Raw genomic sequence first — 144,179 nt, 5'->3', positions numbered from 1 at the left:
ACGAAAAATGTCCGGGTTCGGGTCCGTGTCACGGACACCCCAAAATTCGGTACGAACCCGAACTATACAGTTCGGGTTCGCTCATCCCTAGTCACTGTCACTAGTGGGGTAGCTCAGGGGTCAGTTTTGGGCCCTATTCTCTTCAATATATTTATTAATGATCTTGTAGAAGGCTTGCATAGCAAAGTATAAATTTTCGCAGATGACACTAAACTTTGTAAAATAATTAACACTGAGGACAGTATACTACTACAGAGGGATCTGGATAGATTGGAGGCTCGGGCAGATAAGTTGTAGATGAGGTTTAACACTGACAAATGTAAGGTTATGCACATGGGAAGGAATAATGCAAGTCACCCGTACATACTAAATGGTGAAACACTCGGTAAATCTGACATGGTAAACCAATTGTAGGCAGCTGCTGCCAAGGCAAATAAGATAATGGGTTGCATCAAAAGGGGCATAGATGCCAGTGATAAGAACATAGTCCTACCACTTTACAAATCGCTAGTCAGACCACACATGGAGTACTGTGTACAGTTCTGGGCTCCTGTAAACAAGGCAGACATAGCAGAGCTGGAGAGGGTCCAGAGGAAGGCAACTAAAGTAATAACTGGAATAAGGCAACTACAGTACCCTGAAAGATTTTTAAAATTAGGGTTATTCACTTTAGAAAAAAGACAACTGATCTAATTACTATATATATAAATACAAACCGGATTCCAAAAAAGTTAGGACACTATACAAATCGATGCAATGATGTGGAGGTGCCAACTTCTAATATTTTATTCAGAATAGAACATAAATCACGGAACAAAAGTTTAAACTGAGAAAATGTACCATTTTAAGGGAAAAATATGTTGAATCAGAATTTCATGGTGTCAACAAATCCCCAAAAAGTTGGGACAAGGCCATTTTCACCACTGTGTGGCATCTCCCCTTCTTCTTACAACACTCAACAGACGTCTGGGGACCGAGGAGACCAGTTTCTCAAGTTTAGAAATAGGAATGCTCTCCCATTCTTGTCTAATACAGGCCTCTAACTGTTCAATCGTCTTGGGTAGGGATGAGCGAACCCGAACTGTATAGTTCGGGTTCGTACCGAATTTTGGGGTGTCCGTGACACGGACCCGAACCCGGACATTTTCGTAAAAGTCTGGGTTCGGTGTTCGTCGCTTTCTTGGCGCTCTTTGAAAGGCTGCAAAGCAGCCAATTAACAAGCGTCATACTACTTGCCCCAAGAGGCCGTCACAGCCATGCCTACTATTGGCATGGCTGTGATTGGCCAGAGCACCATGTGACCCAGCCTCTATTTAAGCTGGAGTCACATAGCGCCGCCCGTCACTCTGCTCTGATTAGCGTAGGGAGAGGTTGCAGCTGCGACGTTAGGGCGAGATTAGGCAGTGATTAACTCCTCCAAAAGACTCCATCCATTGATCGATCTGCAGCTGTGGATGATTGAACTGCTGCTATTGAATTGCTCACTGTTTTTAGGCTGCCCAGAGCGTTTTTCAGTCACTTTTTTCTGGGGTGATCGGCGGCCATTTTGTGTCTTGTGTTGCGCCAGCACAAGCTGCCACCAAGTGCATTTAACCCTCAATGGTGTGGTTGTTTTTTGGCTAAAGCCTACATCAGGGTCAAGCTGTCACACCAAGTGCATTTAACCAGCAATAGTCTGTTTATTTTTTGGCCATATACTACATAAGGGGCAAGCTGTCACCAAGTGCATTTAACCCTCAATGGTGTGGTTGTTTTTTGGCTAAATCCTACATCAGGGTGAAGCTGTCACACCAAGTGCATTTAACCAGCAATAGTCTGTTTATTTTTTAGCCATATACAGTCATGTGAAAAAATTAGGACACCCTTTGAAAGCATGTGTTTTTTTGTAACATTTTTAATAAAAGGTTATTTCATCTCCGTTTCAACAATACAGAGAGATTAAAGTAATCCAACTAAACAAAGAAAACTGAAGAAAAGTCTTTTCAAGATCTTCTGTAAATGTCATTCTACAAAAATGCCTATTCTAACTGAAAAAAAAGATAGGACACCCTCACATGTATTCCCTCTTAAATTGGCTCAGATCTCACACAGGTATATCACACCAGGTGCACATAATTAGTAGATCGTTACTCTGCATGTTGAATGAGGCTTGCCCTATTTAAACCTCAGACATTTAGTTTGGTGTGCTCCTGACTGTTGAAGTGAGAGTGAGCACCATGGTGAGAGCAAAAGAGCTGTCAGAGGACTTCAGAAAAAAGATTGTAGCAGCCTATGAGTCTGGGAAGGGATTTAAAAAGATCTCAAAAGATTTTGAAATCAGCCATTCCACTGTCCGGAAGATAGTCTACAAGTGGAGGGCTTTCAAAACAACTGCCAACATGCCCAGGACTGGTCGCCCCAGCAAGTTCACCCCAAGAGCAGACCGCAAGATGCTAAAAGAGGTCTCCAAAAACCCTAAAGTGTCATCTTGAGAACTACAGCAGGCTCTGGCTACTGTTGATGTAGAAGTACATGCCTCTACAATCAGAAAGAGACTGTACAAGTTTAACTTGCATGGGAGGTGTGCAAGGAGGAAACCTTTGCTTTCCAAGAGAAACATCGAGGCCAGACTGACATTTGCCAGAGATAAAGTTGACAAAGACCAGGACTTCTGTAATAATGTTCTTTGGACAGATGAGTCCAAAATTGAATTATTTGGACACAACAGCAGAGGACATGTTTGGCGTAAACCAAACACAGCATTCCAAGAAAAGAACCTCATACCAACTGTGAAGCATGGAGGTGGAAGTGTCATGGTTTGGGGCTGCTTTGCTGCAGCAGGACCTGGTCAGCTCACCATCATAGAATCCACGATGAATTCTACTGTGTATCAGAAGGTGCTTGAAGAACATGTGAGACCATCAGTTAGAAAATTAAAGCTGAAGTGGAACTGGACCATGCAACATGACAATGACCCAAAACATACTAGTAAATCAACCAAAGATTGGCTGAAAAAGAAGAAATGGAGAGTCCTGGAATGGCCAAGTCAAAGTCCAGATTTGAATCCCATTGAGATGCTGTGGGGTGACTTGAAAAGGGCTGTACGTGCAAGAAACCCCTCAAACATCTCACAGCTGAAAAAGTTCTGCATTGAGGAGTGGGGTAAAATTTCCTCAGACCGATGTCGAAGACTGGTAGATGGCTACAAGAACCGTCTCACTGCAGTTATTTCAGCCAAAGGAGGTAACACTCGCTATTAGGGGCAAGGGTGTCCTATCTTTTTCCTCAGTTAGAATAGGCATTTTTGTAGAATGACATTTACAGAAGATCTTGAAAAGACTTTTCTTCAGTTTTCTTTGTTTAGTCGGATTACTTTAATCTCTCTGTATTGTTGAAACGGAGATGAAATAACCTTTTATTAAAAATGTTACAAAAAACCACATGCTTTCAAAGGGTGTCCTAATTTTTTCACATGACTGTACTACATCAGGGGCAAGCTGTCACCAAGTGCATTTAACCCTCAATGGTGTGGTTGTTTTTTGGCTAAATCCTACATCAGGGTGAAGCTGTCACACCAAGTGCATTTAACCAGCAATAGTCTGTTTATTTTTTGGCCATATACTACATCAGGGGCAAGCTGCGCCTGTCACCAAGTGCATTTAACCCTCAGTAGTGTGGTTGGTCAAGCTGTCACACCAAGTGCATTTAACCAGCAATAGTCTGTTTATTTTTTGGCCATATACTACATCAAGGGCAAGCTGCGCCTGTCACCAAGTGCATTTAACCCTCAGTAGTGTGGTTGGTCAAGCTGTCACACCAAGTGCATTTAACCATCAATAGTGTGGTTATTTTTTGGCCATATCCCAGTCTAATTCTGTCAGTAAACGTATACCTATCACCCAGCGCCTAAATACTAGGCCTCAAGTTTATATCCAGCTAAATCTGTTGTTACTGCTGTACTGTTGTGGCTGGTCAAGTTATTTAGTGTCCATCAAAGCACAGTTTTTGTTCTGGGTTGAAATACAATTCCCAATTTAGCAATTTCCTAATTTAGTGGTTTCTGCTGTATCAGAGCTATTTTAAATCTATCCCTAAAAGGGTATATAATATTCAAGGTGCACATAGGGTCATTCTGAATAACTTCACACACACGCTACTGTGCATTTCCAAGTCTAATTCTGTCAGTAAATCTATACCTGTCACCCAGCGCCTAAATACTAGGCCTCAAATTTATATTCAGCTAAATCTGTCGTTACTGCTGTACTGTTGTGGCTGGGCAAGTTATTTAGTGTCCGTCAAAGCACATTTTTTGTTCTGGGTTGAAATACAATTCCCAATTTAGCAATTTCCTAATTTAGTGGTTTCTGCTGTATCAGAGCTATTTGAAATCTATCCCTAAAAGGGTATATAATATTCAAGGTGCACATAGGGTCATTTTGAATAACTTCACACACACGCTACTGTGCATTTCCAAGTCTAATTCTGTCAGTAAATCTATACCTGTCACCCAGCGCCTAAATACTAGGCCTCAAATTTATATTCAGCTAAATCTGTGGTTATTGCTGTTGCTGGGCAAGTTATTTAGTGTCCGTCAAAGCACAGTTTTTGTTCTGGGTTGAAATACAATTCCCAATTTAGCAATTTCCTAATTTAGTGGTTTCTGCTGTATCAGGCCTACTTTAAATACATCCCTAAAAGGGTATATCAGAATCAAGGTGCTGATAGGGTCATTCTCAATAACTTCACACACACGCTACTGTGCATATCCCAGTCTAATTCTGTCCGTAAACCTATACCTGTCACCCTGCGCCTAAAAAATAGGCCTCAAATTTATATTCATCCAAATCTGTCATTATTGCTGTATTGTTGTGGCTGGGCAAGTTATTTAGTGTCCGTCAAAGCACATTTTTTGTTCTGGGTTGAAATACAATTCCCAATTTAGCAATTTCCTAATTTAGTGGTTTCTGCTGTATCAGGCCTACTTTAAATACATCCCTAAAAGGGTATATCAGAATCAAGGTGCTGATAGGGTCATTCTCAATAACTTCACACACACGCTACTGTGCATATCCCAGTCTAATTCTGTCCGTAAAACGTATACCTGTCACCCAGCGCCTAAATACTAGGCCTCAAATTCATAGTCAGCTAAATCTGTGGTTACTGCTGTGCCTGTATTAGTGTAATACGGTACCTAAATAGATAGCCAGATAGTGTTAGGTGTCTGTAAAAAAAGGCCTGAATTTGAATTCAATACGTTGGGCCAAATAATATTTTTGTTGTTGTGGTGAACGATAACAATAAGGAAAACATCTAGTAAGGGACGCGGACATGGACATGGTCGTGGTGGTGTTAGTGGACCCTCTGGTGCTGGGAGAGGACGTGGCCGTTCTGCCACATCCACACGTCCTAGTGTACCAACTACCTCAGGTCCCAGTAGCCGCCAGAATTTACAGCGATATATGGTGGGGCCCAATGCCGTTCTAAGGATGGTAAGGCCTGAGCAGGTACAGACATTAGTCAATTGGGTGGCCGACAGTGGATCCAGCACGTTCACATTATTAAAGCGCACAGATGGCGCCTGAAAACCAACCCCATCAGTCTGTCACATCACCCCCATGCATATCAGGGAAACTGTCTGAGCCTCAAGTTATGCAGCAGTCTCTTATGCTGTTTGAAGACTCCGCTGGCAGGGTTTCCCAAGGGCATCCACCTAGCCCTTCCCCAGCGGTGGAAGACATAGAATGCACTGACGCACAACCACTTATGTTTCCTGATGATGAGGACATGGGAATACCACCTCAGCAAGTCTCTGATGATGACGAAACACAGGTGCCAACTGCTGCGTCTTTCTGCAGTGTGCAGACTGAACAGGAGGTCAGGGATCAAGACTGGGTGGAAGACGATGCAGGGGACGATGAGGTCCTAGACCCCACATGGAATGAAGGTCGTGCCACTGACTTTCACAGTTCGGAGGAAGAGGCATTGGTGAGATCGAGCCAACAGCGTAGCAAAAGAGGGAGCAGTGGGCAAAAGCAGAACACCCGCCGCCAAGAGACTCCGCCTGCTTTGTCCAGAACTCATAAAATATTGGAATGCTATAAATAATTGTATTATGTATAAACTAAAAGTTCGAATCCCCTTTGAATTACAAGTACTTGTGCTTAATGATCTTTCCAAACTAAATAATCATAACTATCAAAAGATCCTCCTGAGTAGGATACTGATGTTGGCCAGAGTGCTGATCAGTCGGACCTGGTTTGCTCGATATACTCCAGATATAAATACATGGATAAATCTAATTAATAAGGTAAAAAATTATGAGAAAATCATGTATAAACAGAGGGAAGCTGAGGAGAAGTGGACTAAGATATGGGCTGGTTGGAGGACCTGACTAGTTGTGATAATTTTTTTTTTTTTTTTTTTTTTTTTGACGCATCACAGGTAGGAGGGGAGGGGTTAGGGAATTGGGGTTGGGGGGGAATTGCATCCTTTTTTCTATTTGTAGTGTTTTGATATATTAATTAATAAAGATAATCAATAAAAAAAAATTAAAAAAAAAGAGACTCCGCCTGCTACTGACCGCCGCCATCTGGGACCGAGCACCCCAAAGGCAGCTTCAAGGAGTTCCCTGGCATGGCACTTCTTCAAACAATGTGCTGACGACAAGACCCGAGTGGTTTGCACGCTGTCAGAGCCTGAAGCGAGGCATTAACGTTCTGAACCTTAGCACAACCTGCATGACCAGGCACCTGCATGAACTGCAGTGGAGTAAACTCCTTAAACACCTCTTCCTCCGCCTCTGGAGGAACGTTGGCACCTGCCGCCCAGCAAACAGGGGATGTACCACCAACACCACCACCACCTCCGTCACCAAGCATCTCAACCATGTCACACAGCAGCGTTCAGCTCTCCATCTCACAAACATTTGAGAGAAAGCGTAAATTCCCACCTAGCCACCCTCGATCCCTGGCCCTGAATGCCAGCATTTCTAAACTACTGGCCTATGAAATGCTGTCATTTAGGCTGGTGGACACAGACAGTTTCAAACAGCTCATGTCGCTTGCTGTCCCACAGTATGTTGTTCCCAGCCGGCACTACTTCTCCAAGAGAGCCGTGCCTTCCCTGCACAACCAAGTATCCGATAAAATCAAGTGTGCACTGCGCAACGCCATCTGTGGCAAGGTCCACCTAACCACAGATACGTGGACCAGTAAGCACGGCCAGGGACGCTATATCTCCCTAACTGCACACTGGGTAAATGTAGTGGCAGCTGGGCCCCAGGCGGAGAGCTGTTTGGCGCACGTCCTTCCGCCGCCAAGGATCGCAGGGCAACATTCTTTGCCTCCTGTTGCCACTTCCTCCTACTCGGCTTCCTCCTCCTCTTCTCGGCTTCCTCCTCCTTCACCACCAACTTCAGCACAGCCAAAACGTCAGCATTCCATTCTGAAACTCATATGTTTGGGGGACAGGCCCCACACCGCACAGGAGTTGTGGCGTGGTATAGAACAACAGACCGACGAGTGGTTGCTGCTGGTGAGCCTCAAGCCCGGCCTGGTGGTGTGCGATAATGGGCGAAATCTCGTTGCAGCTCTGGGACTAGCCGGTTTGACGCACATCCCTTGCCTGGCGCATGTGCTGAATTTGGTGGTGCAGAAGTTCATTCACAACTACCCCGACATGTCAGAGCTGCTGCATAAAGTGCGGGCCGTCTGTTCGCGCTTCCGGCGTTCACATCCTGCCGCTGCTCGCCTGTCTGCGCTATAGCGTAACTTCGGCCTTCCCGCTCACCACCTCATATGCGACGTGCCCACCAGGTGGAACTCCACCTTGCACATGCTGGACAGACTGTGCGAGCAGCAGCAGGCCATAGTGGAGTTTCAGCTGCAGCACGCACGGGTCAGTCGCACTGTGGAACAGCACCACTTCACCACCAATGACTGGGCCTCCATGCGAGACCTGTGTGCCCTGTTGCGCTGTTTCGAGTACTCCACCAACATGGCCAGTGGCGATGACGCCGTTATCAGCGTTACAATACCACTTCTATGTCTCCTTGAGAAAACACTTGATGGAAGAGGAGGTGGCCCAGGAGGAGGAGGAGGAAGAGGGGTCATTTTTAGCACTTTCAGGCCAGTCTCTTCGAAGTGACTCAGAGGGAGGTTTTTTGCAACAGCAGAGGCCAGGTACAAATGTGGCCAGCCAGGGCCGACTACTGGAGGACGAGGAGGACGAGGATGAGGAGGAGGTGGAGGAGGATGAGGATGAAGCATGGTCACAGCGGGGTGGCACCCAACGCAGCTCGGGCCCATCACTGGTGCGTGGCTGGGGGGAAAGGCAGGACGATGACGATACGCCTCCCACAGAGGACAGCTTGTCCTTACCCCTGGGCAGCCTGGCACACATGAGCGACTATATGCTGCAGTGCCTGCGCAACGACAGCAGAGTTGCCCACATTTTAACGTGTGCGGACTACTGGGTTGCCACCCTGCTGGATCCACGGTACAAAGACAATGTGCCCACCTTACTTCCTGCACTGGAGCGTGATAGGAAGATGCGCGAGTACAAGCGCACGTTGGTAGACGCGCTCCCATTCAACTTCTGGGTCTCTAAATTGTCCACGTGGCCAGAGCTAGCCTTTTATGCCTTGGAGGTGCTGGCCTGCCCGGCGGCCAGCATTTGTCTGAACGTGTATTCAGCACGGCAGGGGGCGTCATTACAGACAAACGCAGCCGCCTGTCTACAGCCAATGTGGACAAGCTGACGTTCATAAAAATGAACCAGGCATGGATCCCACAGGACCCATCCGTCCCTTGTGCAGATTAGACATTAACTACCTCCCCTTAACCATATATTATTGTACTCCAGGGCACTTCCTCATTCAATCCTATTTTAATTTTCATTTTACCATTATATTGCGAGGCTACCCAAAGTTGAATGAACCTCTCCTCTGTCTGGGTGCCGGGGCCTAAATAAATGCCAATGGACTGTTCCAATGTTGGGTGACGTGAAGCCTGATTCTCTGCTATGACATGCAGACTAATTCTCTGCTGACATGAAGCCAGATTCTCTGTTACGGGACCTCTCTCCTCTGCCTGGGTGCTGGGCCTAAATATCTGACAATGGACTGTTGCAGTGGTGGCTGATGTGAAGCCTGATTCTCTGCTATGACATGCAGACTGATTCTCTGCTGACATGAAGCCAGATCCTCTGTTACGGGACCTCTCTCCTCTGCCTGGGTGCTGGGCCTAAATATATGCCAATGAACTGTTGCAGTGGTGACTGACGTGAAGCCTGATTCTCTGCTATGACATGCAAACTGATTCTCTGCTGACATGAAGACAGATTCTCTGTTACGGGACCTCTCTCCTCTGCCTGGGTGCCTGGGCCCAAATATATGCCAATGGACTGTTCCAATGTTGGGTGATGTGAAGCCTGATTTTCTGCTATGACATGCAAACTGATTCTCTGCTGACATGAAGCCAGATTGTCTGTTACGGGACCTCTCTCCTCTGCCTGGGTGCTGGGCCTAAATATCTGACAATGGACTGTTGCAGTGGTGGCTGACGTGAAGCCTGATTCTCTGCTATGACATGCAGACTGATTCTCTGCTGACATGAAGCCAGATCCTCTGTTACGGGACCTCTCTCCTCTGCCTGGGTGCTGGGCCTAAATATATGCCAATGGACTGTTGCAGTGGTGGCTGACGTGAAGCCTGATTCTCTGCTATGACATGCAGACTGATTCTCTGCTGACATGAAGACAGATTCTCTGTTACGGGACCTCTCTCCTCTGCCTGGGTGCTGGGCCTAAATATATGCCAATGGACTGTTGCAGTGGTGGCTGACGTGAAGCCTGATTCTCTGCTATGACATGCAGACTGATTCTCTGCTGACATGAAGACATATTCTCTGTTATGGGACCTCTCTCCTCTGCCTGGGTGCCGGGGCCTAAATATCTGAGAATGGACTGTTCCAGTGGTGGGTGACATGAAGCCAGATTCTCTGCTATGGGACCTCTCTCCAATTGATATTGGTTAATTTTTATTTATTTTATTTTTATTTTTATTCATTTCCCTATCCACATTTGTTTGCATGGGATTTACCTACATGTTGCTGCCTTTTGCAGCCCTCTAGCCCTTTCCTGGGCTGTTTTACAGCCTTTTTAGTGCCGAAAAGTTTGGGTCCCCATTGACTTCAATGGGGTTCAGGTTCGAGACGAAGTTCGGATCGGGTTCGGATCCCGAACCCGAACATTTCCGGGAAGTTCGGCCGAACTTCTCGAACCCGAACATCCAGGTGTCCGCTCAACTCTAGTCTTGGGCCTTCTTTGTTGCACCTTCCTCTTTATGATGCGCCAAATGTTCTCTATAGGTGAAAGATCTGGACTGCAGACTGGCTATTTGATTTCCCGGATTCTTCTCCTACGCAGCCATGATGTTGTGATTGATGCAGAATGTGGTCTGGCATTATCCTGTTGAAAAATGCAGGGTCTTCTCTGAAAGAGATGACGTCTGGATGGGAGCATATGTTGTTCTAGAACCTGAATATATTTTTCTGCATTGATGGTGCCTTTCCAGACATGCAAGCTGCCCATGCCACACGCACTCATGCAACCCCATACCATCAGAGATGCAGGCTTCTGAACTGAGCGTTGATAACAACTTGGGTTGTCCTTGTCCTCTTTGGTCCGGATGACATGGCGTCCCAGATTTCCAAAAAGAACTTTGAATCGTGACTCGTCTGACCACAGAACAGTCTTCCATTTTGCCACACTCCATTTTAAATGATCCCTGGGCCAGTGAAAACGCCTGAGCTTTTGGATCTTGCTTAGAAATGGCTTCTTCTTTGCACTGTAGAGTTTCAGCTGGCAACGGCGGATGGCACGGTGGATTGTGTTCACTGACAATGGTTTCTGGAAGTATTCCTGAGCCCATTCTGTGATTTCCTTTACAGTAGCATTCCTGTTTGTGGTGCAGTGTCGTTTAAGGGCCCGGAGATCACGGGCATCCAGTATGGTTTTACGGCCTTGACCCTTACGCACAGAGATTGTTCCAGATTCTCTGAATCTTCGGATGATGTTATGCACAGTTGATGATGATAGATGCAAAGTCTTTGCAATTTTTCGCTGGGTAACACCTTTCTGATATTGCTCCACTATCTTTCTGTGCAACATTGTGGGAATTGGTGATCCTCTACCCATCTTGGCTTCTGAGAGACACTGCCACTCTGAGAAGCTCTTTTTATACCCAATCATGTTGCCAATTGACCTAATTAGTGTAAATTGGTCTTCCAGCTCTTCATTATGCTCAAATTTACTTTTTCCAGCCTCTTATTGCTACTTTTCCCAACTTTTTGGGGATTTGTTGACACCGTGAAAATTTGAATCAACGTATTTTTCCTTTAAAATGATACATTTACTCGGATTTAACGTTTGATCTGTCATCTACGTTCTATTACAAATAAAATATTGACATTTGCCACCTCCACATCATTGCATTCAGTTTTTATTCACAATTTGTTTAGTGTCCCAACTTTTTTGGAATCCGGTTTGTATATCAGGGGTCAGTACAGAGATCTCTCCCATTATCTATTTATCCCCAGGACGGTGACTGTGACGAGGGGACATCCTCTGCATCTGGAGGAAAGAAGGTTTGTACACAAACATAGAAGAGGACTCTTTACGGTAAGAGCAGTGAGACTATGGAACTCTCTGCCTGAGGAGGTGGTGATGGTGAGTACAATAAAGGAATTCAAGAGGGGCCTGGATGTATTTCTGGAGTGTAATAATATTACAGGCCATAGCTACTAGAGAGGGGTCGTTGATCCAGGGAGTTATTCTGATTGCCTGATTGGAGTCAGGGAAGGAATTTTTTATTCCCCTATAGTGGGGAAAATTGGCTTCTACCTCACAGGTTTTTTTTTTTGCCTTCCTCTGGATCAACTTGCAGGATGACAAGCCGAACTGGATGGACAAATGTGTTTTTTCAGGCCTTATGTACTATGTTACTATGTTACTCTGTGTAGATGCGCTAACACAGCAAAACTGCAGACAAATGCTGCATACCTAAATGCATTATATAGAAAGTATATTATTGGTATATAGCACCCCTATTTCAATCAGCTTTTTTTTGGGGGGGGCAACTGGTTAATCACACAAGTAGAAATTATTTCTTCAAATAGTGTTTTTCACTCTGTGTGGCTGCAGTATCACAGCAGAACCGCACACAACTGCTGCACAATACAATTGCACTATAATATACTTTCTATGTTAGAAAGTATATTATAAGTATATTACACCCCTCAGTAGGTCACACCTATCAATCTTAAAAGGACTTTTGTGGTCCCTATTAGCTAGCGTTTGGTGTCCCTAACAGTCTGTCCCTGCTCCACACAGCAAAATTTCCCTACACTGGCAAAAGACTGAATGTAAAATGGCGGCCAGATCAGGTTTATTTATAAGGTAGGGGGTATGTCCATGTGCTGAAACGTCTCTATTGGCTGTCCTGTACCACCTGATGGATGTGTCATGGGTCAAAGTTATGTAAAAGAATATGGCAGGGCGCGAATATCGCCATATGTTCGCCCGTTCTGCGAACAGTGAATGAGCAAAGTTCATCGCGAAACGACCGCCAGGCGAACCGCAAGGCCATCTCTAATCTTCAGACCTTACAATAAATTATTGTGGTACCAAAAAGAACACATTTGAAGAGCATACTGTTGTCCTCAATATACCCTCAATCCATCATGGCAACTATCTATGGGTCTGATTTTTTGATTAATCACAGGACTGTTAAGCAAAACAAAGAACAAAAAAGGGGTGAACGTCAAAAGGCTCACACAGGGAAGAATCAATATTCATGTTCAGAATGTGGAAAATGGTTTAAACACAAATCAGATAGTGTTGTACATCAGAGAATTCACTCAGGGGAGAAGCCATTTTCATGTTCAGAATGTGGGAAATGTTTTACCCAGAGATCAGGTTTTATTGTACATCAGAGAATTCACACAGGAGAGAAGCCATATTCATGTTCAGAATGTGGAAAATGTTATCAACAGAATTCACACAGGAGAGAATCCATTTCCATAAGGAGTGATGTTTTAGTACAAGTTAAGTACACAGGGGAGAGGCCACTTTCGTGTTGTCAATGTTTTACCCACAAATTGCATCATTTTAAACATCTTTGAACTCGTACATAGAAGTTGTTTTACATACATTTATAGTCAAAGTCAAGAGAACAGGAAAACAATATGGAGGAAAAATCATTAAGACATTTATGTGATTACCAATAACATATCTGTTATCCAAAAAACTAAAATCCAGATAACGCACCTATAGATCCTCCATGTGCACAGAAAATTTTACATGAACATGCAGGAGAGCTGGTAAGCATTTTGGTGGGAATTAATCATTTGGGCTGTTTTTTAGTGTTACTTTTAAGCCTGTGTTTGCTCTTTGAGGCTGCACCAACGGCACACAATAATAATATAATATATTTGACGCAAGTGGAATGTGGTACATGCCTATGTTTGTAAAAATACACCAGGGGTTTTCCTGGCATGAAGATGCAACTTCTTTGTGACTTTTGCAAGTTGTAAATGCGCCTTCAAACAGGTCTAAACACAAAACTTGTTCTAAAACATAGACCACTGAAAAGTGGTGAAGTGCGTGTAAGTGGTTACATTTCTCAGAATTTTGTGTTTAAAAAGATGCGCAACAAATAATTCTAAAATAACCACCAGAAAATAGACTGATAAATGTCTCTGTTCATGTATGAATTATGAGGGCAAAATTACATTGTGACTGTGGATTTTGTTTGAATACTTTTTTTTATTTTTTTTTACTATCTTTTCATATTACACCACCGAGCCAGACTTAGAAATTTCTTATCCATCGCAATGCTTTTTTATCTGTTAAACTAGTCTTATTTAGCCATATATGTAGACATATATGATGCTGAGGTTTGTGTCTATTGGCATCTCACCGCTACTAGAAGGCATGGTTGCTTTGTGTTGTGAGTAGAGTTGAGCGAACCCGAACTGTAAAGTTCCGGGTTCATACCGAACTTTAGGATTTTTTGACCCCGGACCCAAATCCTAAACATTTCAGTAAAAGTTTGGGTTCAAATTCAGTGTTCGGCGATTTAATGGCGCTTTTTGAAAGGCTGCAGGGCAGCCAATCAACAAACGTTTAACTCGTGTGCTCTTAGAAGCCATCACAGCCATGCCTACTAATGGCATGGCTGTGATTGGCCAGTGCAGCATGTGACCCAGCCTCTATGCCAGGGACAATAAATTAATCCTGTTCTTTTAGTTCAGTGGGCAACATATACCCATTTTTTAAGTACACCTGCATTGCATATGTGCCAGGGGAAGGGAAAATAATATAGGTAATCCGTCTGTGAGTTCAAGGACCCAGGGGGTGACATATTAAAATAAAATTCTGTAACGTACAATCCAAATAAATCTGTTAGATTTTGTGGGGACAAATTATAATTTTTTTTGCTAAAAAGTACATTTGCGCCCTGCAAAGTACATTTGCGCCCTGTTAAATCCATCTGTTTAATTGTGGGTGAAAAAATCATATTTTTTTTTTCCATAAAGTACCTTTGCGGCTTGCACTGCAAATCTGATAGTAAAATAGAATCAGTGAATCCATCTGTTTAACTGTCGGTAAAAAAATAATATAATTTTTTTCCATAAAGTACCTTTGCTGCATTTCTGACAGTCCAATACAAGTGTTAAATACTGCTGTTATATTCTGTTTAAAAAAATAATTTAAAAAATTTAGTGCTAGATACTACATTTGCGGCCTTTGCTGCATTTCTGACAGTCCAATACAAGTGTTAAATGCTGCTGTTATATTCTGGTTTTAGAAAAACACCCATTTTGTGCTAGATAGTACATTTGCGGCCTTTGATGCATTTCTGACAGTCCAATAATACCAGTCAATACTGCTGTTATATTCTGGTTTTTAAAAAACACCCAATACTGCTGTTACATTGTTGGTTGACAAATTATAATTTTTGTGACCGTAAAGTAATTGTATAAAATTCGCCTGTCACACTGTTGTGTGACCTGAAGAAATTTTTCCTCTTTATGACACCAGCACTAACTTAGGCCTCTTTCACCGTATGGCTATTTCAGTGTTTTGCGGTCTGTTTTTCACGGATCCGTTGTTCCGTTTTTTGTTTTCATTGTGTTTCCGTTTCTGTTCCGTTTTTCTGTATGACATATACAGTATACAGTAATACCATAGAAAAAATTGGGCTGGGCATAACATTTTCAATAGATGGTTCCGCAAAAATAGAACGATACGGAAGACATACGGATGCATTTCCGTATGTGTTCCGTTTTTTTGCGGACCCATTGACTTGAATGGAGCCACGGAACGTTATTTGCGATCAATAATAGGACATGCTCTATCTTTCAACGGAATGAAAATATGGAAACGGAATGCATACGGAGTACATTCGTTTTTTTTGCGGAACCATTGAAATGAATGGTTCCGTATACAGAACGCAAAAAACGGCCCGCAAAACGAAAAAAAAAATATGGTAGTGTGAAAGAGGCCTCACTGTCAGTGAACTTAATTGTTGTATATTGGCGGTTACATTGTCACCTGACATAAACAATCTGTTAGTTTGGTGGGTGAACACAAAGAATGAGGAGAGTATCAAATAAGGGTTGTGTCCCTGGTGCTGCTGGTGTTGGTGGAGCTCCATGTTGCAGGGAGAGGACGTGATGGATCTGTGCCAGCTACACGCACAAGAGAAACACCTCCCTCAGGTGCGAGTAGGCGACAGAACCATCAGCGTTATTTGGTAGGGCTGAATGCGGCTCTACGCAATCTGTGGCAAGGTACACCTAACTATGGATATGTGGACCAGTAAGCTTGGTCAGGGACGTTATATATCCCTAACAGCACACTGGGTAAATGCAGTGGCGGCTGGGCCTGAGGCGGATAGCAGTTTTGCGCATGTCCTTCCACAACCGAGGATTGCAGGGCGTTTCTCTTTGCCTCCTGTTGCTTCCTCCACCTACTCCGCTTCCTCATCCTCTACCGCCACAGAATTCAGCACAGCCAGGGATAAACAACAGCAGGCAGTTTTAAAACTTATCTGATTGGGGGACAAACCCCACACCGCGCAGGAGCTGTGGACGGGCCTTGAACAACAATCCGATGAGTGGTTGATGCAAGTGAGCCTCAAGCCCGGCCTGGTGGTGTGCGATAATGGGCGAAATCTCATAGGAGCTCTGGTCCTAGCTGGTCTGACGCACATCCCTTGCCTGGCGCATGTGCTGAATTTGGTGATGCATTCATTCCTGGAAAATTACCCCAATATGTCAGAGCTGCTGCAGAAAGTGCGGGCCATCTGTGCGCGCTTTCGGTGTTCTTACCCTGCTGCTGTTAACCTTTCAGCGCTGCAGCATAACTTTCGGCCTTCCCGCTCTCCGCCTCATATGCAACGTGCCCACAAGGTAGAACTCCACCTTGCACATGCTGGCCAGACTGCAAGCAGCAGCAGGCAATAGTGGAGTTTCAGCTGCAGCACGCATGGGTTAATCGCTCTGCGGAACAGCACCACTTCACCAGTGGGACTCCATGCGAGACCTGTGTGCCTTGTTGCGCTGTTTCGAGTACTCCACCAACATGGCTAGTGCCGATGACGCCATTCTCAGCGTAACTATCCCACTTCTATGCCTCCTTGAAAAAACGCTTCGAGTGATGATGGAAGAGGATGTGGCACAGGAGGAAGGGGTATCATTTACAAGGGTTTCCGGCCAGTCATTCACAAGTGGCTCTGAGGGTGGGTTCCTGCACTACCATACGCCAGGTACACATTTGTCCAGCCAGGGCACAGTTTTGGAGGATGACGAGGTGGAGGATGAGAAGGAGAAGATGGAGGAGGAGGAACCGTGTTCACGGCAGGGTGACACCCAAACCAGCTCATGGCAATCACTGTTCCGTGGCTGGGAGGATACAGAGGACACAGACGATACACCTCCCACAGAGGACAGCTTGTCGTTGCCTCTAAGCAGCCTGGCACACATGAGCGATTACATGCTGCAGTGTCTTCGCAACAAACGCTGAGTTGACCACTTTCCAACTTTTGCTGATTACTCGGTGGCTACGCTGCTGGATCTCCGTTACAAGGACAACGTACAGTCCGTAATTCCGTCACTTGAGCGTGATCGTAAGTTGCACGAGTACAAGCGCATGCTGGTAGACGCGCTGCTGATGGCATTCCCACCTCACGGCAGGGGCACAGTGGAAGCACAAGGCGAAGGCATAGGAGGAGGAAGAGGTCGCCAACGCAGCTGGGGCACCGCCAGCACCTCAGAAGGCAGGGTTAGCATGGCCGAAATGTGTAAAAGCTTTGTCAGCACGCCACAACAACCAGCACCACCAGCTGATATGGAACGTCTTAGCAGGAGGCAGCATTTCAGCAACATGGTGGAGCAGTATGTGTGCACACGCCTACACGTACTGAATGATGGGTCTGCCCTATTCAACTTCTGGGTCTCCAAATTGGGCACATGGCCTGAGCTTGCCCTTTATGCCTTGGAGGTGCTGGCCTGCCCTGCAGCCAGTGTATTGTCTGAATGTGTCTTTAGCACTGCAGGGGGCATTATCACAGACAAGCGCAGCCACCTGTCCATAGCCAATGTGGACAAGTTCACGTTCATTAACCTGTTAAGGACTCAGCCCTATTTCACCTTAAGGACTTGGCCATTTTTTGCAAATCTGACCAGTATGACTTTACGTGCTGATAACTTTAAAACGCTTTGACTTATCCAGGCCATTCTGAGATTGTTTTTTCGTCACATATTGTACTTCATGACACTGGTAAAATGAAGTTAAAAAAATATTTTTATTTATAAAAAAAATACAAAATTTACCAATTTTTTTTTAAAAATTGCAAATTTCCAAGTTTCAATTTCTTTACTTTTATAATACATAGTAATACCTCCAAGAATAGTTATTACTTTACATTCCCTATATGTCTACTTCATGTTTGGATCATTTTGGGAATTAAATTTTATTTTTTTGAGACGTTACAAGGCTTAGAAGTTTAGAAACAAATCTTGAAGTTTTTCAGAAATTTTCAAAAACCCACTTTTTAGGGACCAGTTCAGATCTGAAGTCCCATTGCGAGGCTTACATAATAGAAACCACCCCATTCTAGAAACTACACCCCTCAAGGTGCCGCCGCAACCGCAGGTAAAAGCCGCAAACCGCAGATCTGAATTGACCTGCGGTTTGCGGCGATCACCGACACGGGGGGGGTCACGGGACTCCCCCCGGCATTGTGACAGGATGCCGGCGGAATGATTTCAGCAGGCACCCTGTCACAATTAACCCCACAATCGCGATTTAAATTTAGGACGTACCGGTACACCCTGAGTCCTTAAGGGGTTAAAATGAACCAGGCATGGATCCCAAAGGACTTGTCCGTTCCTTATGCAGAATAGACATGTATACCCGCCTTACCCAGCCATTGCTATACTCCAGCGCACTTTCTCATTGTTTTATTTTATATATTTGACAATGTTTTGGGGTGTAGCCTAATTTAAACCAAAAAAATAAAAAGTACCAGCATTGGCTACCTCCTCCTCCACCGCCGCTTCCACCTACACCGCCACGACCTACTCCTCAACCTCCTACTCCATATGGACCTCCACCTTCTAGATCAAGATTATATATATTTTAACGTATTTTATGTTATTTTAAGTCATTTCACTAATTCGTCTGAAAGATTGTTGGGTGCCATATCCCAAATTTTTGGCTGTGATATACCCCTGCTCTACATAGTGGACCGGGACGTGTGACATGATGGAGCAGTAATGTGTGCACACGCCTACATGTACTGACTGATGGGTCTGCCCCCTTCAACTTCTGGGTCTCCAAATTGGGCATATGGCCTGAGCGTGCCCTTTATGCCTTGGAGGTGCTGGCCTGCCCTGCAGCCAGTGGATTGTCTGAACGTTTGTTTAGCAAGGCAGGAGGGGGTTATCAAAGAGAAGCGCAGCCGCCTGTCCACAGCCAATGTTGACAAGCTCACGTTCATTAAAATTAACCAGGCAGGGATCCCACAGGACTTGTCCATACCTTATGTAGAATAGACATGTATACCGGCCTCACTCAGCCATTGTTGCACTCCAGCGCACTTTCTCTTTGTTTTATTTTTTTATATTTCCCAATGTTTTCTGGTCTACCCAAATTTGAAAACAAAAAAAATAAACAAAACAAAAACAAAAAAAAACTGTGTTGGCTACCTCCTCCTCCTCCACCGCCACATCCACCGCCTCCTCAACCTCCTTCTCCATATGGACCTCCTCCTCCTAGATAAAGTTTTTTTATTTTACGTATTTTATGTTATTTTAAGTCATTTCCTATATACATTTGTTTGCAGAGCACTTGCCATGCTCTTAACCACATGTTGCTGCCTTTTGCAGCCCTCTAGCCCTTTCCGTGACTTTTTTAGAGCCATTTTAGTGCTCCAAAGTTCGGGTCCTCATTGACTTCAATGGGGTTCGGGATCAAGTTTGGGTCTCAAAGTGAAGTTTGGCCGAACCCGTCAAACCCGAACATTCAGGTGTCCGCTCAACTCTAGTTGTGAGCTATTGCATGCTGTCACTGCCTGCTTCCTGCTGCTTGTTCCCTTAAGATGTGCATGTATTCTTCAGCTCTTAAAGGGCCAGTGCATGCAACAGTTAACATGTCCTCATCCAATGTCAGCATTCCCTGGGCTATATAGGGTGCATTCCCCTATGGAAAGGTACTTGCACTTTAGGTTCCTAGCTTGTCGAGTCCTGTAAAGGTATGCTATAGTTTTGTTCTGAGCTTCCATGCCTGACCTCTGTTTACTGGATTTACTCCTGCCTGATTGCCATATTGACCTATTGCATGTTTGCCGTATTGTACAATCTCCATCTGTCTTGACCTCGGCTCATACACTGACAATGATTTTGCCATGGACCAATGTCTCTGGATCTCTGTGGGTTAGCAGTCTCTGAAGACTACCCCTGGAGGTAACAACCTGATAGCCCACGGAGTGAGGTCCAGATCCCCATACAGCGGTAAAAGAGTGTAAAGAGGGGATCCACTTTGACATTGCCCTTAGCAGTAGCTCCAAGACAAGTACATTTAGTAGGCACAGTGGATCCACACCCATTGCATTACAGTAAGCTCAGGCCATGGACCTCACTGGTTGCCCTCAAGTTGGGCTTACAGAATGTGCTGGAAGAACTAACTACTCACTAGAGTAAATAATAACAGTTTATGAACACCGATTCTGTACATATGGACTCCAGGGCTGTCTCTGTTCCTTCTCTGCAGAGAAAACTGCAGCTCCTACAGGTCAGCCACATTATGTCTCTAATCCCAGTGGTAATGGAGTGCACCTGCCACCGCTGCTGCATTATGAATGAGACCTTAAAACTTACAGTGCCTTCCTGAACCACTGCAACATACATTTTGGGCTACATCTGGAACATGGCGACTCCCTGACTACTAACTTGCATGAGTTCTTGTGTACCTTCCGTACAGTCTTTGAAGAGCCTTGTCTTTCAGCTTTAGCTGTATCATCCTTACTACATCTCTACTAGGTAATCAGATAAGAGCTTTTAGGATGAAACTCGCAAGCCACTCTGGATGAGTTATGGCTACTTGCACTCCAAAGAATGCCTCAGAGATTCTACTTGGTAGAAAGACCTCCATGTCTGCCTCCTTCATTCCAGAACCCCTTTCACCCTTCTTTATCTGCCTCACAGGAGGAATGCATGCAGATATAATTAGTAAAGCTGTATGAGGAAGAGCAGCAGCACAGATGCAACAACAATTTGTGCCTTTACTGCTGAGATACGGCTGATAATTTGAGGAATTGCCCCCTCGATCTGGGAAACTCCAGAGCCTCAGATTAATAAGAGAAGACAACATTAGATTAAGGTGACCTCTTTCTGTCAAAAAATTGTCAATCCCAATTGTTCTGTCCTGTAGTAACATCTGGTTTTCTGAACAGGCCTTTTGAGCATTGTTTCTGCTGGTAACTTCTTGCATCAGGTGTTGTTACCTGATATCACATACCTGATGTGGCCTCAGTCAATAGAGTATTCTCCCTAAACCTATCCAGTGCACTACTGGCCCAAGGATCTCCAAGTGGGCGTACTGCATACTGAGAAAATATTTTATGTCATTTCCAGGTCCATTAGTCCATTATTGCTGGGCTGACTTTGGCTGAAACGCCATACTCCAGTTATTGATTGTGATAATGGACAAGTCCTACATCAATGGTCTCATTGCCACTCATGATGTCTAGCTACAGTTCACCCAGTCCTGAGGTCTCAAATTCCTCAAAACCTCCAGGGACTAACTCCTTTATATGCTAGTTATGTGGATGTTTTTGACAAGAAGAAGGCTGAAACTTTGCTGCCTGTGCAGCCATATGGCTGTCCTATTAACCTGTTGCCTAGCACCACTCTTCCACATTGTCATATATATCTACTGTAAGACCAGCAAAATGTCATAATAAATAAAGGGTCTGTGGGGCAAAGGTCTTGGATCTGCATTTGTGAGGGTGACAAATGGATGACAGTCTTTAATGTCTATAATGGATATTACAAATATCATTTCATGCTCTTTGACCTCAGCAATGCCCCACTATGTTCTAGAAGTTTGTTAATTACATCTTCTGTTCTCTGCTCTGTCTGCCTGATGGTATATATTGATCACATTGCGATCTACTCACCTGATTTGACCGCATTGGAAGCATGTTCGTGCTGTCTTTCAGTATTTCTGGGCTATGTTATCTCAGACCATGGTCTGTATATGGACCCTGTAAATCTGTCTGTAGTTCTTCACTGGTCTTGTCCTCAAGGATTGAAATCCATCTAGTGTTTTTTGGCTTTGCTTATTATTAGCAATTTATCCCACATCTTTACAAACTCACCGCATATATCTCTGCTCTCACCACAAAAGGGATAAACATCAAGGATTAGATATCTCAAATGGAAGCTGCATTCAAAACCCCAAAATCAAGCCTTCTCCTCTGCCTCCATCTTTCATCTCCCTGATATCACAAGGCAGTTATTTTGGGGGGTAAATGTGTCTTCTGTAGGAGCTGAAGTAGTACTGACACAAAAGAGCTCCTGCAGCAAGACTCAGACATGTTCTTTCTTCTCATTTCTGCTGAAAGGAACTATTCTGTTGGAATCTTCACACCATCAAGTTAGCTCTGGCCTAGAGAAGACATGTTATGGAGGATGCTTGTCCCCGGTGGCTATCTGTACTAATCTACTTCCAGACTGCATATTTGCTAAATCCTTGTCAGGCCAGGTGTCTATCTTCTTTTTTAACTTCAATTTAATCCGTACTTTCATCATGTGGTGTCGAACATCAAGGCTGATGCCCTCTTACTCTCGTATGGCTCAGCGAATCTAGTCATAGAACTGCACCATTTCATAGATCTGGTTCCAGCTATGTCAGTTGCCCCTATTTTTTAGGAACATCCCTTCTAGGAAAGCACTGAATCCTATGGAAAGCAGGAGGTAAATTCCTACTTGGGGAAATGGCTCATATCATTCTTTTGACTGGTCTTCCTACTGCCGTCCACCTTGCTAACCTGTTTGACAACATTCTCTGTCACATTGTCTCTGATTGTCTGTTCAGCAACACAAATATGGCCTTCATGGAAGAGTCATCAGAAGAAAATCTCCCCTATATCCTCACCACAAAATTTGCAAAAGAACATCTAAATAAGCTTGATGCATTTTGGAAACAATTTATTTGGACCAATGAGCAAAGGTATGTTTGGAGAAAAACGAGCACAGAAGTTTATGTAAAGAACACCTCTCCAACCATTAAGCATGGGGATGGATCAATTGTGCATTGGGGTTGTGTTGCAGCCAATGGCACAGGGGACATTTCAAGGGTAAAGAGAAGAATAGATTCGATGAAATTCCAGTAAATTCTGGAAGCAAACATAACACCAACTAAAAAAGCTGAAGTTTAGAGGAAGATGGTTACTACAAATGGATGATGTAAACACACTTCAAAATCCACAATAGATAACCTCAAAACGTGCAAACTGAAGGTTTTACTATGACCTTCACTGTCCCCTTATCTGAACATCATTGAAAATCTGTAGATAGACATCAAAACGATCCAGGAATCTCATAGAGCTGGAAGACGTTTGGAAGGAAGAATGGATGAAACTCCCTCAAACAAGAATTGAAAGACTCTTGGCTGGCTACAAAAAGTCTTTACAAGCTGGGATACTTGCCAAAAGGGGTGCTAATAGGTACTAAACATTCAGGGTGCCCAAAGTTTTGCTTTGGGCCCTTTTCCATTTTTGTTATATTGAAAATGTAAAAGTTGAAAATACATTTGAGCTCCCCAGTATCAGAGAGTATGGGCATCTGGCTGTTTATAGAGACCCAGAATGCTAGATTGGAGACATTCTCCTTTGATGATCCAAACATACAAAACTCAAATGGACCTACAGAAAGATCTATTACCGAGTCTTTTAGAGAGTTGGAAACCCTGCTTATTAGGCAATTAAAGCAGAAATGGGAAATTAAATCCCTGAGTAGACATTTAGAACTAGGAATTATACCAAAAGGATTACAACTCTCTAAAAACCCAGCCTAAGATCTGGTAAACGACTCCTTTAAAGAGGAATGGGATAATCTCTTAGTGAAATAATCAACACTATTGGTACAATTGATTATTAAAATAAGAAACCAAATTCTGGAGGAAACCACTGAGGGAATTTAAAAAATTAGGGAAATCATTCAGAAATTTCTTACAAATGAGGAGACTACAAATTGGCAACAAAGAATTTGTAGAAATTTTGGTTCAACAGAACAGGAAATAGTTATCGAAAAAATAAGAAAATCAAGAAGACTATCAGAGGGGACACAGATAAACATGCTTCGCGTGAGAATAGTCAACATCAAAAAGATCAAGATGTATCCACCATAAAGACTAATAGAGAGCATAATAGAGAAAACAAAACACACATAGATTATGATATTCCAGTGAGAAACCGATATGAAACAATCACTAATAACCATTTTTTAGATGGGACCCCTCCACACCACAAAATCAAGACCCGACAAATGAGACAGCCAACACCCGAACAAATGAAATCTCCCCCACATACAGAACATCTTCCGCCCACGGGCCACCAATACAATCTGAAATACAGGGACAAGTATCGTGAGACATACCACAACCCAAGGGAAGGAGACTATCAGGGAAGAAAGGGGAATTACATCTCCAACCGACATGAATACCATTACGAACGAGACCAAAGAGAACAAGAATGGGAAAGGGAAAGAGGAAGAAGGAGGAATTACATTGAATAAGAACACATATAGATACAGATTCAAGTCAGGCAATACTTACTCCAACACAAACGAGTTTACTAAATAAGGGATTAAAATTCGTACCCACAATACAACCCAATAAATTTGATATTTACATTGGAATAGAAAAATTCATCAGAAAACTGTGCCTCAAGAAACACTTTATGAGGAATCCTACAGTTGAAAACCCTACAGATAAAAATACATATATCCATACAAGCTTAAAACCAAAGAGCAAAATTTATTAACACCACAGGAAATACAGGCTAAGAAGCAACTACAAAAACAAGAAAATATTACCATTAGATCTGCAGATAAGGGGGGGTGGTATTGTTATTCTGGAGACACAAAAATATGAGGCAGAATGTCTAAGACAACTATCAGACATCACCACATATTCCAGACTAATGAGGGACCCTACTAAAGAATACAATACCGAATTGGGGAACTATTCCAGAGATGGTTGGGAGCGAGGAATTTTAAATGAGCAAGAGTTCAAATATATTACGATTACCCAACAACGGCTACCAGTATTCTACTGCCTCCCTAAAGTCCACAAAGATCAGTCCAATCCTCCAGGGAGGCCAATCATCTCTGGTATAGGTTCTATTACTTCTAACCTGTCAGAATATATCGACAAACACCTGCAACCCAGCGTTAAAAATAATTTTTCTTATATTAGGGATACCACGCAAGTAATAAAAATAGTGGAAGAACTCAAATATGAGTCTGACTGGATATTGGGGACACTAGACGAGAATTCTCTCTATACAGTTATAAATCACAACCAGTTAAGGACGCATAGCAATTTTCCTGAGGAACAAATAGAGTTCATAGCAGAAGGGGTAAATTTTATCCTAACCCACAATTACTTTGCGTATAATCTAGACTACTACCTCCAGATCAGAGGGACTGCTATGGGTACCAGGTTTGCCCCCAGCTATGCCAATTTATTCATGGCACAATAGGAATGTGAGAGAATTCTACCCATGCTGGGGGCAAGCCTGGTACTCTGGCATAGGTTCATTGATGACATCCTGTTTATCTGGAGGAGTACTAAAGAAGAGTTAGATTTGTTCCTAGAGGGAATCAATACCAACATATACAATCTTAAATTCTCTACGAAAGTAAGTATAGAACAGATAGAATTCTTAGATTTACAGATTAAAGTACAGAATGAGCACTTAACTTTTAGTGCATATCAAAAATCTGTTTCCCGGAACAGCTATATCCTTTTCTCAAGCTGCCATCTACCAAGATGGCTGCTAGAAGTCCCAACAGGACAATTTAAAAGGATAAAAAGGAACTGTACAGAGCAAGAAGATTTGAGAGGGAATCCATATCTATGAAAGAACAATTTCTAGATAAAGAATATCCCACCAATATATTAGAGAAATCATTAATAAAGGTAAAAAACATGCAGAGAGAGACTTTTTTTGAGGAAAAAAAAACAAACAAAATACAGAGGAGAGGAAAGAAGATAAATTGCGAATGATATTGTCTTTTAATAAACAATATAAGAAAATAGAATGAATTGTGAAAAAACATTGGCACCACCTACTTGGGGATAGACTAATAGACGTTATGATAAGTGAAGGTCCCTTGATAACTTTCACAAGGGCTCAAAACCTATCCCTAAAAGTAGCTCCATCAATCAAAAACAAAGTAAGAAATCCAGCTATACAGAACTGGATGAATTTGAGTAGCTTCTATAGGTGTGGGAGGTGCGGTGTTTGCAAACTCACAGCATTTCCCCCAAAAACCATAGAAATCCAATCACGGGTGAAGCCCTTTGTATGGAAAATAAAAGACTTCTTGACCTGCAGTTCAAAAAATATCCTATATATAATAAAATGCCAATGCAAAAAACAATATATTGGAAGAACAAAACGCTCTCTTAAGAAAGGGTTGGCAGAGCATATAATTAATATCAAGAACGGCTATGAGAAGCATTCCCTTTCACTACACTACAAACAACATCATAATAAAAATCCCGGAGGTATGGTCTTCGCAGCCTTTAAAAAAGTAGATGTGCATTGGAGAGGAGGAGACCATATTGCCAGGATGTCACGGAAGGAATCCAGACAGATTTTTGATTTTGAAACACTCCTTCCACATGGTCTCAACTTGGACTTCGAGCTATTCGGTTTTCTTTAAATATAGGGGTGGGTGCCTTCCTCTTATGAGACATCCTGAGTCTGGCTGTTTATCAGCACGAGGATCTCCCCTCGGTGGGAGGCTCCCTTCCCCTATACAACCTTAGAACACACAAAATCACCAACAAATATAGAAGATCAAATAAATAAATAAACAAATATGTAATGGAAACGCAACTGCGTTTTCAGATCCAAACAACATTATGAGTATCCCTATGTGTTAGGATCCCCTTCTATTTAATAGTGGAACAGAAAATATTTATCTGGGAATACATTGAAGCAAGAATCCCAAAAAATGCATCAAAAACGCAAAAGAAACGCAGATGCGTTTTTTGGATTTCATTGCGTTTTTGGCTCTTTTGTGCCTCAGACATCTCCGCAGATTCTATAAGTACAAAAAACTCTATGAATACAGATGGGGAAATAATGAGAACACTAGAAAATAAAAATATGAATGCCATAGTGTGTAGAGTTCAACCTTAATATAAAGATCTCTCAGGAAGAAATACACTGGGATACATCCTACATATAGAGGAACTATTGTAATGAACAGAAAAAAACGAAAAGAGAATAGAGTAAGCCAAAAAATGGATAGAAAAGGAGGATGAAAGGAAGGAAATAAGAATTCCAACTAAAGTGCACCAAAAACACAGGTGCGTTTTTTTCGCTTTTTCTGCCTCATTAGCTCCTGGTTGCCTTTCTTTGCTTTTCTCCACCTTTATCCGTTTGCAAATGAACTACATAATGGATAACAAAAAGGTGGAGTAAGAATCGCAACCAATTATAGTAAAAACGCAAATGTGACTTTATGCTCTTCTCTTTTCTTGTTCCTTGGATTTATTTATGCATTTTTTGTACACTTTTTCTTACTATATGCAATAAGTCCATCATGATAGAGTGGGAGAGTATGGTATAATGTTGGATGAATATTACCAATGTATTGCAAACCCATGTCAGGTTTTAGGTGGGTTCTGAAGCCACACACTATAAAAGAAGGGGGTAGTTGTATCATATACCGAAGCCACTGAGGAAGAGGTTGATGCCTCGAAACGCGTCTGGCTGTTTCGGAGAGAAAGACTACTCACCTAAAATCTTACAAAGACTATCTAACATTACTGTCTTTTACCATAAAGACTGAATCTATACCCATTGAAGCGCAAGCGGTATCACCTGACCTGCTCAATCACGTGACAACGCTAGAGTTGCTGGGATGTTGATACTCGGGCAAGGCAAAATCTTATGATCTCAGAGCAAGATCACGTGAGACGCCGAGAAACACGAGCAAAATAGTCCAAAGTAAAGGCAACTCACCACCGAGGTCTGGTGGATATTTCATGTTGTACGTGGCACCGGTATCGAGAGACAGAAATACCGATCCTGTCTAAATCAAGCAACTCCATCCGAAGTATATCCTGAGAAGGGTAAGGTAAGAGGGTGTGCATCAGGGGGACGCCCCAGACGCTAGCCCTATGAGCAATACCTATCCCTCAGGGAAATCAAAGTCTTACTGACTGGGAGCATTGAACTGACACTGACTGGGATACTATTGTTACAGTTTTGTGACACTTTTCTTCAAGATCTTTATTGCATACTTTCCATACTTTTTTATAATTTTTTAAAAAAATTTGTATTTATAATACCGCGGATACTTTACCCTCACCAACTCCACAGAAATTGGGGTCATTACACCATTTATGATATGAATTTGCGCAGCTGTATATGAATAAGGAGCACATAGCCATTTATGCACAAGGTTTATTGATTGTACCACATGGTATAGGGCAGTTCAACTATATGTTCCAAACGAAATATACCAACAAGTAAGATACCAGAAGTTAGTAGCTATATATTTACAGTGTATGGATATTTTATTTACAGTGCATGGATATTTTATTGATTTATAGTGTATTTTAACATATTGTATGGAGTAAATTATCAATTTATACATCCTACCAGATGGTGAGTGCCTGTTTTTACCTTTAATCTTTGTACATAGGGAATGTGTCCTCTTTTGGAGATTGTTTCCTCTTCAATTTGCTTAACTGTTTGCAGTAACAGTAATTTTGACCAGGGATGTAGAACTTTTGCATGCCACTATATATTTAAACTGCTCATTCTCCTCACACAGCTCTTTACAGTGCTCCATCCTCCTACATCTTCTCCTGTATCTCTGTCTACTGTCCTACCCGTGTTCTCCACAGTGCTGCACCCCCTACATCTCTTCCCTCACCTCTGTCTACCATCCTACCTGGGCTCTCCACAGTGCTGCACCCCCTACATCTCTTCCCTCATCTCTGTCTACCATCCTACCCGGGCTCTTCACAGTGCTGCACCCCCCACATCTCCTCCCTCATCTCTGTCTACCATCCTACCCATGCTCTCCACAGTGCTGCTCTTCCTACATCTCTTCCCTCACCTCTGTCTACCATCCTACCCGAGCTCTCCGTTCAGCTAATGGCTTACGACTAACATCCATCATAATCCGAACCTCTCACACCCGTGTCCAAGACTTCTCCGGAGCTGCACTAGTTCTCTGGATGTCCTACCCCAAACAATTAGGTTAATCCATAATATTCATAGTTTTAGATGCTCCCTAAATACACATCTTTTTAGGTTAGCCAGGTGCATCCCCTGATCTAATCCTTTGCCATTCACACCCCCCTTCAGGATAATTCCTCAGAACCTGATCCATCAGTATCCACCACACCCCATGCACTCAGAAGTTCTACAGATATCAGCTGGTAACTGGCTCATGCAGCCTTATATCTACTCCCCTATTGAGTTAAGATGGTCGGACCAATGTACAGAACAAGCTCTTTTTACTTATTGTGTCACCTTTTGTGTCACCCACATCTCCTAATAGATCATAAGTTCTTGCGAGCATGGCCCTCATTCCTCTTGTTGACCTGTTTGCTGCTGTTATTTATGACTCAGTTAGTACTTGAATCCCCTCATTGTAAAGCGCTATGGAATATGTTGGCGCTATATAAATAAAGATTATTAAATATATATATATATATATATATATATATATAGTGTATACACAGTCCAGTCTCATTCTTCTGACCACTTCCTGAAGGAAGTCCCAGGTCGTAAGTCGGTTTGGTGGGTACATATGGTGTGTGATAGGCTCTGCACACATAGCCCTCATTGTAGTCATTGGTAAAAGGGGAGATTATTGGCTTTAGGGCCTCTGGTGGTGCTACTTCTGACACTGCAAAGTGTGAACGGTTCTTGTGCTGCTGTGGTGAAAGTGTATCCTGAGCGGACAAATTGTACCATTGAGAATAAGTGATGTGGAAACTGCAGAGCACCACGTGCCATTGAGGTGAAAGGTGAACATCGGCTATGAAGGTGCACAAGGGCGGACCGACACTCTACAGTGGAGCAGCTCACCACCAAAATGACCCAGAGGGCCATCAGACGTGTGTCTAACACAACAGTTCAGAGAACCCTACTGGTATCCAGCACTGACCACAACCAGCACAGGGTCATGTGCTCCACTGACTCCTCCCACACATGGTCACGACATCATGAAAGGTCCTTTACTTCCTCCCACAGCTTTGTTAAAGTAAAACATATTTTTGTACCGATGGCGATGACACAATAAAGGTGCTTGAGGAAGAGGTCCAAGTAGCCTCAAAAGCTTGCAATCATCGTCATCTTTTCAGTGAGCCATTAAAAGGTATCAACCACTGAGGAATCTCAATCTTCCTCCAGCAGCACAACCCAGATCCTGACTCCTCCCACACATGGTCACATGGTCTTGACATCATGAAAGGTCCTTTACCTACATCAGCACAGCATAGAATCTGACTCCTCCCACACATGGCCACATGGTTGTGACATCATGAAAGGTCCTTTAGCCCCCTGGTCTCTCCCCCCATACATGTAGTGTGAAGCTGGAGGTATGTGTATAGTCACTGTTGACATGGGGGGATTGTTATTTTTTATAATTTTTGCAGGATGACTTGTATTTTTAATAGAACCGTTCCATTAAAGGTAACGTACAGAGCTGGTATATCGATGATCTGTCTTCAGGATCGGTCACCAATATCCGATGGGCGGGGTCCGACTCCCGACCTCTAGTCCATCAGGTGGCAGTGCTTGTGTTTGCTGCTTGCAGTTCACAGTTACCTCTGCGTGGTGTCACTTGTAGATACAGTGCAGAGTAATTACAGCTGCTCGCACAATTACCTGCTCTATAAGCGAAACAATTCTGAAGCAGAAGCCGCGTTCACACGAGTCGCCGATTGGCGGGGATGCCGGGAATCTTAACTCCTCCAATCAGATTTTAATAGACTATCCTAAGGATAAATCATCAGCATGAATCCACTGCACCTGTCCTTTAATTAACATATGCAAATGTGTGTTAATGTAGAAGCCTTATCGTCAGGATAGCTCATCCATATCTGGTCAGCGGGGGTCTGTTTAAAGAGCAGGTGTCGCTCCATGTGAGTGCCGCTCCCTCTTCACTACACTACACTATGTCTCAGAAGTGCAGTGCAATACAAGTACTCACTACATTCAAGTGACTGGAGCGAGTGCTTGTAATTACACTATGGCGCTGCTCCACAGGAGACGAGATGTAGTGTGAAGACAAGGAGGCATGGAGTGCCATCACATTGTCAAACAGCTGATTGGGCGGTGTTGGGTGTTGGACCTCCCCCCTTTCAGATATTAATGACCTATCCTGAAGATAGGTCATTAATATTAGCGGCTGGACAACCCCTTTAAAGGCTCAAGCTCTCTGTAAAGTGCGCTGACGTAAGTGTAGCAAAAATGTGCCTGTACAGTGTAATTATATCTCACTTTCCCCAGGACTATCCCATAAAGCCATACATTTCAGAACCTAGTGCTAGTGGGCTACCCTAGGCAAAATCTGTCAGAGAACAAAAGGAGCAGAGACAGCACATCCATTCTTTGTGATTTACCCTAGGCAAAATTCTGATAAAAATTAAATAAAAATCACAATTCCTGACGCCCGGACTTTGTCTTGACCCAAATTTCTTGTACAAGGATCAAGGTCATCAATATCAGAAAAAGGGCTCCGACTCCAGGGATCCCCGCCAATCTTGTGGAGTTGTGGATCTCCGTGAGCGCCTAGGCCTCTTCCTAGGCCAGTAACATTACTACACATTGGTCAAGTGGTCTTGGCACAGCTCAGCTCCATTCAAGTGAATGGACCTGCAATACCAAGCCCAACCACTACATGATGTGCGGTGCTGTGAGGATGTTGCGGCACTCGCTGTACATTCCTCAAACAGCTGAGTACCGGGATTCAAACCCCCACTGGTCTAACATTGACATCCTATCCTGAGGATAGAACATCAATACGAAAATCCCTGATATCCCCTTTAAGCCTCTGCATAAACCCTTAAACATATGAAGAGGGAGGGAGGGACTCAATATCAATGTCTGTGGCTCCCTGTGTGGTTTGGCCACGGTGTCTCAGAGCAACCTAGTCCACCATAGAGAGTCTATCTAAGCAGACCACTGCCCAGGAAATGTATAAATGCAATAGTGAGTGGTTCTCATCAGCTCATGGTCACGATTTTCTCACCAATCTCATTGCAAGTGCATTAGGCAAAGCACTTCATAAAACACGACCCAACCAACTATACATCACCTAAAGCACTAGGGATTATATATATTCTCCCTGGGGAACAAGCACAAAGTATTTCAGTTACATCCTATAGTAGGATAGGCAATGAAATATATCAGTATAGGAGGATAGGCAATGAAATATATCAGCATCAGGCACTTGTTCACACCTAAGATTCCACAGTATGGACGCACATTAGTAAATGTGAGCTGGTGTTTGCAAAGCGCTTTCAATAAGCAAGAGGGAAAAAAGACAGACAGGAGCAGGCAGCTCCAGGGTTATGAGAACAGTACACAGTATAAAAAGACCACTATACAGTATACAAATAATTACCAGCAGATAGTATATAAAAGCTACTATACAATATGGAAATAATATGCAAATAATTACCAGGATACAGTATATAAAAGCCACTATGCAGTATAGAAATAATCTGATTACCAATATGCAGTATATAAAATCCAATATATAGTATAGATATAATATATGAATCACCACCATACAGTATATACAATCCACTATACAGAATATAAAGAATATATGAATAATTACCTAGATACAGTATTTAAAAGCCGCTATACATTATAGAAATTTTATATCAATAATTACTAGCAGACAGTAATTAAAAGCCACTATACAGCATAGAAAAAAAAAATATGCGTACTTTGAGGTCTGGACATTTGTCTGTTTCGCCAATGAAAGTTATAAACTTCTTACTTTTTTTCACTTTAAAGGGTTAACTTGCACTGTTTTATTTGATATATTATGTTTATTATCACTGTATTTGCGAAGCTCTATGAAAAGTGTTAATGAACTCTGAAAGATTTTTGGGAGGAGAAGCTGGTAACTTTCCACAGCTACTATAGGATTTAAAGAAGAACATGTTTTGGAGGGAAAAAGTCAGACTTGTTGACACCATAACCAGACAGACTGACCTTGTGACTGTCTGGTTTAGCTTTGTTGTTATGTCTGGAAACTTGTTTTTGTCTGGAAAAACTGCTGTGCCATTTAGTATCATTGAAGCTCTAATGTAAGTCTATGACAGAAAGGAGTGGTAACTTTGTATTGGTTTGTGCTGAGTTTCTCCACTCCAACCCTCCCACTAGAAGAGTTCAGTCTAGCTGAAACTGTATATAAGGAGAGCAGTCAGAGCCCCTAGTGTTCTGCAGTTATGGATCAAAGCTTGTAGGGGAAGACTCTGCCAGTCTGCATGAGTGACTAGAAGAAGACGCTGAGCCACAGACCATAGGACACAGCCCTGTGAACAGAGAGCCACTGTCACGGACATACTGAGACATATGGGCATCCCCGTGACGGTGAGTGGCAGGAGATCTTTGAGACTGACAACACGTGGTTTTATTTGACATGTTTACCTTGTGGATCCATAGGCGTCTGTGTTGTTCCTGGTACTGGCCACACCCTTAACCTCCAGGTGTTGCTATTGTGGTCATTTATCTTTCCCTATTTATAGTTGTTTTTCCCACAATCCTGTGTGGTTTATAACTTATTTTGGACCTGTGGATAGCTGGTGTTTGGATCTCGGCTGAGTTCCTGGTGCTGCCATAGCTTCTTGGAAGTTAAGTGTTACCTTTCCCTTTGTATTTTGGCTTTTCTGTGTGTTGCATTTCCTTGTTGTTTTGTATTAGGTCTTAGGGAGAATCCTGTTCATCCTTCCTTTTGGAGGAACAGGATGTCTCATTCCTGTCATTGATACCAGGGTCCTTTAGGGTTAGATAGGACTTTAGGTATTCCTGTTTATGAACTTGCCTACCTCTGGGGTCTGTTCATACTGGTAGTCAGTCAGGGCTTTGATTAGGGTATTCACTAGGAGGTGTCCATCTTCTTTCCCTAGTTTTCAGGCCTTATTTAATTTCCCCTTTCCCTCCTATGTTCTGTGTGGGGTTTCCCTCTCACACTAGAGCTTGATGGCCACCCGGACTACTGAGCTTCGGTCTGTGGCCTCCAGCCTTCCACCAGTGTACTTGTCTTCTGAGAGAGTGAAAGGGATAGATAGCTCAGACCTTTCCTCAGCATCAATCCCTTTTTCTGCCAGGGAAGAAGATTGGAGAAGCCAGCCCTATGCCTCGCCGGTATTGTTTTGTGCCTGAATTCCCCTAGTAAAGAAGCACACTGGTTACTGCAGATCCTAACTTATTTCCCATTTAGGTGCACCACGCCTTACCTTCCCTTTTGGAGGTAGCAACACATGGTGACACCTCAACGGTATCCGCGGGACCCAGAGTACCATTGGGGCCACCTCAAACCTGGTCATTGCATGAATAATTGCCAGTACACAGTATCTAAAAGCCACTACACCGTATAGCAATAATACAGGGTGGCCATTTATATGGATACACCTTAATAAAATGGGAATGGTTGGTGATATTAACTTCCTGTTTGTGGCACATTAGTATATGTGAGGGGGGGAAACTTTTCAAGATGGGATGTGACCATGGCGGCTATTTTGAAGTTGGCCATTTTGAATCCAACTTTTAAAGTTGGCCATTTTGAACCCAACGAAGAGGGTCATGTGACACAACAAACTTATTGGGAATTTCACAAGAAAAACAAGGGTGTGCTTGGTTTTAACGTAACTTTATTCTTTCATGAGCTATTTACAAGTTTCTGACCACTTATAAAATGTGTTGAATGTGCTGGCCATTGTGTTGGATTGTCAAATCAACCCTCTTCTCCCACTCTACACACACTGATAGCAACACCACAGGAGAAATGCTAGCACAGGCTTCCAGTATACATAGTTTCAGGTGCTGCACATCTCGTGCTGACCCTCTTCCTATTGAAAAAAACAAAAGTTGGATTCAAAATTGCCAACTTCAAAATGGCCGCCATGGCCACCACCCATCTTGAAAAGTTTCCCCCTCACATATATTATTGTGCCACAAACAGGAAGTTAATATCACCAACCATTCCCATTTTATTAAGGTGTATCCATATAAATGGCCCACCCTGCATATAATTACCAGCATACAGTATCTAAAAATCACTATACATTATAGAAAGAATATACAAATAATTACCAGCATACAAGTATATAAAAGCCACTGTAAAGCATAGAAATAATGTATGAATAATTACCAGCGCACAGTATATAAAAGCCACTATACAGAACATAAATAAAAGCCGCTATATTGTTTCAGATAAATCTTACGACAGTGGAAATAAGTCTTATGTTATATTTAATATTATGTACCTTACTGCATAGAATTATTGTACAAATAATGTGTAGAAATAAATCCTCCACAGCTCACAGAATAATTCCATCATACCATGAAAAATACATAGAATTCAATCAAAAGAAATGATGAAAGGCGTCCACAGCCTTACTGATCCCCATCCCCAGTAATCCTGACACACAAGGGCGGTGACTGTACACATACCTCCACCTGCACTGCTGGACACTACATGTATGGGGGAGACTAGTGGGCTAGAGGTACTTTCATGATGTCATACCCATTTGACCATGTGTGGGAGGAGTCCTCCAGACTATGCTGTTGGAGGAGGTAAAGGACCTGTGATGATGTCAAGAATATGTGACTGTTGTAGGGATTTGCTCTGGTAGTCAGGGTAAGCGGACGCAATACAGAGGCAAAACCACGGTTGAAAAGCAAAAGTCTGTGTTTATTCACACAAAAAGGCAGAAAAGAAACACAATACTTGGCAGGGCCCTGGTGTTAATCCACACCGCAGGAATCCTTGTGTTAATTCACACAGCAAAAGTCCACCGAACTCAAAAACACGTCACCTGGCAGTCCACAGCAGGCTTTAGGGCACTTAGCTTGGCAGCTGGCAGCTCTCATGCAGCTCTCAGCCTTGCAGTATCTCCTCAGCTCCCAAAACACAGAGCTCCACTATCACCTGGAGGTTCATTCCACACCCAGCTGAGCTGTTGGCTGGGCTTTTAAACTCCAGCCTAAAACCTGGCCTAGACGTGGGAAACAGCCAGTCATCCTGCTCTATGGCTGATCCCAATAAGAACGGGCCTGGATTAGCTTTACAGCCACACTAAGTAAAACAGTGTCAGTGAGCACTAGCTGCCGCTGACACACAAAATTCCCGGTTCTTATCTCACCGAGGCCAGGAACCTCGGTGACACGTACCTTTCGTCAATGACGGACCCTTGCGCCTTCCTACATGCCTCCCCCTTTGTTCAACCCTGAAGGGGCGAACACACGCCAGACAGTGTACTCGGGACCGGGCATCCACGTTTCCCTGTAACCGGCCTGCCCTGTGTTCTACTGTTCTACTGTTTTTCAGCGACAAGAACCACCTGGTAACCCGAGAATTCCTCTCTTTGGCCTGGCTCATCCACTTGAGAGGGGAGTGATCGGTCACCAGACGGAACTTCCTCCCCAACAGATAATAGCGGAGAGACTCGAGTGCCCACTTGATGGCAAGGCACTCTCTCTCCTCTATACTGTACCGGGTCTCTGCTGGAGTGAGCTTATGGCTGAGGAAGGCAACGGGATGCTCCTCCCCGTTGACTTCCTGAGACATTACCGCACCGAGGCCTACTTCGGAGGCATCATTCTGTACCACAAATTCCCTCTTGAAGTCGGGCGTCACCAAAACCGGGAACCCACACAGGGCCAACTTCAAAGCAGAGAAAGCCTCTTCCGCCTGGTCATTCCAGCGGACTATCATGGACTTCCCTCCCTTTAAGAGCCCTGTCAACGGAGCCGCTAAATTGGCAAAATGGAGGACAAACCTCATGTAATAGCCCACCATTCCCAGGAACAACTTTACTTGTCTAGAGGTGGCAGGTTGGGGCCAATTCCGTATCGCCTCTATTTTGCTTACTTGGGGTTTAATGACTCCGTGCCCAATGGCATACCCAAGGTAATTAGTCTCTTCTAAGCCTATTACACATTTCTTTGGGTAAGCTGTTAGTCCCGCCTTACGAAGGGAGTCCACTACGGCCTGTACTTTGGGCAAGTGACTTTCCCAGTCGGTACTGTGAATGATAATATCGTCCAGGTAAGCCGAGGCGTACCGCTGATGTGGATGAAGTACAATATCCATTAGACGTTGGAAAGTGGCATGGGCGCCATGCAGGCCAAAGGGTAAGACATAATACTGGTACAGCCCCTCTGGTGTAATGAAGGCAGTTTTCTTTTTGGCAGCCTCCATCAAGGGTATCTGCCAGTACCCTTTGGTGAGGTCCAAAACAGAAAAATACCTAGCTTGGCCTAATTTCTCAGTTAGTTCATCTACCCAAGGCATTGGATATGCATCAAACTTTGATATTTCGTTTAATTTCCGAAAATCGTTACAAAATCGTAACGTCTCGTCTGGCTTGGGAATTAAGACTATAGGACTGACCCACTCACTTTTAGACTCCTCAATGACGTCCAGCCGCAACATGAGCTGCACTTCCTCCGAGATGGCTTTTTGCCGAGCCTCTGGTACCCTGTATGGCTTTGCCCAGATTTTTGCCTGAGGCTCAGTGACAATGTCATGTTGGGTTACGGAAGTGCGTCCTGGGAGGTCTGAGAACACATCCGTGTTCCTACAAACGAACTCCCTGATTTCCTGAGCCTGTTTAGAGGAGAGGCTGTCAGCAATTTTTATTGTGGCAACCACTTCTCTTGCATCAGACATAGGAGCCGGAATCTCTTGTCCAAGAAAGCCCTTCCGTACAGGTTTCCCTATCCTTCCAAGGTTTTAGTAAATTAACATGGTAAACCTGATCCGGCTTTTGCCTTCCCGGCTGGTGTACCTTGTAATTTACCTCTCCAATTTTTTCACGTACCTCGTTGTGCCCCTGCAACCTGGCTAGGAACTTACTGTCCATGGTTGACACCAAAACCCGATCACCCGGGTTAAAGTTCCGGACCCGAGCCTGCCGACTAGGCTCGCTGAGCAGCCTCCATATTTTCCCTGACAAAAGGCAAAACGGCCTCTATCCGCTGTTGCATCTTGGTAACATATTCAAGGATGCTTATATGCGGAGTGGGTTGTTGTTCCCACGCCTCTTTGGCTACGTCCAACAAGCCACGAGGATGCTTGCCATATAGCAATTCGAAGGGCGAGAACCCAGTAGAGACCTGGGGCACCTCTCGCACTGCGAACATGAGATAGGGCAGAAGAAGGTTCCAATCCTTTCCATCTTTGGTCACCACCCTTTTTAACATGGTTTTTAGTGTTTTGTTAAACCTTTCAACCAGTCCGTCCGTTTGTGGATGGTACACGGACGTCCGTAACAGTTTCATACGCAGCAACTTGCAGAGTTCCCTCATGACCTTGGAAATAAAAGGGGTCCCCTGGTCAGTCAGGACCTCTTTAGGTAGCCCCACTCGGGAGAACATCTCCATTAAATCTTTAGCTATAAGTTTCGCCGATGTATGTCGTAGTGGCACTGCCTCCGGGTACCGAGTAGCGTAATCAAGGACAACCAAAATGTGTTGGTGTCCCCTAGTGGACTTTGGCACAGGACTCACCAGGTCCATAGCGATTCGCTCAAACGGTACCTTGATGATCGGGAGGGGTACCAAGCTTGGGGCACAACCAACTGTTCAACGGATTCACCTCGCAGCTGATTTACCCGATACAACATATCCTGATGGACCACAAAACGGGGGAACACTGACTGCCCCTGGTTGTTGTGGTTCACCATCTATTATTAGTACATTTTCCCAGGCTCGGGATAAGGTTGGATCCCAGTGTTGCGCGGTACTAAAATTATCCCCTGACACATTGAGGTCTGCCAGCTCAGGCCCCAGTGGCAAGTCCTCCATGTCTCCCACCATTACACTCAGCAGGGTTGTCTCCTCCTCTTCCACCGAAGTGGCGGTCACCCCTACCGCTGGCCCTTTGGACTCAGGTTCCCAGGGTTCTGGACATCCCCCTGAACCGGGCCACTCTGCTAGGGTTACATCTGTCTCATGCGTATCAGTCACTCTCGGAACAGGCCACAGTGCCGTGAAACCTGGGAAGTCTCTCCCTAATATAAGTCCATAATGTAGGTTGGTTGCGACAGCCACCTCGCGGATCCACCTGCCGGAAACCGTAGACAGAGACACCATAGCAGTAGGATAGTCTTTTAAATCCCCATCTATAGACATGACTCTGACCTTACGGCCAGTGTACTTAGCGGAGCGTACCAGGGAAGCACTTACCAGGGTCAACAGACTTCCTGAGTCCAACAGAGCCTCCGCTGGAGGGTCTCCCACCTCAACCTGGCAGAGGTGGTTCAGAGACTCCTGAGCACCCACTGCACACAGTTTTCTGGCATATAATGATTGATGGAAGCCATAGTTCGTGTCCATGGGTTCCCCCTGACGTGGACAATCTGCTCGAACATGGCCAGGCTCCCAACACCGCCAGCAGAGTATTGGAGCAGGGTTCACAGGGGTTACATCCCGGGCAGGTTTGGTGGGCACCGGTTGCTGGGTCCGGGGTGGAGAGTTACGGGATTTGACTGCCCTCCCTTCTAACAGGACCCCCATGTAAGTTTCCGGGTAGCCTCATAGCACTCCACCAGGTCGACCATCTCCTGTGCATTACCTGGAGAGACCTGGCTGGAGACGGGGTGGCAGAGCCCTCCAGAACCTGTCTGCTAACAACCGGTCCAACATAGCAGTGGGGCTCAGCACGTCAGGTTGTAGCCATTTTTGCAACAGGTTGAGCAGGTCAAAATACTGGGGTCTCACGGGCTCTGCTGGGTTGAACCCCCACTAATGCACCCGCTGGGCCCAGACCAGCACATTCACCCCCAGTCTTGCCAAAATCTCCCCCTTTAGCTTTGCGTAGTCGGCCGCTTGATCATCCAGCAAGTCGAAAAACACCCGCTGTGACTCTGATGTCAGAAAAGGAGCGACGACCTCAGCCCACTGGTCTTGGGGCAGCTTTTCCCTGGTGGCCACTTTCTCATACATCGGGAGGTAGGTCTCGACGTCGTCTGCGGGGGTCATTTTAGGGATCGCTGCATGGACTGCTCCCCGGGCATCGTGTACGCTTGAGGTTGCCCCTGCTGTCTGCAAAGCCATTACATGTTGTAGCGGCAACTGGTTGGTCTCCTACTGCTGCTTATTAGCCCAGTGTTGCTGCAGGTTAGCCTACACGAGGGCATTCATTTCGTCACGTGACACCGATTTGAATCTAGCCGGTTTGATAAATGATATACAACTGTGTGCAAAACAAAAATATTTTGTCAATCTCGCCAGCCTCACTGCGCTTGCATGCATCCTCCACCAATTGTAGGGATTTTTTCTGGTAGGCAGGGTAAGCAGACACAATACAGAGGCAAATCCACGGTAGAAAAGCAAAAGTCAGTGGGCCAGATTTATCATGACTCTGACAGCTCACTCCACTTTCACATATGGCTAAAGTCAGTTTTAGCCAAGTCAGATTTATGAACGGCCCTTTAAGACTGTAATGAATGTGGTTTGACGGTAGCAGTTTATCCGTCAGTAAGCAGCTTTACAAAAGTCGCACATCTTTACGAAAAAGTCGCACGTCTTTACGAAAAAGTCGCATGTTCTATTAAAAAGTCTCATAAGATAAGCATGGTCCTCACTGGAGTGAAATTGCGCAATTTCTTGCGACTTTTTTGCGACTTTTTAAATAGTCTCAATAGTAAATCTGTCTAGAGATAAATTTACACAGAAAACTGGCGAGCATAGTGCAGAGCAGAAAAAAGTCGCAAATTTTTGCGCAGTTTTAGTGATCGCGCAAAAATGTGCGACTTTTTCACTCCATTATTCTGACTTGAGCTAATGATAAATCTGGCCCAGTGTTTATTCACACAAAAAGGCAGAAAATAAACACAATACTTGGCAGGGCTCTGGTGTTAATTCACACCGCAGGAATCCTCATGTTAATTCACACAGCAAAAGTCCACACAACTCAAAAACATGTCACCTGGAAGTCCACAGCAGGCTTTAGGCCTCTTTCACACGGGCGCCATTTTTTTTGCCCGGATAAGAGCCGGGTGCGTTGCGGGAAAATGCGCGATTTTTTCTGCGCAAGTGCAAAACATTGTCATGCGTTGCACTCGCGTGAGAAAAATCGCGCATGTTTGGTACCCAAACCCGAACTTCTTCATAGAAGTTCGGGCTTGGGATTGATGTTCTGAAGATTGTATTATTTTCCCTTATAACATGGTTATAAGCGAAAATAATAGCATTCTGAATACAGAATGCATAGTAAACCAGCGCTAGAGGGGTTAAAAAAAAATAAAAAATAATTTAACTCACCTTAGTCCACTTGCTCGCGAAGCCCGGCATCTCCTTCTGTCTTCGCTGCTGATGAACAGGACCTGGGGTGAGCTGCTCCATTAAATACAGGTTAAGGACCTTCGATGACGTCACTCCGGTCATCACATGGTACGTCACATGATCTTTTACCATGGTGATTCACCATGGTAAAAGATCATGTGATGACCGGAGTGACGTCATCGAAGGTCCTTAGGCTCTATTTAATGGAGTAGCTCACCCCAGGTCCTGTTCATCAGCAGCGGAGACACAAGGAGATGCCGGCTTCACGAGCAAGTGGACTAAGGTGAGTTAAAAAAAAATTTATTTTTTTTTAACCCCTCTAGCGCTGGTTTACTATGCATTCTGTATTCAGAATGCTATTATTTTCCCTTATAACCATGTTATAAGGGAAAATAATAATGATCGGGTCTCCATCCCGATGGTCTCCTAGCAACCATGCGTGCAAATCGCACGGCATCCGTACTTGCTTGCGGATGCCATCCGATTTTCACACACCCCATTCACTTCTATGGGGCCTGCGTCACGTCAAAATCAGAAAATATAGAGCATGCTGCGATTTCAACTGAACGCACAAGTGATGCGTTAAAAACATCGCTCATGTGCACAGCCCCATAGAAATGAATGGGTCAGGATTTAGTGCGGGTGCCATACGTTCGCCGCACGGATCGCACCCGCACGGAAAACTCGCCCGTGTGAAAGGGGCCTTAGGGTGCCTGGCTTCCAGCTGGCAGCTCTCAGCCTTGCAGTATGGCAGAACTCCTCAGCTCCCAAAACACAGAGCTCCACTATCACCCAGAGGTTCATTCCACACCCAGCTGAGCTGCTGGCTGGGTTTTTAAACCCTAGCCCAAAACCTGCTCTATGGCTGCTCCCAATAAGATCCAGCGAGGATTGGCTTTACAGTCACACTAAGTAAAACAGTGTCAGCGAGCACTAGCTGCCGTTGACACACAAAATTCCCGGGTTCCTATCTCACCAAGGCCAGGAACCTCGGTGACACGTACCTTCCGTCAATGACGGACCCTTGCGCCTTCCTACACTGTGTATGGTAGGAGTCTGGAATCACATGACTGGGTGCTATTCAGTGTATTCAGGACTTTGTTGTTCTTGTTGTGATTGGTACTGGGTGACCTGAAGTGTTGCATTGGGATGTAGTTACAGAGTGTATGCAGCGGAGCTGTTTCTGTGTATCTTACAATATAGGATCTGCTCGGTGGAGATTTTCTATATAAGATCCTTCTCCTGATTGACCCATCAAGGATGGACAGGGACAAGATGGCGGAGCGTATAATAAATCTCACCCAAGAGATCCTCTTCCGGCTTACTGGAGAGGTAAGAGATTCTGATGATGTCACATTGCATAATCTTATCTATATTACTAACAGATGGACATGACTGGAGAGGTGAGGGACTCTGAAGATGTAAGTAGTGATATTTATTACTGTGTCTTTCCATAACCAGGACTACACAGTGGTGAAGAAGACTTCTTTTGGGAGTTGTCAGGCCCCTGTGTCTGAAGAATGGGGAAAAACCCTGAGCCCAATCATGGGGCCTCCACCTCACCCCCTGATACATGAGAAAATCAATAGAGAGAAGATCCTAGAACTCACCAACAAGATGATTGAGCTGTTGACTGGAGAGGTGACACTGCTGGGAGTGCTAGGACATTATACAGGAAGCTATGAAGGGATCTGGGTGATGACTGTATAATTTTGTTGTCAGGTTCCTATAAGGTGTCAGGATGTCACCATCTATTTCTCCATGGAGGAGTGGGAGTATTTAGAAGAACACAAAGATCTGTACAAGGACATCATGATGGAGGATCATCGGCCCCTCACATCACTAGGTAGTCGAAAATACTAAATACACACGTCCTCTCATTATCTGTATGTAAGGAATTAATTCAGTCACTGGATGTGTTTCCTACAGTTAAGGAAGAGAGAAGAACAGCAGAGAGATGTCCCAGTCCTCCTCTTCCACAGGATGGTTCTGAAGAACATCACAATGTCCCACAGGATGATCAGGTAGATGGAGATATGGTCTCATGAAATGTCCCCTTTGATCTGTAGAAGACTGTGAAGATCTTGTGTTAATTTTTGTTTTATCCACCAGTATTATATGTGTTATCCTTGTATAATGAGAAAGGAGGAGATGGCAGGAGTACAGCTGACCATAGACATCACATGTAGTCTGGATCTTCTCAAATTTTCTAGTTATGGAGACTGCTGGTTGGAATAAGAAACTAAAAGGTTGGATTTATACAGAAGACCTGCAGATATTTGGGTCATATAATGCCCTCAATAGACAAGGGGACACTGCCTCCGACTTGAGAAGAAAAAGTTCAGTCTCCAGAAGCGTCAAAGCTTCTTTACTGGAAGAACTGTAAATCTGTGGAATAGACTTCCTCAGTACATGGTAACAGCAGGAACAGTGGACAGTTTTAAAAAGGGTTTAGATAAACTTAAAAGTAACCAACATTAATGTTTATGAAAATGTGTAGAAATCTGAGTATCACTTCCTTCTGGGATTCGCGTCCCCACCTATCCCTTGGTTTAATTTGATGGACTTATGTCTTTTTTCAACCCTATCAACTATGTTACCATGTAAGATATCTCCTGCTGTCTGGCCATTTTTGGTTGCCATTCTAATTACTGATCTTCCAAACGACTTCTCCAACAGTTTGATGACTTCTATAATATTTGTTTCACAGTTTGTGAATCCGGGCGAAGATCTGAACAATATTAATCCTACAAAGACATATGTGAGGGGTTATGAGCAAAGTATAGAGGACTTTCCTACAGATAAACGCCCAGGTGAGTAGTAACCACTAAATAAAGCAGAGAAGACCCACTAGATACTTTTAAAGATGGTTTTCTCCTCTATAGAAGAAGTGGAATAAACTGTGAATAAAATATAACTTTTCTTAATAACTATTAAAACTAAGTGGTGACCACTGCATGGAGACAAAAGTACCACTGAATAAATCAAAATAATATGGCTCCCATATGTCGCATTGACAGATTGGTCGTCATATAGTCTGAGAGTGATCAAACCAAAAATACAGTAGGGTATTTAATGGTCACTTACTTGAGCACCACACACTCTTCAAACAGCTGACTGGAGGGGGTGGCGGGAGTCAGAGGACTACCATTCAGATATTCTTATCTCTTCTGAGGATTAGTCATCACTAATTTACTACTGGAAACCCCCTTTAAGCTCTGTGTTCTGTCAGTTTGTTCAGCTGTATAGGTTTTTAATAAAACATTGCTGTGCTGAGAAATGACTAGAAAAAAAAACTTATACAAGAAACTCAAGGAGGTCTTGTTGTAAGGGTCTGTGCACATTCCCCTATTGATGCTTTGGCCATGCTGGAGCTTTTATGTTCTTCCAACGTTTCTATGGGCTTCTTCCGAAGGTCAGGTCTGACAGACTATTTAACCCCATTGGGGAGCAGACAATTTTTGGGTGTTAGTGAGCAAGTAACTACCCCCCCCCCTTTTTTTATCATTGCATTTTAAGAGTCACAGCTTGTTTTTATTTTTCTGTTGATGTAGTCATATGAGACCTTGCTTTTGTTCTGGGAAAAGTGAATATTTTTAACTGTTTTTGAAAAGAATAGAAAAAAAAACAGCAACTCCACAATTTTTTGTTTTCATTAGACCACTGGTTGCCATATTATGACAATTCTGCCCATTAGAGTAGGAACCTGACTATCATTAAACAGCTTAGCACCCTCACTAAGGTGCTAAGGGGTAAAAATAAAATAAATAAAAATAATGTGCTAATCCAAACTTACTTTTGCTCCAAAGCCAAAATTTCATGGCCATACTGGCACTCTTTTGGAATTTGCTGAAGTTTCTATAACTGGTGGGAGTATTTGAGATGGACACCCACTAATAGCACTGACTTAAAGGGAACCTGTCACCTGGATTTTGGGTATAAAGGTGAGGACATGGGCTGCTAGATCGCCACTAGCACATCTGCAATACCCAGTCCCCATAGCTCTGTGTGCTTTTATTGTGTAAAAAAATTGATTTGATACATATGCAAATTTACATGAGATGAGTCCTGTCCCTGAGATGAGTCGTCAGCTCTATACACAAAATCCCGGTGACAGGTTCCCTTTAACTAGAAAATAATATGGTAGACACACTGAAAAGTGAACCTTTGAAGATGCTGGCTTTAACACAAAAGTGGAAAACTACAGCCTAGTGACCTAACATTCTGATCTAATGGTTCTTGCTCTGAGATTATATATTAGGATCTGTTTTGCAAACCACTGCTCTAGTCAGTGAGGAATTGCCTTTTTCTACATTCATTGCAATTTATATTTAAATGTTGAGATAGAAATGTTATAACATATTAATATTATTTAAGGTTATATTATTCAAAAATAATACAAATTTAATTTTGGCAGCTGACTGCACCAGGAGCTCAGGACAGGGGATATCTTCACAACATACTATGCCTCAAAATGTATATGAACAACTCGTCATTATCCCAGATATATCCTCAGACTTTCACAGCAAAGATCCATCATCTGATTCTTTTCAATGGATCCGATCTTCTGATTTATCACAGACTGTTAAGCAAAACAAAGAACACAGAAGGGGTGAACATCAAAGATGGCAGAAGCAATTTTCATGTTCAGAATGTGGAAAAAGTTTTATCCAGAAATCAGACCTTGTTAAACATCTGAGAAGTCACGAAGGGCAAAAGCCATTTTCATGCTCACACTGTGAGAAATGTTATAGCAATGAATCAGATCTTATTAGACATCAGAGAATTCACACAGGGGGGAAGACATTTTCGTGTTCAGAATGTGGGAAATGTTTTCACCATAAATCAAATTTTGTTAGACATCAGAGAATTCACACAGGGGAGAAGCCATTTTCATGTTCAGAATGCGGAAAATATTTTACCCAGAAGCATGAACTTGTTATACATCAGAGAAATCACATAGGGGAGAAGCCATTTTCATGCTTAGTATGTGGGAAATATTTTAATCGGAAATCACATTTTGTTATGCATCAGAGAATTCACACGGGGGAGAAACCATTTTCATGTTCAGAATGCGAGAAATGTTTTAATGCTAAATCAGATCTTGTTATACATCATAGAACTCACACAGGGGAGAAGCCATTTTCATGCTCAGAATGCGAGAAATGTTTTATTGCTAAATCAGTTCTTGTTAGACATCAGAGAATTCACACAGGGAAGAAGCCATTTTCATGTTCAGAATGCGGGAAATATTTTATCCAGAAGCAAGACCTTGTTATGCATCAGAGAACTCACACAGGGGAGAAGCCATTTTCATGCTCAGAATGCGAGAAATGTTTTAATGCTAAATCAGATCTTGTTAGACATCAGAGAATTCACACAGGGGAGAAGCCATTTTCATGTTCAGAATGCAGAAAATATTTTACCCAGAAGCATGAACTTGTTATACATCAGAGAACTCACACAGGAGAGAAGCCATTTTCATGCTCAGTATGCGGGAAATGTTTTAATCGGAAATCAAATTATGTTATACATCAGCGAATTCACACAGGGGAGAAACCATTTTCATGTTCAGAATGTGAGAAATGCTTTAAGGCTAAATCAGATCTTGTTAGACATCAGAGAACTCACACAGGGAAGAAACCATTTTCATGTTGATAATGCAGTTAATATTTTACCCAGAAGCAAGAACTTGTTATACATCAAAAAACTCAAACCACGGAGAAGACATTTTCATGCTCAGAATGCGAGAAATGTTTCAATGCTAAATCAGAACTTGTTAGACATCAGAGAAATCACACAGGGGAGAAGCCATTATCATGCTCAGAATGCGAGAAATGTTTTAATGCTAAATCAGTTCTTGTTAGACATTAGAAAACTTATACAGGGGAAAAGCCAAAGCTCTCAAGTTGCAGTCCAAGCAAGGGAAATTAATTTAAAACACTAAATGATTATTGAGAAATGTATGTAATTACCAATAAATGTCTTATTTAAAAGCATATAGAAACTTATCACTTTGCTTTTAAGTTGGTGTAGAAAACAACATGAAAAGCACAATTAAAAAAAACGCACAAAACTTAACACTGTATTGTAGATTTTGGTGTGGAATTTTTGTGCATTTTAACAACTCAATCATAGTCCATGGTGAAACCACAATACAGCAATCGCGGATCCACACAAATAATTGACTTGCTGTGAATTTTTAAAGCGACACCATAGGTGAATTTCTGTGTGTACAAAATACCCACAGTGGTATATGAGATTTGTCAGGTCTCATTGATTTTGTGGGTGCTGTATTACACTGTAACCTGCAGTATGTGCGGTAGTATAAAATTTACAAGAATTGTCCAGATTGTTACGGTGGAATGAAAAAAAAAGTTGTTAAAAAATATATAACTGATTAGTTGTATATATATACACAGTACAGACCAAAAGTTTGGACACACCTTCTCATTCAAAGAGTTTTCTTTATTTTCATGACTATGAAAATTGTAGATTCGCACTGAAGGCATCAAAACTATGAATTAACACATGTGAAATTATATACATAACAAAAAAGTGTGAAACAACTGAAAATATGTCATATTCTAGGTTCTTCAAAGTAGCCACCTTTTGCTTTGATTACTGCTTTGCACACTCTTGGCATTCTCTTGTTGAGCTTCAAGAGGTAGTCACCTGAAATGGTTTTCACTTCACAGGTGTGCCCTGTCAGGTTTAATAAGTGGGATTTCTTTCCTTATAAATGGGGTTGGGACCATCAGTTGCCTTGTGGAGAAGTCAGGTGGATACACAGCTGATAGTCCTACTGAATAGACTGTTAGAATTTGTATTATGGCAAGAAAAAAGCATCTAGGTAAAGAAAAACGAGTGGCCATCATTACTTTAACCACCTTAGCCCCGCTAGCTGAAACACCCTTAATGACCAGGCCACTTTTTACACTTCTGCACTACACTACTTTCACCGTTTATTGCTCGGTCCTGCAACTTACCGCCCAAATGAATTTTACCTCCTTTTCTTCTCACTAATAGAGCTTTCATTTGGTGGTATTTCATTGCTGCAGACATTTTTACATTTTTTGTTATTAATCGAAATTTAACAAAATTTTTGCTAAAAAAAATGACATTTTTCACTTTCAGTTGTAAATTTTTTTTAAAAAACAACATCCCTATATAAATTTTTCACTAACTTTATTGTTCTACATGTCTTTGATTAAAAAAAAAATTGTTTGCGTAAAAAAAAAAATGGTTTGGGTAAAAGTTATAGCTTTTACAAACTGGTACAAAATGTGAATTTCTGCTTTTTGAAGCAGCTCTGACTTTCTGAGCACCTGTCATGTTTCCTGAGGTTCTACAATGCCCAGACAGTAGAAAAACCCCACAAATGACCCCATTTCGGAAAGTATACACCCTAAGGTATTCGCTGATGGGCATAGTGAGTTCATAGAACTTTTTATTTTTTGTCACAAGTTAGCGGTAAATTGTGATTTATTTTTTTTTCTTACAAAGTCTCATATTCCACTAACTTGTGACAAAAAATAAAAACTTCCATGAACTCACTATGCCCATCATGAAATACCTTGGGGTGTCTTCTTTCCAAAATGGGGTCACTTGTGGGGTAGTTATACTGCCCTGGAATTTTAGGGGCCCAAATGCGTGCAAAGTAGTTTGCAATCAAAATGTGTAAAAAATGGCCTGTGAAATCCAAAAGGTGCTCTTTGGAATGTGGGCCCCTTTGCCCACCTAGGCTGCAAAAAAGTGTCACACATCTGGTATCGCCGTACTCAGAAGAAGTAGGGCAATGTGTTTTGGGGTGTCTTTTCACATATACCCATGCTGGGTGAGAGAAATATCTCGGCAAAAGACAACTTTTCCCATATTTTTATACAAAGTTGGCATTTGACCAAGATATTTATCTCATCCAGTATGGTTATATGTAAAATGACACCCCAAAACACATTGCCCAACTTCTCCTGAGTACGGCAATACCACATGTGTGACACTTTTTTGCAGCCTAGGTGGGCAAAGGTGCCCACATTCCAAAGAGCACCTTTCGGATTTCACAGGCCATTTTTTACAGATTTTGATTGCAAACTACTTTGCGCGCATTTGGGCCCCTAAAATGCCAGGGCAGTATAACTACCCCACAAGTGACCCCATTTTGGAAAGAAGACACCCCAAGGTATTTCATGATGGCATAGTGAGTTCATGGAAGTTTTTTTTTGTCACAAGTTAGTGGAATATAAGACTTTGTAAGAAAAAAAGAAAAAAATCATCATTTTCCGCTAACTTGTGACAAAAAATAAAACATTCTAGGAACTCGCCATGCCCTTCACGGAATACCTTGGGGTGTCTTCTTTCCAAAATGGGGTCACTTGTGGGGTAGTTATACTGCCCTGGCATTTTAGGGGCCCTAATGCGTGAGAAGTAGTTTGAAATCAAAATCTGTAAAAAATGCCCTGTGAAATCCGAAAGATGCTCTTTGGAATGTGGGCCCATTTGCCCACCTAGGCTGCAAAAAAGTGTCACACATGTGGTATCGCCGTACTCAGGAGAAGTTGGGGAATGTGTTTTGGTATGTCATTTTACATATACCCATGCTGGGTGAGAGAAATATCTCGGCAAAAGACAACTTTTCCCATTTTTTTAATACAAAGTTGACATTTGACCAAGATATTTATCTCACCCAGCATGGGTATATGTAAAATGACACCCCGAAACACATTCCCCAACTTCTCTTGAGTACGGCGATACCACATGTGTGACACTTTTTTGCAGTGTAGATGCGCAAAGGTGCCCAAATTCCTTTTAGGAGGGCATTTTTAGACTTTTTTTGTTTTTTCTGACAAAGTCTCACTTTCCGCTAACTTGGGACAAAAATGTCAATCTTTCATGGACTCAATATGCCCCTCAGTGAATACCTTGGGGTGTCTTCTTTCCAAAATGGGGTCATTTGTGGGGTGTTTGTACTGCCCTGGCATTTGAGGGTCTCCGCAATCATTACATGTATGGCCAGCATTAGGAGTTTCTGCTATTCTCCTTATATTGAGCATACAGGTAATGAGATTTTTTTTTCTGTTCAGCCTCTGGGCTGAAAGAAAAAATTTAACGGCACAGATTTCTTCATTCACATTGATCAATGTGGATGAAAAAATCTCTGCCCAAAAAAAAAAAAGGAGGGAAAGGCGTCTGCCAGGACATAGGAGCTCGTATGCCCTGGCAAACCCGATTTCTCCATTCACATCAATCGATGTGGATGAATAAATCATTGCCGGGATTATTATTATTTTTATATACAAAGTGTTTGCCAAAGCATATGAACACCGCCGCCTCCTCAGCTCATAAGCAAACGTATATTTTACTGCAGAGGAGAAATCTCATCTCCCAGCGCCGCATACACCGACTTTTGTGTAATCTGACAGCAGCGCAATGCTTCTGTCAGAATGCACATCAGTGCTGCAGCTAGTCGATCGGTTGGTCCACCTGGAAGGTAAAAAAAAAAAAAAAAAAAACAGGCCGCAACGCAATACATTTTATTGACTTTATAATAACCTTTGAACAGAACATATAAACTTTATTTAACTTTTGGAACTGAACGTTAACTTTTTTGCTTACTGGTGTTTTTTTTTTTTTTTGTTTTTTTTTTACCTTTATAGGACAAACCTCTCCTTCCCCATGGGACAATGTGCAAAGCGCCCAAAGATGTGGCAAAGTGCATTATGCACTTTGTCCCAGGTGAAAGGAGAGGTTTGCAGCAGCTGTGTGTGAATGGGCACTAATAGCCCTGTGTAGCTGTTCTGTGAGATGTGATCCCTATGCTAAGTGTACCTGTGTGTGGTAGTTCCGGAAACACTCCCCTAAGCATAGGGCAGGGTTATCAGGGCAGTTAGGACAGAAATAGCGGGTGTCACGCCTTATTCCACTCCTGCTACAGACACAACATCTTTTTCGGGGTGACGGTTGGGTTGAGGTACCAGCAGCGACATTGGGGAAATGTCGCTCGTGTAGACGGCTAACTACACTGGTGGATGGGGCCACGGAACCTCCTGGATACAGGAGGTTCTCGATGATCTCTTCCTGAAATTTGAAGAAGGATCCTGTTCTCCCAGCCTTACTGTAGAGAACAAAACTATTATATGCAGCCAATTGAATCAAATATACAGACACCTTCTTATACCAGCGTCTGGTGCTTCGGGAAACTAAATACGGAGCCAACATCTGGTCATGGAAGTCCACCCCTCCCATGTGAAGGTTATAGTCGTGGACTGAGAGGGGCTTTTCAATGACACTGGTTGCTCTCTCAATTTGGATTGTCGTGTCTGCGTGAATGGAGGAGAGCATGTAAACGTCACGCTTGTCTCTCGATTTCACCACAAGCAGTTCTTGGTTACACAAGGCAGCCCTCTCCCCCCTTGCAAGACGGGTGGTAACGAGCCATTGGGGGAAGCCCGCGCGACTAGTTCGCGCTGTGCCACAGCAGCCAATCTGCCTGAAGAGGGCCACACTTGTGTAGAAATTGTCCACATAAAGATGGTACCCCTTGCCAAATAAGGGTGACACCAAGTCCCAGACTGTCTTTCCACTGCTCCCCAGGTAGTCAGGGCAACCGACCGGCTCCAGGGTCTGATCTTTGCCCTCATAGATCCGAAACTTGTGGGAATAGCCTGTGGCCCTTTCACAGAGCTTATACAATTTGACCCTATACCGGGCGTGCTTGCTTGGGATGTATTGTTTGAAGCCAAGGCGCCCGGTAAAATGTATTAGGGACTCGTCTACGCAGATGTTTTGCTCAGGGGTATACAAATCTGCAAATTTCTGGTTGAAGTGGTCTATGAGGGGCTGAATTTTGTGGAGCCGGTCAAAAGCTGGGTGGCCTCTGGGACGGGAGGTGGTGTTGTCGCTAAAGTGCAGGAAACGCAGGATGGTCTCAAATCGTGTCCTGGACATAACAGCAGAGAACATGGGCATGTAATGAATTGGGTTCGTGGACCAATATGACCGCAATTCATGCTTTTTGGTTAGACCCATGTTGAGAAGAAGGCCCAGAAAAATTTTAATTTTGGAAACTTGGACTGGTTTCCACCGGAAAGGCTGGGCATAAAAGCTTCCCGGGTTGGCGGATATAAATTGAGTGGCATACCGATTTGTTTCTGCCACAACTAAGTCCAAGAGCTCCGCAGTCAAGAACAGCTAAAAAAATCCAAGGGCCGAACCGATCTGAGCTGTCTCAACCCGAACTCCAGACTGGGCGGTAAAAGGGGGAACTACAAGTGCGGCTGAAGTTGGGGACTGCCAATCAGGGTTTGCCAGCACCTCAGGGATTCTAGGGGCTCTACGGGCCTGTCTGTGCAGTGGCTGCAACGGGTTAACTACTGCACGTGCCACCATACCAGCTTCAACTGCCCTTCTGGTGCTCGCCACTTCACCATGTTGTACGGCAGTGCTGGTACTAGGTCCAGGATGGGCTGCTCTGCTGGTGTATGCCTCACCACGTGATCTGACAGCGCCAGCCCCACTCTGCTGCCCTTGAAGCGGATCCTGCGCAACCTGTGGTCTAGCGACACAGGGCCAGGTACGCCTGGTGCTATCAGGGACCTCAACCTCCTTGTCTGAACTTTGAGTCAGACTGCCACTGCTTTCTACAGGTTCATATTCTGACCCGCTAGATTCATCAGATGAGGGTTCCCATTGCTCATCCGACAGAATACCCCCTGTTTGACATTTGGACTACTAAATTTAGGGGTATTCCCTGAGACTGCCCAAGAAAAAAAGCAAGCCTGTCTTACAAATGGGAGGCTAGCGAAGTACCAGAGGCCGCTGCGGTTGATAAAAAATATCAAAACTGATTTATTTTTTTTCGCCGCAGCACTTGTAAAGTGATTGTGCAGTGATGAAAAAAAAATGTGGGCGTGGGTGAACGCATGTGTGGGCTACCGATCAGGCCTGATCGGGCAAACACTGCATTTTGTGTGGAGGGCGAACTAAGGTGACACTAATACTATTATAGATCTGACTGTGATCAGTTTTGATCACTTACAGATACTATAAAAGTACAAAAGCTGATTAGCGATATGCTAATCAGCGAATAAGTGACTGCGGTGCGGTGGGCTGGGCGCTAAACGATCGCTAAACTACCTAACCAAGGGGCCTAAACTATCCCTAAAACCTAACAGTCAATACCAGTGGGAAAAAAAATGACAGTTTACACTGATCACTTTTTACCTTTCACTAGTGATTGACAGGGGCAAGAAGGGGTGATCAAGGGGTTAATTGGGGTGCTGGGGGGTGATCTGGGGCTAAGGTGTAGTGTTTAGTGCTACTCACTGTGATGCCTGCTCCTCTGCTGAGACCAACCGACGAAAAGGACCAGCAGAGGAGCAGGGAAGCCATTTAACACATTATATTTACAAATATAATGTGTTAACTGGCTTCTGAATGGAGATTTTAAAAATCGCCAGCCTGCCAGCAACGATCATTGGCTGGCAGGCTGGTGACGAAATAGTGCTTGAACTTTTGCCGGCCCGCGATGCGCCTCGCGAGATGACGCACGTATGCGTCCAGAAGTAATGAATCGACCGCCTCCAGGACGCATCCGTGCGTTAGCGGTTAAGAAATGAAGGTCAGTCAGTCCGAAAAATTGGGTAAACTTTGAAAGTGTCCCCAAGTGCAGTCACAAAAACCATCAAGCGCTACAAAGAAACTGGCTCACATGCGGACCACCCCAGGAAAGGAAGACCAAGAGCCACCTCTGCTGCGGAGGATAAGTTCATCCGAGTCACCAGCCTCAGAAATCGCAGGTTAACAGCATCTCAGATTAGAGACCAGGTCAATGCCACACAGAGTTCTAGCAGCAGACACATCTCTAGAACAACTGTTAAGAGGAGACTGTGTAAATCAGGCCTTCATGGTAGAATATCTGCTAGGAAACCACTGCTAAGGACAGGCAACAAGCAGAAGAGACTTGTTTGGGCTAAAGAACACAAGGAATGGACATTAGACCAGTGGAAATCTGTGCTTTGGTCTTATGAGTCCAAATTTGAGATCTTTGGTTCCAACCACCGTGTCTTTGTGCGACGCAGAAAAGGTGAATGGATGGACTCTACATGCCTAGTTCCCACTGTGAAGCATGGAGGAGGAGGTGTGATGGTGTGGGGGTGCTTTGCTTGTGACACTGTTGGGGATTTATTCAAAATTGAAGGCATACTGAACCAGCATGGCTACCACAGCATCTTGCAGCGGCATGCTATTCCATCCGGTTTGCGTTTAGTTGGACCATCATTTATTTTTCAACAGGACAATGACCCCAAACACATCTCCAGGCTGTGTAAGGGCTATTTGACCATGAAGGAGAGTGATGGGGTGCTGCACCAGATGACCTGGCCTCCACAGTCACCGGACCTGAACCCAATCGAGATGGTTTGGGGTGAGCTGGACCGCAGAGTGAAGGCAAAAGGGCCAACAAGTGCTAAGCATCTCTGGGAACTCCTTCAAGACTGTTGAAAGACCATTTCAGGTGACTACCTCTTGAAGCTCATCAAGAGAATGCCAAGAGTGTGCAAAGCAGTAATCAAAGCAAAAGGTGGCTACTTTGAAGAACCTAGAATATGACATATTTTCAGTTGTTTCACACTTTTTTGTTATGTATATAATTTCACATGTGTTAATTCATAGTTTTGATGCCTTCAGTGTGAATCTACAATTTTCATAGTCATGAAAATAAAGAAAACTCTTTGAATGAGAAGGTGTGTCCAAACTTTTGGTCTGTACTGTGTATATATATACAACTAATCAGTTATATATTTTTTAACAACTTTTTTTTTCATTCCACCGTAACAATCTGGACAATTCTTGTAAATTTTAATTCCATGGGACAGGAAACGAGCGCCCTCTGCCTCCCGGCCGCTGAGTATAAGTAGGGGAGGAACTCCTCCCACAATTTCAGGCTGTACACAGCCTTCACTATTTGTGGTAGGAGCTGAGCGAGGGACAGAAGAGGCATGCCTACATACTGCCCCGACCTATCTGGCTGGAGTGTGCCCGGAGCCAGAGACGAGGTAAGGCCTAAATATTTGGGCAAAATAATGACGACTGGCACAGTGTAGGGTGCAACAGTTTATTGAGCAAATGAAACCTACAGTGCTAAAAAACAAAAGGCTCTAGATATTTCGACCTGGGGATTAGGAATATACCTTGCGTAAAATGACGACCGCCAGCGATCCATCTTACGGATCACATGAACTGGACGCTGTAGAAGCTGCTCCTATCCGGAAGGAGTGCCCGGAGATCGAACTAGGATTGTATCCCAACCCTGTCGCTAGTGTGTGTACGTTGGAGATGAAAAGTGCAGAAGAAAGGGGCCTACCGTCTATCGGGAGCAATGGGCCGTCTAAGGCAGTAGACTGGGGTGAGGCTTAAAGTTCCTTGAGAACCTTGATGGGACACCAGCAATTGGATGTGGGGAAGAACTCTAGTTCGGGCGGACCTGCCTGGTTAGTTTTGGTGGATGAAATGGACAGCATGAAATGGTTCTCATGCCAGACAAGATGCCGCCTGAGGAGGGTTGAACGGCTGACCGAGCCGCAGGTGAACTCCCCAGGCCTAAGGAACCCATAGAACCCGAGGTACATGGCCGCTTTGGTGATGATGCTGACCGAGTGCCCAAAAGGAAGACCGTCCAGGGCTACAGACAACTTGCGGAATAACTCACTTGAGACCAGTTGCCTGCGAACCTGAACCCCCGTGCTATCCTTCTGAATACCCCTGAAAGTAGCTTTAATGGCATGATTAGCCAAAATGGACTTGCCAGAGGGGTCACTGAGCATCCGATGGTGCTGGATACCTGCCAGATACAGCTTGATGGTATTGAAAGATAGGTGGCGGTGAGAATGACAATGAGCTATGAATGCCATGAGGAAAGTGACTTCGTCCAAATCCCCCTGAGGATGGGTGTCTACAAACTGACGAAAGACCTTGAACCCGACAATATAGTTCCTGACGGTATTGGTGGCTAAAGAATGCTGAACTAAAATCTGTGCGGAGGCTACCAGGGACCCTAGTGCAACAGGAGGGAGCTGAATGGCGGAGCTGGAGTACCGACAAGGTCTGCCTCTGGTAATTCCTGAAAAAAGATGGCGTAGTTAAAGCGGGATAAAGCATCGGCCGCGACATTCTTTGCCCCCTAGATATGAAATGCGAAAAAATGAAAATTAAACTGCAAGGACAGCCAAACTAACTTACGCAGGAGGGACATGATTTTCTGAGACTTTGCCCTCCCTTTCGTGATGATGTCTACCAACACCTGGCTGTCTGTCATAAAAATCACCGACTTGTTGGCCCAGAGTGAACCCCAAACTTGGGCGGCTGCCACTATCGGGTATAGCTCCAATAATGGGGATGACTTCAGAGAACTGGCGTCTGATATGAATTCCACCGGCCAACTGCCAACAAACCAGTGGGGATGGAATATGGCCGCGAACCTGCGATACGCCGCGGCGTCGGTGAAGACCGTGGGGGACGCGGAATCCGGGGAAGGTACAAACAGGGAAATGCCGTTCCACCTGGCAAGGAATGATTGCCACATTTGGAGGTCCGCCATGGCATGCCTGTCCAGTTGGACGGTGGAATCCTGATCCGGAGCTGAAAGGAGGAGACTGAGGAGCCTAGAAGTGAAAGATCTGCCCTGGGGCATGATCCTGAAGGCAAAGTTTAGGGAACCTAACAGCGACTGGAGCTCCCGCTTGGACAGGACCCTGGACAAAGCCACGGAGGAGACAGCGGCCTGGATCTTTGCGAGCTTCGCCATGGGGAGGCTGGCCTCCATGCGGACAGAATCGAGGATGATGCCCAAGAAAGTAATCCTGGTACCTGGCCCCTCAGTCTTTGCTGCCGCCACGGTAACCTCTAGCCTGGTGAATAGCTGGAGCAAACTCGCCAAGCCCGTAGGGTCACCCTGGGGGCTCTGGACGATCAGGAAATCGTCGAGATAATGGATGACCATGTCCAAACCCCCGTGATGAACCAGGATCCAATGCAAGGCGCATGAGAATCTATCAAACAGCCACGGGCTGCTCTTAGATCCGAAGGTGAGCCGGTTGGCAAAGTAATACCCGTCTGCCCAATGCAAGTCATAATATTTCCATAGCTGGGGAAGGATAGGGAGCAACTTAAACGCGTCCGCTATGTCGGCCTTGGCCAACCAAGCCCCTTCCCCAGCCAGCAAGATATACTGGATGGCCTCATTGATGGATGAGTACCTCATGGAGAATTCTTCGGATGGAATTAAAGAATTCAAACTGGGAATGGGGGACATGTGAGGAGCAGAGAAATCGTAAATTAATCGCCTTTTATTGGAGGACTGCTTGGTAACCAGGCCAATCGGATTCACCCTCCAAGTCGCGAAGGGGATAGACCTTAACGGGCCCAACAGGAACCCCTTCCGGACTTCCGCTTGCAACAGGGTATCTACTGCCGCCGGCTCCTAAGTAGCCGACAGCAAGTTCCTTCCTTCCCAAGAAACTTGAGGGAGGGGAATGAAACCCGTGTGAAAACCTCTCTCGAATCCGGAGAGAAGGAACTGGGACAACTGGCGGTCAAGATGGTCCTGCAAAAGAACGCCCAAGAGCTCGATGTTGATGTCGGCTAGTCATAGGGTCTTGTGCTGCCTTTTCGGGCAGCTAGGACGAGGATGGGCCCTAAAACAGAGAAAGCAGATATGCAAAGCTCTGCAACTAATAAACCCGCAACCGCCTCAATTGAAATTGTTAGACTTGACTCTGTCCCAGATAAGTGATAGGTCTACCCAACTTATCGGTTGAGGCCTGGAACCGCTGGGCGCCGGAGCGACCTGGAAGGGAACCCTCCCGGGCCGGGGTGGGTAGGTTGGGGCACCAGTTTGTGGTATGTTGGATTGACTGGCAAGCCGCACAAGTAAGAGCCCTTAAACCGGCGAAATGCCGACAGAAGAGCTCCATGTCGAGGTTTGCCCAGTCAGTGATAAACTGAAACTGGGCGATAGCTGCAGCTGCCTTGGGCGAGAATGACCTGTGGTAGTCATAAAAGTTTGTACCACCATACTTGTACCCTAGGTCGGTAATACGGTACAAGTATGAGTCCAACTCCTCACGCCTGAGCGGCTGGACCAAGCAGATGGTGTCTCTGTAGAGGCTGAAAGCAAGTACAAATTCAGGAATTGACAGTTTACGATTTAGGCGAGCGTCCTTGGCCCTGAGAACAACCGACACCTCCCCACAATTAATTATCTTGTTCTCAGAAACGTCCTGGGACGCAATGAGAATAGATGGCAGATTATTTTCCCGCTAGAATATCACTTTTTAATTTCTCTGGGATAAAATGCGAGGGAGCGATCTGAGGGCTGGCACAGACCGTACCTGGAGCCGCGTCCTGAGAAGTGGAAGGAATGGGTGGTGGAGCTGGAGATGGTGGCGCCACCGGAGGCCGGGAATCCAATTCCCCCATTCTGGCTTGAATATTTGCCACCGAAACGGCCAGACTGCCGATGGTGGACTGCAACTGCAGCAGGGACAGCTGAATAGAAGAGAGAGAGGGCTGTTCGTTTGAACCCTCTGGCTCCATCATCAGGAGACAGTAGAGCTCCGCCTTCCTTGCTGATGCGGGATGATGGATTCCTCTCCTAATAGGCTCCGCAATGAGTTTAGGAATTGTCCATTTACGAAGGGACGGGTTACTGGCGCATCCCAATACCGAAGACCCGGGTAATAAAACATTGTCATCCGCCTCTGATGCTTGGGACATCTTTTAGTCTGCGTGGGAAAGAGGTAAGCATATATACAAGTAATTTTAAAGACTCCCCCCATTTTTATTTTTTTTTGACGAGCGGTGGCAGGGTGACCGGGCGAGAGTGGTGAGGGAACAGAAACAAACGTGGCATAGAAATAATCGCAAACCTACCCGAACCAACAGTCAGCCCTGACTAATTCTCTGGCGGCACTGGAGACCTAGAAATGGAAGCTTGTGATGAATAAGGGAAAACCCTGAGCAGCGGAGGAGCGCATGACGCTACTCGGTTTTGACCTTACCTGGAACCTGGCACCGTGGAGTGACCGGACACGGAGGAGCACTGCGACACGACCGGAATTGGACTGGAATTCTGGAGGCCTGAGGCCCTGTTTATATGAAAAAACAAGCTTGCATTGACACGAGACCCGGAGAGGGGTGTGACCTGGTGGCACCGGATTGACCCGAGCGAATCAGGAAATCATACATGCGGAACACGAACCGAGTAAACAGGAACCAACTGGACACTGCTAAAAAAAAACCTGAGCGTTTCAGGCAAATACACAGAACCTGAGCGATTCAGGCAAATACAACGAATCCTGAGCGGTTCAGGCAAATACATCGAATTCTGAGCGATTCAGGCAATCACATACACTTTTTCATGGAGAAAAACATAAACCTGGGTGAGTCGGGCATTACTTTAAACCTGAGCGGATCCGGCACTTACCTACACCCTGAGAGAAAAAGGCAATTACCAGAACCTGAGCGAATCGGGCAAATACAAGAAACCTGAGCGATTCGGGCAAATACATGAAACCTGAGCAATTCAGGCAATTACATAGAACCTGAGCGATTCAGGCCATTACATAAAACCTGAGCGATTCAGGCAATTACATAAAACCTGAGCGATTCAGGCAATTTACATAGAACCTGAGCGATTCAGGCAACCACATGAACCCGAGCGATTGAGGTGATTACATGAACCTGACACAGGATTCATCATGATATCACCCATCAGGACCTGTGCAAATCGGGCAACAACATGATTGATACTTGACCTGAAGAAATGGGATCCAGACAAAACAATAGACCTGAGCGAATCAGGGACCAATGTAGCAATGTTAAGCAGATAGACTGAGCAAATTTGGTAGCAATGGATGATTGACACGTGGCCTGAGTGATGGCAGGAGCCGATGACATGCCCGAGAGGTGGTTTTAGCATTTCAGCTGGTGACAATGAAACGCATCTGGCCGACGCGGTATGTCACATCAAAAGCTAAAGCGTGTCCTAGGCGGGACGTGACCGGGAGGTCTAAGAGAACCTTAACCCAAGCGAACAGAACCTGAGCCTATGGAAGACAAGTGGCCTGGCCTAAACGGCCGGGTACTGTGGCCACGACAAGCACCTGGGCGACCAAGGGAAGAGGAAAACTTAACCTGGCAGGCCAGGAAGGAGAACAACCGCACCCTCTTCTGCCGGTGACAATATGACCGGTGCGGGGATAATGCAACCCGGCTCAGGAACCCCTGTATAAGACGCAGTGGGGCCGAGACCCGCCGGTGGAGGAAAACTGAGTGGGCTGCTGGGACCCCACCCCCTAGGAAGGCATGGACCATTCCGCCGGCCGCGAGTACCTGCGGACTAACCTGGCCTGGCTGAGCGCCAGGCTGCCTGGAGGGGATGCCGCCTGGATACTGGATCGGAGCCGACCATCCGGTGCTTGGAGGGCCCCACAGGCTGCAGAGCGCGTCCGGCCGTGAAGTCGAATCACAGGAGGTGAAGCGCTCGGTAGCTACGGGGAGGCAGGGGCAGGATGGAAGCGCCGAAGATCTTACTTACCGCGGCCACCGCATGCTGCAGGGACCAAACCGGAAGCTGCCGAGACCAGAAGTGACGTCGCGATCGCTCGCCGAGCTAGGAACAGAAGCACAGGAAACGAGCGCCCTCTGCCTCCCGGCCGCTGAGTATAAGTAGGGGAGGGAGCTCCTCCCACAATTACAGGCTGTACACAGCCTTCACTATACATATATATATATATATATATATATATCCATAGAAAAAGTCAGGCAGCACTCCCTTGATATACCTTGTAAGGTGCCCGCGGTGGTCCCTCGAACTAGGACTTAAACAGCCACGAAAATCCGCAGCACTCCTTGAAGTATAAAGAAATGTGTAGTTTTATTCACACATGTCAAAATTAGACAACGATTCAGTTCTCTCACAGAACCTTTCTCAAGCCACCTGACTTGAGAAAGGTTCTGTGAGAGAACTGAAACGTTGTCTAATTTTGACATGTGTGAATAAAACTACACATTTCTTTATACTTCAAGGAGTGCTGCGGATTTTCTTGGCTATATATACATATATATATATATATATATATATATATATATATATATAAAAAAGAAAAAATGGCAGCACCGTCACAATTGGAAAAATGGATGAAGGGTGCAAAAGCCCAATAAGGATATAAGCCAATCCAGTTGAATGCAAAATGTAAAAAACGGGCAGCACTCCAGCAGATAAAAATGAAAAAATAACTTTATTTACCCATAAGGCTGATGCGACGTTTCAGCTCTACATAGGAGCCTTCCTCAAGTCTCCTATGTAGAGCCGAAATGTCGCATCAGCCTTATGGATAAATAAAGTTATTTTTTCATTTTTATCTGCTGGAGTGCTGCCCGTTTTTTACATTATAAATATATATATATATATATATATATATATATATATATATATATATTCACTGCCTTTGCTAAGAAACTCTAAAATAAGATCTGGTCCAACAAATTAACTTCCAAAATCACAGAATTAATTGAATAAGGGCCCCCTGTGTGCCATCAAAATATCACAGGATGTGAGTATGGATGCTCCTGTTCTGAAAGCCCCCTAAATCTACAACAATACAAAGCAAGCAACATGAAGACCAAAGGTCAAAGCAAAGTTGTGAAGTAGTATGAATCAGGGTTGGGTTATAAAAAAAATTAGCCCAAACTTTGAACATCCAATGGGGCACTATAAAATCCTTTATAACAAAATGGAAAGAATATGGCTCAACTCCAACCCTGACAAGTGAAGAACATCCACCAAAACTCACAGATGAGGTAAAGAGGGCATTAAATCAAGGATTCAACAAAGCCACACACTCCACAGAGGAGATGTAAGGATCAGTCTATAGGACCACTATAAGCCATGCACTCCACGGGAGAGTTGGAAGTATCTGTACGTAGAACCACTATAAGTCGCACACTCAACAGAGGAGATGGAAGGATCTGTCCATAGGACCACTCTACAGGGGAGATGGAGGGATCTGTCTATAGGACCACTATAAGCCATACATTCCACAGAGAAGATGGAAGGATCAGTCCATAGGACTACTATAAGCCGTACACTCCACAGAAGAGATTGAAGGATCTGTCAACAGGACCACTATAAGCCGTACACTCTAGAGAGGAGATGTAAGGATCTGTCTATAAGACCACTATAAGCTATATATTCGCAAGAGGAGATGTCAGGATCAGTCCATAGGACCACTATATGCCGTACACACCACACAAGAGATTGAAGGATCTGTTTATAGGACTATTTTAAGCTGCACACTTCACCGAGGAGATGGAAGCAATTGTCTATAGGATCACTATAAGCTGTACATTCCACAGTGGAGATGGATGAATCTGTATATAAGACCTCTATAAGCCGTACACTCCACAGGAGAAATGGATGGATCTATCCATATGACCACTATAAGCCATATACTCCACAGAGGAGATGGAGGGATCTGTCCATAGGACACTATAAGCTATGCACTCCACAGAGGATAAATATAACGAGAGAACACAGGAGAGGTGAGAACTGATTATCTATCATCACTAGAACACCCTGCTTATCACTGTTTATAATATAAAGACATGAGGGAACACAGGAGAGATAAGAACTGATTATTTATCACCACTAGAACATCCTACTTATCACTGTCTATAGTATAAGGACAGGAGAGAACACGGGAAAGATGAGAACTAATTATTTGTCACTAAAGATGGTTCGCCCGGTGGTCGTTTCTCACCGAACTTTGCGTGTTCGCGATTCGCCGAACATGCAAACATATGGTGATGTTCACTTCCGCTATATTCTTTTGCATTGCGCCAAACTTTGACCCATTTAGTGGAGATTGAGGCACTCTGATTTTTGTTTCCTTTAAGAATTTTTTATTCATGCACTATTTTCATACTCCAGTTGCCCAATTATTGCCAAAATCTGAAACTAAAGAAAGATGACTGGACGTTTCGGTCCCAAACGGACCTTCTTCAGCGGTCATAAATCGTTTTATCTGTAAGGCATATGGGGTAATCGGCAGGGTATTCAGCGCCCTGCCGATTACCCCATATGCCTTACAGATAAAACTATTTATGACCGCTGAGGAAGGTCCGTTTGGGACCGAAACATCCAGTCAGCTTTCTTTATTTTCAGATTTTGGCAATAATTGGGCAACTGGAGTATGAAAATAGTGCATGAATAAAAAATTCTTAAACGCAACAAAAATCTGAGTGCCTCAATCTCCACTACATGAATCTGGCTATCTTAGCCTTTGGTTGGCACTGGAACTTTCAGAGTGCGGTTCTCCATTTCTCCTCAAATGAACTTTGACCCATGACACATCTATCAGGTGGGTCAGGACAGCCAATTTAGACACCTCAGCACATGGACACACCCCCACCCTATCTGGCAGAACCTGATCTGGAAGCCATTTTACATTCTATGTTTTTCCAGTGTAGGGAGAGGTTGCTTTGTGAAGCAGGGACAGACTGCTAGGGACACCAAACGCTAGCTAATAGGGCCACAAAAGTCTTTTTAAGGACTGGTATTGGTGTGCTATCGATAGGTGTGATACCAGAGGGGTGCGATATACTTATAATATACTATCTAACATAGAAAGTATATAGTGCATTTGTATTGTGCAGCAGTTGTGTGCGGTTCTGCTGCAATACCGCAGCTTTACAGAGTGACAAACACTATCAGAGTAACTAATTGACACTGGTGTGAAATATAGTTTGAGGGGTGTGATATACCTATAATATACTTTCTAACATAGAAAGTATATAGTACATTTGTTTTGCGCAGCAGTTCTGTGCGGTTCTGCTGCGATACCGCAGGTATATAGAGGGACAAGCGCTATTGGAACAACTATTTGCAACGGGTGTGATATACAGTTGCAAGAAAAAGTATGTGAACCCTTTGGAATGATATGGATTTCAGCACAAATTGGTCATAAAATGTGATCTGATCTTCATCTAAGTCACAACAATAGACAATCACAGTCTGCTTAACCTAATAACACACAAAGAATTACATGTTACCATGTTTTTATTGAGCACACCATGTAAACATTCACAGTGCAGGTGGAAAAAGTATGTGAACCCTTGGATTTAATAATTGGTCGAACCTCCTTTGGCAGCAATAACTTCAGCCAAACGTTTCCTGTAGTTGCAGATCAGACGTGCACAACGGTCAGGAGTAATTCTTCACCATTCCTCTTTACAGAACGGTTTCAGTTCAGCAATATTCGTGGGATGTCTGGTGTGAATCACTTTCTTGAGGTCATGCCACAGCATCTCAATCGGGTTGAGGTCAGGACTCTGACTGGGCCACTCCAGAAGGCGTATTTTCTTCTGTTTAAGCCATTCTGTTGTTGATTTACTTCTATGCTTTGGGTTGTTGTCCTGTTGCAACACCCATCTTCTGTTGAGCTTCAGCTAGTGGACAGATGGCCTTTAGTTCTCCTGCAAAATGTCTTGATAAACTTATGAATTTATTTTTCCTTTGATGATAGCAATCCGTCCAGGCCCTGATGCAGCAAAGCAGCCCCAAACCATGATGCCCCCACCACCATACTTCACAGTTGGGATGAGGTTTTGATGTTGGTGTGCTGCGCCTCTTTCTCCACACATAGTGTTGTGTGTTTCTTCCAAACAACTCAACTTTTGTTTCATCTGTCCACAGAGTATTTTGCCAGTACTGCTGTGGAACATCCAGGTGCTCTTGTGCAAACTGTAAACGTGCAGCAATGTTTTTTTGGTCAGCAGTGGCTTCCTCTGTGGTATCCTCCTATGAAATCCATTCTTGTTTAGTGTTTTACGTATCGTAGATTCGCTAACAGGGATGTTAGCATATTCCAGAGACTTTTGTAAGTCTTTAGCTGACACTCTAGGATTCTTCTTCACCTCATTGAGCAGTCTGCGCTGTGCTCTTGCAGTCATCTTTACAGGACGGCCACTCCTAGGGAGAGTAGCAGCAGTGCTGAACTTTCTCCATTTATAGACAATTTGTCTTACCGTGGACTGATGGATAGCAAGGCTTTTGGAGATACTTTTATAACCCTTTCCAGCTTTATGCAAGTCAACAATTCTTAATCATAGGTCTTCTGAGAGCTCTTTTGTGGCATCATTCACATCAGGCAATGCTTCTTGTGAAAAGCAAACCCAGAACTGGTGTGTGTTTTCTATAGGGCAGGGCAGCTGCAACCAACACCTCCAATCTCATCTCATTGATTGGACTCCAGTTGGCTGACACCTCACTCCAATTAGCTCTTGGAGATGTCATTAGCATAGGGGTTCACATACATTTTCCACCTGCACTGTGATTGTTTACATGGTGCGTTCATGCCACCCAATTATTACCGGACAGAAATGAATCACAAAAAAATACCGACCCACAAGGAGCCATAAATGTTGCCAAAAAATTGAACCATAATCTTCACAAAGTGAAAATCTATAGGCTTTATTGATAATATAATAGATACATTCAATAAAAACATGGTAACATTTAATTCTTAGTGTGTTATTAGTGTAAGCAGACTGTGATTGTCTATTGTTGTGACTTAGATGAAGATCAGATCACATTTTATGACCAATTTGTGTAGAAATCCATATTATTCCAAAGGGTTCACATACTTTTTCTTGCAACTGTATATATATATAACAAAGGTCAGGCAGCACTCCTTAATATGCAGCTGAAGCTGTAGCGGTGCCCGCAGTGATCCCTCGATCCCGGACCAGTAATGTAACACAGAAAAATCCGCGGCACTCCTTAAAGTAGAAAAATGTGCAATTTATTCACACATGTCAGCAAAGACAACGTTTCGGTTCTCTCACAGAACCTTTTTCAAGTCAAGTGACTTGACTTGAAAAAGGTTCTGTGAGAGAACCGAAACGTTGTCTTTGCTGACATGTGTGAATAAATTGCACATTTTTCTACTTTAAGGAGTGCCGCGGATTTTTCTGTGTTATATATATATATATATATATATATATATACAGTATATACACAGTCGAGTCCCATTCTTCTGACCACTTCCTGAAGGAAGTCCCAGGTTGTGAGTCAGTTCGGTGGGTATATACGGTGTGTGATAGGCTCTGCACACATAGCCCTTACTGCTGTCATGGGTAAAAGGGGAGATTATTGGCTTTAGGGCCCCGGGTGGTGGTACTTGGTGACACTGCGCAGTGTGAACTGTTCTTGTGCTGCTGTGGTGAAAGTGTATCCTGAGCGGACAAATGGTACCATTGAGAATAAGGCCCCTTTCACACGAGCGAGTTTTCCGCGTGGGTGCAATGCGTGAAGTTAATGCATAGCACCCGCACTGAATCCTGACCTATTTAATTCAATGGGTCTGTGTACATGAGCGTTGTTTTTCACGTATAAGTTCTGCGTTCCGTGAAAATCGCAGCATGTTCTATATTCTACGTTTTTTACGCAGCCCTGTCCCCATAGAAGTGAATGGGTCTACGTGAAAAACGCATTGCATTCGCAAGTAAGTGCGGGTGCGATGCGTTTTTCACTGATGGTTGCAAAGAGATGTTGTTTGTAAACCTTCAGTTTTTTATCACGCGCGTGAGAAACGCATCAAAACGCATTGCACCCGTGCGGAAAAAACTGATCAACTGAACGCAATCGCAGACAAAACTGACTGAACTTGCTTGCAAAATGGTGCGAGTTTCATTGAAGGCATCCTGAACGCATCCGGACCTAATCCGTCACTCTCGTGTGAAAGGGGTCTAAGCAATGTGGAAACTGCAGAGCACCACGTGCCATTGAGGTGAAAGGTGAACATCGGCTATGAAGATGCACAAGGGTGGACCGACACTCTACAGTGGAGCAGCTCACCACCAAAATGACCCAGGGGGCTACCAGACGTGTGTCTAACACAACAGTTCAGAGAACCCTACTGGTATCCAGCACTGACCACAACCAGCACAGGGTCATGTGCTCCACTGACTCCTCCCACACATGGTCACATGGTCACGACATCATGAAAGGTCCTTTACTTCCTCCCACAGCTTTGTTAAAGTAAAACATATTTTTGTACCGATGGCGATGACACAATAAAGGCGCTTGAGGAAGAGGTCCAAGTAGCCTCAAAAGCTTGCAATCATCGTCATCTTTTCAGTGAGCCATTAAAAGGTATCAACCACTGAGGAATCTCAATCTTCCTCCAGCAGCACAACCCTAGTTCTTGACTCCTCCCACCCATGGTCACATGGTCTTGACATCATGAAAGGTCCTTTACCTACATCAGCACAACCCAGTTCTTGACTCCTCCCACACATGGTCACATGGTCTTGACATCATGAAAGGTCCTTTACCTACATCAGCACGACCCAGTTCTTGACTCCTCCCACACATGGTCACATGGTCTTGACATCATGAAAGGTCCTTTACCTACATCAGCACAGCATAGACCTGACTCCTCCCACACATGGCCACATGGTCGTGACATCATGAAAGGTCCTTTACCTACATCAGCACAACCCAGTTCTTGACTCCTCCCACACATGGTCACATGGTCTTGACATCATGAAAGGTCCTTTACCTACATCAGCACAGCATAGACCTGACTCCTCCCACACATGGCCACATGGTCGTGACATCATGAAAGGTCCTTTACCTACATCAGCACAGCATAGAGCCTGACTCCTCCCACACATGGCCACATAGTCGTGACATCATGAAAGGTCCTTTAGCCCCCTGGTCTCTCCCCCATACATGTAGTGTGCAGCTGGAGGTATGTGTATAGTCACTGTTGACATGGGGGGGATTGTTATTTATTTATTTTTTGCGGGATGACTTGTATTTTTAATAGAACCGTTATATCAAAGGTAACGCGCAGAGCTGGTATATCGATGGTCTGTCTTCAGGATCGGTCACCAATATCCGATGGGCGGGGTCCTGACTCCCGACCTCTAGTCCATCAGGTGGCAGTGCTTGTGTTTGCTGCTTGCAGTTCACAGTTACCTCTGCGTGATACAGTGCAGAGTAATTACAGCTGCTTCACCATTACTTGCTCGATAAGCGAAACAATTCTGAAGCAGAAGCCGCGTTCACACGAGTCGCCGATTGGCGGGGATGCCGGGAATCTTAACTCCTCCAATCAGATTTTAATGGACTATCCTAAGCATAAATCATCAGCATGAATCCACTGCACATGCCTTTTAACCACTTAAGGACCACAGGTTTATACCCCCTAATGACCAGGCCCTTATTTACAAATCGTCACTCCACAACTTTAGCAGTTTATTTTTCGGTCATGCAACTTACCACCCAAATGAATTTTACCTCCTTTTCTTCTCACTAATAGAGCTTTCATTTGGTGGCATTTCATTGCTGCTGACATTTTTTTTTTTTTTTGTTATTTAAATTTACAGATTTTTTTTTTGCAAAAAAATGAAATTTTTCACTTTCAGTAGTAATTTTTTTTTAAAAAAACAATATCCATATATAAATATTTCTCTAAATTAATTGTTCTACATGTCTTTGATAAAAAAAAATGTTTGGGTAAAAAAAAATGGTTTAGGTAAAAGCTATAGCGTTTACAAACTATGGTACAAAAATGTGAATTTCCACTTTTTGAAGCAGCTCTGACTTTCTGAGCACCTGTCATGTTTCCTGAGGTTCTACAATGCCCAGACAGTAGAAAAACCCCATAATGACCCCATTTCGGAAAGTAGACACCCTAAGGTATTCGCTGATGGGCATAGTGAGTTCATAGAACTTTTTATTTTTTGTCACAAGTTAGCGGAAAATGATGATTTTTTTATTTTTTATTTTCTTCCTTACAAAGTCTCATATTCCACTAACTTGTGACAAAAAATAAAAACATCCATGAACTCACTATGCCCATCACAAAATACCTTGGGGTGTCTTCTTTCCAAAATGGGGTCACTTGTGGGGTAGTTATACTGCCCTGGCATTCTAGGGGCCCTTATGTGTGGTAAGTAGTTTGAAATCAAAATGTGTAAAAAATGACCTGTGAAATCCGAAAGGTGCTCTTTGGAATGTGGGCCCCTTTGCCCACCTAGGCTGCAAAAAAGTGTCACACATCTGGTATCGCCGTACTCAGGAGAAGTTGGGGAATGTGTTTTGGGGTGTCATTTTACATATACCCATGCTGGGTGAGATAAATATCTCGGTCAAATGCCAACTTTGTCTAAAAAAATGGGAAAAGTTGTCTTTTGCCGAGATATTTCTCTCACCCAGCATGGGTATATGTAAAATGACACCCCAAAACACATTCCCCAACTTCTCCTGAGTACGGCGATACCAGATGTGTGACACTTTTTTGCAGCCTAGGTGGGCAAAGAGACCCACATTCCAAAGAGCACCTTTCGGATTTCACAGGGCATTTTTTACACGTTTTGATTTAAAACTACTTCTCACGCATTAGGGCCCCTAAAAAGCCAGGGCAGTATAACTACCCCTCAAGTGACCCCATTTTGGAAAGAAGACACCCTAAGGTATTTTGTGATGGGCATAGTGAGTTCATGGAATTTTTTATTTTTTGTCACAAGTTAGTGGAATATGAGACTTTGTAAGAAAAAAAAATTATCATTTTCCGCTAACTTGGGACAAAAAATAAAAAATTCTAGGAACTCGCCATGCCCCTCACGGAATACCTTGGGGTGTCTTCTTTCCAAAATGGGGTCACTTGTGGGGTAGTTATACTGCCCTGGCAATTTAGGGGCCCTAATGTGTGGGAAGTAGTTTGAAATCAAAATGTGTAAAAAATGACCTGAAGGTGCCCTTTGGAATGTGGGCCCCTTTACCCCATTTTGGAAAGAAGACACCCCAAGGTATTCAATGAGGGGCATGTCACAAGTTAGCGGAAATTTATTTTTAATTTTGTTTTCTCACAAAGTCTCCCTTTCCGCTAACTTGGGACAAAAATGTCAATCTTTCATGGACTCAATATGCCCCTCACGGAATACCTTGGGGTGTCTTCTTTCCGAAATGGGGTCACATGTGGGGTATTTATACTGCCCTGGCATTTTAGGAGCCCTAAAGCGTGAGAAGAAGTCTGGAATATAAATGTCTAAAAAACTTTACGCATTTGGATTCCATGAGGGGTATGGTGAGTTCATGTGAGATTTTATTTTTTGTTAGTGGAATATGAGACTCTGTAAGAAAAAAAAAAAAAGAAAAAAAAAAAATATTTCCGCTCACTTGGGCCCAAAAAATGTCTGAATGGAGCCTTACAGGGGGGTGATCAATGACAGGGGGGTGATCAGGAAGTGGATATGGGGTGATCACCCCCCTGTCACTGATCACCCCTCTGTCATTGATCACCCCCCTGAAAGGCTCCATTCAGACGTCCATATGTTTTTTACGGATCCACGGATACATGGATCGGATCCGCAAAACACATACGGACGTCTGAATGGAGCCTTACAGGGGGGTGATCAATGACAGGGGGTGATGAATGACAGGGGGGTGATCAGGGAGTCTATATGGGTGATCACCCCCCTGTCATTGATCACCCCCCTGTAAGGTTCCATTCAGACGTCCGTATGTGTTTTGCGGATCCGATCCGTGGATCCGCAAAACACATACGGACCTCTGAATGGAGCCAGCCTTACAAGGGGGTGATCAATGACAGGGGGGTGATCAGGGAGTCTATATGGGGTGATCACCCCCCTGTAAGGCTCCATTCAGACGTCCGTATGTGTTTTGCGGATCCGATCCATGTATCCGTAGATACGTAAAAAACATACGGACGTGTAAATGGAGCCTTACAGGGGGGTGATCAATGACAGGGGGGTGATCAGGGAGTCTATATGGGGTGATCACCCCCTGTCATTGATCACCCCCCTGTAAGGCTCCATTCAGACATCCGTATGTGTTTTGCGGATCCGATCCGTGGATCCGTAAAAAACATATGGACGTCTGAATGGAGCCTTACAGGGGGGTGATCAATGACAGGGGGGTGATCAGGGAGTCTATATGGGGTGATCAGGGGTCCATAAGGCCCCTTTCACAGGGGCGAGTTTTCCGTGCGGGTGCGATGCGTGAGGTGAACGCACTGCACCCGCACTGAATCCTGACCCATTCATTTCTATGGGACTGTGCACACGAGCGGTGATTTTCACGCATCACTTGTGCGTTGCGTGAAAATCGCAGCATGCTCCTCTTTGTGCGTTTTCCACGTAACGCAGGCCCTATAGAAATGAATGGGGTTGCGTGAAAATCGCATGCATCCGTAAGCAAGTGCGGATGCGGTGCGATTTTCACGCATGGGTTCTAGGTGACAGTCTATTCACTGTATTATTTTCCCTTATAACATGGTTATAAGGGAAAATAATAGCATTCTGAATACAGTATGCTTAGTATAATAGTGCTGGAGGGGTTAAAAATAATAAAAAAGTTAACTCACCTTCTCCTCTTGTTCGCGTAGATCCCGGTCTGTTCTTTAGCTGTGGGCTGAAGGACCTGTGGTGATGTCAGATCACATGCTCCATCACCATGGTGATGGACCATGTGATTGGAGCATGTGATCTGACGTCACCTCAGGTCATTCAGCCCACAGCTAAAGAACAGACCGGCATCTACACGATCATGGGGATAAGGTGAGTTAACTTTTTTATTATTTTTAACCCTTCCAGCACTATTATACTAAGCATTCTGTATTCAGAATGCTATTATTTTCCCTTATAACCATGTTATAAGGGAAAATAATACAATCTTCAGAACATCAATCCCAAGCCCGAACTTCTGTGAAGAAGTTCGGGTCTGGGTACCAAACATGCGCGATTTTTCTCACGCGAGTGCAAAACGCATGACAATGTTTTGCACTCGCGCGGAAAAATCGTGCATTTTCCCGCAACGCACCCGCCTCTTATCCGGGCAAAAAACATGACGCCCGTGTGAAAGAGGCCTAAGGGGTTAATAAGTGACAGGGGTGTAGTGTAGTGTAGTGTAGTGTTTTGTGGTACTTTACACAGCTACCTGTGTCCTCTGGTGGTCGATCCAAACAAAAGGGACCCTTAGAGGACCAGGTAGCAGGTATATTAGACGCTGTTATCAAAACAGCGTCTAATATACCTGTTAGGGGTTAAAAAAAATCGCATCTCCAGCCTGCCAACGAACGATCGCCGCTGGCAGGCTGAAGATCCACCCGCTCACCTTCCGATCCTGTGTGCGCGCGTTCACAGGAAATCTCGGCTCACGCGAGATGACGCCAATCGGCGTTAGTGTAGCCTGAGAGCGCCGCAGCAATGACGCCTTTCGGCGTTAGCGTGGCGGCAGGTGGTTAATGAACATATGCAAATTTGTGTTAATGTAGAAGCCTTATCGTCAGAATAGGTCATTAATATCTGATCAGCAGGGGTCTGTTTAAAGAGCAGGTGTCGCTCCATGTGAGTGCCGCTCCCTCTTCACTACACTACACTATGTCTCAGAAGTGCAGTGCAATACAAGTACTCACTACATTCAAGTGACTGGAGCGAGTGCTTGTAATTACACTATGGCGCTGCTCCACAGGAGACGAGATGTAGTGTGAAGACAAGGAGGCATGGAGTGCCATCACATTGTCAAACAGCTGATTGGGCGGTGTTGGGTGTTGGACCTCCCCCCCTTTCAGATATTAATGACCTATCCTGAAGATAGGTCATTAATATTAGCGGCTGGACAACCCCTTTAAAGGCTCAAGCTCTCTGTAAAGTGCGCTGACGTAAGTGTAGCAAAAATTTGCCTGTACAGTGTAATTATATCTCACTTTCCCCAGGACTATCCCATAAAGCCATACATTTCAGAACCTAGTGCTAGTGGGCTACCCTAGGCAAAATCTGTCAGAGAACAAAAAGAGCGGAGACAGCACATCCATTCTTTGTGATTTACCCTAGGCAAAATTCTGATAAAAATTAAAATAAAATCACAATTCCTGACTCTCGGACTTTGTCTTGACCCAAATTTCTTGTACAAGGATCAAGGTCATCAATATCAGAAAAAGGGCTCCGACTCCAGGGATCCCCGCCAATCTTGTGGAGTTGTGGATCTCCGTGAGCGCCTAGGCCTCTTCCTAGGCCAGTAACATTACTACACATTGGTCAAGTGGTCTTGGCACAGCTCAGCTCCATTCAAGTGAATGGACCTGCAATACCAAGCCCAACCACTATATGATGTGCGGTGCTGTGAGGATGTTGCGGCACTCGCTGTACATTCCTCAAACAGCTGAGTACCGGGATTCAAACCCCCACTGGTCTAACATTGATATCCTATCCTGAGGATAGAACATCAATACGAAAATCCCTGATACCCCCTTTAAGCCTCTGCATAAACCCTTAAACATATGAAGAGGGAGGGAGTGACTCAATATCAATGTCCGTGGCTCCCTGTGTGGTTTGGCCACGGTGTCTCAGAGCAACCTAGTCCACCATAGAGAGTCTATCTAAGCAGACCACTGCCCAGGAAATGTATAAATGCAATAGTGAGTGGTTCTCATCAGCTCATGGTCACGATTTTCTCACCAATCTCATTGCAAGTGCATTAGGCAAAGCACTTCATAAAACACGACCCAAACAACTATACATCACCTAAAGCACTAGGGATTATATATATTCTCCCTGGGGAACAAGCACAAAGTATTTCAGTTACATCCTATAGTAGGATAGGCAATGAAATATATCAGCATCAGGCACTTGTTCACACCTAAGATTCCACAGTATGGACGCACATTAGTAAATGTGAGCTGGTGTTTGCAAAGCGCTTTCAATAAGCAAGAGGGAAAAAAGACAGACAGGAGCAGGCAGCTCCAGGGTTATGAGAACAGTACACAGTATAAAAAGACCACTATACAGTATACAAATAATTACCAGCAGATAGTATATAAAAGCTACTATACAATATGGAAATAATATACAAATAATTACCAGGATACAGTATATAAAAGCCACTATACAGTATAGAAATAATTACCAGCAGATAGTATATAAAAGCCATTATAAAGTATAGAAATATGCAAATAATTACCAGTATACAGTATATAAAAGCCACTATACAGAATAGAAATCATATATGAATAACCACCATACAGTATATAAAAGCCACTATACAGTATAGAAATCATATATGAATAACCACCATACAGTATATAAAAGCCACTATACAGAATAGAAATCATATATGAATAACCACCATACAGTATATAAAAGCCACTATACAGAATAGAAATCATATATGAATAACCACCATACAGTATATAAAAGCCACTATACAGAATATATGAATAATTACCAGGATACAGTTTATAAAAGCCGCTATACAGCATAGAAAAAAATATATGAGTACTTTGAAGTCTGGATATTTGTTTGTTTCCCCTATGCAAAGTTATAAACTTCTTACTTTCTTTCACTTGAAAGGGTTAACTTGCACTGTTTTATGTGATATATTATGTTTATTATCACTGTATTTGCGAGACTCTGTGGAAAGTGTGAAGGAACTCTGAAAGATTTTTGGGAGGAGAAGCTGGTAACTTTCCACAGCTACCATAGGACAGGTTTAGCTGTGTTGTTATGTCTGTGTTGTTCCTGGTACTGGCCACACCCTTAACCTCCAGCTGTTGCTATTTTGGTGATTTGTCTTTCCCTATTTATAGTTGTTTTTCCAACAATGCTGGTGTTTGGATCTCGGCTGAGTTCCTGGTGCTGCCATAGCTTCTTGGAAGTTAAGTGTTACCTTTCCCTTTGTATTTTAGCTTTTCTGTGTGTTACCTTTCCCTTTGTATTTTGGCTTTTCTGTGTGTTACCTTTCCCTTTGTATTTTAGCTTTTCTGTGTGTTACCTTTCCCTATTGTATTTTAGCTTTTCTGTGTGTTACCTTTCCCTTTGTATTTTGGCTTTTCTGTGTGTTACCTTTCCCTTTGTATTTTAGCTTTTCTGTGTGTTACCTTTCCCTTTGTATTTTAGCTTTTCTGTGTGTTACCTTTCCCTTTGTATTTTAGCTTTTCTGTGTGTTACCTTTCCCTTTTGTATTTTGGCTTTTCTGTGTGTTACCTTTCCCTTTGTATTTTGGCTTTTCTGTGTGTTGCATTTCCTTGTTGTTTTGTATTAGGTCTTAGGGAGAATCCTGTTCATTCTTCCTTTTGGAGGAACAGGATGTCTCAATCCTGTCATTTATACCCGGGTCCATTAGGGTTAGAAAGAACTTTAGGTATTCCTGTGTATGAATTTACCTACCTCTGGGGTCTGTTCATACTGGTAGTCAGTCAGGGTTTTCACTAGGAGGTGTCCTGTCCATCTTCCTTCCCTAGTTTTCAGGCCTTATTTCCTTTCCCCTTTCCCTCCTATGTTTGGTGTGGGGTTTCCCTCTCACACTAGAGCGTGACGGCAACCTGGACTACTGAGCTACAGTCTGTTGGCCTCCAGCCTTTGACCAGTGTACTAGCCTTCTGAGAGAGAGAAAGGGATAGATAGCTCAGGCCTTTCCTCAGAATCAAACCCTTCTTCTGCCAGGGAGAAGACTGGAGAAGCCAGCCCTACGCCTCGCCGGTATTGTTTTCTACCTGAATTCCCCTAGTAAAGAAGCACACTGGTTGCTGCAGACCCTGACTATCTGGACTTATTTCCCATTTGGTTGCACCACGCCTTACCATCCCTTTCGGGGAGTAGCAACACGTGGTGACACCTCAACGTTGTCTGGGAACCCAGAGTAGCATTGGGGCCACCCCAAACCTGGCCACTGCATGAATAATTGCCAGTACACAGTATATAAAAGCCACTATACAGTATAGAAATGATATATAATTACCAGCATACCATATCTAAAAGCCGCTATACAGTATAGAAATAATATATAAAAAATTACCAGCAGACAGTATATAAAAGCCGCTATACAGTATAGAAGTAATATATTAATAACTGCCAGCAGACAGTATATAAAAGCCGCTATACAGTATAGAAATAATATATTAATAACTGCCAGCATACAGTATCTAAAAATCACTATACAGTATAGAAAGAATATACAAATAATTACCAGCATACAAATATATAAAAGCCACTGTAAAGTATAGAAATAATATATGAATAATTACCAGCACACAGTATAAAATAACTATTATACAGTATAAAAATAATAGACAAATAATTACCAGCAGACAGTATATAAAAGCCACTATACAGAACATAAATAAAAGCTGCCATATTGTATCAGATAAATCCTGGATATAAGACTCATATGTTACATATAATATTATCTACCTTACTGCATAGAATAATTGTACAAATAATGTGTAGAAATAAATCCTCCACAGCTCACAGAATAATTCCATCATTCCACCTAAAGGGAATAGATTTGAGACCTATTTAGATGTACATCGTTTCATTAGGAAATTGAATATTTGTAAATATCTGATGAAAAACCCCATACAGACCACACAAACAGACAATAGTGGGATCTACACAGACTTGAGGAACAAATCCACGTTCTATCCAGTAAATAAGGACAATGAATGTATAGAGGCCTTCAAACGGGGCATTTTAAAAGGATTAGATGAAATCAAATATGAAGACAGAGTTATGGATAATTTGAGTAAGAAAGAGAAGGAGGCTTTAAGGGGCTTGGAAAAAAACGAACTAGTGGTGGTAAAACCAGCTGATAAGGGGGGACGTGGACTACAATACGGAAATGATTAGAATTCTCAGTGATGACAATACATATAAGAGATTAAGAACAGATCCAGTCGTCAAATACAAAAGTGAACTTAAGGTCCTTCTTGATAGGGGCTTTGCACAAGGGGTCTTAAATAAGAAAGAATTCCAATACCTCAACCATGCTCACCCGAGAACTCCAATAATATACTATCTCCCTAAGGTACACAAAAACGCTGAAAAGCCGCCAGGGAGGCCCATAATCCCAGGGTTGGACTCCTTAACTAGTAGGGTCTCAGAATATATTGACATATTCTTACAGAAATATGTGCCTATGACCCCTTCCTACCTTAGAGATACGGGACAGATCCTGGAAATCCTTAGGGGGTTTAGTGCACTTCCAGACAATACGTATATGGTGACACTTGATGTTACTTCCTTATACACCATAATACCCAATGAAATAGGACTAAAGGGTGCATGTTTTTATATGGACCAGGATGAGAAGATGAGTGAGGAGCATAAAACATTTATTGTGGATTGCATTAAATACTGCCTCACCCATAATTTTTATTTGCAAGTATCGGGTGTTGCGATGGGTGGAAAAATTCGCACCCAGTTTTGCGAATATTTTTATGGCATACTGGGAACATTTTTATATTGACCTGCTGGGGTGTGTGGAGAATGAAGCAGGTTGTCTGCAATTATGGAAGAGGTACATTGACGACTGTATCTGCATTTGGCGTGGTATTGAGACCACGCTTAAAGAGTTCATTGTATATATCAATGATAACCCCTGGACTATTGTATTCACTGAGAATATTAGCAAGAGGATGATCCATTTCTTGGATCTGGAAATTGCGGTCGAACAAGGGAGGATAAAAACAAAAACCTACTTTAAACCTGCAGATCGCAATGGTTACATTGACAGGAGCAGTTGCCATTTTAGACCATGGATCCAAAATGTGCTTAAAGGGCAATTACAGCGCATTAAACGCAACTGCACTGAGGCTGATGATTTTGAATCACAAAGTGACATAATCCTCGAAAGATTTAGGGAGAAAGGATATGCGAAGGATCTGCTGTTTAAACAAAGCGAGGAAGTAAGAGATGTCAGTGTAACAAGTAAAGATGAAAAAAACTGTGATCATTTTAAAAAGAAAGATTACAGTGACTGGTATAGGTTTGGTATTTCCACCACTTACTCTGTCCACTGCCCCCATATTAGGGATATTATTAACAAAAATTGGAACGTCCTTAAGAACGATGGTGTAATAGGGGATCTGATTCCACACAAACCCCCCTCATATTCAGAAGGGCTCCAACTGTTAGGAATAAGATCGTACATGGATGCCCTAATAAAAAAAAGGGGATCCCGCATCCACATGGTGCTGCTTTTGCATAGGATGTAAAAATAGGGCCAAGGAAGACAAGAAAACCATCAATACGAGTATGGTGACGTCAACATCGAAACATAAGGAGTGTAAAATAAAAGGGAATCTGTCATGTGAAACAGCGGGGGTCATCTACTTGTTAGAGTGCCCCCGCAAGACACAATATATAGGTCGTACTCTAAGAAAATAAAAAACCCGCATTGCTGAACATGTCCGAAACATTAAGAAGGGTCTGGAGACCCACAGTGTTTCAGTGCATTACAAAAAAAGTGCACTAGAAAAATCTGAGCGGTTTAAGATTCTGTGCCGTTGAACTGGTGCGGAGACACTGGAGAGGGGGAGACCCTGTTAAACAGATAAACAAAAGAGAAGCAGAGTGGATATACGAGATGGGCCCCCTCCTACCACACGGCCTTAAAGAGGACCTTTCACTACTGTACAAACTAAAAACTAACTATACCTGTGGGCAGAGCGGCGCCCAGGGGTCCCCCTGCACTTACTAGTATGCCTGGGCGCCGCTCCGCTATGAGCTGTGCGCTGCGATTGGCCAGCAGTGCAGCAAGGGACACGCCTCCTACAAAAAATCAGTCAGAGGGAGCGCAGACACCGGAGCCTATACCGGGCGAACGGAGCGGCGCCCAGGCATACTAGTAAGTGCAGGGGGACCCCTGGGCGCCGCTCTGCCCACTGATCTAGTTAGTTTTTAGTTTGTAGAGTAGTGAAAGGTCCTCTTTAACATAGAATGGGATATTAAGGCAGCTTGCAGGTTAGAATCGCAGGCTGCACAGTTTGTGGAAACTCTGTCATATTTAAACTTTTTTGTATTGCCCATGTGAAGCGTATGTGGATAATGTTTGCAATTTGTTTTTTATCTGATATTGTGTATGATTGATTTTTGTATTACGGATGTTTTTAGTGTTGTTTGTTTTTAATGCAGGTCACCCCCCCCCCTCCGGACAAATTGGAAGTTGGGTGTGGCCCTAGAGAAATTTAGGAAGGATATTTAACACTGAGTCTGAGGGAATTCAGTTCCTCAACCCCTGACGAAGCCTAAGGCGAAAACCGGGTCGGGTGTGATTTTATGAAATGTCTTTTTTCGCATGGACTTTGTAAGTACAATAAATTGGATACTTACTTTTACCACTTGGGTATTGCGCTATGTGTCTTGTGAAGGAATTGGTGCCGTACATTGAAGTTTTTAGTTGGTATCAAGACGCTGCAGGAGACGTCCATAGGAGTGGATTGATAACAGCTGCCCGCTGGAGCGTGGATTGAAGTCAGCATTGTGTCTATTACTGCTGGTATCAGTGCGGTTCCTGCAACTGCTTGTGGATTAGAACATAAATAAAAGCTGCCATATTGTATCAGATAAATCCTGGCTATAAGCCTAATATGTTACATATGATATTATCTACCTTACTGCATAGAATAATTGTACAAATAATGTGTAGAAATAAATCCTCCACAGCTCACAGAATAATTCCATCATTCCATGAAATATACACAGAATTCAATCAAAAGAAATGATGAAAGGCATCCACAGCCTTAGGCTATATTCACACGAAGGTTGTGTGTTTTGCTGTCAGCAAATTGCGGATCCGAAAAACACGGATGGCATCCGTGTGCTTTCCGCAATTTGCGGAACTGCATGGACAGCCTTTAATATAACTGCCTATTCTTGTCTGCAAAGAGCGGACAAAAATAGGACATGTTATTTATTTTTTTTGCTGCCCATGGAATGGAGCCATGGATGCGGACAGCACACGGAGTGCTGTCCGCATCTTTTGCGGCCCCATTGAAGTGAATAGGTCCGCATCCAAGCCGCAAAAACTGTAGCTCGAATGCGGACCAAAACAACGCCCGTGTGCATGTAGCCTTACTAATCCCCCTCCCCAGTAATCCTGACAGACAATGGCGGTGACTGTACACATACCTCCACCTGCACCGCTGGACACTACATGTATGGGGGAGACTAGTGGGCTAAAGGACCTTTCATGATGTCATGACCATGTGTGGGAGGAGTCCTACAGGCTATGCTGTTGGAGGAGGTAAAGGACCTGTGATAAAGTCATGAACATAGTAACATAGTACATAAGGCCGAAAAACAACATTTGTCCATCCAGTTCGGCCCGTTATCCTGCAAGTTGATCCAGAGGAAGGCAAAAAAAAAACCTGTGAGGTAGAAGCCAATTTTACTCACTTTAGGGGAATAAAAAATTCCTTCCCGACTCCAATCAGGCAATCAGAATAACTCCCTGGATCAATGACCCCTCTCTAGTAGCTATAGCCTGTAATATTATTACACTCCAGAAATACATCCAGGCCCCTCTTGAATTCCTTTATTGTACTCACCATCACCACCTCCTCAGGCAGAGAGTTCCATAGTCTCACTGCTCTTGTCTAACTTGGTTATAGTAGGCGGAGACTTAGGGGACTTGGTTATAATAGGCGGAGTCTGCCCTTGTTCTGCTGGCATCTCCTTCTCCTAGGCTGAAGCGCTGGCCAATCGCAGAGCAGAGCTCACAGCCTGGGAGGTTTTTTCTCCCAGGCTGTGAGCTCTGCGATGCGATTGGCCAGCGCTACAGCCTAGGAGAAGTAGACGCCCAGCAGAACAAAGGCAGTCTCCTCCTACTATAACCAAGTCCCCGAACATACCGGAGGACATAACAGGAGAATGGAGCAGCGCCCAGGGATAATAGTAAGTGCAGTGAGTTCCCTGGGCGCCGCTGTATATGTCATGATACTTAGTTCACAATGTTTGGACCGATGAAAGGTCCTCTTTAACATCTTTGCTTTCTCCTCGCCGGTCTCTGCGACTCCCCCCTCATTACTCTTTGAAGGGCCGACACCTTCAGATTTAAAACTTTTTAACCTTTATATAATTAAAGAACATTTTAGGGTTAGTTTTACTCTCTTTGGCAATTAATCTCTCGGTCTCTAGTTTGGCCGCTTTTATTTGTTTTTTATATGTTTTATTTTCTCCTTATAGTTTTTCAGTGCTTCCGTGCTTTCCTCCTGTTTTAGTGATTTTTTATGCTTTCTTTTTGTCATTTGTTGCTTTCGTTACAGTTCTATTTATCCACATTAGTTTATTTTTGTTCCTTAACCTTTTATTCCCATACGGTAGGTACCACTCACAATAAGATTTTAGGATGCTTTTAAAGATATCCTATTTTGTAGCTGTATTTTTATTTTTGAGGACCTTGTCCCAGTTAGTTAGGCCTATGGCCTCTCTTAGTTGGCTAAATTTAGCTTTTTTGAAGTTTGGTATTTTTGTTCCTCCCTGTAGAAACGCTCTTTTGAATGATAATTGGAAGGTTATTACTTTATGGTCACTATTTCCCAGGTGTCCCCCAATCTGCATGTCTGTAGTTCTGTCAGGCCTATTGGTTAATACTAAGTCCAGTATGGCCGTCCCTCTAGTCGGATCCTGAACCAGTTGGGAGAGGTACTTGACTTTGGTTATTGCTAAGAACCTGTTTCCTTTATGATATATACAAGTTTAAGTTTCCTATTCTATATCTGGGTAGTTAAAGTCCCCCATAATAACCACCTCATTATGATTTGCCGCCTTGTCTATCTCGTTTAGTAGTTAACTGTGAATGGGAGGAGCCTGGAATCACATGACTAGATGCTATTTAGTGTGTTCAGAACTTTGTTTAGCTGGTTGTGATTGGTACTGGATGACCTGAAGTGTGCATTGGGATGTAGTTACAGAGTGTATGCAGTGAAGCTGTCTCTGTGTCTCCTACAATATAGGATCTGCTCAGTAGAGATCTTCAATATAAAAGCCTTCTCCTGATTGACCCATCAATGATGGACAGGGACAAGATGGCGGAGAGTATAATAAATCTCACCCTAGAGATCCTCTTCCGGCTTACTGGAGAGGTAAGAAATTCTGATGATGTCGCATTACATCATCTTATCTATATTACTAACAGATGGACATGACTGGAGAGGTGAGTGACTCTGGAGATGTATGTAGTGATATTTATTACTGTCTCTCTCCTTAACCAGGACTACACAGTGGTAAAGAAGACCTCTAGTGAGCGCTGTCAGGTCCCCGTGTCTGAAGGATGGGGAAGAACCCTGAGCCCAATCATGAGGCCTCAACCTCACCCCCTGATACATGAGGAAATCAATAGAGAGAAGATCCTAGAACTCACCAACAAGATGATTGAGCTGCTGACTGGAGAGGTGACCCTGCTGGGAATGCTGGGACATTATACAGGAAGCTATGAAGGGATCTGGATGATGACTGTATCATTTTATTGTCAGGTTCCTATAAGGTGTCAGGATGTCACCATCTATTTCTCCATGGAGGAGTGGGAGTATTTAGAAGAACACAAAGATCTGTACAAGGACGTCATGATGGAGGATCACTGGCCTCTCACATCACCAGGTAATAGAAATGACTAAATACACACATCCTCTCAATATCTGTATGTAAGGAATGAATTCAGTCACTGAATGTGTTTCCTACAGTTAAGGAACAGAGAAGAACACCGGAGAGATGTCCCAATCCTCCTCTTCCACATGATGGTTCAGAAGAACATCACAATGTCCCACAGGATGATCAGGTAGATGGAGATAAGGTCTCATGAAATGTCCCATTTGATCTGTAAAAGACTGTGAAGATCTTGTGTTCGGTCTTGTTTTATCCACCAGTATTATATGTTTTACCTAGTATAATGAGAAAGATGGAGATGGCATGAGTACAGCTGACCATAGACATCACATGTAGTCTGGATCTTCTCACAATTTTCTAATTATGGAGACTGCTGGTTGGAAAAAGGAACTAACAGTTTGGATTTATACAGGAGACCTGCAGATATTTGGGTCAGATAATGCCCTCAATAGACAACGGGACACTGCCTCCTACTGGAGAAGAAAAAGTTCAGTCTCCAGAAGCGTCAAAGCTTCTTTACTGGAAGAACTGTAAATCTGTGGAATAGACTTCCTCATGACGTGGTCACAAAAGGAACAGTGGACAGTTTTAAAAAGGGTTTAGATGAAATCTTAAAAGTAACCAACATTAATGCTTATGAAAATGTGTAGAAATCTGAGTCTCACTTCCTTCTGGGATTCGCGTCCCCACCTATTTTGAACTTGATGAACTTGTATCTTTTTTCAACCGTATCAACTATGTAACTATGTAAGATATCTCCTGCTGTCCGGTCATTTATGGTTGTCATTCTAATTACTGATCTTCCACACGACTTCTCCAACCGTTTGATGACTTCTATAATATTTGTTTCACAGCTTGTTAATCTGGGTGAAGATCTGAACAATATTAATCCTACAAAGACATATGTGAGGGGTGATGAGCAGAGTAACTGCCCAGGTGAGTAGTAACCACTAAATAAAGCAGAGAAATTCACTAAATACTTTTAAAGAGGTTTTCTCCTCTATAGAAGAAGTAGAACAACCTGTGAAGAAAATATAACTTTAAGAGACGCAGATTAATTTTATTTTTCTGTTGATGTAGTCATATGAGACCTTGCTTTTGTTCTGGGAAAAGTGAATGTTTTTAACTGTTTTTGAAAAAGAATAGAAAAAAAAACAGCAGCAACTCCACAATTGTTTTCATTAGAACACTGGTTGCCATGTTATGAAAAACCTGCCCATTAGAGCAGGAACCTGGCTCTCATTATACAACTGAGCACCCTCACTAACATGCTAAGGGATAAAAATAAAATATATTAAAAAAAGTGCTAATCCAGTCTTACATTTGCTCCAAAGCCACAATTTCATGGCCATACTGGTACTCTTTTGGTATTTACTGAAGTTCCTATAACTGGTGGGAGTATGTGAGATGGACACCCGCTAATAGCACTAACTTATAGGTCATTTTATTATTCTCTACTGAGCATTTAACTAGAAAAGAATATGGTAGACACACTGAAAAGTGAACCTTTGAATATGCTGACTTCAACACAAAAGTGGAAAACTACAGCCTAGTGACCTAACAGTCTGATCTAATAGTTCTTGCTCTGAGATTAGATTAGATTAGGATCTGTTTTGCAAACCACTGTCCTAGTTATTGAAGAATTGAATTTTTCTACATTCCTTGCAATTTATATTTAAATGTTGAGATAGAAATGTTATAACATATTAATATTATTTAAGGTTATATTATTCAAAAATGATACAAATTTATTCTTGGCAGCTGACTGCACCAGGAGCTCAGAGGGACAGGGGATATCTTCACAACATACTATGGCTCAAGATGTATATGAACAGCACGTCATTATCCCAGATGTATACCCAGACTTTCACAACAAAGATCCATCATCGAATTCTGTTCAATGGATCCGATCTTCTGATTTATCACAGACTGTTAAGCAAAACAAAGAACACAGAAGGGGTGAAAATCAAAGACGGCAAAAGCAATTTTCATGTTCAGAATGTGGAAAAAGTTTTATCCAGAAATCAGACCTTGTTAAACATCTGAGAAGTCACAAAGGGCAGAAGCCATTTTCATGCTCACACTGTGAGAAATGTTATATCTATAAATCATATCTTATTAGACATCAGAGAATTCACACAGGGGAAAAGACATTTTCATGCTCACTCTGTGAGAAATGTTATAGCCATAAATCAGATCTTATTAGACATCAGAGAATTCACACAGGGGAGAAGACATTTTCATGCTCACACTGTGAGAAATGTTATACCTATAAATCAGCTCTTATTAGACATCAGAGAATTCACACAGGGGAGAAGACATTTTCATGCTCAGAATGTGGTAAATGTTTTCACCGTAAATCAAATTTTGTTAGACATCAGAGAATTCATACAGGTGAGAAACCATTTTCATGTTCAGAATGCGGGAAATATTTTATCCAGAAGCAAGACCTTGTAATGCATCAGAGAACTCACACAGGGGAGAAGCCATTTTCATGCTCAGAATGCGAGAAAAGTTTTAATGCTAAATCAGATCTTGTTAGACATTATAGAATTCACACAGGGGAGAAGCCATTTTCATGTTCAGAATGCGGGAAACATTTTACCCAGAAGAATGAACTTGTTATACATCAGAGAAATCACATAGGGGAGAAGCCATTTTCATGCTCAGTATGTGGGAAATGTTTCAATCGGAAATCAAATTTTGTTATACATCAGAGAATTCACACGGGAGAGAAACCATTTTCATGTTCAGAATGCGAGAAATGTTTTAATGCTAAATCAGACCTTGTTATACATCAGAGAACTCACACAGGGGAGAAGCCATTTTCATGCTCAGAATGCGAGAAATGTTTTATTGCTAAATCAGATCTTGCTAGACATCAGAGAATTCACACAGGGAAAGCGCCATTTTCATGTTCAGAATGCAGGAAATATTTTACCCAGAAGCAAGAACTTGTTATACATCAGAGAACTCACACAGGGGAGAAGCCATTTTCATGCTCAGAATGCAATAAATGTTTTAAAGCTAAATCAGTTCTTGTTAGACATCACAAAACTCATACAGGGGAAAAGCCAAAGCACTCACGTTCCAGTGCAAGCAAGGGAAATTATTTAAAGCACTAAATGATTATTGAGAAATGTATGTAATTAACAATAAATGTCTTATTCAAAAGCATATAGAAACTTATCACTTTGCTTTTAAGATGGTGCAGAAAACAACATGAAAAGCACAATAAAAAACGCACATAACTCAACACTATGTATTGTAGATTTTTGTGTGGAATTTTTATGTATTTTAACAACTCAGTCATAGTCCATGGTGAAACCACAATACAGCAATCGTAGATCCACACAAATAATTGACTTGCTGTGAATTTTTAAAGCCACACCACAGGTCAATTTCCGTGCGTACAAAATCCGCAGTGTGGTATATGATATTTGGCAGGTCTCATTGATTTTATGGGTGCTGTATTACGCTGTAACCTGCAGCATGTGCGGTAGTATAAAACTTACAAGAATAGTCCAGATTGTTACGATGGAATGAAAAAAAAAGTTGGTAAACAATAAATAACTGATTAGTTGTGAGTGTACATACTATATACTGTATATACTATACATTGGATATAAAAAGTCTACACACCCCTGTTAAAATGTCAGGTTTCTGTGATGTAAAAAAAATGAGACAAAGATAAATCATTTCAGAACTTTTTCCACCTTTAATGTAACCACTGTACCACTCAATTAAAAAACAAACTGAAATATTTTTGGTGAAGGGAATAAAACTAAAAAAAAATTAATAATGTGGTTGCATAAGTGTGCACATCCTCTTATAACTGGGGGTGTAGCTCTGTTCAGAATTAAGCAATCACATTTAACATCATGGTAAATAGGAGTCTGCATACACCTGCCATCATTTAAAGTGCCTCTGATTAACCCCAAATAAAGTTGAGTGGCTCTAGTTGGTCTTTCCTGAAATTTTCTTAGTCACATCCCACAGCAAAACCCATGGTCCACAGAGAGCTTCCAAAACATCAGAGGGATCTCATTGTTAAAAGGTATTAGTCAGGAGAAGGGTACAAAAGAATTTCCAAGGCATTATATATACCATGGAACACAGTGAAGAACTGTGGCACAACGGTGACAGAACTGGAAGTCTCTCCAAAATTGATGAAAAGACGAGAATAAAACTGGTGTCACGATCCTTGGTCATGGTCGTGACTCCTTGGGAGCCGCATGCAGTTGCCCGCAGTTTGGTGTTGTGTCAACCGCAGCTGGGGGCACTTAGTTGTTTCCCTCAAGTGCGGTTGCCACGGACAACAGGTATGCGTGCGGTTGCCCTTGGCAACGTGTGTTTGTGTGCACTTCCTTTGTCTGGTGTGCACGGGGGTTATTGTGTGCACTTCCCCTTTAAGTTGATGTTTTCCCTTCCCTGGTGTTGGAAGGGTTAACTTCCTTCCTAGTGTGTGTGTGTGCACTGGGTGTGTCTGACTGTTGGGTGTGGCTACTTGGCCCTATATAGCCTCAGTGGAAGGCAGTAGTCAGAGAGGGTGCTTCAGCCATGCTTGCTGGAGACATCCTCCTGGTTACTTTACCATCTGCCAGTGGGGGCCACCCTTCTGGTCATAAAATTATGCTACACGGTGTTATGAAGGTGTGTGTGGGGTTTCCTTATTATTGCAGCTTATGGTCCTGGGTTCCTGTGTGATGTCTGGTGTGTGCTGTGTACGTTTGTGTTCTGAACAGCAGCACTTGCACATGGGTTCCAGGCTTTGTTGTCTGTGGCAGGTGAGTGTTGTGTTGGTTGCATTTGCCTGTCACTGCCATAAGTTGTTTCTGTTCCCCTTGTAGCTTGGCCACTTTAGACTCCTGTTTCTCCGTGTCCAGGAGGAACGGGCTGTCTACCCAGCTCCTAGCTCAGGGAACGACGGAGGGTCAGTAGGGATCTGAGGTTCCTGAGTATGGGCCCTCCTACCTTTAAGGGCGGCTCATGCAGCTAGAGTCAGGGTCAGATTAGGGAAGCACTAGGAGATGACCTGCTCCCTAATTCTGTGGTTCTGGCCAAGTAGCAACCTTACAATCACCTGGCACCGCACGGCTGAGGGTTTCCCCATCCTCAGCCGTGACAACTGGTCTGGGAGGCTTCCAAGAGGCCTACAGCAACATTAAAGAAGCTGCAGGAATATTTGGCAAGTACTGGCTGTGTGGCACATGTGACCACAATCTCCCGTATTCTTCATATGTCTGGGCTATGGGTTAGAGTGGCAAGACGAAAGCCTTATCTTACGAAGAAAAACATCCAAGCCAAGCTACATTTTGCAAAAACACATCTGAAGTCTCCCAAAAGCATGGGGGAAAAGGTGTTATGGTCTAATGAAACCAAGGTTGAACTTTTTGGCCATAATTCCAAAAGATATGTTTGTTGCAAAAAACAACACTGCACATCACCAAAAGAACACCATACCCACAGTGAAGCATGGTGGTGGCAGCATCATGCTTTCGGGCTGTTTTTCTTCAGCTGAAACTGGGGCCTTAGCTAAGCTAGAGGGAATTATGAACAGTTCCAAATACCAGTCAATATTAGCACAAACTTTCAGGCTTCTGCTAGAAAGCTGAACATAAAGAGGAACTTCATCTTTCAGCATGACAAAGACCCAAACTATGCATCCAAATCAACAAAGGAATGGCTTCACCAGAAGAAGATTAAAGTTTTAGAATGGCCCAGCCAGAGCCCAGACCTCAATCCAATTGAAAATATGTGGGATGATCTGAAGAGGGCTGTGCACAGGAGATGCCCTTACAATTTGACAGATTTGGAGTGTTTTTGCAAAGAAGAGTGGGCAAATCTTGCCAAGTCAAAATGTGCCATGCTGATAGACTCATACGCCAAAAGTCTGAGTGCTGTAATAAAAGGCACTTCAACAAAGTATTAGTTTAAGGGTGTGCACACTTATGCAACCACATTATTTTATTTTTCTTCCCTCTACCTAAAAGATTTCAGTTTGTTTTTCAATTGAGTTGTACAGTTTATAGGTCACATTGAAGGTGGAAAAAGTTCTGAAATGAATTATCTTTGTCTCATTTTTTTACATCACAGAAACCTGACATTTTAACAGGGGTGTGTAAACTTTTTATATCCACTGTATATATATTCACCGCCGTTGCTAAGAAACTCTAAATTAAGATCTGGTTCAACTAATTAACTCCCAAAATCACATAATTAGTTGAATAAGGGCCCCCTGTGTGCCATCAAAATATCACAGGATGTGAGTATGAATGCTCCGGTTCTGAAAAGCCCTTAAATCTGCAACATTACAAAGCAAGCAACATGAAGACCTACCTCCTGGAGAGTGTTCTTGTTCTGGCCAACTGTTATGAAGGGTGTTTTCTTCAACAGGGAAATAATTCCTCGTTCATCCACCACATTTGTTTTCCGTGGTCTTCCCAGTCTTTTGGTGTTGCTGTTGCGTTCCTTTTTTTTTTTTAAGAATGTTCCAAACAGTTGTTTTTTGCTTAATGTTTTTGCTATCTCTCTGATGGGATTGTTTTGCTTTTTCAGCCTAATGATGTCTTGCTTCACTGATAGCAACAGCTCTTTGGATCTCATCTTGAGAGTTGACAGCAACAGATTCCAAATGCAAATAGCAGACTGGAAATGAACTCTGGACCTTTTATCTGCTCATTGTAATTGGAATAAGGAGGGAATAACACACACCTGGCCATGCAACAGCTGAGAAGCCAATTGTCCCATTACTTTTGGTCCCTTAGCAAGTGGGAGGTACATATGCAAACTGTTGTAATTCCTACACCGTTCACCTGATTTAGATGTAAATACCCTCAAATTACAGCTTTCAGTCTGCAGTTAAAGCACATCTTTTAATTTAAAATCCATTGTGGTGGTGTATAGAGCCGAAAATGTTAGAATTGCGTGGATGTCCCAATATTTATGGACCTGACTGGACCTGCTTCCACAAAATACTGATTAAGGGGTTTGATATACCTGCTTCCACAAAATACTGATTGATTGTGGATTTATGAACTAATCTTTGGAGATATGGACGCCATTAATACATTTATAACATCTGTGGACTACATCTATGGGAAACTATGGTTTGCACATTTATACATTGTTATGGACTCTTTTGGTCACTTTTTAGTCCAAAGATGGGTACCTCGGACACTTACTTGATACTATATTATCATCTCTGGTGTAACTGTATGGTTTATCACTACCATTCATACAATTTTTTTATATTAATCACCCAGACTGTTATTATTATTTATAGATTTTCTTGCACAGTTTTTCATATAACTATTACTTTGTATATCTTGCTACATATGTTTTGTATCATTATACTTTTTCCACACCATATCACTTGCATCATCAAGTTAATAATCAATTTTTGGTTGTATTTTTATTTTATTTATTTTTTTATTCTATATTTCATTTGTAGCAATTACACTGCATACTTTTTCATGTTGATCCAGTCAGGTGATCACAGTTCTGGCGCATGCGCATGAGGCTAGTGGTGGCCATTTGATTTTCTGGCATTTGCATCACTCAACGTGACCTTGTTATGTGACTGAAACATCGTTGGCGCATGCGCGTGGTGGCACCTTCTAATTCCTTCGTCACGCCTTTAGGGGCGGGTCTTGAGTTATACTATTCACCGCATTTTCTTTACAATCATGTGATGGGAGGCAAGACACATTTTCATGTTTTCAGTTCGCTTGTAATGTATTCAGCTATATACAAACCGGATTCCCAAAAAGTTGGGACACTATACAAATCGTGAATAAAAACTGAATGCAATGATGTGGAGGTGCCAACTTCTAATATTTTATTCATAATAGAACATAAATCACGGAACAAAAGTTTGAACTGAGAAAATGTACCATTTTAAGGGAAAAATATGTTGAATCAGAATTTCATGGTGTCAACAAATCCCCAAAAAGTTGGGACAAGGCCATTTTCACCACTGTGTGGCATCTCCCCTTCTTCTTACAACACTCAACAGACGTCTGGTGACCGAGGAGACTAGTTTCTCAAGTTTAGAAATAGGAATGCTCTCCCATTCTTGTCTAATACAGGCCTCTAAATGTTCAATCGTCTTGGGCCTTCTTTGTTGCACCTTCCTCTTTATGATGCGCCAAATGTTCTCTATAGGTGAAAGATCTGGACTGCAGACTGGCCATTTCAGTACCCGGATTCTTCTCCTACGCAGCCATGATGTTGTGATTGATGCAGAATGTGGTCTGGCATTATCTTGTTGAAAAATGCAGGGTCTTCCCTGAAAGAGATGACGTCTGGATGGGAGCATATGTTGTTCTAGAACCTGAATATATTTTTCTGCATTGATGGTGCCTTTCCAGACATGCAAGCTGCCCATGCCACACGCACTCATGCAACCCCATACCATCAGAGATGCAGGCTTCTGAACTGAGCGTTGATAACAACTTGGGTTGTCCTTGTCCTCTTTGGTCCGGATGACATGGCGTCCCAGATTTCCAAAAAGAACTTCGAATCGTGACTCGTCTGACCACAGAACAGTCTTCCATTTTGCCACACTCCATTTTAAATGATCCCTGGCCCAGTGAAAACGCCTGAGCTTTTGGATCTTGCTTAGAAATGGCTTCTTCTTTGCACTGTAGCGTTTCAGCTGGCAACGGTGGATGGCACGGTGGATTGTGGTCACTGACAATGGTTTCTGAAAGTATTCCTCAGCCCATTCTGTGATTTCCTTTACAGTAGCATTCCTGTTTGTGGTGCAGTGTCGTTTAAGGGCCCGGAGATCACGGGTATCCAGTATGGTTTTACGGCCTTGACCCTTACGCACAGAGATTGTTCCAGATTCTCTGAATCTTCGGATTATGTTATGCACAGTTGATGATGATAGATGCAAAGTCTTTGCAATTTTTCGCTGGGTAACACCTTTCTGATATTGCTCCACTATCTTTCTGCGCAACATTGTGGGAATTGGTGATCCTCTACCCATCTTGGCTTCTGAGAGACACTGCCACTCTGAGAAGCTCTTTTTATACCCAATCATGTTGCCAATTGACCTAATTAGTGTTAATTGGTCTTCCAGCTCTTCGTTATGCTCAAATTTACTTTTTCCAGCCTCTTATTGCTACTTGTCCCAACTTTTTGGGGATTTGTTGACACCGTGAAAATTTGAATGAACGTATTTTTCCTTTAAAATGATACATTTACTCGGATTAAACGTTTGATCTGTCATCTACGTTCTATTACAAATAAAATATTGACATTTGCCATCTCCACATCATTGCATTCAGTTTATATTCACAATTTGGGAATAAATCAGAAATAATATAGGTTGGCTCACAGTATTTTTGCATAAATGTTTTATTAATACACTAAATCAAATGTTAAAAATGTACTGGTTTTGTGCCATCATATCAGCATATATACATAAATGTGTACAAATAGGTTATTATGTGCGGAGCTCACGCACAAACCTAGATGATTGGAGTACTCCTAAAAATGAGACCAAATAGCTACAGTGAGGCTGCGAGAGATAATTGCTTGAATTAAACCGCTTGAATGTCCAGGGCATGAATATCACTTTGCCAGATAGTTGAAACAAAGGTTGCAAAATGTCTTTGCTACAGTTGCCACAGGAAGGTTCTCTATTTAAATGTCCTGTAATAAATCTTAACCGCGCTTGTTTGGCGATATTCCACTTACTGTTTGTTTGTGGGGTAAGACTTCAGACCCGCTCGCTCAGCGTCTCACTCCCTCAGCGTCCCACGTGTCCAGCCAGATAGTCGATCACTGGTTGATGACGCAGACGCCTGAAGCCGTCAAGCCCACAGAAGCTGGTTAGGCTTAGCTGGTAATTGCCTAAACCTGTCAAGTCAGCAGCAGTGGATGCAACAGGATTTTACCTTATGCTTGCGGTCATGATAAATGTAATGTCCCAGGTTTTTGATCCACTTTAGGGATAGATGGTAAATGTAGAACCTTTCCAGCGGTCTGGGACGTCTTGGAATCTTTGCAAAAGTAGAAAAATCGGAAATCGAAGAAAGTCCTCTTCTCGCTTTTTTTTTTATAAAAACCGCACCAGTAGCCTTGGTCTCTATACACACTACACACTAGACGCGTTTCGGAAACAAGTTCCTTCCTCAGTAGGTAATCACAGAATGCTGAATGTAGGCACAAGACATGACTTTAAATACCCTCTTGGGTTCAATATAAAATATGGGTTGGATTGTGGACTGGCCTGATTGCTCAGCCTCAATCAATACCTCCACAATATACACAATGGTTATTCACAGATTTGTTGCAACATATATCTTGCTGTCGCATTATATATATATATATGCATGGTCAAAGCCATACCAAAACTGTGCAAAATAAATTATAGCATATACTGAATTGACTCAATTCTGGTATTTAAGGTGTTATAGTATTAAACGGATTTAATAGAAAGTCTGGACCGGACTGTGAGCTAAGCTATTACACAGTCACCGCTTTCACCGTATATTACATGAATGGTCAATACCAGTATATCACAACACAAAAATTATATACAACAACAAATATATTTAAAAAAAAAAAATATATATATATAAAATATAAAAAATAAAAAACATAAGATATGCACCTATAAAATACAATTAAAATTGCATCATGTCACATGTTGAGATATCTGAAATGTGGAATTGGGGAGAGAGGGGAAGGGATGCAGGCGGAGTCAATGCGCTGAAAACCAGCCAAGCATTGACTCCCCGTGTATACCCACCCATCTCTCCTACAGGAACCCAAAAATTTCAATCTTCGAGTTGAGACCCTGAGGCATCAAGGATCCAAATTCGAATATTTTCTTGGACTCTTGTCTTGACATTTTAGCCACAAAATCTCCTCCTCTCCAATCTGGTTTTACCGATTGGATAGCTATATAACTCATATTACTTGGATCACCTGTTGCATCCACTGCTGCTGACTTGACAGGTTTAGGCAATTACCAGCTAAGCCTAACCAGCTTCTGTGGGCTTGACGGCTTCAGGCGTCTGCGTCATCAACCAGCGATCGACTATCTGGCTGGACACGTGGGACTCATTTTTAGGAGTACTCCAATCATCTAGGTTTGTGCGTGAGCTCCGCACATAATAACCTATTTGTACACATTTATGTATATATGCTGATATGATGGCACAAAACCAGTACATTTTTAACATTTGATTTAGTGTATTAATAAAACATTTATGCAAAAATACTGTGAGCCAACCTATATTATTACTGATTTATTCCTTCTTTTCAGTTGGTAACTGAAAGGCTGTGCTCCAGTAGTTTGTTGGTTGAGCCTTTTCTAAACATTTGATAATAGTTCCATTTTTATTCACAATTTGTTTAGTGTCCCAACTTTTTGGGAATCCGGTTTGTATATTGCAACCATTCCCCTGCACCTCACTTCCCCTGACAAAGCCATTCGGCAAAATGCTTTGGATAAGTGGGGGACACTGGGATGTTTTTTTTTCTCTCTGAAGCATCCAACAGTAGTCTGCCATCATTGTAATGCTCCATTTTCCCGGGTATCTCCTTTCCATCTCTTTAATGTCTTGGTGGAATCGTTCACCTTGTTCCTCACTCACTCACAGCTCCCACATTTTCAGGAAAGTAGTCAAGGTAGGACTGGTGGAAATGCACTTTCAAACTCATCAGGCAACCTAAAGCTTGAAATACTTTCAGCATTCATTCAACGATCTTTTTGTGAGGATGTTTGTTATTGCCTAAAGGTTTCTGTACGACTTCTTTAAATGCAATCCACCCTTCTTTTTGAGGATCCATCATGGTATTGACAAACGCTTGATCAACTATAAGCCTACTAATGTCTGGTCCGACGAACACACCTTCCTTCAATTTTGCCTCTGACAGGCCTGGAAACTTGATGACCAAGTATTTGAAGCATTCTCCATCTCTTGGAAGTGATTTTACGAATTGCTTCATCAATCCCAATTTTATGCGGAGAGGTGGTAGAAGAACTTTATAGGAAGGTACCAAAGTTTCTCAGAGTATCAAGTGTCTTTTTTTCGCCGACTGTTAGCACCTTCGGCTACCAACTCTTCTTGGTCCAGTGAGTTTGTCGGTCTCGACTGTCCCATTGACACAGAAAACAAGGGTATTTGGTATAGACCTTCAGGTCCCCACACACTTGCCAACCATGGTCTTTATATTTAAATTTACAAAGAACCAATTCCAAGTTATGGTAGGTTTCCTTCAAGTGTATGGAATGACCTACAGGTATGGAAGCGTAAAATCCACCGTTGTGGAGTAAAACTGCTTTGAGACTTCTTTTTGAAGAATCTATAAAAAGATGCCATTGCTGTGAATCATATCGGATTTTAAATTGACCCATCATACCTTCGACATCGATGCAATAAACCAACTTGTCTTCCTGGGCGAAGTAAGAAATTAACTCCTTTTCACGATGTCTGAACCATGAATATGACACTCCTAGCAACAATAAATTCCTGCTTTTCAGCCTTGATCCGAGTAACTCAGCGGCATCTTGAGGAAGATTCAAGTCTCTTACCAAATCATTCATCTCCTCCTGAGAAAACAATTTTGGTCTTGTATCATCTTTAAAGTCAAATTCTTAAGGAAAGATTAACCCCTTCTACCATTAGAAGCACAGACTCAGGGCTGAGGCTTACACATACCTCATGCTGCTGAGTATCCCAGCAGTCAGACATGTCACTTAGAACAGTACTTGTATTCGCCCCCTTTGCAGGGCGGGGGGGGGGGGGGGGGGGATGAGGGGCAGAGATTGTTTACCTGCAAATAACAACAAAGGGCCAAGAAGAGAACTAGGGAAATGAGGAAATATATTTTTTTCCCAAAAACTTGCTTAGCTTATGTATATATTGCTGACCATCAAATTTACAGTACTATATATATATATATTTTTTTAATAACTCAGACGAACCCTTTATTTTATTTTTACATTTGATATCTTAAATGCACTTTTGTGGATTAATTAATAGTAATTTGGACATTAAATTTGGTTAAAAAATATAATATAAAAACATACTAAAAATTAAAAATTGTTTATAAATTTGAAGACAATTTGGCATTTTGTGGCAAATCGTGACGTCTAGGTGTTTTTCAATATTTTTATTGTTTTCAGCACACCAAAATACATTGAAATTAGAAGAAAATATTCAAACTGCTTTTTAGTTGCAGTATATAAAAGCCACTATACAGTATAGAATATATAAATAATTACCAGCATACAGTATATAAAAGCCACAATACAAAACATAAATAAAAGCCGCCATATTGTATCAGATAAATCCTACGACAGTGGATATAAGTCTAATATGTTATATATATTATCTACATTACTGCATAGAATAATTGTAACCATAATGTGTAGTAATAAATCCTCCACAGCACACAGAATAATACCATCATACCGTGAAAAATAAGGCTTCTTTCACACTAGCATTTAAGTTTTCCGGTATTGAGTTCCATTATAGGGGCTCAATTCCGGAAAAAAACGCTTCAGTTTTGTCCCCATTGTCAATGAGGACAAAACTGAACAGAACAGAATGCTCCAAAATACATTCCGTTCCATTTAGTGGTGTTACCAGACCGGAGAGCAATATATGTTAAAGATAATACAACCGGATCCGTTCATAACTAATGCAGATGGTTGTATTATCAGTAACGGAAGCGTTTTTGCTGAACCCTGCCGGATCCAGCAAAAACGCTTGTGTGAAAGTACCATTATCCTGACAGACAATGGCAGTGACTGTTCTCATACGTCCACCTTCACCGCTGGAAACTACACGTATGTGGGAGGGGGGAAACTAGTGGGCTAAAGGACCTTTCATGATGTCATTACCATGTGACCATGTGTGAGAGAAGTCAGGCTGTGCTGTTGTAGGAGGTAAAGGACCTGTGATGATGTCATGAACATGTGACTGTGTATGGGAGGAGTCTGGAATCACAGGACTGGGTGCTATTCAGTGTATTCAGGACTTTGTTGTGCTGGTTGTGATCGGTGCTGGATGACCTGAAGTGTTGCATCGGGATGTAGTTACAGAGTGTATGCAGTGGAGCTGTCTCTGTGTCTCCTACGATAAAGGATCCGCTCAGTGGAGATCTTCTCTATAAGATCCTTCTCCTGATTGACCCATCAATGGACAGGGACAAGATGGAGGAGAGTATAATAAATCTCACCCTAGAGATCCTTTTCCGGCTTACTGGTGAGGTGAGAGGTTCTGATGATGTCACATTACATCATCTTATCTATGTTACTAACAGATGGACATGATTGGAGAGGTGATAGACTCTGGAGATGTATGGAGTGATATTTATTACTGTGTCTCTCCATAACCAGGACTACACAGTAGTGAAGAAGACCTCTAGTGAGCGCTGTCAGGTCCCTGTGTCTGAAGGATGGGGAAGAACCCTGAGCCCAATCGTGGGGCTTCCGCCTCACCCCCTGATACATGAGGAAATCAATAGAGAGAAGATCCTAGAGCTCACCAACAAGATGATTGAACTGCTGACTGGAGAGGTGACATTTCTGGGAATGCTGGGACATTATACAGGAACGCTATGAAGGGATCTGGGTGATGACTATATCATTGTGTTGTCAGGTTCCTATAAGGTGTCAGGATGTCACCATCTATTTCTCCATGGAGGAGTGGGAGTATTTAGAAGAACACAAAGATTTGTACAAGGACGTCATGATGAAGGATCACCGGCCCCTCACATCACAAGGTAATAGACATGACTAAATACATATGTCCTCTCATTATCTGTATGTAAGGAATTAATTCAGTCACTGGATGCGTTTCCTACAGTTAAGGAAGAGAGAAGAACACCAGAGAGATGTCCGAGTCCTCTTCTTCCACAGGATGGTTCAGAAGAACATAACAATATCCCACAGGATGATCAGGTAGATAAGGTCTCATGAAATGCCCCCTATGATCTGTAGGAGGCTGTGAAAATCTTATTTTATCCACCAGTATTGTATATTTTAACCTTGTATAATGAAAAAGGTGGAGATGGCAGGATTACAGCCAACCATAGACATTACATGTGGTCTGGATCTTCTGACAATTTTCTAGTTATGTAGACTGCTGGTAGGAATAAGGAACTAACAGGTTGGATTTATACAGGAGACCTGCAGATATTTGGGTCAGATATCTTCTGCTGTCCAGTCATTTTTGGTTGTCATTCTAATTACTGATCTTCCATACGACTTCTCCAACCGTCTGATGACTTCTATAATATATGTTTCACAGCTTGTGAATCTGGGTGAAGATCTGAACAATATTAATCCTACAGAGACATATGTGAGGTGTGATGAGCAGAGTATAAAGGACATTCCTACAGATAACCGCCCAGGTGAGTAGTAACCACTAAATAAAGCAGAGAAGACCCACAGATTCTACTCCTTCACTAGATACTTTTAAAGAGGTTTTCTCCTATATAGAAGAAGTGGAATAAACTGTGAAATAAAATATAACTTTTATTGACTATAACTATAGATGAGCGAATTTTTTAAAAATACGATCAGCCGGTTCGCCGAATTTTTCGGGATAAATTTGGTTTGATCAGAATATATTCATGGCAAATTATGTTGAAAACTGCTATTTCTTGGCTGCTAAGAGCCTTTATAGTGGTGTAGAACACTGTGCCTTGTAGTAATTCGCATAGGGAATCTGCTTTGGTAGTGAAATAATTCTGTGAGTCCATAGGACATGCAGATGACAGGCGTTGCTTTTAGAATCACTGCACACTTCACTTATTAGGGCAGTCACGGGGCCAAAGCTGATTAAATAACTAAAGTATGAACTCAACGTTACAGGTCGATGTTAGCGCCAAGAAGAAGCGCACTCCTTTTACAACGTCGCAGATGTAAACAGAACCTGTTCTATTAAACGCGTATACAAGTAGAGCCCCACAACAGAGTGGAGAGGGAGTCAGCAGTACGTTTTTGACGTTACTGATTAATTTGCCCTTCCTCTGATCTGTCAGAACAATAACCCACACAAAACGGATCCTGTCTGTGGAGTATACGCCTTCACTCGGTCCTCATTTGTTTAATATTCCATCAGTATTGCTAATGCCAAAAAAAAAGGACTGAATCTAAAACATATGATGACACATGAATGGAATATTGCATGCTTTCTGTGTTTTGTACCCACTCCTGCTTTTGGCTGCCAAATCATAAGCCAATTCTGAGGGGACCATACAGGCCTTACAGCCGCTACACAGACAGGATCCGTTGTGCGTCTCATTTTTCCTTCCTTCTGACAGATCAGAAGAAAGGTCAAATAAATGATGATGTCAGCCAGGCCGAAAGGCAAAATAGTGGTCCAGTCATGAAGTGGGGAGGTTGGGAACAGCTTGAGGAGAGTGGCCGAATGACAGGGTCTTGAGGTTGTGGCAGCATCAGGAGGCCAAATAGTCGCACAATGACAGAGACTGGAGGTGGCGGCCACAGCAGCATCAGGAGAAGGCAACCGAGTGGAAAGGAAGCAGCAGTATGAGGAAGCCACCGAGTGGCACAATGACAGAGTGTGGAGTTGGCAGCAGTATGAGAAAGCCACGAGTGGCACAATGACCGAGTGTGGAGGTGGCAGCAGTATGAGGAGGCCACCTAGTGGCACAATGACAGAGTCTGGAGGTGGCGGCAGCATCAGTAGGAGACCACAGAGTGGCACAATGACAGACCCTGGAGGTGGCGGCGGCAGCAGCATCAGGAGGAGGCCACAGTGCGGTACAATGACCAAGTGTGGAGGTGGTGGCAGCATTAGGAGACCACAGAGTGTCAAGGTGACATAGTGTGGAGGTGGTGGCAGCATCAGGAGGCCACAGAGTGGCAAGGTGACATAATGCAGAGGTGGCAGCAACATAAGGAGGGCACAGAACGAGGAGGCCAGAGTGGCACGATGACAAGAGATTGTGGAGGTGGCAGCAGCATGAGGGGGCCACAGAGTAGCTTTACGATGAGAGATTGTGAAGGTGGTAACAGCATGAGGAGGCAGGGGCAATATTCGAATTAGCGATATTTCACAAATATTTTGTAGAATATTCGTCAAAAATTTGTGAATTCGAGATTACATTCTTGATTGTGAAAATCGTCAATGTATTATTCACATAATGCGCGCAAAATACCGGCGTGGGTGACTTATGCTACATTTTTCAAGCTGGTATAAGTTTCCTGAGACTGGAGAAAATGGTTGGCACGGCAGAACATTAGAATAGCCTTATATGTAGATAGAGTGCTCCAATATATTTGTGCTTGCGAATTTTCGGCAATTAATGATGTGCATATTTTTTTCGCAATACATGCAACTAGTATAGTATAGTAAGGGACAGGCAACTTTTCTATTGGTTGCTAGGGATGTTGCTAAGCTGTGACAAAGCCTTCTCATCGGCCCACAAGCTAGAAAAAGGGGGGGATAATAACCTGATGTGTACTGTGTAAAAAAAAAAAAAAAAAAGAATATTCATCATTACAGATATATAGCACTATATTCTAAATACGATGTGGTTATGATGGAGAAAGCATTACAAAAAACAATTTCTCTCCACCTGGAGACGAATCCTGTCAAGATTGATGCAAGTGCGGTATCGGCTGCTCATCGACCCAGATACTTCTGGGCAAACCTACCTGGCATGAACAGGCCTCTGTTAGCTACAGACAATGAGAAGACAAAGCGTCAAGATAGCTTTGAGCCCGGAAGAGTCGCGAAGTTCATCAAGATACGTCACTAAAGATTTTACAACATATAACCACAGCGCTGACCACTAAATTAATTTCGTTTTTCGACCGAAATACTTCAATAAAGATTATACCACATATAACCGCAGCGCTAACCAAGGGATTTTTTTTTCGACTGAAATAGTTCAAAAAAGATTTTACCACATATAACCACAGTGCTGTCCGCTGAATAAATTTAGTTTTTCGACCGAAATACTTCAATAAAGATTTTACCACATATAACCTCAGCGCTGACCACTAAATTTAGTTTTTGGACAGAAATACGTCAATAAAGATTTTACCACATATAACTGCAGCGCTGAATGCTGAGTACATTTTTTTTGCTGCCGAAATACATCACTAAGGGCTTGGGGCTCTCCACCTCGGCTCGCCAAAATCCATCAGTTCTCTGAAAGGTGCAGAGTCCACCACTTGGAAAGGGAGGGACTGCAGCACCAGCAACTTGGATAGAACCACATTCAGCTTCTGCGCTGTTGGATGCGTACACGCATACTGTTGTCTCTTGGCAATCGCTTCAGTGATCGATTGCCAAAGGAATGACTGACGAGGAGTAGGATGAGCAGGAGCATCAGGACCAGCAGACGATGCAGGGATGGGAGCCTCGACCACCCGAAATCGGGTGTGGCATGCCACTGGGTGATGCAGCGGTTGCTGCGGCAGGGTGGACCACCACATCGGTGCCACGGTTCTCCCAGGCCACTTTATGGTGACGCTGCATATGTTGACGCAGGGCCGTGGTGCCAACATTGGCACACTGGCCACAAGTATAACTGCAGCGCTGAACACAGAATAAATGTATAGTTTTCTACCGAAATATGCCACTAAAGGTTTTACCACAAATATTACTGCAGCGCTGAATATATTTCGTTTTTTGACCGAACTACTCCACTAAAGGTTTTACCACATATAACTGCAAAAGTGAACGTTGAATATATTTTGTTTTTGTACTGAAATAATAAAAACTGTAGAAGTGAAATGCATGTATATTTTTCATTTTGTACTGAAATAGGCCACTAAACTATTTTTACCACAAATAAATGCAACAGTGAAGTTTGTACATTTTTTCCTTTTTGTACTGAAATAGGACACTGAACGCTTTCACCACATATAACTGCAGAAGTGAAATGCGTATATATTTTCCCTTTTTATACTGAAATAGGCCACTAGACTCTTTCACCACAAATGAATGCAACAGTGAAGTGAGTATATTTTTTTTCATTTTTGTACTGAAATAGGACACTGAACGCTTTCACTACATATAACTGCAGAAGTGAAATGCGTATATATTTTTCCTTTTTGTACTGAAATAGGCCACTAAACTATTTCACCACAAATAGATGCAACAGTGAAGTGGGTATATTTTTTTCCTTTTTGTACTGAAATAGGCCACTAAACTCTTTCAACACAAATAACTGCAGAAGTTAAAAGCATATATATTTTTCTTTTTCCACAGATATAAGCCATTAAAGGCTTTTCAACATACCACTTGCACCCCAATAGCAAGAACAAATTACTGGAATGCCAGAGTTGTATAATGGCTATTTGGTTCCCCAAAAAATGTTTCCCTGCACTTGTAAATCTTTTTTTTTCTTCACAATGAGGTTTTTCTAGCAATGTCTCTAGCGACTTCTGACATCTCTCCCCGCAGTAAAATGCTGTGAAATGATTCCTCCCTATCCTTTCCGTGCACTTATAAATCGTTTTTTCAGGGTTTTATTTCACAATGAGGTTTTTCCTGTTGCTGTCACTGCATCTGTCATCTCACGTCTGTCACTGCACTCAGAATGCAGGAAAATGTCTGATTCTAAGATAGCTGCCGCATTTATAGGGCTGTGACATCACAGGGCTGGCTGGCTGCTGATTAGCTGCATCCTTGGCATTATGGGTCAGCCCGCCTTCCCAGAGTTCATTGCCCCATGTCCTCACACGTGTAGCCGCCATTATAGGAAAAATTGCAATTTGTTACCACGAAGCGTGAGGAAATCCGCATTCTTCGCAAATTAAATTTTTCATGAAATTCGGATTGAATTCCACTTCATCTGATTCGATTCACTCATCTCTATTAATAATTATTAAAACAAAGTGGTGACCACTGCATGGAGACTAAAGTACCACTGAATAAATCAAATAAATATTGCACCCCATATGTCGCATTGACAGATTGGTCCTCATCTAGTCAGGGAGTGATCAAACCAAAAATACAGTAGGGTATTTAATGGTCACTTACTTGAGCACCGCAGTCTTCAAACAGCTGATTGGAGGGGTTGGCGGGAGTCGGAGAACTACCATTCAGATATTATTACCTTTCCTGAGGATAAGACATCAGTATTTTACTCCTGGAAACCCACTTTAAGCTCTGGGTTCTTTCAATTTTTTTCAGCTGTATAGGTTTTTAATAAAACATCGCTGGGCTGAGAAATGTAGTAATCACAGCTAAGACAATGCCCCGTCAGAGGGAGAATAAACACGGATGGTATGTATAAATTGTATAATCACAGGGTACCACCTGCCTTAAAACGTAGCCTTTATTATATATTGGGCTGAGAAATAACTAGAAAAAAAAAACTTTCAACGGGACCTCTGTGAGTTTCTTGTATAAGGGTCTGTGCACATTCACCTAGAGATGCTTTGGCCATGCCTGAAGCTTTTATGTTCTTCCTATGTTTCCATGGGTTTCCTCCGAAGGTCAAGTCTGACAGCCTTTTTAACCCTATTGGGGAGCAGCCAATCTTAGTGTGTTAGTGACCAAGTAACAATGCCCCCTTTTTTATCATTGCATTTTAAGAGCCACAGCTTATTTTTATTTTTCTGTTGATATGGTCATATGAGAGGTTGCTTTTATTCTGGGAAAAGTAGTCTTTTTTTAACTGTTTTTGAAAAGAATAGAAGAAAAAAATCAGCAACTCCAGAAATTTTTGTTTTCATTAGACCACTGGTTGCCATGTTATGACAATCCTGCCAATTAGAGCAGGAACCTGGCTATCATTATACAGTTGAGTACCCTCACTAAGGTGCTAAGCGGTTAAAATTAAATATATAAAAATTTTTTGCTAATCCAGCCTTATATTTGCTCCAAAGCCACAATTTCATGGCCATAGTGGTACTCTCCTTTGGTATTTGCTGAAGTTCCTATAAGTGGTGGGAGTACATGAGATGGACACCCGTTAATAGCACTAACTTACAGGTCATTTTATGATTCTCAACTGAGCATTTAACTAGAAAAGAATATGGTAGACACACTGAAAAGTGAATCTTTGAAGATGCTGACTTCAACACAAAAGTGGAAAACTACAGCCTAGTAACCTCACATTCTTATCTAAAGGTTCTTGCTCTGAGATTAGATTAGATTAGGATCTGTTTTGCAAACCACTATCCTAGTCAGTGAAGAATTTAATTTTGCTACATTGCTTGCAATTTATATTTAAATGTTGAGATAGAAATGTTATAACATATTAATATTATTTAAGGTTATATTATTCAAAAATAATAAAATTTTTATTCTTGGCAGATGACTGCACCAGGAGCTCAGAGGGACATGGGATATCGTCACAACATACTATGACTCAAGATGTATATGAACAGCACGTCATTAACCCAGATGTATCCTCAGACTTTCACAGCAAAGATTCATCATCTGATTCTTTTCAATGGACCCGATCTTCTGATTTATCACAGACTGTTAAGCAAAACAAAGAACACAAAAGGGGTGAACATCAAAGACGGGAGCAGCAATTTTCATGTTCAGAATGTGAAAAAAGTTTTATCCAGAAATCAGACCTTGTTAAACATCTGAGAAGTCACGAAGGGCAGAAGCCATTTTCATGCTCACACTGTGAGAAATGTTATAGCTGTAAATCAAATCTTATTAGACATCAGAGAATTCACACAGGGGAGAAAACATTTTTGTGCTCACACTGTGAGAAATGTTATAGCTATAAATCAGATCTTGTTAGACATCAGAGAATTCACACAGGGGAGAAGACATTTTCATGCTCACACTGTGAGAAATGTTATAGCTATAAATCAGATCTTATTAGACATCAGAGAATTCACACAGGGGAGAAGATGTTTTCATGTTTAGAATGTGGGAAATGTTTTCACAGTAAATCAAATTTTGTTAGACATCAGAGAATTCACACAGGGGAGAAACCATTTTTATGCTCAGAATGTGGGAAATGTTTTAATTATAAATCACATCTTGTTAGACATCAGAGAACTCACACAAGGGAGAAACCATTTTCATGTTAAGAATGCAGGAAATATTTTACCCAGAAGCAAGAACTTGTGATACATCTGAGAATTCACACAGGGGAGAGACCATATTAATGCTCAGAATGTGGGAAATGTTTTTATCGGAAAACACATCATGGTTACCATGAGAAAACTCATACAGGGAAAAGGCCAAAGCTTTCAAGTTGCAGTCCGAGCAAGGGAATTTCATTTTAAGCACTAAATGATGATTGAGAAATCTATGTAATTACAAATAAATGTCTTATTCAAAAGCATATAGAAACTTATCACTTTGCTTTTAAGATGGTGCAGAAAACAACATGAAAAGCACAAAAAACACACATAACTAAACACTATGTATTGTAGATTTTGGTGTGAAATGTTTGTGTATTTTAACAACTCAGTTATAGTCCATGGTGAAACCACAATACAGCAATTGTGGATCCACACAAATAATTGACTTGCTATGAATTTTTGAAGCCACACCACAGGTCAAATTCCGTGTGTACAAAATACGCACAGTGGTATATGATATTTGGCAGGTGTCATTGATTTTGTGGGTGCTGTATTACGCTAAACCTGCAGCATGTGCGGCAGTATAAAACTTACAAGAATAGTCCAGATTGTTTTACGGTGGAATGAAAAAAAAAAGTTGTTAAAAAATAAATTACTGATTACAGTCATGTGAAAAAATTAGGACACCCTTTGAAAGCATGTGGTTTTTTGTAACATTTTTAATAAAAGGTTATTTCATCTCCGTTTCAACAATACAGAGAGATTAAAGTAATCCAACTAAACAAAGAAAACTGAAGAAAAGTCTTTTCAAGATCTTCTGTAAATGTCATTCTACAAAAATGCCTATTCTAACTGAGGAAAAAGATAGGACACCCTCACATGTATTCCCTCTTAAATTGGCTCAGATCTCACACAGGTATATCACACCAGGTGCACATAATTAGTAGATCGTTACTATGCATGTTGAATGAGGCTTGCCCTATTTAAACCTCAGACATTTAGTTTGGTGTGCTCCTGACTGTTGAAGTGAGAGTGAGCACCATGGTGAGAGCAAAAGAGCTGTCAGAGGACTTCAGAAAAAAGATTGTAGCAGCCTATGAGTCTGGGAAGGGATTTAAAAAGATCTCAAAAGATTTTGAAATCAGCCATTCCACTGTCCGGAAGATAGTCTACAAGTGGAGGGCTTTCAAAACAACTGCCAACATGCCCAGGACTGGTCGCCCCAGCAAGTTCACCCCAAGAGCAGACCGCAAGATGCTAAAAGAGGTCTCCAAAAACCCTAAAGTGTCATCTCGAGAACTACAGCAGGCTCTGGCTACTGTTGATGTAGAAGTACATGCCTCTACAATCAGAAAGAGACTGTACAAGTTTAACTTGCATGGGAGGTGTGCAAGGAGGAAACCTTTGCTTTCCAAGAGAAACATCGAGGCCAGACTGACATTTGCCAGAGATAAAGTTGACAAAGACCAGGACTTCTGGAATAATGTTCTTTGGACAGATGAGTCCAAAATTGAATTATTTGGACACAACAGCAGAGGACATGTTTGGCGTAAACCAAACACAGCATTCCAAGAAAAGAACCTCATACCAACTGTGAAGCATGGAGGTGGAAGTGTCATGGTTTGGGGCTGCTTTGCTGCAGCAGGACCTGGTCAGCTCACCATCATAGAATCCACGATGAATTCTACTGTGTATCAGAAGGTGCTTGAAGAACATGTGAGACCATCAGTTAGAAAATTAAAGCTGAAGCGGAACTGGACCATGCAACATGACAATGACCCAAAACATACTAGTAAATCAACCAAAGATTGGCTGAAAAAGAAGAAATGGAGAGTCCTGGAATGGCCAAGTCAAAGTCCAGATTTGAATCCCATTGAGATGCTGTGGGGTGACTTGAAAAGGGCTGTACGTGCAAGAAACCCCTCAAACATCTCACAGCTGAAAAAGTTCTGCATTGAGGAGTGGGGTAAAATTTCCTCAGACCGATGTCTAAGACTGGTAGATGGCTACAAGAACTGTCTCACTGCAGTTATTTCAGCCAAAGGAGGTAACACTCGCTATTAGGGGCAAGGGTGTCCTATCTTTTTCCTCAGTTAGAATAGGCATTTTTGTAGAATGACATTTACAGAAGATCTTGAAAAGACTTTTCTTCAGTTTTCTTTGTTTAGTTGGATTACTTTAATCTCTCTGTATTGTTGAAACGGAGATGAAATAACCTTTTATTAAAAATGTTACAAAAAACCACATGCTTTCAAAGGGTGTCCTAATTTTTTCACATGACTGTAGTTGTGAGTGTACAATATATATATTCACTGCCTTTGCTAAGAAACTCTAAAATAAGATCTGGTCAAACCAATTAAGGCTACTTTCACACCTGCGTTAGGTGCGGATCCGTCTGGTATCTGCACAGACGGATTCGCACCGATAATGCAAACACTTGTATCTGTTCAGAACAGATCCGTTTGCATTTCATGAACAAAAAAAATATATATATATAAATATTATATTTTTTTTTGTTCATGATAATGCAAATGGATCAGTTTTGACTTACATTGAAAGTCAATGGGAGGCGGATCTGTTTTCAATTGCACCATATTGTGTCAGTGAAAATGGATCCGTCTCTGTTGACTTACATTGTAAGTCAGGACGGATCCGTTTGGCTCTACATCGTCAGACGGACATCAAAATGCTGCAAGCAGGCTGAACGGAGGTAAACTGATGCATTCTGAACAGATCCTTATCCATTCAGAATGCTTTGAGGCTAAACTGATCCGTTTTGGGCCGCTTTTGAGAGCCCTGAAACGGATCTCACAAGCGGACCCATAAACGCCAGTGTGAAAGTAGCCTAACTTTGAAAATTACATAATTAGTTGAATAAGGACCCCCTGTGTGCCATCAAAATATCATAGGATGTGAGTATGAATGATCCTGTTCTGAAAGGCCCCTAAATCTGCAACACTACAAAGCAAGCAACATGAAGACCAAGGAGTTCTCCAAAAAGTTGTGAAGCAACATTAATCAGGAATGGGGTATAAAAAAAATTATGTGGGGGGTTCAGCCCTCACAGCCCAGTATGCAGGTGCACATTGCTATGGCGAAATACAGATACAAACGCAAAAACACAAATGCAATCGCACTCTGCAACCCAGCACTCTGCCCTGCCTTTATGCTGGATGTTGAATAAGGCATTAGTGTACATTTTGGCCAAAGCGTAATAAGCCACTCACCACGTCAAGGTCGCCTTCATGAGTGGTACCTAACACTAGTTCCTACCTGTTATGGGCCATGACATCCACACAAAGTCCAGGGCAGGGCAGAGTGCTGGTTGCAGAGTGCGATTGCATTTGTATTTTTGCGTTTGTATGTTTATTTCGCCATAGCAATGTGCACTTGCATACAGGGTTGTGCTGACTGAAGCCCCCACATTTTTTTCTTTGTAGTATATATTGGAGGCGTGGCGATCTCCATGCAGTCATGCACACCTGACCAGTTAGTCTGCCCTGGAGCTGGTTTTAAGGTCAGTATAAAACTGAGTCTGCGCTTATAGCACCTACCAGTAGCCATTTGGCTCCAGTTAGTTATCAGAAATGGAAACTTTTTTTTTTTTTTCCTCAGAAAATGTCATTTTCCGCCAACTTGTGATTTTTTTTTGTTATTATACATGAACTCACCATGCCCCTCCGCGAATACTTTAGGGTGTCTTCTTTCTAAAATGGGGTCATTTGGGGGGTATTTATACTATACTGGCATTCTAGCTTCTCAAGAAACATGACAGGTGCTCAGAAAGTCAGAGCTGCTTCAAAATGCGGAAATTCACATTTTTGTACCATAGTTTGTAAACGCTATAACTTTTGCGCAAACCAATAAATATACACTTATTGGATTTTTTTTATCAAAGACATGTAGTACAATAAATTCTGACACAAACTTGTATAGAAATGTAATTATATTTCAACAATTTTACCAGAAACACTTAAAAATACACTTTTTTTGAGAAAATTGCGGTCTATTTTGAATAATATCAGAAAAACAAAAAATGTCAGCAGCAATCAAATACCACCAAAAGAAAGCTGTATTTGTGAGACGAAAAGGAGGTAAAATTCATTTGGGTGCCAAGTTGCATGACCGAGTAATAAACCATTAAAATTGTGAAGTGCCGATTTGTAAAAAAGGGCCTGGTCACTAGGGGGGTATAAACCTGTGGTCCTTAAGTGGTTAACATATTGAGGGTTAACAGCCAAACAAAAATCTATATTTATTACTCTGATTCTGTGGTTTACAGAAACACCCCACATGTGATCGTAAACTTATGTAACAGCACCAGGCAGGGCTCAGAAGAAAAGGAGCGCCATATGGTTTTTAGAAAGTAGATTTTGCTGAACTGGTTTTTAGATATCATGTCCCATTTGAAGCCCCCCTGATGCACCATACAGTAGAAACTCCCAAAAAGTGACCCCATTTTAAAAACTAGTAGATAAGGTGCCAGTTTTATTTGTACTATTTTGGGGTACATATGATTTTTAACTGCACTATATTACGTTTTTGTGAGGCAAGGTAATTGCTATTTTGGCACTGTTTTTATTTTTTATTTTTTACAACATTCTTCTGACAGGGTAGATCATGTGCTATTTTTATAAAGCAGGTTGTTATGGATGAAATTATATCAAATATGTCTACTTTGTTTGTATTAGTTTTACATAATAAAGCATTTTTGAAAAAAAAATGTTTTTGTGTCTCCATTTTCTGAACGCCATTTTTTTTTATTTTTCTGCCGATCAAGATGATGCAGCGGCTTGTTTTTTGCAAGAAGAGTTGACGTTTTTATTGGTATCATTTTTGGGTACATATGATTTTTGGATCATTGATTATTACACTTTATGGGGCAAGGTGACCAAAAAATTGGTTGTTTTAGTACAGTTTTTATTAATTTATTTTCACAGCGTTCACCTGAGGGGTTAGGTCATGTGAATTTTTATAGAGCAGATCGTTACGGACATGGAAATACTTAATATCTATACTTCCTATTTATTTAAGTTTTACACAATAATAGCATTTTTTAAACCAAACAAATGATGTTTTAGTGTCTCCATAGTCTGAGAGCCATAGCTTTTGAAATTTTTGACAGATTGTCTAAGTTAAGGGTCTTATTTTTTGCAGGATGGTTTGATTGGTACCATTTTGTGGGACATACACATTTTTGATCACTTGGAATTGCACTTTTTGTGATGTAAGGTGACAAAAAAGGCTTTTTTGACAAAGCTATTTTTTTATGGTCTTTATTGGCCGGGGTGGATCATGTGATATATTTTTTAGAGCCAGTGGCATGGCAATACCTAATATGTCAATTTTATTTATTTTTTTAACATCTTTTTTATTACTTGTGAAACATATTTTTTTTTTTAAACACTTTATTTTTTTCATTTTTTTTAGCTATTTATTTTACACTTTGCGTCCTCCATAAGGTCATACAAGACCTCTGGGGGACATTTAACTTCACTTTTGCTTTTTTCACTATTGATTTCTCATGTAACTGGGGCAGAGATAGTAGCCCCAGTTATAGGGGAAATATACCCCCTCAGTGCAGGGCTGATCAAGGTCTATGGAAGACCTGACAGCTCCTGCACTCTCCCGGCCCTGGCGGTCACATAACCACCAGGACAGGTCATGAAGCGCATAGCGTTGAGGGCTGTGTATACTGCCTTTTCTCTGGGTTGCCCTGCTGTCACTGACAGCGGACCTCCCGCTCAGCAGCTGCATGATTAGCGTGCAGCTGCCAACTCTGAATGAACATTCCAGAACGTCCATTCAGAGATAAACATCCACCTATAAGATGGATGTGAAGTGGTTAAGGAATAAGGACAGGAGAGAACATAGTAGAGGTGAGAACTGATTCTCTATCACCACTAGAACATCCTGATTATCACTGTTTATAATATAAGGACAGGAGAAAACACTTGATTGGGTTATTGGTTATTCCCCAGGGCCTCTCACCACCACTAAGAAAGATAACCTGAACCCAGCCCTTACCCAAAAGAACACTCACAGCCAATGTTGGATTAAATTGGCCACAGCAGCCGTTTCATTAATAAAATAAATAAATGCATAACATGTATATATAAATGACAGTAATATACACCCTGACGAGGGAGGTCATAGAAGCCCCAAATTCTTAATCATATATATAAAACCCCAACATGGCATTCCATGTTGCCTCCAGCCGCAAAACTCCAGCTCAGAGACACCAACTGATGGACGCCTCTCCGAACCATTCAAATGCCTCACCTATGAGAGTCCAGCCCCCACCATGGAGGCCCTCCCATTTTCCATACCATCCAATACCACCAGCTTCTATGACTTTCCACTGCTAACAACGCGCAGCTTGACTCTAACACCTCAAGCCTGCGCGTTCCTCCAAACACCTAGCGCTCTCTCAATACCTCCATGTAGGCCCAAGGACTGCAAATCAATCCCAACTGCGTTTAAATGAATACCATCAGCTCTCCAAAAACACCCGGTACCTGCCTCCAAATCAGTATGCCGAACCACCACAGTCCCGTTCCTGACCAAAAACTTACCAACCGTCCTATTCACTTTAATCCGTGCCTTATTCAAACACTCCACTGACCGCGTCCCGCCACGACTTCCGATATACGATATCTGACCACACAGTTATTAAACCCAGGAACAATGACCACAACCGCAAAAGGTCAAATTTTATGTCCTTAATCAACTCCCTACAAGACCGAACTCCCAGATCATTTCCCCCGACATGCAGCACCAGGATGTCAGGGGAATGATCTAGACGAGCATGACGGTGTACCTCCCCCATCACATTCCCCCACAACATACCTTTACGCCCGATCCATATTATTATCGCCGCATGCCTCCCGAACCCCAACTGTCGCCCATTCGGCCTTACGTCTGGCCGAAGAGCCCCAAAAAAACGAACGAGTGCCCCAGAATCCATACTAAAGCAGCCGCACCACCTGAAACATAAAGGAAAAAAAGGGGACAAAAATACAGCATTAATAAGATTCCTACCTCCCTATCTTCTTGATCACCTCTTCACCCAAACCCAATCGTGCTGCCTCAGTCGCCCACCCTATCCGAAAGGAATGACCCGTAAATCATTTTTACCCTTTTTTTTTGTTAGTCTTTTTTTTTTTCTGTAAGTTTTAGGGATAAGTACGTGAACACCCGTGCCCCCACATATACGCACACTGAATAAAGATTTACATGCACGCACACACACACGCAGGCACACACTCCCCTATTGCCCGCCGGATGTTCTCTGCCGAGGAGGCAGACGCCCAGCTTGCCTCTGAGTCCGAGAGTCCTAGTGACGATGAGGATGACCCCACTTTCCTTTTGTCATCCACATCTTCCTCATCATCTAGCGATGATGATGAGCCCCCAAGGTGGCGGAGACGCTGCCAGGCGGAGCAACGGGTTTGCCATGCTAGGGACCCTGTGGCCCACCCTAGTACTAGCTTCTCTGGGGCTCGTACTAGTTTTCCAGCCCACCAGTTAAATCCACCGGAGCCCCCTGCCGGTGAACTTGTCTGGTGTACCCCAGAGCGATTTGAGCCCGTGATTCCTGAGTTTGTAGGCCAATCAGGAATCCAGATTTCCACAGTGGGCTTTACTGAATATGACTTTTTTAGTCTTTTTTTCAATTACTAACTGGTAAATCTAATGGTGGAGCAGACAAACCTGTATGCCCAACAGTTCATTGATCAACACCCGGGCTCATATTTGGCTAGGCCCGGTGGCTGGACCCCGGTCAGTGCAGCCGAGATGAGGACATTTTGGGGCCTCGTGCTGCACATGGGCCTAGTCAAGAAACCAAGTGTCAGGCATTACTGGAGTGGGGACATCCTCTACCAGACCCCACTTTACAGTACGACCATGGCACGTACTCGGTTTGAGGCCATCCAGAAAGGCCTGAATTATTCAGATAATGTCCCCCCCCCCAAAGTGATCCTGCCTATGACCGTCTGTAAAAGATACGGCCGGTCATCGATCACTTTGGGGCCAAATTTGTACAGGCCTATGTACCTGGAAGGAAGGTCGCGGTTGATGAGTCTCTCATTGCGTTCAAGGGGAGACTCATTTTCCACCAGTATGTTCCCTCAAAGCAGGCGAGGTATGGCGTGAAGCTGTACAAACTTTGTGACAGTACCTCAGGGTACACTTACAAGTTTTGTGTGTACGAGGGGCGAGATTCCCATATTCAACCCCCAGAATTTCCCCCCACTCTGGGTGTTAGCGGGAAACTTGTGTGGGACCTTATGTACCCACTGCTAGATAAAGGTTACCACCTGTACGTGGATAACTTTTATACTAGTATCCCCTTGTTCCAGTCCCTCGCCGCAAGATCCACGTCCGCTTGTGGGACCATGCGGAAAAATCAACGTGGCCCCCCTGCCCACCCCCTCCAGGTACCTATCCCCAGGGGTGAGACCCATGCCCTCACCAGTGAAAACCTGTTGCTGGTCAGATATAAGGACAAGAGGGATGTCCTTGTACTGTCCACAATTCATGGTAACGGCATCACCTTTGTCCCTGTGTGAGGTACCACGGCAACGGTCCCAAAGCCCGATTGTATCGTCAACTACAATCGGTATATGGGAGGAGTTGATCTCTTTAAACTAGTCCTCAAGCCATATAACGCCATGCGCAAAACCCGAGCATGCTACAAAAAAGTAGCGGTCTACATGGTGCAGGTTACCTTGTACAACTCTTTTGTGCTGTACCGGAGCGCTGGAAACACAGGGACATTCCTTCAGTTCTATGAGGCAGTCCTCAAGGCCCTGATCTTTTCAGACCGGGAAAGAGCAGGCCGGAGTACCTCGGGAACTGGAGGCGCCCGGATCGTCCCTGGCCAATACTTTTCATGTGTGGTCCCCCATACTGGAAAGAAGGGACGAACCCCAAAAAAGTGCAGTGTGTCACAGGAGGGGGATACGGAAGGACACCACTACTCAGTTCGACACGTGCCCCGATCATCCAGGCCTCTGCATTGACGGTTGCTTCAGGGAGTACCACACTTCCATGGAGTACTAAATTTATATCCCAATTTAGCCACTGACTATCGGATAAAAAAAGTGGTTCTCAAATTTGATACACCCAAAAAAATTGTAAAAACTAAAATAATTTTTAAAAAAGTATACAAATTAAGTATCGCCATGTCGGTAATAATCTCCTTTATAAAAATACCCCATTGACCTAACTCCCTAGATTAACATAGTCCAAAAAAATAAATAAATAGCAAGCGATCAAAAAGTCATATAGCCCCCAAAAATAGTGCCAATAAAATCGTCCTCTCATCCCGCAAAAAATTAGCCCCTACATAAGATAATCGGATAAAAAACACACAAAAAAAATGACTCTTAGGCCTCATGCACACGACAGTTTTTTTTCACGGCCCGCAAAAACGGGGTCCGTGGGTCCGTGATCCGTGACCGTTTTTTCGTCCGTGGGTCTTCCTTGATTTTTGGAGGATCCACGGACATGAAAAAAAAGTTGTTTTGGTGTCCGCCTGGCCGTGCGGAGCCAAACGGATCCGTCCTGAATTACAATGCAAGTCAATGGGGACGGATCCATTTGATGTTGACACAATATGGTGCCATTTCAAACGGATCCGTCCCCATTGACTTTCAATGTAAAGTCTGGAGTTCTTTTATACCATCGGATTGGAGTTTTCTCCAATCCGATGGTATATTTTAACTTGAAGCATCCCCATCACCATGGGAACGCTTCTATGTTAGAATATACTGTCGGATATGAGCTACTTCGTGAACCTCAAATCCGACAGTATATTCTAACACAGAGGCGTTCCCATGGTGATGGGGACGCTTCAGGTTAGAATACACTACAAACTTTGTACAAGACTGCCCCCTGCTGCCTGGCAGCACCCGATCTCTTACTGGGGGATATGATAGCACAATTAACCCCTTTAAGTGTGGCACCTAAAGGGGTTAATTGTACTATCATATTCCCCTGTAAGAGATAAGGGCTGCCAGGCAGCAGGGGGCAGCCCCCCCCCCTTCCCCAGTTTGAATATCGTTGGTGGCACAGTGTGCCCCCCCCTCCCTCCCTCTATTGTATTAAATCGTTGGTGGCACAGTGTGCCAACCACCATCGGCCCCCCTCCCTCCCTCTATTGTATTAAATCGTTGGTGGCACAGTGTGCCAACCACCATCGCCCCCCCCCCCTCCCTCCCTCTATAGCAGTAACATTGGTGGCAGTGCGCGGTCTCAACAGTAGAAGATTCATACTTACCTGCTTCTTGCTGCTGCGACGTCTGTGTCCGGCCGGGAGCTCCTCCTACTGGTAAGTGAAAGGTCTGTGCGGCGCATTGCTAAAGAACTGTCACTTACCAGTAGGAGGAGCTCCCGGCCGGACACAGACATCGCAGCAGCAAGAAGCAGGTAAGTATGAATCTTCTACTGTTGAGACCGCACACTGCCACCAATGTTACTGCTATAGAGGGGGGGGGGCGATGGTGGTTGGCACACTGTGCCACCAACGATTTAATACAATAGAGGGAGGGAGGGGGGGCGATGGTGGGGGCACACTGTGCCACCAACGATATTCAAACTGGGGAGGGGGGGGGGGGGGTCTGCCCCCTGCTGCCTGGCAGCCCTGATCTCTTACAGGGGGATATGATGCCGCACCTGAAGGGGTTAATTGTGCTATCATATCCCCCTGTAAGAGATCGGGTGCTGCCAGGCAGCAGGGGGCAGTCTTGTACCAAGTTTGCAGTGTATTCTAACTAGAAGCGTCCCCATCACCATGGGAACGCTTCTGTGTTAGAATATACTGTCGGAAATGAGTTTTCACGAGTGAAAACTTAGATCAGAAAAAGCTTTTATGCAGACGGATCTTCGGATCCGTCTGTATGAAAGCAACCTACGGCCACGGATCACGGACACGGATGCCAATCTTGTGTGCATCCGTGTTCTTTCACGGACCCATTGACTTGAATGGGTCCGTGAACCGTTGTCCGTCAAAAAAATAGGACAGGTCATATTTTTTTGACGGACAGGATACACGGATCACGGCCTCGGCTGCAAAACGGTGCATTTTCCGATTTTTCCACGGACCCATTGAAAGTCAATGGGTCCGCGAAAAAAAACGGAAAACGGCACAACGGCCACGGATGCACACAACGGTCGTGTGCATGAGGCCTTAGGCTTTAGAGATACAAAAAATCTTTTTTGTATCAAAAAGGATGATATAGTCTAAAACCTAAATAATTGTAAAAAAGTTGACTTATTAGATATCGCCGCGTCCCTAAGAATCTCCTCTATAAAAAATACCCCATGACCTAACCCCCCACATTAACACGGTAAAAAAAAAAGAAACGGTGCCAAAACAGCTATTTTGGGCACTTTTCCATTTCGATACGTTTTTTTCCGGTATAAAAGCAAGGGTTAACAACCAAACAAAACATAATATTTATTACCCTGATACTGCAGTTTACAGAAACACCACATTTGTGGTTGTAAACTGCTGTATCACTAAAAGGCAGGGTGCAAAAGGAAAGGACCGACATGGTATCTGAAAGGCCGATTTTGATGGCCTTTTTTATTGACACCATGTCCCTTTTGAAACCCCCCTGATGCACCCCTAGAGTAGAAACTCCCTAAAAGTGACCCCATCTAAGAAAACTACACCCCTCAAGGTATTTAAAACTGATTTTACAAACTTTATTAACTCTTTAGGTGTTCCTCAACAGTTAATGGCAAATGGAGATGAAATTTCAGAATTTAAATTTTTGGTAACCTTACCTCACAAAAATATAATATAGAGCAACCAAAAATCATATGTACCCTAAAAATAGTCCCAACAAAACTGCCACCTTATCCCGTAGTTTCCAAAATGGGGTCACTTTTAGGGAGTTTCTACTCCAGGGGTGCATCAGGGGGGTTGAAACAGGACACAGTGTAAATAAACCGGTCCTTAAAAATCAGCCCTATAAAAACCAAACAGCGCTCCTTTCCTTCTATGCCCCGCCGTGTGGCCGTACAGTAGTGTACTGTATTTCTGTAAACGGCAGAGTCAGGGCAATAAAGACACAGTCTTGTTTGGCTGTTAAACCTTGCTTTGTTAGTGGAAAAAAATGGGTTAAAATTGAAAATTTGGCAAAAAAATTAAATTCTCAAATTTTATCCTCATTTACCAATAACTCTTTTGCAACACGTGAAGGGTTAACAAAGTTTGTAAAATCAGTTTTGAATACCTTGAGGGGTGTAGTTTCTTAGATTTGGTCACTTTTATGGAGTTTCTACTCTAGGAGTGCATCAGGGGGGCTTCAAATGGGACATGGTGTAAATAAACCAGTCCAGCAAAATCTGCCTTCCAAAAACCATATTGCGCACCTTTCCCTCTATGCCTTACTGTGTGCCCGTACAGTAGTTTACGGTCACATATGGGGTGTTTCTGTAAACGGCAGAGTCAGGGGAATAAATATACAGTCTTGCTTGGCTGTTAACTCATTTTTTCCACTAACAAAGCAAGGGTTAAAATTGAAAATTTGGCAAAAAAATGAAATTCGCTAATTTTATCCCCATTTGCCAATCACTCTTGTGCAATACCTGAAGGGTTAACAAAGTTTGTAAAAAATCAGTTTTGAATACCTTGAGGGGTGTAGTTTCTTAGATGGGGTCACTTTTATGGAGTTTCTACTCTAGGGGTGCATCAGGGGGGCTTCAAATGGGACATGGTGTAAATAAACCAGTCCAGCAAAATCTGCCTTCCAAAAACCATATGGCGCACCTTTCCCTCTACGCCCTACTGTGTGCCCGTTCAGTAGTTTACGGCCACATATGGGGTATTTCTGCAAACTACAGAATCGGGGCAATAAATCTTTAGTTTTGTTTGGTTGTTAACCCTTGCTTTGTTACTGGAAAAAATAGATTAAAATGGAAAATTTGCCAAAAAATCTAAATTCTGAAATTGTATCTCCATTTGCCATTAACTCTTGTGGAACACCTAAAGGGTTAACAACATTTGTAAAATCTGTTTTGAATAGCTTAAAGGGTGTAGTTTCTAGAATGGGGGTGGTTTCTATTATATAAGACTCACAAAGTGACTTCAGACCTGAACTGGTCCCTAAAAAATTGGGTTTTTAAAAAGGTTCTAAAAAATTTCAAGATTTCCTTCCAAACTTCTAAGCCTTGTAACATCCCCAAAATATTAAATATCATTCCAGAAATGATCCAAACATGAAGTAGACATATGGGGAATGTAAAGTAATAACTATTTTTGTAGGTATTACTATGTATTATAGAAGTAGAGAAATTGAAACTTGGAAATTAGCAATTTTTTAAAAAATGTTGGTAAATTTGGTATTTTTTTATATTTCATTTTACCAGTGTCATGAAGTACAATATGTGACGAAAAAACTATCTCAGAATGGCCTGGATAAGTCAAAGCGTTTTTAAAGTTATCACCACTTAAAGTGACACTGGTCAGATTTGCAAACAATGGCCTGGTCCTTAAGGAGAAAAAAGGCTGTGTCCTTAAGGAGTTAAGAATGTTCCAAACAGTTGTCTTGGCCACGCCAAATGTTTTTGCTATCTCTCTGATGGGTTTGTTGTGTTTTTTCAGCCTAATGATGTCTTGCTTCACTGATAGTGACAGCTCTTTGGATCTCATCTTCAGAGTTGACAGCAACAGATTCCAAATGCAAATAGCACACTTGAAATGAACTCTGGACCTTTTATCTGCTCATTGTAATTGGGATAATGAGGGAATAACACACACCTGGCCATGGAACAGCTGAGAAACCAATTGTCCCATTACTTTTGGTCCCTTAACAAGTGGGAGGCATATATGCAAAGTGTTGTGATTCCTACACCGTTCACCTGATTTGGATCTAAATACCCTCAAATTAAGGCCTCCTGTGTGCGCCCCCTTGCGGTATTGCGGACCACATTTGGGGATCTGTAATCCATGGGCATTCCGCATCACGGGTGTAGACCTATTCACTTCAATAGGTCCACAAATCTGGAGATGTGGAATGGTGCAGGACAGAAGCACGGAACGGAACCCTATGGGTTTTGTTGGGTTTCGTCCCGTACTTCCGTTCCGCAAAAAGATAGAACATGTCCTATCTTTTTGCGGATCGGCCGGATCACGGACCCATTAAAGTGAATCGGTCCGCGATCCACTGCGGCTGCCCCACGGACGGTGTTCGTGCATTGCGGACCATGAGGGAGCTCCTGTTCGTGTGCAGGAGGCCTAAAGCTGACAGTCTGCAGTTAAAGGACATCTTCATTTCAAATCCATTGTGGTGGTGTATAGAGCAAAACATTTTAGAATTGTGTCGATGTCCCAATATTTATGGACCTGACTGTATATCACATAATCTACCCAGTCAGATAAACACCATAAAAAAAAAAAAAAAACTGCCAAAAAAGCAATACCCTAACTACAAAAAGTGCAACACTAAGCGATCAAAAAGGCGTATGCAGCTAAACATAGTACCAATCAAACCGTCACCTCATCCTGCAAAAAATGAGGCCCTACATAAGACAAAAAAAACTATGGCTCTCAGAATATGGAGACACTAAAATATGATTGTTTCAAAAATGCTTTTAAATAAGAAAAAGTATACATATTAGGTATTGCCACGTCCGTAATGACCTCCTCTATAAAAATATCATAAGATCTACCCCCACAGTTGAACGCTGTAAAGAAACTAAATAAAAACTGTGTCAAAACAAACAATGTATTGGTCACCTTGCCCCATGAAGTGTAATATTGAATGAAAATCATGTGTACCCAAAAATGGTACCGATAAAAAAGACAACTCTTCCTGCAAAAAATGAGCCGCATGCACAAGACGATTGGCAGAAAAAAAGAAAAACTAAATTTAGAAAATGGAGACAGTTCGGGCAGATTTGGTGGAGGGTTAAAATCTACCTATTGCCCATGCTTGCCCTCTGGTAGTAGTATAGACATTTTTTATAAACGTGTTCTTAGGGATGCCAAAGCGTTGCTATACCCTAAAGCGCAGCAAAATATAAGTAAGCTAGAAAAAGCAGCTAATGATGACATAATCCTGAAACCATCCGACAAGGGTGGGAATGTGGTACTAATGACAAGTGACTGAGCCATTATCAAAATTTGTTGACTGGCTTCTTAGACCACTTCTTAAAAAAAGCCTCTACTTACCTGGGTGACACTGGCGATTTCCTCCTGGCCCTGAACGATGTTCAGTGGCAGGAGGGGCTTAGCGTCCCTAGATGTTGAAAGCTTGTACGCCCGCATACTGCATGATGCTGGTGTTAAAGCAGTTGTCAATATTTTGGGCAATACTGGTAAGAGCGATCTGAATTACCAGTTCGTGCATGAATCTTTGAACTTTGTGCTCATCAATAACGCTTTTAAATTTGGTGAGCAATGGTTTAAACAAATATATGGCACAGCGATGGGCACGCCAGTGTCATGTACTTTCACCAATCTGTATTTAGCCTCATTTGAAGATAGAAATTTTTTTAATAGAAAAAATTTACCTATCTGCGTTATCTACAGCTTTATCTCCGCTACGTGGATGATATCTTTATTATATGGTCTGTCACTGAGCTTCAGTACAGAGAATTTGTCTCTTTCCTCAATACCACCAATGAAATGAATATGAGATTTACTCTAAATTATTATGGCATGTCTTTTTAGATGTTTTTGTCACGGTTGGAGACGGAGTCCTCAGCACTGAAAGTTACCGCAAACCCACTGCCACCAACTCTTTATTGCATTATGATAGTTTTCATCCGCCTGGTGTTAAAAAATCTGTACCTTATGTTAAGTTTATCAGATTAAGAAGGATAAATAATACAAAAGAGAGATATGGACCATGGAACAGGCCCAAGATTTAAAAAGAAGGTTGCTAAAAAAAAAGGCTATCCCGAGACAGCCATGAAGAGGGTGGAGCAGTACACACAAGAAAAACTGTTGAGGGATAGCGGAAAAAATGAGTGTAAGGATAAAAACAAGGGGAGATTTGTGTTCGCTCTTAGATTTGGTCCAGCAGCAGATTTGATTAAACATATAATTCGAAACAACTGGGACATATGAAGAAAACCTCGGAGTATGTTGAAAACAAACCACTCATCACCTTCAGGAGGTGCCATACCATAAAAGACAAACTAGTGAGGACCAACTAACTGGTTAACGGAGAAAAAAAAACACTGGGTAATTACAAGTGTGGTAATTGCTCCTATTACAGATATAACTGCAAGAGGAAATTCCATATATTTGGGGGCATTCAGCATAGGGTTTTTGCAATTTATTACATGTAGGAGTAGCTATGTTGTTTATGTAGTTTTGTGTCGTTGTGGTGCATTTTATGTAGGCAAAACAATAAGACCCCTTTTTTGAAAGATTTAGGGAACATCTTATTTCAGTGAGAACAGGAAAAGGATGTCCCAGGCTCATTAACCATGTACGTGAAACCCATGGAGCCGATCCGAGTTGTCTCACCTTTGTCCGGCATTGAACTTGTTTCAGCCATGCCATATGGCGGTGATAGGCATCGATTGTTACTACAAAAGGAAGCGAGATGGATTATTCGGACCGCAGCCATGGGTGCCCCTGGGCTTAAATGAAAGAAATGATTGTCTTTATGTAGTATGGATTTTTAATAAGTGTAAAGAGTCTATTATTTTTTAACTCTCTTAACGAGTGTCAGAGGTTGCTACGGCAACCACAGGTAATTATTATTATTTATTATTAAAGCGCCATTCATTCCATAGCGCTGTACATATGAAAAGGGGTGCACATACATAATACAGACAATTGCACTAAGCATAAAGAAGATAAGTTACAGACTGGTACAGAAGGAGAGAGGGCCCTGCCCATGAGGGCTTACATTCTACATAATGACGCTAAAAGAAGGTGCAGACTTGCGCGTTTAGGTTAGTGGCCAGAAGAAGCGCAAAAGGAATAAGTCCGCCAGAGCCCTGATTTTTTGTATTCAGCTTTCGTGTCAAGAGCAAATGAATCAATCGTACAGTGGTGAGTGCCGTCTGCTTCCTTTCATCTATTTCACTTGGAATTTCATGCATTTAGATATACAGACGTGGACAAAATTGTTGGTACCCTTTGGTCAATGAAAGAAAAAGTCACAATGGTCACAGAAATAACTTTAATCTGACAAAAGTAATAATAAATTAAAATTCTATAAATGTTAACCAATGAAAGTCAGACATTGTTTTTCAACCATGCTTCAACAGAATTATGTAAAAAAATAAACTCATGAAACAGGCATGGACAAAAATGATGGTACCCCTAACTTAATATTTTGTTGCGCAACCTTTTGAGGCAATCACTGCAATCAAACGCTTCCTGTAACTGTCAATGAGACATCTGCACCTCTCAGCAGGTATTTTGGCCCACTCCTCATGAGCAAACTGCTCCAGTTGTGTCCGGTTTGAAGGGTGCCTTTTCCAGACTGCATGTTTCAGCTCCTTCCAAAGATGCTCAATAGGATTGAGGTCAGGGCTCATAGAAGGCCACTTTAGAATAGTCCAATTTTTTCCTCTTAGCCATTCTTGGGTGTTTTTAGCGGTGTGTTTTGGGTCATTGTCCTGTTGCAAGACCCATGACCTGCGACTGAGACCAAGCTTTCTGACACTGGCTAGTACATTTCTCTCTAGAATTCCTTGATAGTCTTGAGATTTCATTGTACCCTGCACAGATTCAAGACACCCTGTGCCAGACGCAGCAAAGCAGCCCCAGAACATAACAGAGCCTCCTCCATGTTTCACAGTAGGGACAGTGTTCTTTTCTTGATATGCTTCATTTTTTCGTCTGTGAACATACAGCTGATGTGCCTTGGCAAAAACTTCGATTTTTGTCTCATCTGTCCACAGGACATTCTCCCAGAAGCTTTGTGGCTTGTCAACATGTAGTTTGGCATATTCCAGTCTTGCTTTTTTATGATTCGTTTTCAACAATGGTGTCCTCCTTGGTCGTCTCCCATGTAGTCCACTTTGGCTCAAACAACGACGGATGGTGCGATCTGACACTGATGTTCCTTGAGCATGAAGTTCACCTTGAATCTCTTTAGAAGTCTTTCTAGGCTCTTTTGTTACCATTCGGATTATCCGTCTCTTAGATTTGTCATCAATTTTCCTCCTGCGGCCACGTCCAGGGAGGTTGGCTACAGTCCCATGGATCTTAAACTTATGAATAATATGTGCAACTGTACTCACAGGAACATCTAGTTGCTTGGAGATGGTCTTATAGCCTTTACCTTTAACATGCTTGTCTATAATTTTCTTTCTGATCTCTTGAGACAGCTCTTTCCTTTGCTTCCTCTGGTCCATGTCGAGTGTGGTACACACCATATCACCAAACAACACAGTGATTACCTGGAGCCATATATATAGGCCCAATGGCTGATTACAAGGTTGTAGACACCTGTGATGCTAATTAGTGGACACACCTTGAATTAACATGTCCCTTTGGTCACATTATGTTCTGTGTTTTCTAGGGGTACCATCATTTTTGTCCATGCCTGTTTCATGAGTTTATTTTTTTACATAATTCTGTTGAAGCATGGTTGAAAAACAATGTCTGACTTTCATTGGTTAACATTTATAGAATTTTAATTTATTATTACTTTTGTCAGATTAAAGTTATTTCTGTGACCATTGTGACTTTTTCTTTCATTGACCAAAGGGTACCAACAATTTTGTCCACGTCTGTATGTACTGAGCACCACAAACACTGTACATATGACAGGGTACATGGATAGCCATTGCATATGAAGGAGCCATTGAGCGGTGCCACTCTGCTTCATCATTTTTCACTACTGGAATCTTTTTCATTCGGTTTTTAAGGAAAACAAGCCTACCCCAGATGCCACCTGAAAGTTTTTGGTTTTTATGTGGCAAAAAGGTTTTCTTCGTAATTTTGTATTTTTAAAAACTTTATTAAAATGTTTTTGCTTAGTTTCCAGTAGGCGACGACTAATTGCTGGTACAGTGTACTGTTTATGGGGTGGACTCAGCTCCTGGGCACCCCCCATCTACTCCTGCATATATGTACATATACATTAAAATGGGTTGTCTAACTTCAGCAAGTGCCATTTATCATGTAGAGAAAATAAATACAAGGCACTTACTGATGTATTGTGATTCTTCATATTGCCTCCTTTGCTGGCTGGATTTATTTTTACATCACATTATACATGGCTCATTTCCATGGTTACGACTACCCTGCAATCCAGCAGTGGTGGCCGCCCTTGCACACTATAGGAAAAAACGCCAGCCTATAGTGTGCAAGCACGACCACCACTGCCGGACTGCATGGTGGTCAGTAACCATGGAAACGAACAGTGTATAATGTTCGTTTCCATGGACAATCACAATACATTAGTACAGGGCTGGCCAACCTGCGGCTCTCCAGCTGTTGTAAAACTACAATTACCACCATGCCCTGCTGTAGGCTGATAGCTCTAAGCAGTCTAGGCATGCTGGGAGTTGCAGTTTTGCAACAGCTGGAGAGCAGCAGGTTGGCCAGCCTTGCATTAGTAAGTGCCTTGTATTCACTTTCTCTACATGATAAATGCTTATTGCTGTGTGAGACAACCCATTTAATGTACATGTACATATATGCAGGAGTAGATGGGGGGGTGCCCAGGAGCTGAGTCCACCCCATAAACAGTACACTGTACCAGCAATTAGTCGTCGCTTTCTGGAAACTAAGCAAAAACAGTTTAATAAAGTTTTTAAAAATACAAAATTACGAAGAAAACCTTTTTGCCACATAAAAACTGAAAACCAAAAGCTTTCGGGTAGCATCTGGGGTAGGCTTGTTTTCCATAAAAACTTCATGAAAAAAAGTTTGCTCAAGGGATTGTGTCCTTGACAAAATCGGCTACGGTGGTTTTTTATTTTAATTGGTGCGGTCACTCTTTTTGAATGGAGCTACACCACGAGCAGGCTACCTCCTCGACTTTCCGAGGCCTCTGACTGACTTTGGTGATGTCAAACCAGATGTTAACATCGCTGTAGCCTAGCAGTAGAGCCCATCCTGTGGTAGAATGGGGAAAGTGGCAGCGGGGGGACGGAAGCAGGGGGTCGCCAGCGGGGGGTTGGGGTTAGTGGGTTGGCGGAGCCCAAAATTCAATGTATAGGGCATTGGGCATTGACTGGGCATTGACTGGAACTCTCCTCTTGGAATGTGTATCCCTCAAGAGTCCTGTTCTTTTCCTTTATCCCTCGAGAATCTGCATTCGGAGGACTGAAGGCAGTTTGATCTTAACAGCGTACACTAACCCTTAAACAAAGTGGACCTATTGCAATCTATGTGACTGTGCCACCAACCAATAATGCATAAAAAAAGATAACACGGCACCACAATTGTATATTACACAGAAATAATGCGCCTTTACTGATAGGTAACTAAATACACGTAAAAAACGTAGTTAAAAAGTAGATGTCCCTCACTCCCAAAACGGTGAATGCAGTGCAGTCAGGTACATAAACGTAGAGATGCAGGTTACCCCAAATATTAAAGGGTCTACAAGAGTCTGCAGTAAACACTCCCAGGGACCACTCTAGAGTATCAGAATATAAGGATTAGGACCCAGACAACTAATCAAGCATAAAGTGTAAAATAGGCAAGCATGCAACCAGCACAATCGCCACCTCCCAATAAGTATAGACCAGTACAACCGCCACCTCCTCAATGAGTATAGACCAGCACAACCGCCACTTCCCCCATAAGTATCGACCAGCACAACCACCACCTCCCTAATAAGAATCGACCACTACAACTGCCACCTTCCCAATAATAATCGACCAGCACAACCGCCACCTCGCCAATAAGTATTGACGAGCACAACCGCCACTTCCCCAATAAGGATCAACCAGCACAACCGCACACTTCCCCATAAGTATAGACCAGCACAACCACCAGCTCCCCCATAAGTACAGACCAGCACAACTGCCACCTCCCCCATAAGTACAGAACAGCACAACCACCACCTTCCCCATAAGTACAGACCAGCACAACCGCCACCTCCCCCATAACCATAGACAAACACAACCGCCACTTCCCCAATAAGGATCAACCAACACAACCGCACACCTCCCCATAAGTACAGAACAGCACAACCACCACCTTCCCCATAAGTACAGACCAGCACAACCGCCACTTCCCCCATAAGTATCGACCAGCACAACCGCCACCTCCCTAATAAGAATCGACCACCACAACCGCCACCTTCCCAATAATAATCGACCAGCACAACCGCCACCTCGCCAATAAGTATTGACGAGCACAACCGCCACTTCCCCAATAAGGATCAACCAGCACAACCGCACACCTCCCCATAAGTATAGACCAGCACAACCACCAGCTCCCCCATAAGTACAGACCAGCACAACTGCCACCTCCCCCATAAGTACAGAACAACAAAACCACCACCTTCCCCATAAGTACAGACCAGCACAACCGCCACCTCCCCCATAAGCATAGACAAACACAACCGCCACTTCCCCCATAAGTATAGACCAACACAACCACCACCTCACCCATAAGTATAGACCAGCGCAACCGCCACCTCCCCTATAAGTATAGACCAGCACAACCGCCACCTCCCCATAAGTATAGACCAGCACAACCGCCACCTCCCTAATAAGTATCAACCAGCACAACCTCCGCCTCCCTTTTTATGGCCATGCTGGTACTCTCCTTTGGTATTTGCTGAAGTTCCTATATTTGGTGGGAGTACGTAAAATGGACACCCGCTAATAGCACTGACTTACAGGTCATTTTATGATTCTCAACTGAGCATTTAACTAGAAAAGAATATGGTAGACACACTGAAAAGTGAACCTTTGAAGATGCTGGCTTCAACACAAAAGTGGAAAACTATAGCCTAGTGACCTAACATTCTGATCTAATGGTTCTTGCTCTGAGATTAGATTAGATTAGATTAGATGAGGATCTGTATTGCAAACCACTGTTCTAGTCAGTGAAGAATTGTATTTTGCTACATTCCTTGCAATTTATATTTAAATGTTGATTTAGAAATGTTATAACATATTAATATTATTTAAGGTTATATTATTCAAAAATAATACAAATTTATTCTTGGCAGATGACTGCACCAGGAGCTCAGAGGGACATGGGATATCTTCACAACATGCTATGACTCAAGATGCATATAAACAGCAAGTCATTATCCCAGATGTATCCTTAGACTTTCACAGCAAAGATCCATCATCTGATTCTTTTCAAAGGATCCGATCTTCTGATTTATCACAAACTGTTAAGCAAAACAAAGAACACAAAGACAAGAGAAGCAATTTTCATGTTCAGAATGTGAAAAAAGTTTTATCCAGAAATCAGACCTTGTTAAACATCTGAGAAGTCACAAAGAGCAGAAGCCATTCTCATGCTCACACTGTGAGACATGTTATAGCTATAATTCAGATCTTGTTAGACATCAGATAATTCACACAGGGGAGAAGCAATTTTCATGCTCAGAATGTGGGAAATGTTTTAATTATAAGGCAAATCTTTTTATACTTTAGAGAATTCACACAGGGGAGAAACAATTTTTATGTTCAGAATGCAGGAAGTATTTTATCCAGAAGCAAGACCTTGTTATACATCAGAGAACTCACACAGGGGAGAAGCCATTTTCATGCTCAGAATGTGAGAAATGTTTTAATGCTAAATCAGATCTTGTTAGTAATGAAGAACGGCAGGGGGAATACTCGAATTCGCAATATTTTGTGAATATTTTGTAGAATATTCGTCTACAAATGTATTATTCACGTAATGCGTGCAAAATACCATCGTGGGGTAGGCAACTTTTCTATTGGTTGCTAGGGATGTTGCTAAGCTGTGACAAAGCTTTCTCATTTGGCTAGATGAAGGGAGGGATGATCACCTGATGTGTACTGAGTTAAAAAAAAAACATACTAATATTCGTCATTACCAATACATAGCACTATATTCTAAATATTCATGAATTCTCAAAGTGCCGATATTCGCGATAAAAATTGGCTTTTTGAATATTCGCGCTCAACGCTACTTGTTATACATCAGAGAACTCACATAGGGGAGAAGCCATTTTCATGCTCAGAATGCAAGAAATGTTTTAATGCTAAATCAAATCTTGTTAGACATCAGAGAATTCACACAGGGGAGAAGCCATTTTCATGTTCGGAATGTAGGAAATGTTTTCATTGGAAAACAAATCTTGGTTTCCATCAAAAAACTCATACAGGGGAAAAGCCAAAGCTTTCAAGTTACAGTCCAAGCAAGTAAAAATAATTTAAAGCACTAAATGATGATTGACAAATTTATGTAAGTACCAATAAATGTTTTATTTAAAAGCATATAGAAACTTCGTGCTCCGTGATGTCTTTATGCGCCGCGCATGCGTGGTATGCAGGCAGGGACGCTCTGAGAGATGGCTCCGTGGATCATGATGTTCCCGCGCCCGCTCCACTGGATCACAGGTGTTCGCAACCCAGGTAAATTTCTCCCATCTCCACTTAGACTATATATACCCTGTCATTTCGTTACTTAGTACCTCCTGACGAAGCCGCTGAGGAGAAACGCGCGTCGAGGTCTTGCGCTCAGGGCTAGTATCCTCCTGTGTTCACTATGTCTTCAGGTACGTCCTACGTATAGTACTGCTTTACATCTATATATGTTTTTTTTATCACATCCATATTAGGCCCTGGATATATTTTGTTGGGTCATCGCTATACCTAAGGGACTTAGTGACAGGCTTGACTTGAGATTGTTTGTACTACACTTTTCAGTCTTGGTTGCCTATGTTCCCTGGACGTGTGGTGTTATTCATGGACATCCAGCTATTATTTGGTTCTGCCATATAGTATATAGCCCAAATTGGGGGTCACTACTACTATTTGTTATGCAGATTCGGTTGTCCTTGTATTACAGCCACCTTTACCTGTCGGCCATCTATGCTTATTGCTGCGTGGATATATATGTAAACGCAGTAATGTATACTGCCCTTTGCTTCTCTGTACACTGTCTACCATCCTGTCTTTTCCCCATATTTTATATTTGATAATAAATTGATATTTTGGTATATTATCTCCACCTGCTTTTTTGCTAGTAGATTGGATGCCGCACAGGTGGAATGTTTTGCTGTCTAGTCTAGACAGAGGTTTTTGTAGGTTAAACAGTATTCTATATATTCTTAGGTAATACCTCATATATGGATTTTAGATCACGTGACAAAGATTGAGTGTAACAACTGGGAACAGTTTTTGGTGAAAATACGGCACAGGATACAGAGAAATGTGATAGTAAGGAGTTAAAACAATAAGATCAGAGAGGCTTTGAGAAAACATACGAAGTTGTGGTGAAACAAGGCTGCATTAGAAAATTATCTTAATAGGAATATTGTGCCATGGGGACTCCGAGTCCAGATATTTCCAACTTTGGAAGGGGATGACCCTACGTTTATGAGTAAATGGGAGGAGACCCTGACAAAGTGCTCACAGAGCCTAATTGAATTGTTGATTGGAGCAGACCGCAGATCATTGGAGACCGTGGAGAAGGACATTGACAGCCACAAGGAGAGTATCTAGCAACTCCTTACTAAGGAGGAACTGGAAAGCTTTGATAAAAGTCTGGAAGAAGACTTAGCCAAGTTGGAGAGAGAAATACAGTCTATAAAAACTAAGCAATTTCTGAGGGATTTGGGTGATTACCAGCAAAATAAAGTCTTTAGGTGCAGAGAACCAACATCAGGTCTGAACCACGCTCACGATCTCAATCATTAGCATCCTCCATAACTGAAGAGGAATGTGGTGCGTCGTCATTTTTAAATCGGCGCTCGGCCACTGGACGTGGTCCAGACCCCGAAAGGACAGGCTACAACGTGCGTACCCCAGCACAAAAGCGAGAGTACTGGAACGGGAACAGCTGAGGGAAGAAAGTAAAGAATTAAAGGTAATCAATCTCTCTGGTATTCAGTTGACTCCATCACAGCAGCAAGTTCTGCAGAGGGGTCTATCTTTCTCCCCGGTCAGTAAATTTGACTACTTTGAAGTAGTCAAAGACCTCAAATTATTTGCGAAGCTGCCTTAAAAAAATACTTTAGTCGAGGTCATGAGACGACAGCACTCATGTCACCTGCTGAGAGGCAAGCGGTTAGGGACTTGGAATCCCTGTTAGAGGACCAGGTTGAGGCTAGGACTAGCAAAATTCCCATACATCTGTACCGGAGTTCGTGTACGTTCCCCCCTAAAACCTTGTGCCCTGCGGTGGATGTCTTTGTCAAGCTGGTCAAACGTGATTTAAATGCTGGATACCCATATATAAGGGGAAACAATCTGACCAGATTGCAGAGAAAGGCACTGCGTGAATTACAGGAACTCAAGGATATAGTGATTAAACCTGCCGACACATGCCGTGATATGGACGGTACAGATGTATGAGAAGGAAGCCTTTCGGCAGCTTAATAATAAACAATGCTACAGGAGAATTGACAGAGACCCCACTGCCCTCTACAAAAGAGAGTTGGATGATATCTTGATGGATGCCTGCGACCAGGGTATCATCAGTCTAAAAATGATGGAGGGTTTACGAGTTGATTTTCCCATCAAACCAACTCTTTATCTGCTCCCAAAGGTCCACAAAAGTCAAACCCATCCCCCCGGACGTCCCATAGTGTCGGGGATTGGGGGTTTGTGCACCAATGTGGGCAGATTCATTGACTTCTTTCTCCAAAAAAGTGTGGAGATTCTCCCCTCCTTCGTGAAAAACACCACTGACATGCTGAGTCTTTATATACGTCTATATACCATGACCAGGGAGTGCAGGCATCTAGATCCTTTTTATCCATGACAGACTATGACAACAATATGGTCGAATTTATTTTGGCGTTATTAGAATTCATGCTCACGCATAATTATTTTCTTTTTAAAGACCGCCTCTTCCTACAGCTCTAGGGGACAGCAATGGGGGCGTCATGTAACATAGTACATAAGGACGAAAAAAGACATTTGTCCATCCAGTTCGGCCTGTCATCCTGCAAGTTGATCCAGAGGAAGGCAAAAAAAACCTGTGAGGTAGAAGCCAATTTTCCTCACATTAGGGGTATAAAAATTCCTTCCCGTCTCCAATCAGGCAATCAGAATAACTCCCTGGATCAACGATCTCTCTCTAGTAGCTATAGCCTGTAATATTATTACGCTCCAGAAATACATCCAGGCCCCTCTTGAATTCCTTTATTGTAGTCACCATCACCACCTCCTCAGGCAGAGAGTTCCATAGTCTCACTGCTCTTACCGTAAAGAATCCTCTTCTATGTTTGTGTACAAACCTTCTTTCCTCCAGACGCAGAGGATGTCCCCTCGTCACAGTCACCGTCCTGGGAATGAATAGATGATGGGATAGATCTCTGTACTGACCCCTGATATATTTATACATATTAATTAGATCTCCTCTCAGTCGTCTTTTTTCTAAAGTGAATAACCCTAATTTTGATAATCTTTCAGGGTACTCATATGCTAATTACGCGATGAGAGATGGCTCCGTGGATCATGATGTTCCCGCGCCCGCTCCACTGGATCACAGGTGTTCGCAACCCAGGAAAATTTCTCCCATCTCCACTTAGAATATATTTACCCTGTCAATCCGTTACTTAGTACCTCCTGACGAAGCCGCTGAGGTGAAACGCGCGTCGAGGTCTTGCGCTCAGGGCTAGTATCGTCCTGTGTTTACTATGTCTTCAGGTACGTCCTACGTATAGTACTGCTTTACATCTATATGTGTTTTTTTATCACATCCATATTAGACCCTGGATATATTTTGTTGGGTCATCGCTATACCTCGGTACTTAGTGACAGACTTGACTTGAGATATTTTGTACTACACTTTTCAGTCTTGGTTGCCTATGTTCCCTGGACGTGTGGTGTTATTCATGGACATCCAGCTATTATTTGGTTCTGCCATATAGTATATAGCCCAAATTGGGGGTCACTACTACTATTTGTTATGCAGATTCGGTTGTCCTTGTATTACAGCCACCTTTACCTGTCGGCCATCTATGCTTATTGCTGCGTGGATATATATGTAAACGCAGTAATGTATACTGCCCTTTGTTTCTCTGTACACTGTCTACCATCCTGTCTTTTCCCCATATTTTATATTTGATAATAAATTGATATTTTGGTATATTATCTCCACTTGCTTTTTTGCTAGTAGATTCGATGCCGCACAGGTGGAATGTTTTGCTGTCTAGTCTAGACAGAGAGGTTTTTGCCTCTTTCATCCTTTCACTATCTTAGGGCTATTAGAGTATCTTCAGCCCAGGCACGAGGACACGTTCATTCCCATCTTCAGGGTCTGAACGTGGGCATAGAAGTCTAGGGAGAGCTGCTAGGGATCTGTCAGGAGGTGACCTTTATCCCCAGCTTCTTGCCTAGACACTGGTTTGGTTGTTTTCTGTGTATCTTGTATCCTGTCCAGCGTGACAGCTTGTTCAAGTTGGCTATGGACAGACGGCTGCGTGCTAAACGCATGTTTGGACAATACACTGGCCGCAGGGCAGGCCAGCACCTCCAAGGCATAAGGGGTAGGGATGAGCGAACCCGAACTGTATAGTTCGTACCGAATTTTGGGGTGCCCGTGACACAGACCCGCACCCGAACATTTTAGTAAAAGTCCGGGTTCGGGTTCGGTGTTCGTAGTTTTCTTGGCGCTTTTTGAAAGGCTGCAAAGCAGCCAATCAACAAGCGTCATATTACTTGCCCCAAGAGACCGTCACAGCCATGCCTACTATTGGCATGGCTGTGATTGGCCAGTGCAGCATGTGACCCAGCCTCTATTTAAGCTGGAGTCACGTAGCGCCGCACGTCACTCTGCTCTGATCAGTGTAGGGAGAGGTTTCAGCTGCGACTGTTAGGGCGAGATTAGGCAGTGATTAACTCCTCCAAAACACTTAAGTCAGTGATCGATCTACAGCTGTGGATCATTGAACTGCTGCTATTCAATTGCTCACTGTTTTTAGGCTGCCCAGAGCGTTTTTCAGTCACTTTTTTCTGGGGTGATCGGCGGCCATTTTGTGTCTTGTGGTGCGCCAGCACAAGCTGCCACCAAGTCCATTTAACCATCAATAGTGTGGTTATTTTTTTGCTATATCCTACATCAGGGGCAAGCTGTCACCCAGTCCATTTAACCATCAATAGTGTGGTTTTTTTTTGGGCTATATCCTACATCAGGGGCAAGCTGCCACCAAGTCCATTTAACCATCAATAGTGTGGTTATTTTTTTGCTATATCCTACATCAGGGGCTTGGCTGTGCTTGCTATTTTATTGAGGGGTGAAATACAATTGCCAAAATAGCAGTACCCTAAATCTGGTGTTTCAGCTGTGGCCAGCCAATTGTAATACTGTCTGCTGTCTGGCAAAGGATATATTTTTGTTCTGGGTTGAAATACAATTCCCAACTTAGCAATTTCCTACATTAGTGGTTTCTGCTGTATCAGGCCTACTTTAAATCTATCCATAAAAGGGTATATTAGATTCAAGGTGCTGATAGGGTCATTCTCAATAACTTCACACACATGCTACTGTGCATATCCAAGTCTAATTCTGTCCGTAAACGTATATCTGTTACCCAGCGCCTAAATAAAAGGCCTCAAATTTATATTCAGCTAAATCTGTGGTTATTGCTGTAGCTGGTCAAGTTATTTTGTGTCCGTCAAAGCACAGATTTTGTTCTGGGTTGAAATACAATTCCCAACTTAGCAATTTCCTAAATTAGTGGTTTCTGCTGTATCAGGCCTACTTTAAATCAATCCCTAAAAGAGTATATTAGATTCAAGGTGCTGATAGGGTTATTCTCAATAACTTCACACACATGCTACTGTGCATTTCCAAGTCTAATTCTGTCAGTAAACCTATACCTGTCACCCAGCGCCTAAATACTAGGCCTCAAATTTATATTCAGCTAAATCTGTGGTTACTGCTGTGCTTGTATTAGTGTAATACGGTACCTAAATAGATAGCCAGATAGTGTTAGGTGTCTGTAAAAAAAAGGCCTGAATTTGAATTCAATACATTGGGCCAAATAATAATTTTGTTATTGTGGTGAACGGTAACAATGAGGAAAACATCTAGTAAGGGACGCGGACATGGTCGTGGTGGTGTTAGTGAACCCTCTGGTGCTGGGAGAGGACGTGGCCGTTCTGCCACAGCCACACGTCCTAGTGTACCAACTACCTCAGGTCCCAGTAGCCGCCAGAATTTACAGCAATATTTTGTGGGGCCCAATGCCGTTCTAAGGATGGTAAGGCCTGAGCAGGTACAGGCATTAGTCAATTGGGTGGCCGACAGTGGATCCAGCACATTCACATTATCTCCCACCCAGTCTTCTGCAGAAAGCGCACAGATGGCGCCTGAAAACCAAGCCCATCAGTCTGTCACATCACCCCCATGCATACCAGGGAAACTGTCTGAGCCTCAAGTTATGCAGCAGTCTCTTATGCTGTTTGAAGACTCTGCTGGCAGGGTTTCCCAAGGGCATCCACCTAGCCCTTCCCCAGTGGTGGAAGACATAGAATGCACTGACGCACAACCACTTATGTTTCCTGATGATGAGGACATGGGAATACCACCTCAGCACGTCTCTGATAATGACGAAACACAGGTGCCAACTGCTGCGTCTTTCTGCAGTGTGCAGACTGAACAGGAGGTCAGGGATCAAGACTGGGTGGAAGACGATGCAGGGAACGATGAGGTCCTAGACCCCACATGGAATGAAGGTCGTGCCACTGACTTTCACAGTTCGGAGGAAGAGGCAGTGGTGAGACCGAGCCAACAGCGTAGCAAAAGAGGGAGCAGTGGGCAAAAGCAGAACACCCGCCGCCAAGAGACTCCGCCTGCTACTGACCGCCGCCATCTGGGACCGAGCACCCCAAAGGCAGCTTCAAGGAGTTCCCTGGCATGGCACTTCTTCAAACAATGTGCTGACGACAAGACCCGAGTGGTTTGCACGCTGTGCCATCAGAGCCTGAAGCGATTAACGTTCTGAACCTTACCACAACCTGCATGACCAGGCACCTGCATGCAAAGCATGAACTGAAGTGGAGTAAACACCTTAAAAACAAGGAAGTCACTCAGGCTCCCCCTGCTACCACTTCTGCTGCTGCCGCCTCGGCCTCTTCTGCTGCAGCCGCCTCGGCTTCTTCCTCCGCCTCTGGAGGAACGTTGGCACCTGCCGCCCAGCAAACAGGGGATGTACCACCAACACCACCACCTCCGTCACCAAGCATCTCAACCATGTCACACGGCAGCGTTCAGCTCTCCATCTCACAAACATTTGAGAGAAAGCGTAAATTCCCACCTAGCCACCCTCAATCCCTGGCCCTGAATGCCAGCATTTCTAAACTACTGGCCTATGAAATGCTGTCATTTAGGCTGGTGGACACAGACAGCTTCAAACAGCTCATGTCTCTTGCTGTCCCACAGTATGTTGTTCCCAGCCGCCACTACTTCTCCAAGAGAGCCGTGCCTTCCCTGCACAACCAAGTATCCGATAAAATCAAGTGTGCACTGCGCAACGCCATCTGTGGCAAGGTCCACCTAACCACAGATACGTGGACCAGTAAGCACGGCCAGGGACGCTATATCTCCCTAACTGCACACTGGGTAAATGTAGTGGTGGCTGGGCCCCAGGCGGAGAGCTGTTTGGCGCACGTCCTTCCGCCGCCAAGGATCGCAGGGCAACATTCTTTGCCTTCTGTTGCTTCCTCCTCCTACTCGGCTTCCTCCTCCTCTTCTTCCACCTGCTCATCCAGTCAGCCACACACCTTCACCACCAACTTCAGCACAGCCCGGGGTAAACGTCAGCAGGCCATTCTGAAACTCATATGTTTGGGGGACAGGCCCCACACCGCACAGGAGTTGTGGCGGGGTATAGAACAACAGACCGACGAGTGGTTGCTGCCGGTGAGCCTCAAGCCCGGCCAGGTGGTGTGCGATAATGGGCGAAATCTCGTTGCAGCTCTGGGACTAGCCGGTTTGACGCACATCCCTTGCCTGGCGCATGTGCTGAATTTGGTGGTGCAGAAGTTCATTCACAACTACCCCGACATGTCAGAGCTGCTGCATAAAGTGCGGGCCGTCTGTTCGCGCTTCCGGGGTTCACATCCTGCCGCTGCTCACCTGTCTGCGCTACAGTGTAACTTCGGCCTTCCCGCTTACCGCCTCATATGCGACGTGCCCACCAGGTGGAACTCCACCTTGCACATGCTGGACAGACTGTGCTTGCAGCAGCAGGCCATAGTGGAGTTTCAGCTGCAGCACGCACGGGTCAGTCGCACTGCGGAACAGCACCACTTCACCACCAATGACTGGGCCTCCATGCGAGACCTGTGTGCCCTGTTGCGCTGTTTTGAGTACTCCACCAACATAGCCAGTGGCGAAGACGCCGTTATCAGCATTACAATACCACTTCTATGTCTCCTTGAGAAAACACTTAGGGCGATGATGGAAGAGGAGGTGGCCCAGGAGGAGGAGGAGGAGGAAGAGGGATCATTTTTAGCACTTTCAGGCCAGTCTCTTCGAAGTGACAAAGAGGGAAGTTTTTTGCAACAGCAGAGGCCAGGAACAAATGTGGCCAGCCAGGGACCACTACTGGAGGACGAGGAGGTGGAGGAGGATGAGGATGAAGCATGGTCACAGCGGGGTGGCACCCAACGCAGCTCGGGCCCATCACTGGTGCGTGGCTGGGGGGAAACGCAGGACGATGACGATACGCTTCCCACAGAGAACAGCTTGTCCTTACCTCTGGGCAGCCTGGCACACATGAGCGACTACATGCTGCAGTGCCTGCGCAACGACAGCAGAGTTGCCCACATTTTAACGTGTGCGGACTACTGGGTTGCCACCCTGCTGGATCCACGGTACAAAGACAATGTGCCCACCTTACTTCCTGCACTGGAGCGTGATAGGAAGATGCGCGAGTACAAGCGCACGTTGGTAGACGCGCTACTGAGAGCATTCCCAAATGTCACAGGGGAACAAGTGGAAGCCCAAGGCCAAGGCAGAGGAGGAGCAAGAGGTCGCCAAGGCAGCTGTGTCACGGCCAGCTCCTCTGAGGGCAGTGTTAGCATGGCAGAGATGTGGAAAAGTTTTGTCAACACGCCACAGCTAACTGCACCACCACCTGATACGCAACGTGTTAGCAGGAGGCAACATTTCACTAACATGGTGGAACAGTACGTGTGCACACCCCTCCACGTACTGACTGATGGTTCGGCCCCATTCAACTTCTGGGTCTCTAAATTGTCCACGTGGCCAGAGCTAGTCTTTTATGCCTTGGAGGTGCTGGCCTGCCCAGCGGCCAGCGTTTTGTCTGAACGTGTATTCAGCACGGCAGGGGGCGTCATTACAGACAAACGCAGCCGCCTGTCTACAGCCAATGTGGACAAGCTGACGTTCATAAAAATGAACCAGGCATGGATCCCACAGGACCTGTCCATCCCTTGTGCAGATTAGACATTAACTACCTCCCCTTAACCATATATTATTGTACTCCAGGGCACTTCCTCATTCAATCCTATTTTTATTTTCATTTTACCATTATATTGCGGGGCAACCCAAAGTTGAATGAACCTCTCCTCTGCCTGGGTGCCGGGGCCTAACTATATGACAATGAACTGTTCCAGTGTTGGGTGACGTGAAGCATGATTCTCTGCTATGACATGAAGACTGATTCTCTGCTGACATGAAGCCTGAATCTCTGTTATGGGACCTCTCTCCTCTGTCTGGGTGCCGGGGCCTAAATATATGACAATGGACTGTTCCAGTGGTGGGTGATGTGAAGCCTGATTCTCTGCTATGACATGAAGACTGATTCTCTGCTGACATGAAGCCTGAATCTCTGTTATGGGACCTCTCTCCTCTGCCTGGGTGCCGGGGCCTAAATATATGACAATGGACTGTTCCAGTGTTGGGTGACGTGAAGCATGATTCTCTGCTATGACATGAAGACTGATTCTCTGCTGACATGAAGCCTGAATCTCTGTTATGGGACCTCTCTCCTCTGCCTGGGTGCCGGGGCCTAAATATCTGACAATGGACTGTTCCAGTGTTGGGTGACGTGAAGCATGATTCTCTGCTATGACATGAAGACTGATTCTCTGCTGAGTCGCTGACATGAAGCCTGAATCTCTGTTATGGGACCTCTCTCCTCTGTCTTGGTGCCGGGGCCTAAATTATATGACAATGGACTGTTCCAATGTTGGGTGACGTGAAGCATGATTCTCTGCTATGACATGAAGACTGATTCTCTGCTGACATGAAGCCTGAATCTCTGTTATGGGACCTCTCTCTCCTGCCTGGGTGCCGGGGCCTAAATATATGACAATGGACTGTTCCAGTGTTGGGTGACGTGAAGCCTGATTCTCTGCTATGACATGAAGACTGATTCTCTGCTGACATGAAGCCTGAATCTCTGTTATGGGACCTCTCTCCTCTGTCTGGGTGCCAGGGCCTAAATATATGACAATGGACTGTTCCAGTAGTGGGTGACGTGAAGCATGATTCTCTGCTATGACATGAAGACTGATTCTCTGCTGACATGAAGCCTGAATCTCTGTTATGGGACCTCTCTCCTCTGCCTGGGTGCTGGGGCCTAAATATATGACAATGGACTGTTCCAGTGGTGGGTGAAGTGAAGCCTGATTCTCTGCTATGACATGAAGACTGATTCTCTGCTGACATGAAGCCTGAATCTCTGTTATGGGACCTCTCTCCTCTGCCTGGGTGCCGGGGCCTAAATATATGATAATGGACTGTTCCCGTGTTGGGTGACGTGAAGCATGATTCTCTGCTATGACATGAAGACTGATTTTATGCTGAGTCACTAACATAAAGCCTGAATCTCTGTTATGGGACCTCTCTCCTCTGTCTGGGTGCCGGGGCCTAAATTATATGACAATGGACTGTTCCAATGTTGGGTGACCTGAAGCATGATTCTCTGCTATGACATGAAGCCAGATTCTCTGCTGACATGAAGCCAGATTCTCTGCTATGGGACCTTTCTCCAACTGATATTGGTTAATTTTTATTTATTTTATATTTAATTTTATTCATTTCCCTATCCACATTTGTTTGCAGGGGATTTAACTACATGTTGCTGCCTTTTGCAGCCCTCTAGCCCTTTCCTGGGCTGTTTTACAGCCTTTTTAGTGCCGAAAAGTTTGGGTCCCCATTGATTTCAATGGGGTTTGGGTTCGGGACGAAGTTCGGGTCGGGTTCGGATCCCGAACCCGAACATTTCCGGGAAGTTCGGCCGAACTTCTCGAACCCGAACATCCAGGTGTTCGTTCAACTCTAGTAAGGGGAAATCTCAGGCCATGTGTCCAATTTGGAGACCCAGAAGTTGAATAGGGCAGACCCATCAGTCAGTACGTGTAGGTGTGTGCACACGTACTGTTCCACCATGTTGCTGAAATGCTGCCTCCTGCTAAGACGTTCCGTATCAGCTGGTGGTGCTGGTTGTTGTGGAGTGCTGACAAAGCTTTTCCACATTTCGGCCATGCTAATCCTCCCCTCTGAGGTGCTGGCGGTGCCCCAGCTGCGTTGGCGACTTCTTCCTCCTCCTTCTCTGCCTTCGTTGTGTGCTTCCACTGAGCCCCCACTGTCAGATGGGAATTACATCACTGTCAGATGGGAATGCCATCAGCAGCGCGTCTACCAGCGTGCACTTGTACTCGTGCATCTTCCAATCACGCTACCGTGACGGAATTAAGGACAGCACGTTGTCCTTGTAGCGGGGATCCAGTAGGATGGCCACCCAGTAATCAGCACTGGTTAGAATGTGGGCAACTTGGCAGTCATTGCGCAGGCACTGCAGCATGTAGTAGCTCATGTGTTCCAGGCTGCCCAAAGGCAATGACAAGCTGTCCTTTGTGGGAGGTGTATCATCTATGTTCTCTGTATCCCCCCAGCCACGCTCCAGTGATGCCCATGAGCTGCTTTGGGTGCCATCCTGCTGTGAACACTGTTCCTCCTACTCATCATCCTCCTCATCCTCCAGAACTGTGTCCTGGCTGGACAGTTGTATAACTGGCCTCTGTTGGTGTGCAAGAACCCACCCTCCGAACCACTTATAATTGACTGGCCTGATAACCGTGGAAATGGCCCCTTTTCTTCCTCCTCTTCCTCCTCCTCTTCCTCCTGTGCCACATCCTCTTCCATCATCGCCCAAAGCATTTTTCCAAGGAGACATAGAAGTGGGATAGTAACGCTGAGGATGGCGTCATCGGCACTGGCCATGTTGGTGGAGTACTCGAAACAGCGCAACACGGCACAAACGTCCCACATGGAGGCCCACTCGTTGGTGGTAAAGTTCCACAGAGCGACTCACCCGTGCGTGCTGCAGCTGAAACTCCACTATCGCCTGCTGCTGCTCGCACAGTCTGGCCAGCATGTGCAAGGTGGAGTTCCACCTTGTAGGTATGTCGCATATGAGGCAGTGAGCAGGAAGGCCGAAGTTACGCTGCAGGGCTGACCGGCGAGCAGCAGCAGGGTGAGAACGCCTAAAGCGCGCAGAGATGGCCTGCACTTTCTGCAGCAGCTCTGACATATCGGGGTAATTTTTCAGGAACCTCTGCACCACCAAATTCAGCACATGTGCCAGGCAAGGGATGTGCGTCAAACCAGCTAGGCCCAGAGCTGCCAAGAGACTCTCGTTGTCGCACACCACCAGGCCGGGCTGTTGTTCCATGTCCATCCACAGCTCCTGCGCGGTGTGTGGTTTTTACCCCAAACAGATGAGTTTCAAAACAGCATGCTGTCGTTTTTCCCCTGGCTGTGCTGAAGGTGGTGGTGCAGGTGTTATGCTGACCGGATGAGGAAGCGGTAGAGGATAAAGCGGAGTAGGAGGCAACCATACAAAATGACAGAATTTCAGGCCAGGAATTTTGAAATGCTGGCATTCAGAGCCAGGAATCGCTGGTGGGTAGGGGGGTACTTTCTCTTTCTCTCCAGTGTTTGAGGGATGGACAGCTGAACACTTCCATGGGACAGTGGGGAGATAGTGGTGTTACTGCCACATCCTCTGTATGCAGGGTCACTCCAGAGGGAGAGGAAGAGGCCGAGAGTGCAGCAGAAAAGGGAGCAGGAGGATTCTGAGATCTTTTGTGTTTTTTTTGGGGAGTGTACTCCACTGCAGCTTGTGCTTTGCATTTAGATGCCTGGTCATGCAGTTGGTGCTCAGGTTTAGAATATTTATGCCTCGGTTCAGGATCCGATTGCACAGCGTGCAAACCACTCGCGTCTTGTCGTCAGCACATTGTCTGAAGAACTGCCATGCCAGGGAACTCCTTGGAGCTGGCTTTGGTGTGCTCAGTCCCTGGGTGCGGTGGGCCGTAGCAGCTGTACTAGCTAGGGGATGGCCACTCTGCTTTTTTACCCTGCTCTGTCTTTTGGTGTGTGGCTGGCACTGTGACCACCACCTCTTCCTCTGAACTGCCCACATCACTCACAGGACCTTGATTCCATGTGAGGTCTAGGACTTCATCATCCTCCACATTCTCTTCACCCCTTCCCTCCTTGCCGTTCTGCATACTGCAGAAATCTGCAGCAGTTGGCACCTATGTTTCGTCATCATCAGAGACGTGCAGCGGTGGTACTCCCATGTCCACATCTTGAAACATAATTGGTTGGGGTTGATTTCACTCAATCTCTTCCACTTCTGGGGAAAGGGTAGGTGGATGGGCCATGGAAAGCCTGCCAGCAGAGTCATAAAAAAGCATAAGAGACTGCTACATGACTTAGGGCTCACAAAATAGTGGATGAACAGCACTCCTATAGTGTGGCAGAGTTGGGTGCACATCTTACTGGGGATTGGTAAGTTCCCCTGAATAGTATGACAATCAAAGCAAAGAAAATAAAAAAAAATGGAGACAGCATGTCCAAGGTGAAGGTTTACTCCCGATGCAAAGTTTCGGCCAGTGAAGCCTTTGTCAAGCATGCTTGACAAAGGGTTCACTGGCCGAAACGTTGCATCTGGATGAAACCTTTACCTTGGACGTGTGGTCTCCATGTTTTTATTTTCTTTGCTTTGATTGACTTGGGGCTCAGACTGCTTGCCTAATTTGCAAGGGGGTGAGGTGAAAGACAGATGCCCATGGGCTGCAGGGGCCAACTCTGCGCTTTCAGCAGGGAACCGGGTGAGAGACAATGTAAAGGAACTAGAGGCACTATCAGCCACCCAATCTACTACTGCCTCTATTTGTTCTTGCCTCACCATTCGTACACCGGTATTCGGGCCTACAAAATAACGCTGAATGTTCTGTCGCCTACGTGCACCTGAAGAAGGTGTTTCATTTGTGCGTGTAGCTGGCACAGATCGACCACATCCTCTCCCTGCAACAGGAGCTCCACTAACACCAGCAGCACCACGACTGGGGCCACGTCCTTTATTTGATGCACTCCTCATTCTTTGAGTCACCCACAAAACTAACAGACGGATTAATTTTATTAATTTCCCATCATGTATGCAGTGCAAGTTTACCTCACAGAAACAATTGGTATATGTCACCAGGGCCAGCTTTAGCACTGGCAAACCTGAGCAAATGCCGGGGCCCACTGCTCCTGAGGTTTCCCACTGAGCTGCTATGAGCACTTCCATTAATACAGATGGAAGTACTCATTGCTGTCTTTCACTTATGCAGTACCCCTCTGGTGGGCCCTCTGAGTCACATGAGGCCGGCTGCTGCAGAGCTTCAGACACGCCCCCTCTACCCTCCGTTCAGCAGAGCAGCAGGTTACCTTACCAACTTCAGACACGCAGAGTTTGTCAGTGAGTCTGCACTGTGACTGTCTCTTCTCTGTGAGACGGGGTGGAACTGCTGCTGGATGCTGCTTCATGCTATTTAGTTGTTTTACTGCCTTATTAAAAAGTTTGCCACCATGACACCTGCCCCCCCTTCATATCCTGTCTTATCTCATCCTCATGGATCCCCTTCTGTCTCCGCTCCTCCCTCATGTATCTAGAGCTCCTGCCCCACCCTCCTATCTCCTATTGCTGCCCTGCACAGACCTCCTGCCACTACTTCTTGTATGAATCCCCCTCAGAGCCCTTCCTACTTTCTGTGTTCACCCCTCCTGTCCATCCAGGGCCCCGGGCCCCTATCTCACTCCTCTGCCTCTCATCATGGTGGCGTCTGAACCACATTCACCATAAGAACCTTCTAATGTCACAGGGTTATGTGACTGTTGCCCCCACCCCGTACTGTGCCCCCTTATACCCTGCATTGTGCCCTCTTACCACACCCTGTGAAGTGCCCCTAGTCATTCCCTGTACTGTACCTTCTTATATCCTTTTATCCGGTCACGGTATGGCGGTGTTATCCGGTCACTGTACAGAGGTGTTATCCGGTCAATGTATGGTGGTGGTATCCAATAACTGGATGGCTAAAACTGTATCCCTTTCCCTGCCCACACCACCGTTTTTAGACCTGGCGTGAGCGGGAAAAAGATGCAGATTGTGGTGCTAAGGACCTTTGCGCCACAATCTGTGTCAGAAATACACCTAACAAAGACATATTTCTATATAATAAATAATCACCTAATTGTATTATCATTCGGGGGGTAGGGAAAATATCTTTATATTATATAGATTCTAGTGTATTATACTGTGCCCGGTATTTCCCAGTAGATAAATGATACTTGAGAAACACAGTACTCATCCCTGACCACCAGGACCGGTTAGGACTCTCTCCCCTCTCCGCCATGCTGCTCCACTGTGTACTGGTACTTATTCTGACACTAAGGCTGGGTTCACATCCCATTTTTGCAATCCATTTAATGCATACCAAAAATGTCTGTGTTAAAAGATGCCTCCGACTGAGGCCGTACAGTGGCATCCGTCCACCATACAGTTTCATGGTAAAAAAAAATATTACGTTAACGTATGCATTTTTTTTAACCTGACTCCAAAAATGTGGAGTGCTACACATTTGTATACATCAAACCGATAGGAAAAACACAATGTGAACCCACTGGGGGACGGGGGCGTACTAAAATTTTCTGTGGGGCCCAGTCAGTTCTAGCTACATCGCTGCACAGCTCCTTCTCTCCTCCAGGCCCGGCCCAGCAGTGACGTTGTGACGTGTGTCTCACTGCTGCAGCGGCCCTGAGGAGAGAAGGAGTGCAGGGAGATAAGTTGCAGTTAGTGAATGACGGGACCACCAACTCCCCTGCACTCCAGCAATGATAGGTATGTGAGGGGGCCACTGGGGAGTCAATGCACTGTGAGGGCCCATTACACAGAATAATGACCCCCAGTGCCTCCAATTTAGTATAATGATCCCCAATGA

The 144,179-nt window shown here is 43.4% G+C and overlaps 2 protein-coding genes and 2 long non-coding RNA genes across 5 annotated transcripts; all 4 read left to right on the top strand.

The window, feature by feature from the left end:
- Window positions 1–30,413: 30,413 nt before the first annotated feature.
- On the top strand, window positions 30,414–86,149 carry LOC122941924 (zinc finger protein 84-like). The gene is made up of 10 exons (XM_044299423.1): window positions 30,414–30,502; window positions 42,545–42,673; window positions 42,803–42,982; window positions 43,064–43,187; window positions 43,271–43,365; window positions 44,052–44,154; window positions 45,759–46,994; window positions 76,701–76,999; window positions 83,722–83,743; window positions 84,569–86,149. Exons 1-10 carry the CDS (start codon window positions 30,467–30,469, stop codon window positions 85,930–85,932), a joined length of 3,588 nt encoding a protein of 1,195 aa, XP_044155358.1. The 5' UTR covers window positions 30,414–30,466; the 3' UTR covers window positions 85,933–86,149.
- Window positions 68,097–82,451, top strand: LOC122941700. Of its 2 annotated transcripts, XR_006390491.1 has the most exons (4): window positions 68,097–68,151; window positions 79,337–79,508; window positions 82,159–82,287; window positions 82,417–82,451. It is a non-coding gene; the product is annotated as an uncharacterized LOC122941700 (long non-coding RNA). The 2 variants fall into 2 exon arrangements; XR_006390490.1 differs by lacking the exon at window positions 68,097–68,151 and having other exon boundaries at window positions 79,124–79,508.
- Window positions 82,739–83,718, top strand: LOC122941703. Its single transcript, XR_006390495.1, has 3 exons — window positions 82,739–82,801; window positions 82,885–82,979; window positions 83,662–83,718. It is a non-coding gene; the product is annotated as an uncharacterized LOC122941703 (long non-coding RNA).
- Window positions 86,150–97,744: 11,595 nt separating the features above from the next.
- On the top strand, window positions 97,745–105,365 carry LOC122941687 (gastrula zinc finger protein XlCGF17.1-like). The gene is made up of 2 exons (XM_044299111.1): window positions 97,745–98,191; window positions 104,086–105,365. The coding sequence occupies exons 1-2, from the start codon at window positions 98,062–98,064 to the stop codon at window positions 104,823–104,825; spliced, it is 870 nt and encodes a 289-aa protein (XP_044155046.1). The 5' UTR covers window positions 97,745–98,061; the 3' UTR covers window positions 104,826–105,365.
- The last annotated feature ends 38,814 nt before the right edge of the window (window positions 105,366–144,179 follow it).

The sequence above is a fragment of the Bufo gargarizans genome, chromosome 6, assembly GCF_014858855.1.
Source record: "Bufo gargarizans isolate SCDJY-AF-19 chromosome 6, ASM1485885v1, whole genome shotgun sequence".
In the NCBI taxonomy this organism is placed as follows: Eukaryota; Metazoa; Chordata; class Amphibia; order Anura; family Bufonidae; genus Bufo; species Bufo gargarizans.
The sequence above is the reverse complement of the archived record's forward strand: the minus strand, read 5'-3'. Positions and strand labels throughout refer to the sequence as shown.

Bases quoted from the DNA above. Each gene is read 5' to 3' on its own strand.
- LOC122941924 (XM_044299423.1), top strand. From the start codon at position 30,467: ATGACTTGTATTTTTAATAGAACCGTTCCATTAAAG. The intron at 43,366-44,051 runs GTAGATGGAGAT...TTTGTTTCACAG, and splicing joins ATGTCCCACAGGATGATCAG to TTTGTGAATCCGGGCGAAGA. The intron at 46,995-76,700 runs GTTGATAATGCA...TTCCACCTAAAG, and splicing joins AGGGAAGAAACCATTTTCAT to GGAATAGATTTGAGACCTAT.
- LOC122941687 (XM_044299111.1), top strand. From the start codon at position 98,062: ATGACTTCTATAATATATGTTTCACAGCTTGTGAATCTGGGTGAAGAT. The intron at 98,192-104,085 runs GTGAGTAGTAAC...TATTCTTGGCAG, and splicing joins TCCTACAGATAACCGCCCAG to ATGACTGCACCAGGAGCTCA.